Source organism: Nipponia nippon, unplaced genomic scaffold (assembly GCF_047370975.1).
Source record: "Nipponia nippon isolate SJK-2023a ecotype South Korea unplaced genomic scaffold, ASM4737097v1 scaffold_22, whole genome shotgun sequence".
Taxonomy (NCBI): domain Eukaryota; kingdom Metazoa; phylum Chordata; class Aves; order Pelecaniformes; family Threskiornithidae; genus Nipponia; species Nipponia nippon.
The window spans coordinates 2,615,622-2,759,800 of record NW_028262339.1 but is presented as its reverse complement, the minus strand read 5'-3'; the positions used below and the strand labels follow the sequence as shown (position 1 = coordinate 2,759,800).

The following is a 144,179-nucleotide window of genomic DNA, read 5'->3' as shown; positions in this document are numbered from 1 at the left end:
CAATTGGCTAGTCAAAGCAGCTTCTTTTGTTCCGAAATGTTTACGAGCCTTTAATTCAGGACACTGGGGGATTCAGCAATTCCTGGAAGTAGCCTATACAGCCACATATCTTCCTATTGCTTATTTTTAGTATGTCACATGCAATAATGTCCCAGGCCCTGGAGCAGGGAAGGGAAAGGACTGACAGAGACTCCTCCATGCCCTACAAACTGGAACTGCACATCTGTGCCCAGAACAGGAAGGAGACTCCATCTCACCCAATTCAGTCCAAAAAGGAAAAGGAACAACCTGTTTGACAGCCTGCAACACTGAGCATCTTCCTCATTTTTAATTTTTGCTGTAGGTATTTCCCTGCTTGCCAAAATGTTCCTCCTTCCATCCCTAGTGACTCTCACACCCCTGACAACAAAAGGGTGAAAGCACACAGTGCTGACGGGCACATTCTGGGTTTGGATTCTGGGACATTTAGCCTGCGGCATTCTTGCTAATTTTATTCTCTTGGCATCCCACTGATTATGTTTGGCTCTGGGCCTCCAAAACTTTTTTCTCCCAGTGCTTAATTTCACAAGGCAATAGAAGGAAGAAAATTTGAGTCATGGAGATCTCTCATATCAACTATGAAAAAGTAGGTTAAACTGGCTTTTGTGCATCCAAAGATTGTAACTTAGCCCTTGCATTTTTGCCTTTGTTTCTGGCATTGGCTTAAAATTCTATTCATCTCAGAAAGAGCAGGGAAGTCTCAATTACGCTAGGATGAAAGGATGGTTTCATCTTCCTTCTTTTTCTTTATGGATTTTTTTAAGATAATGGGCAATGACTTCTATTCTCTCAAATGAGAAAGTATTTCCCCTTACCCTAACAGCTTCTTTCTTCAGTTATTCCTGAACTGGAAAGAGCATACACTGCCTACTAGCATAATTTCACAATAATCGGAGGGGGGGAAGTGCAATGGAGAAATTATAATGATGATTTGATCCATATTAATTCATTGTAAGATGTCTATAACAATAAGGTGAGGTCCTGGCGATTCCCATTTGTTGCAGCATGCAAGTGCATTTTAAATACTTGTTGTATGCTCTGAAAATATTGTGCATGCATGAATGTCTCTTTTTCAGTGGAAACAAGCCTAAAGAATCATAAATCGTAGAATCATAGAATCATAGAATCGTTAAGGTTGGAAAAGACCCTTAAGATCATCAAGTCCAACCATTAACCTAACAAACACTGCCAAGTCCACCACTAAACCATGTCCCTAAGCACCACGTCTACATGGCTTTTAAATACCTCCAGGGATGGGGACTCAACCACTTCCCTGGGCAGCCTGACTACCCTTTCGGTGAAGTTGTTTTTCCTAATATCCAACCTAAACTACCCCTGGCACAACTTGAGGCCGTTTCCTCTCGTTCTATCACTCGTTACTAGGGAGAAGAGACCGACCCCCACCTCGCTACAACCTCCTTTCAGGGAGTTGTAGAGAGCAACAAGGTCTCCCCTCAGCCTCCTCTTCTCCAGGCTAAACAACCCCAGTTCCCTCATCCACTCCTCAGAAGACTTGTGCTCTAGACCCTTCACCAGCTTCGTTGCCCTCCTCTGGACACACTCCAGCACCTCGATGTCCTTCTTGTAGTGAGGGGCCCAAAAACGAACACAGTACTCGAGGTGCGGCCTCACCAGTGCCGAGTACAGGGGCACTATCACCTCCCTGGTCCTGCTGGCGACACTATTCCTGATACAAGCCAGGATGCCATTGGCCCTCTTGGCCACCTGAGCACACTGCTGGCTCATGTTCAGGCGGCTGTCAACCAGCACCCCCAGGTCCTTTTCCGCCAGGCAGCTCTCCAGCCACTCCTCCCCAAGCCTGCAGCATTGCATGGGGTTGTTGTGACCCAAGTGCAGGACTCGGCACTTAGCCTTGTTGAATCTCATACAGTTGGCCTTGGCCCAACGATCCAGCCTGTCCAGGTCCCCCTGTAGGGCCTTCCTACCCTCCAGCAGATCAACTCTTCCACCCAACTTGGTGTTGTCTGTAAACTTCCTGAGGGTGCACTCAATCCCCTCATCCAGATCATCAATAAAGATATTGAACAGGACCAGCCCCAGTACTGAGCCCTGGGGAACACCACTCGTGACCGGCCACGAACTGGATTTGACTCCATTTACCACCACTCTCTCGGCTCGGCTGTCCAGCCAGTTTTTAACCCAGCGCAGAGTGCACTTATCCAAGACGTGAGCAGCCAGCTTCTCCAGGAGAATGCTGTGGGAGACAGTGTCAAAGGCCTTACTAAAGTCCAGGCAGACAACATCCACAGCCTTCCCCTCATCCACTAAGCGGGTCACCTTGTCACAGAAGGAGATCAGGTTGGTCAAGCAGGATCTTCCCTTCATGAACCCATGCCGGCTGAGCCTGATGACCTGGTTATCCCGCATGTGCTGCATGATGGCACTCAAGATGATCTGCTCCATGACCTTTCCCGGCACTGAGGTCAGGCTGACAGGCCTCTAGTTCCCCGGATCCTCATTCCGACCCTTCTTGTAGAGGGACGTCACATTAGCTAACTTCCAGTCATCTGGGACCTCCCCAGTTGACCAGGACTGCTGGTAAATGATGGAAAGTGGCTTGGCGAGCTCCTCTGCCAGGTCCCTCAGTATCCTCGGGTGGATCCCATCCGGCCCCATAGACTTGTGGGCATTCAGTTGGAGGAGCAGGTCACTGACTGTTACCTCTTCGATTATTGGGGCTTCTTATCTCCATCTCCCAGCTCAGGGGCCTGAATACCCTGAGGATAAAAAGGAGTTCTCTCATCCATGAATCACATGAAAAGTGAATCTTTGAAGAGAACTTACTCTTTCTACAGGTGGATTACTTGCTGGGAATGCATGTGAGGTACCACTTCAAGCTTCCAGGTAGAATCTTTCTGCCACAGAAAGGGCAGTTTTCCCAGGATGCGAGTGTTCCTTTACTCCCAGCCTCTATATAGGGGTAGTCACTGATCCCTTATAGTATCCAAAATGTGGTTAATTAAAAAAAATCATGCAACTGGTGGTTTATACATTTATCAATCAAGTATGAGGAAGCCTCAATTCCATTTTCATAGACTTACACCTCTAAAGAAGAAAGGATATGCTGAATGGCCATGCATTGAGAATTATAAAATGCAGAAAAGACAAGTCTGTATAGAATTTCTCCTTTGGGTCAGAAAATTTTAACATTGCCCATACATTTGCTAGCAAGTTTTGCAAAACTGGAGAATGTTAATTGTCAGTGTTTCAAATCAAATGAGATGCTCCGTTTATTGTAACGTCTTTTTTCCCCCTGCTGAGTCTCAAAGCATTCTGGCAAGTTCTGCCCTGATTTATAACCACTCAGTTCTCAGAATGGCATGATTAGATCCAGAATTTGTTGAATTAGTTGAGGAAGCTGCTTGAAAGCCAGCATTTCTCTGAAAAAAATGACAAATCTAGTCAAAAGCTTCAAGAGTCTGAATAGCAGCACCAGGCTGTAAACCTCTGAAATATACAACCCAGCTAGTTAAGTGGGGGTAGATGGAAGCAGAAGTCTGCCTTCGGGCTTAAAAACAAAAAAAAACCACCACCAATGAAAATATGGTCGGGCATTAATCCAGGAGGAATGACTGCATACACGTATCTGAGCCTTCCTCCTGTGCAGAAAGGGTCAGTTTTATCCCACTGTCCAAAAGGAGCAGCAGGGTGCCATTTTGTGGGGGCAGAGGAGAGCTATCAATCCTTTCAGTGATCATAGGATCTGCAAATAATAACCTACAGGCTCCTCTGTTCTAACCGTCTTTCAGTGCAGGAGCATAACCCCTTTTGTATTTCTACCAGCATTTTATCTGGTCTGGCTTTTCATGTTCCATGGGACAAAGTCTCTGCTCCTCCCCGGGGGGATTATTCCACTGCTAATAGCTCTCATGGCCAAGAAGTTTCCTTCTCTAAATTCTCTCCTACTGTTCTTAGCTAACTCTCCTATTGCTAAGCCATTTTAAATAATTCCTCTGTATTGCCAATGTGTCCATCTGTACATATGCTCATGCATAAGGTGGCCACAGCTTCTCCTTCTTCAAGAGTTTAGTCATATTTAAAATTCTTAATTCTTCAAGAAAAATATCTGTGCTCCATTTCCACAGCAGCCCTCCTTAATGCTGAATTCCCCCTCCTGTCAGTACCATGCTGGCAGCACCATTTGGTGCAGTGCATTGCCCAGATCATATTTCGGGTGCAGTCATAGCATCTTACTGGCAAAGGGACCGTTACCACCCCCCTTTTTGACATGAGTCTGTACACAGCCCTATTCCGCTAGTGTGTTTTGATGCATAGGTTTTTGTATGATAACCACAAACTGAGTAATAAGACAATCTGTGAATGCTGAAAAGGAGTTTGCTGACATTTGTTTGTTTGTTAGATGTTGTTGTAAGCCTCAATAGAGCGGCAGTAGGTAACCAGCTCTTACATGCCTGTAAACAGTTATTTGAGACTCAGCACAGTGGCTCCTTCATATGCATTTTGTCATTTAGGGAGCAAAAGGCATGACAAAACTTCAGTGGAAAAGTCTAATTTACATTACACAACTAGCTATCTCTGGACCAACACCCATTCTAGCCTCCTTCATCTAACTGAATAACTGTTTCAGGTTATCTTTACACAGTTTTAAGCAGTTTACATTTTTTTGTAACTAAAGGATTTTTTTTTCCAGTCTCTCTAACTTCTGCTGCAGTAGTTCTATAGTCTCACTATGCGCTCAGTTCCTCCGAGGCACTTAAATATTATGCATAAATGTTAATACCAAGCTCATTACTTCTTCTTTTCAGTCACCAATTAAAGTACAAATTTAGACCCACAATAATCCTTGATACCAGTAAAGAGCATTAAAGACACCTCTTACTAACACAGTATTTTCCCAGAAGCCATAACCTTTACTTTTGCCTCTCCACAGGAAGGACATTGTCAGAGATGCAAGCTTTCCTAGCCAGCCCTTTTCCAAGAGAACCATGGTGTGTGGGAAAGGATGACATATCTGAAAATATGTTTCATTTTGTATAATCTTAAGACTTCATGACGCAAATATTTCTGAAAGGCTTTCACTAGCTACAAAAAGATCCCTGCATTTTTATGCAGTGATTTCAGAAAGTAGAAATGGATCTCGAGAGATCAGTTCATGCTAAGTAGGAGGCTACTGTAAGGGAAGATCTCTAAAGAGAGAGCTATGCAAAGACTCAACTAGAAAGAGAAAGCATTCCTTATAATCTAATCTATAGCCAACCGCAAAGAAAGAATTTAGTACAAAACCAAAGAAGCTGTGTCTGTATTACACCTGTCCTTATATTAAGCAGTCCAAACATGGGTTTTCACAACCTGGTCTGAGTTTTGCCTCTAAGCAGGTGAATTGGCCAATGAGACATTCTGCTTGATGCCACTTTAGATCACGTCAGATGACTTGCTGAGTGCTCATATATATGCCTTTCATTAGCATCACAAGGGCAAAGGATAGAGTAGAAGAGCATCTTATAAAGAAATTACAGACTGGTTTATACACAACTGATGATCATTTTATCTTGATTTGTCTGGAAACTGAGTCATGTGTAAGTGGTTAGAAGCTTATTCCACCCAGACAAGGAAAAAAAGGAAGGGTAAATTGCTGTTTTTAAGGGGGGGAGACAATGGAACTGCAAAGTAAGGGGAGAAAAGTAAGAGCAGAAGGGACAGGAACACATGACATGGCAGAGAAGACAATTAGCTGAAACAAAAGACAGTTGAAGTAAAGAAACTATAAAACTGATCTCTTAGACTTGAGTTACTTTTTAATAAATACTTCATGTTAAAAGCTGGCAGTTAGATCTTACCATATCATTGATCTTTTGTATAACTAAGGATATATCATTTCTTCTACTGTGTCTTCTTTTAGTTCTTTATTTGCCAGCTTTACAGGACTGTACTGAGAACAGACACATGTAAATGTTGTAAAGAGCTCAGGTGCTATAATAGTGCCCTGGGCAGAGATTTAGGTAGGATGTAAAATGCCTGTTCTAGGTATTTACTTCTGACAGGCAGGATGCTCTATTACTCTTAGGCTATATTCCTCTATTGCTTTGCTATGACGTAAACACACTGTTCTTGCAAACTGAATTCCAAATCAACTCAGTTATAATTGTAGCTCTGACAAAACATCTGGTATCCTAATAGCACTGTCTTTATATTGTTGGAGCAAAATTATCCTGATCAGGACTGCTTCTTTCTACACTGCAAAGATATTCAACTTGCTTCAGGCCTGAAAGCAAATTTCATTTGTTCACATATTTCTGTGCTAAGGCCTCTCCAGCACCACAGTCCTTTCTTGAAACGAGGGCTATTATTTCCAGAAGGTACCAGGAGAATCAGGTGGCTGGGCAAATTAAGGTCAAAAGTTGTGAAATCTGTTGCTGATACTGGAGAATACAGTATATAGAAACTTGTTTAAATCACGAGCTAGCTGTAACTGCCATAGTAGGTCTTTATATACTGACTCCATCTGAGCTACTTCTGAATTCTGGACTGGCACATGAATTTTCACCTTTAAACTTGTGTTAAGCCTTGAGTACTAGTATTACGGGCTCACAAGCACTCATCCCACTAGATCAGTGTCTAACAACTTTCTGATTCAAGCTCTAAGGCTGCCTCCAAGTTTGCATGAAAAGAAGTCCCATGTACGAATCCAACCAAATGTGACAGAGGTTTGGCTGACTCTTTCAACTTTGTTTTAACAAAAAGAGCAGCATTGTTTTGCCTAGGACAAGTATCTCAGGTACCATGTTTACCAATGCCCATTTCTTCAGAATCTCAATTTGCTTTCATTGCTCAAGAAAGCACAGTAGTTTCAGGCTCAGGTTTCTCCTGGATTTAGGATTATGACTAGGAGCTGGAGAAGACCTGTGTCTTTGTTAGGCCACTAGCCAGATAGGCAGGCAGCCTAACAGGTCAATTCCTTACTTTGTGCCTGGGTCTCCCCATATATAAAGCTAGGAAAAGGATTTTAACCCCCCTCTGTAAAATATCTTTTAGCTATTAGGAGTATTGCTATTGGCATAATAATTGGAGACATTGTAAGTGTGGAAAATATTGTCTGTCAGTTGAAGAAAGGGTATCATGAAAAGGATTGTTTTAGTTGCCTCATAGTAAACATAATGAAGCAATATGTGGGGAATTTGATACTGAGGCAAGTAAGAATGATGCTGTGTAACCAAATTGCAACGTGGCATCCTGATTCACATCAGTTCTCTTAGTGTTTCTGCAGTCCAGAATTAAGAAAACAGGGCTTGGTATTAAATCATGCTTGAATTCTAGCTACACGTAAGAAATAATGCAGCTCATAATGTTCCCAGCCAGTTCCTCAAGTAGAGAAATTTTAACATGCACCATCCTTGACTATTGCAAAGCTGAAAATGGCTTGGGCTTCAAATTTTGTGTAAATCAAGGATATATATGAATGCCTTATAACCCTCTTCAATTAAAAATATGTTGATGATGTCCAGGATGCAAATTATGTGAGGGCAAATATAACATGCAAGGACAAGAACAAAAATTTCTTGCAATTTTGGGAGACTTCTGGCTGCAAGTGCCAAAAGCAAATTGCAAACTACAGTATGTAAATACCACACTGCTGAAGTAAATGATTTCAAACTTCTGCTTTGTTTCTTTACTTCTGTTCTGTATGTATGTGCTTTGTAAGAAGGGTAGAAGGTTCCACAGAAGCTTTATACTTGGAAGACACATCAAAAAGCCTCTCCGTGTTTTTAACTATGTGCACCCAGGTGTTATTGCAAATGCAGGCAGATATGAGCAACCATCTACACTGTGTACTGATATTCAAAACACAGAAGACATTATCTTGGAGTAAGAGCAATGGCAGCATGCACATGTGCACACAGACACCCACCCACATGAGAGCACTATCATCTTGCACCCATTACTTGTCCTTTGATACAGACTTAATCTAGTTAAAATGGAAATGTATTAGGAAAGTCAAACAATTAATTGATCCAAGAAAGGTTGTTTCATGTTTTGTGTAAATCAAAGCTAAAAATTCATTTGAGGGACACTGCCATATTGTAGACTAAACACAGTTTGGCATGAGCGCAGGGCTTGGTGTGGGTGTTAAATTTGTTCTGCACTACACATGGTCAGTAATCCTCAGAAGAAATGTTAACTCAATTTGTCAGCATTATCTTTATGTCAACAGTAATGCTTAAATATTTACAATAGACATAGTATTCTGAGGGTTCATAACACAAGATAAATTGGAAAAATGCTAACAAAATGGATGGTACTAATACAAGCCCTTGTCACTTTGTACTGTTCAATTTTATATACAAGAGGGTTTGCCTGAAAGTTGGATTTTATTAGGCTCTATGGTTTCTTTGCTACTCTCAAGCTTTTCTAAAATGAAGCAGAAATTTGTATAATCATTGTAAAAAACAGAAATGTATTAGGTTAGTGATGCATGAGGACTGGGTCCACAAGAAAGAGGCATAGATTCTTACAGATATGTTCTGGACCAAATTCAGTCTTGATATAAATGAGTATGAATACTGTAGACCTCAAACTGAGTTGAACCTGTTTATATACTGGCTGAATTTGGTCCTATGTCATAGAAGAAATTATAAATATGCAGTATATCTTTTTTTAGATAACATGTTCCATATATAATACCACTCCAAATGCATTACAAGATAAATAAAACAACTGAAAATTTTGCAAATAGCTAAGAGAGAGAAATAAAAAAAAAAAACCTATAGAAAATATTTTCGGAGCAGCTCTGAAAATAGAGGAACAATATAATTAAATGAGACAGCCTTCCTCAACTTTTTCCCTTCATCACTCTCCTTATTCTGCTACTTTTTTTCCATTATCATTACATACCAGTTAATTGGGTACAAATCCTGTATATTCTGCTCATATAGTTCTTGTTCATCTCTCTGTTTCCTCAACTTTCATAACCTGCCAGTCATCACTTGACTGTGATATAGCGTAAATCTGAATAAATAGTCCAAATTAATAATAATTAAAAGAGCAACTGAGAGATTTAAAAACCAAAATATCCTGTGCAAAACATATTGCTCTTTCAGAGATGACTGACCTAGAAGTCATTGCCAAATTAATAGCAACTCAATGTCAAACTCCCCAAAACATTTCTGTCTCTGCTCCAGGAGAGTATCATTTCAAGGGACTAAGCATTTGCTTTTTTTCCTTCCTCTTGCTCCTTCTTGCCCCCCCAAAAAATCTGCTATGCTTAATTTGAAACTATTCAGTTTCACACTAATATACATTTATGTCCTGGTTTCAGCTGGGATAGAGTTAATTTCCTTCCCAGTAGCTGGTATAGTGCTGTGTTTTGGATTTAGGATGAGAATAATGTTGATAACACACTAGTGTTTTGGTTGTTGCTGAGTAGTGCTTACACTAGGCAAGGACTTATCAGCTTCCCATGCTCTGCCAGGTGCACAAGAAGCTGGGAGGGGGCACAGCCAGGACAGCTGACCCAGACTGGCCAAAGGGCTATTCCATACCGTATGATGTCGTGCTCAGTATATAAACTGGGGGAGTTGGCCAGGGGGCAGGGATCGCTGCTCGGGGACGTGCTGGGCATCAGTCAGCGGGTGGTGAGCAATTGTACAGTGTATCACTTGCTTTGTATATTATTATCGTATTGTTATTTTATTTATTATTATTATTATTATTATTACTACTACTACTACTACTATTACTACTATTCTATTTTATTTTACTTCAATTATTAAACTGTTCTTCTCTCAGCCCACGAGTTTTCTCCCTTTTACCCTTCCAATTCTCTCCCCCATTCCACTGGGGCAGGGGAGTGAGTGAGCAGCTGTGTGGTGCTTAGTTGCTGGCTGCGGTTAAATCACAACAATTTACACCCCCAAAGATTCACATACTTTTAAATAGAACTGATCATAGTGAGAAAAGGGTAAATACGATCCATTCCCTTCCTACTTACACACGCATATTTCCTATCATCTATAGAACACTCACTGTTCTTCAAAATTTCTTTGAAGGAAGTACAGAAACAATGTTTAGAAAATGTATGGAAATCCCATCTTGTCTTTGAGCTGTCACTCAGGCTTTGAGTCTTTTGCCCCATATTCTATTTGCCATTCTTATTCTGGACCTGTGATATCTGAGTCCTGTTTCTGTAATTTCCATCTTTTGTTCACAAGTCTATTCTCTTCACAATAACACTATTCAGATAAGGTATGTCTTTGACTTGTCAGCTACTACTTTTTTTTCCTCCTTGTAAAGATCCCATTAGTGCTTTGGGATTCTGTGATACAAATGTACAAAGCAAGAGCCCTCTGCTGAAATATTGCAGTTCACTTTTCAGTACTGCATCAGATAACATTAGTAGGGAGTTTTTATCGTTTACCTTGCAAATGATGGAAACCACTCTTTGTTAAACAAAAGAATGAAGGGAGCCCAGCAAAAGATATAATACATTGCTTGTGCGTTATGGTGGCCTGGCACTGGAGGAAAAATGTAAGAGGATTATTCCTATATAAGGCATCTTGCAAATATAACATATGCATGTTGTGACACTTTGCCCATATAATCATAATTCAGTTCAAAATGGTATGCTTTCAAGGTTTAAAAAGTAAAAATATCAGAGTAATGACCTTGAACTGCACAGCAAAAGATACAGCATATCTTTATTATGTCTTCTCTCAGCACAGGGATTGCATTTTTTTTTAGGTACACATTGCCCAGCAAAATGGAATTAGGGATCTCAGCACTGCTGTGATGTAAGTAATAAATCTATAAGAAATCCCACTGTATTTCAAATAATATTAATAACAATAACAATAAAAGGCTGATGTTTTGTACTCTGGATCTTAGACAGAAATATATGGTGCATATTTATATACCGAAGCCCCAAGACCTACACTCCTGTTTCCTTGCCAGTCACTTGCTTTGTGACTTTCAGCAGACCACTTATATCTACAGATATATCACCTTATCTACCTGTAGCATAGGAATGTTACCATTTGCATCAAAAAGATTTGATTCAGAAGTGTAATTTCATTTAACGGTGCTTGGAGATTCTTGGATGAAAAAGGTTTCATCCATGTCCAAGGTCTATATTCCAACTACTTATCAATAACAAAAAAAATTTCAATGAGGTTCCACAGGCATATATTGTTGGATAAAATTTACAATTCAACAAAGTGAGTGGCATAACACTAATTGTGTAGTTTCAAGCTTTTTTCAAAATTATTTAATATTTTCATAATGCTTATAATAAAAGAATAGTGATTGAAAATTTGCTAGCAGCCGTAACCATAGCTCAGTAATTATTTTTACTTATCCAATAGCTTAGGACATGAAGTAGTCTTCATATGTAACCAAATTGATAATCATTTTGAAATATAGTTGTTAAAATGTAATACCAAGATCACATTTGTTTAACAGCCAGACATTTTCCTACTAGTTTATCACATCTTAATTTACAAAACAATAAAGAAAACTAACAGTTCTAACAGTTCTAACTAACAGTTCTATATTCTAACCAGGGCATCAGGAGTTTGTTTACCTTAAAATCAATTTCTTTTTTAGTTTTTAGAGTAACAAAGCCCTAGGTAAAACTAATTGCAAGAGCAAGCAATGACTAGCATTTAGGTCACTTACTGTAAACAGCTGAATATTTAAACAGCACCAGTGACTGATATTTTGTGGATATTCTAAAGTCTAAATATCTAAATTCTAAACATCTAAATTTATACTTCTGAAGTCCACAAAAAACATAATTTGGGATGCACTTTGTACATCATACAAAGACACACTTCAACAAAGTACTTACTGAATTTAGTTAGGTGGTATTAAATTCACCTGCATTAAGAACTGAAGTTAAGCTGTGCCTGAGTGCTCTGCTGAACCGGGAACAATCATCACTTACACTTGCTAACGTGGAAGTCTGGTGCAGTCAGAGCTGAAAACATGATTCTAACAACTTTTTTTTTAAGGAAAATAAGCACCAATAAGCACTCTTCTGAACAATGAAATATGATTTCTTTGGCCTTACTGACCCATTTCTCTTGGTCCTCTCGAGTACTTCTGGTCTCAACAGTCAGCACTACTGAGACACCAAGCAGAGGAAGCATATCTGCTAGTCATGGCACCTACTCCCTGCAGACTCCAGCAGCAGTTGTTGGCTGTAGTTTCAGCTTTATATAAGGATATGTCACATATTTAGGCTGTTATGCGATCTGTCTTTGCTGCTTTCCCTTCCTAAAAGCTTTCTCTATTCTCTGAGCTTATATGCTTTTTTCACATTTGTGAATTAGGTTCCATATGACTTGCTCATGAAATAGCTACATAGGCTGTTTTACAGCTCCAGAGTGGGAGCCAGGGCTCTCCTCATGTTTGTGTGCCTTCTGCCTCCAAGCAGGTAAGACAGGAGGCTCGGAGCAAGAAAACTAATTACAGTATGGGCACATCTATATGCCAGGACTATGATTTCAGTGAAGGAGGGTCAAATGTGCAAGCACAGTCTCTTGCTTGCCTTTTCAAATCATATTCCACTTGCCACTCAAGTAGGATGCTTGTCACATGTAAAAGAACCAACACGCATCTCTATTAGCTGCCCATGAAATAGTACAGCATAACACAAGTTTTTCCTAACAAAACCTAGTCCCTCAACTCCAGTACCACAGTTTCACTCTTCAGTTTAATAATATCAAGGATCTGGTTAAAATTTAAAGTAAGAACACTGAGAAATATATTTTCAAATGCTGATCTTCCACTTGTTGCCCCAGAACCTGTCAGAGCCACAGAAGCTGTGTTTGTGGCCCGGGCACCCATATGTACAGCGTGTTTCACATCAGTAAGGATTCAGGAGTACATTTGATTTGTCATGTTCACAGCCAAGAGGCACTTGCAGGTGCAAGTCAAAGTGGTGGGCACACAGAAGCTGTAAGGCAGCTTTTGTTCTACGGTTTGGCAACCAGGGAGCCAGCACAGTCCCACTGCCTACAGATGGAAGGTATGCCCCCCCATACCTCTGGGGGGGTTAGGGGGAGTTCTGTCAGAGGCAGTATCTATGCTGCATGCTTATAGCATTTACCACTCAAAATAACCAAATTGTGCACGAGGGAAACGTAGACAATTGGAAAGCCTCACCAGTACACACTGAAGAGGATCCCTTTGATCCACGAAAGGTGCACAGAAAGAGAAAATTGTCCTCCTGTGTATTGGGAACATGTTATGATCAACATCAGACACAGCTGGATAAGTAGAAAACACCAGCTAACTTCTTTGAAACCCAGCTTCATACTTGAAACTATACTAGTTGGATAAAACTGTAGACTTACCAAGCATACTGAAATCAGAAAAAAAGCCGTTTCAATGGAGACTGAAGCAGACCTGAAATGATCATCTGAATACCTGCACATGATTTTATGTATGTGATAACTATAGTATTCATTTTTTAAGGGGGTTGACCTTCTCATTCACCTGATAAGACTTTTCCATAGACTTTCTGAATTCATTCAGAGACAAATCCTACTTCCTAGACTTGCTCTTACTGGCAAATACTATAACAGGCAGTGAATTTAGTCTCCAGTTCAACCTCTGGGCTGCTCCAGCCCATCAATGTAAACACAGCCATTATGATTAATCTTAAGGATTGCCATAAAGGTAGAGGGGCCATTTAGGGAATGTGGGTCTGGTCCAAACTTTGTCTTTCTATTTAACTTCAGTGCACCTTGAAAGAGGCCCTAAATTGACACACATGGGTTTCCCATAAATTAAATATGGGATTTTTTTCTAAGCTTTAATATGTTCAGAGAGGATTTTATTTTGTTCTAACAGAATGATCAATGAATCAACTCCATTCTATCCTTTACACGTATTTAGAAATTCTCTGTAAATATTTACAAATAAAAGGAGAAAAGGAACTCGAGAAATACACATTTCGGGGTTGGGGGAGTGCTATAGAATTTTACAGCATGTTACAGGAAATATATTAGAAAGCAGGAGATAGATGTAATAATGCAATATGTGCAATTCGGTATCTTGTCTTTACCAAAGACAGTGCTCTTTCTGGTTGGAAGTGGACCACATCTCATACTGAGTGTTTAATTTGCTACGAATGAGTAATTCCATGAGTTTTAAGCTCCTTCTCTACTTATCACAAATCTGTGAATAGATCATTTTCACTGAATCATAGAAACATAGAATAGTTTGGGTTAGAAGGGACCTTAAAGATCATCTGGTTCCAACCCCCCTGCCATGGGCAGAGACACTTTCCACTAGACCAGGTTGCTCAAAGCCCCATCCAACCTGGCCTTGAACACTTCCAGGGAGGGGGCATCCACAACTTCTCTGGGCAACCTGTTCCAGTGCCTCACCACCCTCACAGTAAAGAATTTCTTCCTTATATCCAATCTAAATCTACCTTCTTTCAGTTTAAATCCATTAACCCTTGTCCTATCACTATGCTCCCTTGTAAAAAGTTCATCTCCAGCTTTCTTGTAGGCCCCCTTTAAGTATTGAAAGGCTGCAATAAGGTCTCCCCGCAGCCTTCTCTGCTCCAGGCTGAACAACCCCAGCTCTCTCAGCCTGTCCTCATAGGAGAGGTGTTCCATCCCTCTGATCATCTTCATGGCCCTCCTCTAGACCTGCTCCAACAGGTCCATGTCTTTCCTGTGCTGAGGACCCCAGAGCTGGATGCAGTACTCCAGGTGGGGTCTCACAAGAGCAGAGTAGAGGGGCAGAATCACCTCCTTTGACCTGCTGGTCATGCTTCTTTTGATGCAGCCCAGGATATGGTTAGCTTTCCGGGCTGCAAGCGTACATTGCTGGCTCATGTTGAGTTTCTCATCAACCAACACCCCCAAGTCCTTCTCCTCAGGGCTGCTCCCAATCCATTCTCCACCCAGCCTGTATTTGTGCTTGGGATTGCCCTGACCCATATGCAGGACCTTGCACTTGGCCTTGTTGAACTTCATGGGGTTCACATGGGCCCACCTCTCTAGCCTGTCAAGGTCCCTCTGGATGGCATCCCTACCCTCCAGCATGTCGACTGCACCATACAGCTTGGTGTCGTCGGCAAACTTGCTAAAGGTGTACTCAATCCCACTGTCCATGTCCCCGACAAAGATGTTAAATAATACTGGTCCCAATACTGACACCACTCGTCACTGATCTCCACTTGGACATCAAGCCGTTGACCGCAACTCTTTGAGTGCAACCATCCAGCCAATTCATTATCCACCAAGAGGACCATCCGTCGAATCCATGTCTCTCCAATTTACTCTGAACTTACTTGATATTCACTGAATTGAGATACTTAGTTCATCAAGTGGTTTTGCATATCTGAAATTTCAGCTACTGAGTTTTGATCAGTTGGATGAGTGACCAAGAATGTGATGTGCTTGAAAGCACAGATCATACCCACTCAAAAGACATGTTGGTCTTGTTCTCTAATCTGTTCTCTGCTTGGAAAGGAACTCAAGAATTTCTAACGCATTTTTCTGCATATACCTCTAAACGGTTTTCCCAGTAAAATCCCTTATTCAAATGCATACAGATTCAGATAAACTGCCTAGAAAAATCTGTACATTACCTGATTCTTAATCACAATCAATTGAAAGCCTGTTTTAAATGTTAAGATACACGATTCATAAAAGTGTCTCAGGTAGTTCAGTGCAGGAAGAGAAGGAATACTAACCTTGTGCCAGGATGGGAAGGGAGCACTCTAAATTACACAGCAGACTATGGATTTATACATTTATCAAAGAGAAAGAAGCTGCCAAGGCACAGTAGTCCAGTATGTCTTGGACATCCTAAATATCCTCTGGAAAGGTAATTAATTTGCCTTATTTTGCACTGAATCCAGAAGATAAGGAAAGAAAACTAGAGTTTCACTCCTAGAATCTGATATGACTTGTGTAAGAAATGAAGTAGACATTTTTAATTATTTATAATATCACCCAGACACAGAAAAAGTGTAGGGCTTTTTTCTTTTCTCATCTAGCTGATGATAAAAGCAACAATCAGGTAAGTGCTGAAGATATGGTGTTATGGTAATGCGTTTGACCCAGTGAATGCACTTCAGTGAATGCAAAAAAAAAAAAAAATCTGCTTTTGTAAGAAAAGACAGAAAACCATGGAAAGTGTCTGAAAATACTGTCATCCTTGATGGGACAAATGTTTTTACGCAAGTCAGAAGTATTTTGGAAAAGGAGACTAGAGTTCTGCAATGACCATCACTCCCCAAAGAGACATAGAACCCAAACCAGTTCAAATTCAGTGTTCATTGGGAAAAGACAATAATTGTAATGCAAGGGCTCTCAGTAGGGAGAAGATATATGTATTTTTCAGATGGCAGTCTTGCCTTAAACGTCCCAGGAGGCCTAGTGATCAGGATTATATATAGAATTGACTGAACCATCTTAAGTATTTGTTTCACAGTAATGATCAGCTGGGGTTTTTGAGCTGTTAACCATGAGCCAAGTCTTTCAAGATGACTTCAAGTTTTCAAGTTAAATTTGCTTTATGGAGGATTTCATGCCACATCACAGTTATATCTGTGCAGTTTCCAGCACCAAAATAAGTGATGTGCAAATATCCATGCCATGGCATTGAGATATCTACCACACATTTTCTTTGAACACATGAATTTCACATAGCCTCCAGTTTCCAAGTCATTCCTAGTAACCTATGCATTGGGTTTGCATGGCAAGGCTTTGGTAGCGGGGGAGGTACAGGGGTGGCTTCTGTGAAAAGCTGCTACAAGCTTCCCCCATGTCCGATAGAGCCAATGCCAGCTGGCTCCAAGACAGTCCTACTACTGGCCAAGGCCAACCCAATCAGCAACAGTGGTAGCACCTCTGGGATAACATATTTAAGAAGGGAAAAAAAAAATGTGCAACTGCAGCTGGAGAGAGGAGTGAGAATATGTGAGAGGAACAACTCTGCAGACACCAAGGTCAGTGAAGAAGAAGGGAGAGGAGGTGCTCCGGGCACCAGAGCAGAGATTCCCCTGCAGCCCGTGGTGAAGACCATGGTGAGGCAGGCTGTCCCCCTGCAGCCCATGGAGGTTAATGGTGGAGCAGATATCCACCTGCAGCCCATGGAGGACCCCACACTGGAGCAGGTGGATGCACCCGAAGGAGTCTGTGACCCTGTGGGAAGCCCGCACTGGAGCAGGCTCCTGACAGGACCTGTGGAGAGAGGAGCTCGTGCTGGAGCAGGTTTGCTGGCAGGACTTGTGACCCCGTGGGGGACTCATGCTGGAGCAGTCTGTTCCTGAAGGACTGCACCCCGTGGAAGGGGCTCACGCTGGAGCAGGGGAAGAGTGTGAGGAGTCCTCCCACTGAGGAGGAAGGAGCAGCAGAGACAACATGTGATGAACTGACTGCAACCCCCATTCCCCATTCCCCTGTGCTGCTATGGGGGAGGAGGTAGAGAACTCGGGAGTGAAGTTAAGCCCAGGAAGAAGGGAGGGGTGGAGGGAAGGTGTTTTTAAGATTTAGTTTTTATTTTCTCATTACCTTACTCTGATTTGATTGGTAATAAATTAAACTAATTTCCCCAAGTTAAGTCTGTTTTGCCTGTGACGGTAATTGGTGAATCATCTCTCCCTGTCCTTATCTTGACCCACGAGCCTTTCATTATATTTTCTCTCCCCTGTCCAGCTGAGGAGGGGAGTGATAGAGCTGCTTTGATGGGCACCTGGCATCCAGCCAGGGTCAACCCACCACATTGTTAAAAAAACATAGTTTATTATCTTTTACATCTGCATCTTTACAGTTATGTTTTCCCTAGTCTCTTCTGGAAGAACTTGTTTAAAACAGGGATGGGACAAAAGTAAGAAGGAGAGAGTCAAGAATTTTTACCGGGAAGAATTTGAAGATGTTGAATCATGATCAGTGACCTTTCTTTCTTTGTTCTCAGAGGTACCATCCCACAGTAGATTACTTCAAGCACTAGAATGAAAGATCTTCTGCCATACCACTTCGCTTCTCTGCATCCTGTGGAAACACAGTCTACAAATAGAGCTGGTCACAAGCCCTCAGGACTTGGCACTAAGGAGCAGTACATGCAAATGCAAAGTACTTAGAAATAAATTATCAAATATCTTGTATTTCTAAGAAGAAAAGAAAATAAGCACTATGAAGTTATGCTCTCTTTTGTTCTTATTCCATAAAAAGACTGTATGTAGATGGTTTTTGAAAAAGGGTACATGGGTAATAACCACCATGTGGTTAGGCAGGAAAGCCCAGAAGAATTAATCACATCTGATGAAACCCTAAATAATTCCACTTGCAATGCTGTACGTCTGGGAGAGACACACAAGTAAATGTTGCATCAGAGGCAGATAAAACCACAACATTCCACATTCACCCAAAGTTTTAAGAGCTCCAGTCTGCCAAAATTAAGTCTTGTTGGCTTGTGGGACTCCTTGGAGACCACTCGGTTACTGACTATTGCCATCTCTAAGACAGAAATTTCCTCTTTGCAGGAGCTATCCTTGAGAGTTTATCTGACAGAATAGGCAATTTTCTGCAGTAATCTGGAATCAAAATCTTTCTACCCTGCTTTATTGTCTCTCTTGTTCTACTCCCTCTGTATTTTCTCATATACTTCTCCTCATTCAGTTTATCACTCCTACATATTTAAATTTCTTCACATGATGTCTATGCTACACTGAAAATGGAAGAGCTGTGACATATTTGATGGTAAAGTGCAAGTGGCTCTTTTATCCTTGTGGCTTTCATAAACTATTGCCTTCAGTGGTGAGCAACATGAATTTAGCAACATAACAGTGGAAAAAGTGTTCTCTGGCTGAAGTGAAAATGCAGCAATCTGTTGCTAGAATCACGACAGCTGGGATCATTCTCAGTTAGTAAGCACAGTGTGGAAAGATAGTGAGAACACTCTTCTAGGTAAAATCTTAGCCCTGATGAAATAAAGATGAAAACTATTTCGCATCTCAATAGAGCCATGATCTGGCCTTTTCAGAGTCAGAAGAGGTTAAAAATTTGATTAGCCAGAACTCAAAATACAATATAAGATTGGGTAATAAATTCTCTGTTCTAGTTTCACTCATAATGCAACCCTAATCTTATATGCTTTACTTAAAAAGAGATTATTTTCTAAATATAAAAAAGTTTAAGTATAAAGAATTTCTGAAATTCAGAAATTCAATTACAAAGTTTATTATATAAAGATTAAATGTATAATATTTCCCACGCGGGGAAAACCAACCCCCCCCCTACACACCCCTCTGTGCTCAAAGTGGTGTGCGTGTGTGTGTATGGGGCAAAGTATAAACAGTATAGATACTACACTTAGCTGAAGGACTGTGGCAATACCATCATGAGGTCTAACTGTTCTTTAAGCCTATGTGTTATTTTTAATATTTTCTTAATAATGAGTTTTGCTTTTAGTCTGGGAACCCCAGGCTGTTAGCTTGCCTTTGACCAGTACCAGATTATTTTCATGGTTCTGATTCATTGAAAATAGCAAAATATAGCAATAGATTTCAAGGAATTGTCAAAAAAAAAAAAAAGACATTATTGTTACTAAAGCAGATGTTTATTGACTTCAAACAAAAAAAAGTTGCACACAAAAAGGAGCCCATAGAAAGTGAAAACTGAGAGTATTTGGGAGGAATGTAAAGGAACCTAAACATGTATGGACAAGTCACTATGGCACACACACAAAATGAAGTACAACTACAGCTCAAATGTGGGCTGAAAAGAAACTATCGCATTTGTTCTACAAACCCATTAGAGTCAGAGGATAACCAGGAGAAATGTTGGCTTGCTACTTAATGAGAAAGACAGAAGATACTGAATACACCATAGATCATAGCATGCAATGCTTTTTTTCTTTTCAGATTCTTCTAAAAGGCTCAGTCACGCTTACAATATCAGAATTAATACCAGAGAGTCATTAGATAAATTAGATGGTTTCAAATCATCTGGATTTTAAATCTAATTCTAGGAAACTTGAAGACCTGTCTGGAGCACTCGTCACAGTTTCCAAAAATCTTTTAAAAACTGCAGGGATCAGTGAGGTTCCAGAAATGGGAAACGTGGTGTCTATCCTTAAAATACAGGGAAAAAAGAGAATCAGAGAATGTTAGACTAGTCAGCTTAACTTCATTTTCCAGAAAAAAAAAAACCCAAAAACCAAAAACAACTGGCATACATCATGAAGGCAACAGTTTGCAAGCACCTGGAACAAATAAGGAACAGCCAAGACAAACCAGTCAGGATCTCATCTGATTTTCTTCTGTGATGGATAAGAGGTTGTTTAAATGGGGAAAAAGCAGAGGAATTGTCTGTCTTAACTTCAGTAAGGCTGTTGACACTGCTTCCAATGATGTTCTGGAACAGTGTGAAGTCATCTGCCACCTTCATTTCCAACCATATAGTCCATTGGACCAACACAGACTGGTTTTCAAAATGCTGTGCCTGATCAAATAAATCCTAACAGATGTGACCTGGTCACAGATCACCATTTGATCAGGCCTAGTCTGAAAAAAGTGACTAAAATGCGGGAGCATAACTAGTAAGAAAAATGTGCACAGGCAGCTGATACCAAAAAGCTAACAATTAACAAGCCTTATGAAGGAGTCTGTCCTGGGGCTAATACTATAATTATTGACCTGGAGGATGAAAGAAACTGTTTTTCAAATTTATAGTTAACATCAAGCTTGAGGGATGCGATAGAACTCAATATGATCTTGGCAATTTTGAGAAACAGTATAAAAAACAATACAATGGACAACAGAGTGACAGTGCTCTTAGGGAGGGATTATCCACTTTAAAAATACAAGATAGTGAGCAACAGGTACAAGCTGCACGAGTCAAAAATGTCATGCTAAGAAAAGACCAATTCCAGTTTGAGGCATTTAAACAGCAGTTTAGCCTGCAAAAGACACAAAGTAGTCTTTTCATTGTGGTAAGGCCTCAGCTGGAATACTGGTTCAATCACTTTCAGAGACACATGGACCAGATGAAGGAAAAATCCAAAGGAGGTCTACAATGGTTAAGAGACATCTAAAAAACTTGGAAGAAGTGATTGAAAGACCCTGGGACTGTTTAGCTTAGATAAGAGAAAACTTGTGGAAAACAGAATAACAATTATCTGGCATCTAGGCTGTTGCTAAGAAGGTCAATAGGAGAAGGAATGCCTCAAGGGATATTTGAGAAGGCATTAGGATAACCCTTCTAGTACTAACCACTGTCAATCGCTTGCCTGGGGAAGTTGTGGTATTAGCATCATGGGAGCATTTAAGAACATTTTAGACAAATATCTTTCATGAATGACATAAACAGGGAATGGACTGAATGACTTCTTTCCCTTTCCCTGTTCTGAATATGCTATCACTGTTAACACATATCCTTTCCTTAGAATTTTGGCAATAGGTCTCTGAATGGGATGGAATAAAAAATGGCTGTAGCTCTGTGTCACAGGAGAGATCAAACAAGAAAAGACCTAGAGCAAGACCCAGACCCAGGGCACCAAGAAGCCAAAATCCTAGGATGTCATGAGCAATCCCAATCAGAGAAGGCACATGGTAGTCACTGTTGTGCAGTCCTTGACAAATACTAACAGCAATGAACAGACATAAGTGATACAAACTGAGGAGCTGTCATAACACTAGCTACATAATCTATCACAGAAACTACCAAGTGGCTTGGTAAAATGTCATTCCTTTGGAGAAAAAGATTGGAAAGTTTACATAGTTTAATTTTTCAACCAGCTTTTCTACAAAGACACTGGGAATTTGTTTGCATGGGAAGCTCATCAACAAAAGGTTGCCCCAGCTAAGGATAAATTCAGCTGCAGTAAATACAAGAAACTGAACCAGCTTCTTGTGGTTTTGGAATAGTCTGGACAGTAACATACATCTAGAAATTATTATAATAGCCTACTAACCTACCATTACCGGGGGAGAGGATTTGTAAGAAAGGATGAAAGTGGTTAAGTATAGGATAAACAGATGTCAAATACATATTTTATTGTTCCTTTTCTGCTTGTTTTATTTTGACTACTCTAGTTTAATGAACCTTCTGAATGTGTGAGAAGCTATATCAAAATAAATACCCCTCCATAGACAGGTGAAAATGCCCAGAGGCTGCAAGAAGTATCTAGGCTCTTTTTATGTAGGCTCTATGTTAAAAAGTCCCTTACACATTCTAGGATTACAATAAAGTGGAGAAAAAGACTAAGAATGTAAGACCGGACACATAAACCACTGGTCTCAATAGGCAGGCAAGATCTGATGCTGGGAATATTAAGTGATCCAGGCAGGGAAAAAATGTAGTTTTCTTTTTTAAAGGATAATGTAGCGACAACACTATTCCTTTTCCCAGAGAAAGAATGAGAAAAACAAGATAAGAGCTGTTGGGGGAAATGAGCAATGAAAGGTAGCGAGTGTGGCAGTTTGAAGGAGGTGACAGAACATAAGAAAAATTAAGAAATGAGGTCTGAAGGATCCCCCAGAGTGAAGTTGCTGATGACATTTAAATTCTTGCATCAAATCAAACAGCCATTTGGAAGTGGGCTTCATTAAATCCTGTATATTACAGTATTAAACACTAAGACATTCCTGAGACCCAAATTTTCTATTTATAAACAGAAGTCTTCATGACTTTACACGTTTTAGCAGTGGAGTGAAAATCATTATGATGCTTTGCATTTGTATTCTGCATCAGCAGGAATACAAAATTTACAGCCAGTACGTCTTCCTTTTTTGTTTGTTTTTTGCCTTTGTTTTCAGGTTGGAAAGAAGTCAAGGGCCTAGCTTTGCAGAGCCCAGCTAGAAGTCAGTAAGAGCAGGAAGAAACCCTGCCCTAGAACACTAGCCACAGTTACATCACAAACTAAATGCACCACTTGGATTATCTGTTGTTTAAAATAGACTTCTTTAGTATACTATCTATGTGAATAAAAGCATAAACATTTCAGCTATCAACTCATCAGAACTGCTTGACCAAGCATAAAATATCTTCTTGGCACCAGGTTAGCCACTCCATCCTCTTAACGCGATTTCTCTCTCGAACTTACTCTTCAGCCACATGCTAATGAGTTCATCTTAAGATAGCAAAGTGATGCATGTTTTTATATCAGACTTCCTTGCATTGGTGAGAGCTACAGCTTTTTTGCTAAGACAGTTTTAGAACTACATGAATGGTACATGTTTGTTTAGGGAAAAAAATGAGGTGAGTAAGAATTCTGAACCACAAATGATGCCATGTGAAAGACTAAACTGAACACAAAGAGTGTTACAGACCACTTTGCAAATGCAAATGAAGTAAAGTGAAGAATAAAATGAAAGTCCAGCTCTCCCCCAAATGTTTTTGGCTTTTTTTTTTAATAGCCTTCATCCTTTGCAATTTCCATGTTTATTTTCTGATTTTATTTTTTATTTTTCATGTTTATTACTAAGCAGGAGTACCTGAAGCAGATCACCTAAGTTCTTTTGGTTTGGCTTATTTTTTAATTACCCCCTAAGTCCTTGGGTATTGTTATTTAATTGTTTCAGAGGACCATCCAGGGCCTCTAAAGCTACAGAATAAGACCTGCCTGACTGGTCACAGAGTCCACCAGGCACAGACCGAAGTACTTGCATAACAGTTACTGCTAATGATTGAATGCTGCATGAACCAGAGCTTGAGCCACTTTCTGCTAGAAGAGGCCTGTGTTGACAGGCTCACCCTATGGAAACAAGGTGTCTTCCCTTTTCATCCCTGAGACAAATCAGCATGGGTTTCCTCTGCTCTGGCCATCCACCAGAAAGTCTTCATCCATCCACTTCAACTACCCAGACATTTGCTGGAAGAGCAATACAGCAGCTCATATGTCATTCATCAAGTTCCTGGAATGCGTAGAGGACTGTTTCCTCTTACAAATGTTAGATGGGCCAACCAGGAAGGAGGCACTGCTGGACCTGCTATTCACAAACCAAGAAGACCTGCTTTGTAACATCTCAGTCAGTAACAACCTTGGTTGCAGTGATCGCAATATTGTGGAGTTCAGGATCTGGCTGAGCATGCTGAAGGTTAGCACCAAGACAAGGGTTCTAAATTTTAGAAGAGCAAACTTCAGCTCGCTCAGAGCTCAGTTGGGAGGCATTCCGTGGGAAGCTTCCATGGAGGATAAAGGAGCCAGCTGGGAGTTCTTCAAGAATGCTCTCTTGGAAGCACAAAACCAGTTTATCCCCTATAAAAGAAAGGGAAGGAGGCGGAGCAAGAGGTCCCCTTGGCTCAACCGCGAGCTCCTGGGTCTGCTTAAAACCAAAAGAGATGCGTACCAGAGATGGAGAAGTGGATGATTATCCACTGAGAACTACAAGGACGTTGCCAGAGTGTGCAGAGATGCAGTTAGAAAAGCAAAAGCTCAGGTTGAATTGGAACTGGCCAGAGACGTCAAAAATAGCAAGAAAGGGTTCTTCTGGTATGTAAGTTGCAAGCGGAAACAGAAGGAAAACATAGGCCCACTGTTGAACAGTAGAGGTGAATCAGTCACCAACAATGCTGAAAAGGCAGAGGTTCTCAACACTTTCTTCACCTCTGTCTTTACCAACACTGTTGGGCCCCAGGCATTGGGAACAAAAATCCAGGAGGATCCAAACATAGACCCACCATCAGTGAAGGAGGAGTTAGTACATGAATTATTACAGGAGCTTGACCCTTACAAATCGATGGGCCCTGACACCATCCACCCGAGGGTGTTGAGAGAGCTGGCTGATGGCATTGCGGGGCCACTCTCCATAATCTTCGAGAAGTCATGGAGATTGGGGGATGTCCCAGAGGACTGGAGGAAGGCAAATGTTACCCCTGTCTACAAGAAGGGCTCAAGGGAGGATCCGGGTAATTATAGGCCCATCAGTCTTACTTCAATCCCCGGGAAAGTTATGGAATGGACCCTCCTGGGGGCCATCACAAGTCAAATGAAGCACGTGATTGGGAAAAGCCAACACGGCTTCACCAAGGGCAGATCCTGCCTGACAAATCTGGTGGCCTTCTATGATAGTGACCTGCTCGGTTGACATGGGGCGAGCGGTGGATGTTGTCTACTTGGACTTCTCCAAGGCTTTCGATACGGTTCCCCACGGCCTCCTCCTGGAGGAACTGATGCGTTATGGCCTAGACAAGTGGTCTGTGCAGTGGGTGAGGAATTGGCTGACAGGCCGCACCCAAAGGGTGGTGGTAAATAGCTCTTTTTCAAACTGGCAACCCGTCACAAGTGGGGTCCCCCAGGGATCGATATTGGGCCCAACGTTATTCAATATCTTCATAAGTGATCTGGATAACGGGATCAAGTGTAGCCTGATGAAGTTTGCAGATGACACCAAAGTGAGTGGGGAAGTAGACACTCTGGAAGGGAAAGCCACCCTGCAGGAAGATCTGGATAGGCTGGAAGAGTGGGCTAACAGGAACCTTATGAAGTTTAACAAGGACAAGTGTAAGGTCTTGCACCTGGGAAAACATAATCCAGGAGTGCAGCACAGACTGGGATCCACCTGGCTGGAGAGCAGCTCCGTGGAAAGGGACCTGGGGGTCCTGGTGGACAGGAAGCTCAATATGAGTGAACAGTGTGCCGCTGCAGCCAAGAAGGCCAATAGGATGCTGGGTTGCATCAACAAGGGCATCACCAGCAGAGATAAAGAAGTCATTATCCCTCTCTACTCGGTGCTTGTCAGGCCACACCTGGAATACTGTGTACAGTTCTGGTCCCCATTATACAAAAAAGATGTGGACAGGCTGGAGGGGGTCCAGAGAAGGGCCACCAAGATGATCAAAGGCCTGGAAGCCTGCCGTATGAGGATAGGCTGAGAGAGCTGGGCTTGTTCAGCCTTGAGAAAAGGAGGCTTAGAGGTGATCTCATCACCATGTACCAGTACTTAAAGGGGAGCTACAAAGAAGATGGAGACTCCCTTTTTACAAGGAGTCACATGGTGAGGACAAGGGGTAACGGGTACAAGTTACTCCCAGGGAGATTCCGATTGGACACGAGAGGTAAATTTTTCACAATGAGAACAGTCAATCATTGGAATAATCTCCCCAGGGAAGTGGTTGACTCTGCTACGCTGGACACATTTAAGACTGTCGTTGTTTAACCCCAGCCAGCAACTATGCACCACACATGCTTGCTCACTCCCCCCACAAAGGGATGGGGGGGAGAATCGGAAGAGTAAAAGAGAGAAAACTCATGGGTTGAGATAAAGACATTTTAATAGGTAAAGCAAAAGCTGTGCGCACAAGCAAAGCAAAACAAGGAATTCATTCACTACTTCCCATCGGCAGGCAGGTGTTCAGCAGTCCCCAGGAAAGCAGGGCTCCATCATGCATAATGGTTACTTGGGAAGACAAACGCCATCACTCCGAACATCCCCCCCTTCCTTCTTCTTCCCCCAGCTTATATACTGAGCATGACGTCATATGGTATGGAATAGCCCTTTGGCCAGCCTGGGTCAGCTGTCCTAGCTATGCTCCCTCCTAGCTTCTTATGCACCTGGCAGAGCACGGGAAGCTGAAAAGTCCTTGCCTAGTGTAAGCACTACTTAGCAACAACTAAAACATCAGTGTGTTATCAACATTATTCTCATCGTAAATCCAAAACACAGCACTATACCAGCTACTAGGAAGAAAATTAACTCTATCCCAGCTGAAACCAGGACAAAGACTCAGCTGGACAGGGTGCTGGGCCATCTCGTCTAGACTGTGCTCTTGCCTAGAAAGGTTGGACCAGATGATCCTTGAGGTCCCTTCCAACCTGGTATTCTATGATTCTATGATTCATTATTCTCCCCAGTTCCCTTTACAGACATGCATGTATGATATTCTGTCCACTCTTCCTAAAACCAACATCAGCCCCTCAACTACACTCATATATACACACACCCTCTTTCCCTTAAACAGAAAACATAAAAATTTGAGGCAAGTAGGGGGAGAAGATTGCTCACTAAATCTTTGTTGCTGAAGACAGCAGAAGAGCTTAATGAGCACTTTGGCTGAGAGCCCCACACTGGCTTGAGCCAACTGTTCTTGCGATGACAGCATCAGTGCAGTTTTATTCTCAGCTCAGTCAGCACCTCCCCAGCGAAGGACTTCAAGCACACCAGGCCCTACTTTCACACTGCAAGGGACCATTGACTTCCACTGTATTCTTGTGGGTGACATACCAGAGAAGATCAGGGAGAAATACAAGAGAAATCCGCTCCTATCCTAGGCTACTTTGGTCAGATAATTCCTTTTGGGTTTGTATCAAATTCCATTTAATGCCATCCATTTCTGTGGTCTCTTTTTTTTCCCCTGCCACGGAGGTCCTCTCAACTGTCCCACTGACAAGTTGGCCTTTTTCTGATGTCCCCAAGTGCCTGCATGGACATGGTATCAGATAAGCACTGCAATGGAGTGACTGGGTTAACTGATAAAGTTGCTAATTAAAGCCCTGTTTTCAGCACTCCTGAAAGATTAACTGGGCCAAAATTTAGAGCACGGGGAAGTTTTACTTTTAACAATGTACACTGCTGAGTAAATAAAAGGCTCTAACAATTTCAAAGAAAGTCATGCCAAGAACCTTGCAAAAACATTTTCCTCTTCAGAGAATTATACAAAGGGTACAATTCACTTTAAAGTTTTGTAGGTTTAACTTTGCGAGTCTCTTGTAAACCCTGAGGCTAATTCATTAAAAATGCTGCAGCACTGAAAGCACAAACATTTTATAATCTTAACCATTCATTTCCAATTACATATTCCTAACATTTCAAACTGGTCAAAAATCAAAATTACTGGAAAATTGGAAGTGGGTTTAAAGAAATAATTTCTGTCCTCTCCAATGTAAGGTTAGACATCCAGTTACTGGCAGCACTATACAAATGAGAGAATGAAATCATATTAGGATGGCAGTGACTAAGCTAATACCTAAACTAAACCACTAAATGCACTCAGTGTAAACTGAGTGGTTCTGAGGCTGAGTTGACTAAGCCTGAACTGAGTCCCTGTACAATCCATAGAAAGGCTGCTGCTTTTCTTTCTGGCACTGGCACAATTACCAAACAGTTCATCATTACTGGTTGTATAAAATACTACAGAAAGTCTAACTAGCATAAGCAGAAATACTGTTGAGGTTTAAAAATGTTCTCAGATGTCCCAAGTGTGTACACACCTGTTTTGTTACTTGCTTGTAATATTCCCAGATGGAAAATGATGAAGACCTATTTTGAAATAGTATGATGAGCTGAACTGCTCTGTCTGATAATGAGCACAGAAATTTCTCAGCATGTTTTTGATTTAAATGCTGCAACAGTGATTATTTTCTGTGAGGGTAACAGAACACTTAGCAGACTGATATTTACGGGTTGCACATGCAGCACATCAGGACTTTTATTGGCATTGAGGTAATGATTCTAAATTGCAGCTTGGTTGCTTGCTTCTTTTAGGAGCGAACTTCTGTTAATAAATTGAATGGAAAATGGAAGATTACCGTGGAAGGATTACACTTATGTCTTGACTACCTTGTGTTTGATATGTTCAGATTTCATAAGGTAAACCAGGGCAGGCAGGTCATGATGAGAGCATTCATTTATAATCTATACTAAGTTTAATTAAACATGGGTGATGCAAAAAATCTGAGTGCAGGTCCTGACCTGATCCCAAAATTAAGTATAACCTGGAATTTTTTTGACACATTATAAGGACCTAATATAGAAAAGTCCAAACTGGCCCCAGCATTACTGATGAATTCCAAAGGTGCTTGGCTCTGGACTATTCATTTAAGAGCAAGCTTTAATTTAGTGACACTGTGCTCTGTTGGCACTATCACTAAAGAGAGAGAGTAAAACCAAAGTCATCACCTACATCAATATATTTTTTTATAATGACAGGGTCACCATTGCTGGTGTTATCTCTGCTTTCTAATTGCATTTTGGATCAGGTAAACTCATTCCTTCTAGTTACCCTGCAACAGTTTATTGAACTCTGTGCCATACTTTCAAATCCCATTGAGAGATGCTTACATTGCAGCTATGGTGTATATTTATGATAACACTATTTCACACAAAAATAAAGAGCTCACACCTCACTTTCTTCTTACAAGTCAGTGAATGGTAAAGCTGACAAGACTCTCTTCATGATCTAAAGCTACTTTGCAATGTAGATATCTAATATTCATTAAATGCCTGGCTTGACAGCCATGAATCTCTTCTTTATCCATGGAGCAGGTACAGAACAACAACATCACAAATGCATTATTAATAGACACAAGGTCTATTCCCTAATTTGACCTCTAAATGGAGAGTGCCAGGTGGGACTCCCATGTGACCTCACTACATTATCTTTCACATTCATAGCAACAATTTTAGATTCCAACAACCCAGGCTGAATTTTAACTGAGCACCTAGTAATTATTGCAGGAACCATTTATTTTTCCTTTCCTTCAACTCCCTCTCTATGAATGTTGTTCAACTTCCTCCCTCACTGCTTCCTCTAGGAGCTCTGCATATGTCTAGGAACAGCCTGCCTTTAGCTAAGAATCATTAAAAATTGTCATTACCCCATTGCTTCTACAGAAGTCAGGAGCAGTAGCAGCTCTAAGAATTCTGACCTAAAAGCAATATACATCAGAAAGGATAAGAACAGAAACCTAAAACTTAGCAAAGCTACTGCAAAGATTATCTAAAAGATAATGAGAGCTGTAGCCCTACCCCATCACTATAGCCTGATCCTGTTCCTAAGTCTACACTGAAGACTGAAAAGCAGCCTCAGGCCTCATTTAACTCCACAACAGGTTGCAAAACTCCTTGATAGAAGTTTAATGAGGAAACATTTCTTCCAGTTCCATTGACATGGGTCTGATCTTGAAAGCCCAGCTGAAGCCAACAGGAGAGTTTATTTTGGTAAGAATAACTCACACAACAGTTTGAAAGGAAAGCTACGTAGAGCAAGATATGTACTCTGTAGATCGTGACTCTATGTGAATGTTTTGGTTTTAATCCCTAAATCTAATTCAGAATAATGTTGTAAGGTTTTGCCAGTCTTTCTCTGCCTACATCCTTATCTCCTAACAAAGCTCTGTCCTCAGCTTCCAGTCTACTTTAAAAAAGTATTTCAATTTACTTCTTTTTCCAAATTAATTTCTTTATGACCTCTTTATTTTCCAATTGTTTTCCTCCTCCTGTTCCACACTGGTGCCCACATCTTTTTTTCTTTCATTTCTTACATAGTGTTTCCTTCTTAAGAATGCTGTCATCTAAAGCACACTAAAATTGTTTGAGAAGAAGTTGCTTGGGGATGTGGAAGAGAAAGGTCTGTGGAGACTTTTGTTAATCATTTTATACATAGAATGTACAACATAGAGATCATTTTATGCAAGAAAAAGGAAAGCAATAAAATCAATAAAGCAAAAGAAACTATGGAAATTTACAGGTGTGGAGAGATCAGATATTAAGGCTATTTAGATTCTCAAATTCTAAAAGAAAGAGGAAACTATACAATATGTACCTCTGCATATTCTGGAGAATAGCGCACCCAGCAAATAATGAAGTAAAAGAATGAAACACATACAGTGAAGAAGAACAAACAGCCCCTAGAAGGAGTGCTTACAACCACAGAACTAGAAAGAAGGGGGAAAACACTGGCTCTCTTCCACCTACAGATAAGATGGTAACAACAGTGACTTGCAAATGGCAGAAAATAAACATACGAGGTTAAGAGCAATTTCTTTTGAGAGAGATTCCAAAATGGAAGAATTCAGCAAAATCTACATTTTCTATTTCACATCTTTACTTGACACCTTGTTGATTCTCTAATGTTGCAGAGCATTTTCTGGACTAGCAATAGCAGAGATGTAGAGGAGCAATTTCTAATTTCTAATTTTGCTAATTTCTAGCAAACCTTTGCCCTGTCAGAAGCATATTGGCACAGCTGTCTGCATCTGTGTATAAGCTTGTACCTAGCTTGTGGTACAACTGCCCTTTAGGTAAAAACTGTACACATGGTTTGTCTCTTCCTTTACATTTTGCCTTTAATCTAGCTGGAACTTCTATGGACAACAGTAGGAATAGTAGCAAACTGTATGCACTGGTATTGGTAGAAGCCCTTAGGAAGAAATGCCCTGCTAAAATCAAAACAGAAGGCTTGCCAAGCAGAGTGCTTTGGAACAGGAAAGCAAATCCTGGCAACATATGAAAAAGAAGAGACAAAGCACTGTAACTTTAAAGTCTCACACGCAGGCTTGTAGATTACTTTGCAAGAGCAACTGCTCTCCTCGCAACAGTGATTCTTGTCTATGCAGGAGTTGGACTATCACCCTTTGCAACACTATGTCATACTCCACCTCTTTCCCTCTATCAGTATGTGGCTGCAACCAGCTCTACATATAGCTGGGACCAAGATATAAGTATGTCTCCTACAAGTACTATGCACTATACAAGTACAAACACACAAACTGTTGTGAACACTGAGAGCTACCACTATATTTATGGTGATTTTTTGACAACTATGCACATCAAATAGGTAACTAAAATAATTTGCTATTTAAATAAATAAGCTTTTCTCTTTCCCTTGTTTCATCTCTCCTCTGAATATCCAGTCAATTTCTAACATACTTTTTTTGTCAGTGAGGAGTTTGCTTTAAAAAAATAAAAGAAAACCTTTAATTCTCTGCTTTCCCTCAGAGCACTGCTCCTTCCAAAGGAGCTGTGAATAAAAGCCAGCTTTCACTGCCTTCTCAAGCATCTTCCATGCTTTCTGACTCCACAGGATCTGTTACACAGATGCCTTCCTGGGTAAGACATCATTATTATCTCCTCTCCCCTACACAGCGCTGCCATGGTTTGATACTATCACTTACGCAATGCTCCCATCTCCTATCTGGTTAATTAGAAGTATGCAATTCAGCTCAGACTGAAACAATAATCTTACAAGAGGTTCTATAAGATCAAATGCTGAGCCAGCTGGCTATGTTTTCTAATGAAGTAATCCAGTTGTGCTTTCTAGTCGGAAATTGGGTCCAATACTGTATATCACAGAATTATATCTTTTAGAGTTATCACACAAGCAGCCTGTGATCCTCCAGTTTCCAACTCTCTACTATCTACATACCCCACACAACACAGATTGTACATATGGCAAAAAGAAAGCTTCCCAGGATAGCTCTACTGCCTTCAGTGGGGTTACTCCAGGCATGAGTTTATACTCTATAAAAATATCAAAATGCACTCCAAACATGCCCCCAAATGCTCTGACAAAGAGATGCCTTGTCATGACAGACCAGCTTTGGATCAGTGCCTGCAGGGAACACATTAGCCACTTTCCTTCCAACAGTAAGTAAACAGCCAGACTTCATGCATGGCCTCCAAAGGAAGGCCCTTTGCAGTCTTGTTTGTACTAACAGCTGCTATTTACATACCTTTGAGAATGGCAATGAGTCTGACACTGTCTAGTTCTCCATATAAGTCAATAGGGCTGCAAGAGTTATAAATCAGGAAATAATACTTTGTGCAAATAAGTCCAGAGTATTTAAAATAATCCTAAATAAGACAGCACGATTATTTCTCAGAATAGCAGTAGAGAGAATGGATTGCCTGGAAATCTGGATTTCAGTTCATCCAGATGTGTGCAATGGAATCATTTTTGTTTTCTTACAGCTATTAAAAAGATATCCATCTTAGCTTTCACCATGGAAAATTAACAAACTCAGGGGCTAGTCATGAATGACAGTAGACTCAATTTAATAGAGACAAAAATATGTCTGAGACAAAACTGATTTAGAGACAGGAATGATTTATAATGCTCTTTCCCCAGTACTGGCTGTTCTTTCCACTGCAGTCACTTTAATCTCAAATATCTATAATGTGCCATGCAGCTAAAAGAAGCCTCTACAGCTTGTTTGGAAAGACAGGGAGAAAAAAATTCTCAAGTATTAGAATACAAAAATATGAATAGCTCCCCAAATATGAAATAAGTACTTATTTTTTTCTACCAGACATGACCAACATTACTGGAGCCTTTTTATTAACTGAGAAGAAAAAAGGCAGTGTTTTCTGTGTACTGAGACAGCACAGTGCTCAAACAACTCCTATGTTCCTTCTAACTGACAGCACTCCCCAAAAAGCCAAAAAATAAAAGATGGCAAAACACTATTTGGATTTTTTTTTCCCCACTGGAATCACATACTTTTACCAAATGTTCCTCTATAAAAGCACAGCAGTAGGTAACAAGTAAACTAACACTATGGGAGAAATATGTTCACCTGTCACCCTCTCCATCACCTTCAACTGCACTGACCCATTCTAGATTTCCAGCCTTGGTCCATTCATCTCAACTTAGGAAACTTTAATTCTCTATTTACCAATTCTGCAGTAGAGTTCTAAAACACTACTGCAAAACAGCATAGAATCATAGAATCATCAAGGTTGGAAAAGACCCTTAAGATCATCAAGTCCAACCATTAACCTAACACTGCCAAGTCCATCACTATACCATGTCCTCGAGCACCACATCTACCCATCTTTTAAATACCTCCAGGGATGGAGACTCAATCACTTCCCTGGGCAGCCTGTTCCAATGCTTGACCACCCTTTCGGTGAAGAAGTTTTTCTAATATCCAACCTAAACCTCCCCTGGCGCAGCTTGAGGCCGTTTCCTCTCGTTCTATCACTCGTTACTAGGGAGAAGAGACCGACCCCCACCTCCCTACAACCTCCTTTCAGGGAGTTGTAGAGAGCAATAAGGTCTCCCCTCAGCCTCCTCTTCTCCAGGCTAAACAACCCCAGTTCCCTCAGCCGCTCCTCATAAGACTTGGTCTCTCAACCCTTCACCAACTCCGTTGCCCTCCTCTGGACACACTCCAGCACCTCGATGTCCTTCTTGTAGTGAGGGGCCCAAAACTAAACACAGTACTCGAGGTGCGGCCTCACCAGTGCCGAGTACAGGGGCACTATCACCTCCCTGGTCCTGCTGGCCACACTACTCCTGATACAAGCCAGGATGCCATTGGCCCTCTTGGCCACCTGGGCACACTGCTGGCTCATGTTCAGGCGGCTGTCAACCAGCACCCCCAGGTCCTTTTCCGCCAGGCAGCTCTCCAGCCACTCCTCCCCAAGCCTGCAGCATTGCATGGGGTTGTTGTGACCCAAGTGCAGGACCCGGCACTTAGCCTTGTTGAATCTCATACAGTTGGCCCCGGCCCATCAGTCCAGCCTGTCCAGATCCCTCTGTAGGGCCTTCCTACCCTCCAGCAGATCGACACTTCCACCCAACTTGGTGTCATCTGCAAACTTCCTGAGGGTGCACTCAATCCCCTCAGCCAGATCATCAATGAAGATATTGCACAGGACTGGCCCCAGTACTGAGCCCTGGGGAACACCACTTGTGACCGGCCGCCAACTGGATTTGACTCCATTCACTACCACTCTCTCGGCTCGGCCGTCCAGCCTGTTTTTAACCCAGCGTAGAGTGCACCCATCCAAGCTGTGTGCAGCCAGCTTCTCCAGGAGAATGCTGTGGGAGACAGTGTCAAAGGCCTTACTAAAGTCCAGGTAGACAACATCCACAGCCTTCCCCTCATCCACTAAGCGGGTCACCTTGTCATAGAAGGAGACCAGGTTAGTGAAACAGGTCCTCCCTTTCAGAAACCCATGCTGGCTGAGCCTGATCCCCCGATTGTCCCGCACGTGCTGCGTAATGGCACTCAAGATGATCTGCTCCATGACCTTCCCCGGAACCGAGGTCAGGCTGACAGGCCTGTAGTTCCCCGGATCCTCCTTCTGACCCTTCTTGTAGAGGGACGTCACATTTGCTAGCTTCCAGTCATCTGGAACCTCCCCGGTTGACCAAGACTGCTGGTAAATGATGGAGAGTGGCTTGGCCAGCTCCTCTGCCAGCTCCCTCAGTATCCTCAGGTGGATCCCATCTGGCCCCATGGACTTGTGGGCATCCAGGTGGAGGAGCAGGTCGGTGACTGTCACCTCTTCAACAACTGGGACTTCACTCTGCATCCTATCTCCGTCTCCCAGCTCAGGGGCCTGAAAAACCCAAGGATGACTAGCCTGACTATTAAAGACTGAGGCAAAGAAGGCATTAAGTACCTCAGCCTTCTCCTCATCCTTCATGGCCAGGTTACCTTCTGCATCCAACAAAGGAGGGAGATTCTCCCTGACCCTCCTTTTGTCACGAACATATTTATAAAAACTTTTTTTGTTGTCTTTAATGGTGGTGGCCAGTTTAAGTTGCAGCTGCGCCTTTGCCTTTCTGATCTTCTCCCTGCATATCCTCACAACATCCTTGTAGTCCCCCTGAGTCACCTGCCCCTTCTTCCAAAGGCGATAGGCTCTCCTTTTTTTTCTGAGTTCTAGCCAAAGCTCTCTGTCCAGCCAGGCCGGTCTTCTCCCTCTCCTGCTCGACTTGCGGCACATGGGGACGGCCTGCTCCTGCGCCTTTAAGATTTCCTCCTTGAATAACGTCCAGCCTTCCTGGACTCCTTTGCCCTTCAGGACTGCTTCCCAAGGGACTCTGTTAACCAGACTACTAAACAATCCAAAGTCCGCCCTTCTAAAGTTCAGGGTAGCGGTCTTGCTGACCCCCTTCCTTACTTCTCCTAGAATTGAAAACTCTATCATTTCATGGTCGCTGAGCCCAAGACAGCCTCCGACCACTACATCGCCTACCAGGCCCTCTCTGTTCGTAAACAGCAGGTCCAGCGGGGCACCTCCCCTGGTTGGCTCGCTTACCAGCTGTGTCAGGAAGTTATCTCCCACACACTCCAGGAACCTCCTAGACTGCTTCCTCTCTGCTGTGTTGTATTTCCAGCAGATATCTGGTAAGTTGAAGTCTCCCACGAGAACAAGGGCTAGGGATTGTGAAACTTCAGCCAGCCGCTTGTAGAATACTTCATCTGTTTCCTCGTCCTGGTTGGGTGGTAAGCACTCAGCCTTATCATTACCTTCGTTAAGCTCTAGACAGTCAAAACACTCCCTAACATACAGGGCTACCTCTCCCCCTCTCTTTCCTAGCCTGTCCCTTCTAAAGAGCTTGTAGCCATCCATTGCAGCACTCCAGTTATGCGAGTCATCCCACCACGTTTCCGTGATGGCGACCACATCATAGTTTTCTTGCCGCACAGTGGCTTCCAGCTCCTCCTGTTTATTGCAAGCATGCTTGAATCATCACAGTAAATTACTCCCATGGGGGTGTTTACAAGTAAAAACTGAAAGAACATTTTAAGTGCCTTTTCCCCCCCTTTCTTCTTTGATACAAGTGTTATGCTGCTTGAAAACAATGCCAGACAGCATTGGATAGAGTCCCCCATTGAGTAGAGACCAAATCATGGGAGAGGTAACAAAAAAATTCAGTCCCTTGATAAATTAAATCCTTGGCCTCTGCTCAAACAGCCAGCAAGGATCTCAGCTAAAGCCAAACATAGTAGCAGTGTTTTTCTGTGATGCAAATTCATCTTCACGATGATCTGGATCAAGACAATCTAAGAGATTTTTCAGTCAGCTACAAAATGAATATTTTGAAAGAAAAGAAGCCAAACTGAAATGAAAAAGGTCAATAGAGGAAAGAATTGCAAGCAAAAGCATGGGCTCTGGAGAACATGAGAGCTCATCAGCCTCTCCAGTGACTTGGAAAGCACCTGAACTGACTTGCACAGTTTGTAAATACATCGGGAAGTTGACAATGTATGAGTACTAATTTTATGGTATGGAAAGGGTGGGTTGTGAGAGCGAAACTTTATGCTGTACCAATGTGCAATACTTGCACTGAAATGACCTAGTTCCTCCTCTTTTAACTTAGAGATGAGAACTGGACTTCTGCACTGGGATGTTTACATTATCCCAGGAATGACTCCTCCTTTCGAAAATGCCATTTTGACATAACTTTTCCTCAAATCCTTGCTTTGCAATGTCTCCACTGACCAACTGAGCCTCAGGCTCAGTCTCTTCTGAATACTGACAACACTCATGCTGACATATGGAGATCTCAGATGGGATTAACAATGAGAGAGCAGTCAAGATCCATTGGTGTTTGATAATCTCTCTTTACTGGAAAAAGGGGGTTTCTACCAGTAAGGTTATTGCTTTGACAGATTGCGTAAAGAAGCCAGGGGAGGGTGAGGAGGCTGCTCCCAGTTGAAATATGCGAACAAAAGGACAGAGACCATGATAAGAAGTTGATCGTATGAGTAAAAAGGCCAAACCACTACCACATGCCTGATGAAAAGGCAGGAAAGATGTTGTCCAAATCAGGACTCCCAGGAGGGATGAGATCACACTAAGTGGGGGAGGAGGGTACGTACAGGATGTTGTTTTGTAACTGTCTAGTGTTTTCCAGAGTAAAAGTGATTGTGGCTTGGCTAAATTCAAGCTCCTCGCCTGCCTGCTACTTTAAAGACTAGAAACAAGAGCTCCACCACCAGGTAGGCTCTCTGGAAATACATCCAAGCAGCATGGTGCTGGGAATGCCTGTTGTCAGCGAAGTCTCTGGAAGACCCAACCTCTCCGTACAGATGGAGTTGACTGTGCAAGAGTTGTAGTATTGCCTCAGATTCCTGAGGCACAGAGCTAGACTGCCCAGTACCCAAAACCTAGACATTCAATCAAACTGATTTGGTCATCGAAGGTCCACTCTCACAGGGAGGAAAGGGCTTTGCCATAGCATTCTGCTTCCCAGTTAAGCCTTCATTCAAAGGGAGTCAACTCCCCTTTCTCACTGAACCTACAGGCTAACATTTATGTAATTGTATTTAAGATTCAGGAGCATTTTTACATGATATTTCAAGTGATCCATAGTTTGCCAGATTCTTCATTTGTGCTGAATTCCTTTTTGCAGGGACACAGCTTTAAAAGAGATTTTACCAATTTCTAACTTTTCTGGCAGTAAATTCATTCAGGCTGCTCTTAGAGGCCCTTCTCCTTCCTTTACTGACTTCTTGTCTCTCATGCACTATCCGCTCTCCTGGAAATTCTATTATCTTAATCTCAGAGTATTAATTTCATTTGCCGGTATTGCTTTTCTTATCTTTTACACTCTCAACTTCACTATGTAATTGTTCCGTTCCTCCTCTGCATTTAATGTTTGATTCCATGGCTGTATCCCCTCTTTGCTCTGCATTACATTTCCTGGTTTTCTGTTTCACAGGGCCTTCTAGTTTGTCAGTTTTTGCAGAGTCAGCTCCTTTGAAGGACTGACCCTCCATTTCCATTAATATCAATGACAAGCTCTAGCATTCTGTTCAGAGTATGAGGGACAGCATGTACTGATGGTTATGCAAATCCTCTTGATACTAATTATTCCTTCATTCTACATCTTCTGTTTATCCCTTCAAACATTTTATTCCATCTTTTCAACTTTTCTTTCATGCTACTAAACTTTCCTCTGGAACAACGTAATACTCTTATTTGTCTTATTTTTTGTCTCACTGATGGCTTAATTACAAGTCTAATTAAGTTCTAAAAACAAAGCACTCTCATACCTTCTCTTTAAACGGTTCTACTTGACAGTATTAGACATGCTTCTCACTTCAGTTAGAAAACCAAATCACAAAAGTGAGACTGATCAATTGAATCAAATTGTACATCACCTGTTTTGTAAGCAAACCCATTACCTTGCCTTGTATGAAAGAAATAACCCTCTGAAACCTCTCTATTTCCTTATTTTCTAAGTTGTTAGTACACATTCTCTGATAACATAATGTATTAAGACCACCATAAGCCTTGTAATTAGGGCTTTGAAATGCACAAATTTAGAGACAACTATGCTGCAGGATTTAGGATTTCTGTCTTTCTGTTTTCTAGCCCAGTCTCCTATAAAGCAAGTATATACTACTGAAAGATATTTTCCTTTTGAATGCTATTTCTTGCTCTCTTTCTTTCAGGGTTCCATCCATCTCTGTTACTTTTCATCTGTAAAGCTGTCCATCTGTCTGTGCCTGAATGCTCTTTTTTTCTTTCTTTGCTATTGATGCAATTTTTGTAAATTACAACGTGGGAGGAAGGCGTTGCATTATTTTAGTTTATGAACTGAGTTGCACTAATAAAGTATCTGCCTGGAAAAAGTAGTTTGGGGCAGAAACAGTGTCTTAATTTTTTTTATAACTTACTATGTTAATTTATGGGTATTATGCAAATTAGGCCAAATTACTAAACACTTTCTGTTATAACAGCTCAAAGATCAATTGCTTGGGCTAATCAGAGCTCTGAGAAAGTTATTCTGTTTTCTTATACCCCATCCACAAAACAGCTTTTAACAGTCATCACACGCTGCCTACCAATGATTAAAAGGATCTTCAAAGTCCATTAGGATGATCCATTCTTTAGGTTGCCAGGAAGGTCTCTGAGGCCCTGCACATGACATACGCCAGTCTCACTGCAATCCCAGTATCTATTGACCTAGGGACCAGAGAAAGGCTAAAGAAGAGAACAAAACTGTGCAGTGTCCTGTGTCCACCTCTCATCATTCCACACTGACTGGAAATGAAATGTCACTTGGCTGAGGCATCAAGTTCACTGAGGGGACAGGAGCATCGAGCAACACAAGCTGTTTGTTATCCAGCTGACTTCCTAAGAGCACGAAGAAATGGACCAAATGTTTTGCTAGTAAGATGATAGATCTGAAGGCAGATCATCAAGACATATAGAGTGCATTGACGAATGGAGTACCTTACACATCATTTGAATGCCTCTTAATGCCTAATCAAGATAGAATCCTATATTTTCTAGTGTGGGGTAGACAGTGCATAGGCTCTGAGTGGGCAAAGGGCAGGGAGTATTTAGACATGCTACACTGGAAGGTCACTCACCATAGGCCACCGAACAGGAGAGTGGCACTGCTGGGGATAAACCCCAGCATTCCAGCTCAGTGCCCTTTTCCACACCATGACATATCCCTGAATTAATGCAGTTAAGCTTTTGACACAAGAGAGGACATTTGAAAATGAGAAAATATAGCTACAAGAGCTAGATAATTTTCTTGCAACTCATGCTCTAATGGACTTTTTTTTTTAAACAGTTAATGGCAAGATTAATGGCTTTATGTCTATAAAACTGGCAAGAACATCTTGCCTATGAATGCAAGACTAGCATTTTCACTTTATCTTTTGTAAGAGAAAAGCATATACCAAGAATTAAACTCAGAGATCTTAAAGAGAGATGATTTTCCAGTGGGGTATCAAATTAAACTATCTTTATGAAATGACTTGATTTTGAAGCAGAATAAACAAAGATTCCAAAGATTTTTGTATGATGGACTTGGTAATGTTCTATACCAGCTGTTGCTAAGGGCTACAGAGACAGAGTTTTCTACCCTGCTGGATGCACAGAAAATCAGTGGCCTTCACTCAATTGCTTTACATTCTCACAGCTCATAGACTACGCTGATTTTTGTCCCAGCTGCCTAGAGCTTCAGTGCAGCTGTGGCAGCTACCAATAAGAGATACAGCATCATAGCAACCCTTGTTTTCACTATCAGTTCGCACTTGCTGAAGACTTGCTTCATCCTACTCTGGAAGAATTCCCTAGTAAGAAGCGAAGCCAGTTATTCTTCTGCTTATAAGTCACATCATGACATAAAGCAGGAGAGAGTCATAATTGATAGCAAATTGTTTCCATAGATGTGACCAGCAATGTGAGCAAAGACAGAAGCCTGCAGTTCTCAATGACATTGTATCTTCACTAATCTACATTTACCTCCTATGGACACTGACAGGTTTTCATCTAAAAGACGGGTATTCTTTCATACTACATGGCCTCTTTAAGTTACATGAGCTGCTGTACGTTTCTAACGCTTTGCTTGATAACAAGAGTTTGCAAACAAAAACTCTTTTTGGTCTTTACAACATACTGTGCATTTTTCTCTTTCATCTCTGGATGTCTCTAGAGAAATTGAATGAGCAAGGCAAAGAAAATCAGCAGAACATAATATGGCCATTAGCGTATCAACTGTAGTGTGTGCGTTTATGAACCTGTCACTCAGAGATTAGATCAGACATGCTTTTCTCATCGAAGGCTTCAAAGTCAAGCCTGAATACTCAGCTGACTTTCCCAAGATGGGATTTTCATACTCTCAAAACAAACATGTCATTTCTGTCTGTGCTGTAGAACCCTCTCATATAATGCCACATCTAGTATAATTAGTTGCATTATTAAATCCAACTGTTCCAGCATCAAATTCTCTGGTAAATTCCAGTGTGGCTGACTTGCTGCCTTTTAATTTGCTGACAAAAGACATTAAGGCATCATTTCCGTATGTATTAGGACTGCTCTGAGTTCATTTACAGTTCCAGTGAACTGTAATCTAGTGCAGCCTAACAGCTTAGAGCATTAACTAGAGAGCTGTATTCCCAGGTCAGGCGCTGGGTTACTATATGACTTTCAGCAAGTTGCTTAACATTTCAGATAATCTTTCTTCTAAACTTAATATTGCTATATTTACTCACAAGAATTTTCTGAAGCTCAATATTTATAAGTCTTCTAGCTTAGATAACGGGCCCTGTTCAAAATGCAAAGTATTATCACACCTATTACAGCTGCTTCATAAATTGCCATTTATGGCTATATCTAACCAGTAGTGTTGGAAATATTTTTATGCACTTTTGTTATCTTGTCAATAGAAGCTAGCTGCTTGCACAAAAAATAAAACTACCAGTGTGATGAACCTTCCTGCTCACGGGTCATAATGATTGATTCCATATTTTAAAACATGTAAATTTTTCTTTCTCTCAGTTCACAGCTTATTTAGGACATGGCAATGCCTTTTACCAATTAGAACAGAAATTCTGTTTTTACTACTAAAGCTCAAAATACGTTCTCCAGCTTAGTGGAATGTCACCCTGTTTGGATCCTGCTTTTTACTTCTGTGTTTGGTCCTGCACAAAGTCAAAGGATGAAGTCATTGGAGGTGTGACATAGGAAAAATGTTATGGGATTTAGCTGTTCATGGAATAGTATATGATGTTAGCAGTGATACAGTAGCTAACATTATGATGACAGCTTTTACAAGGTAAATTATATCCTCTAGTGATATTATTTCCTATTTGAAAGATAGAGACTAACTAAAGGCCCTTGACTTCAGCATTGCCCACATAGTCAGTGACTGAAAGCAGTAATACAATACAAATGATTAATTTTCAACCTATGAATAATCCTAGCAAAGAAGCAAAAAATAAATAAGTATTGATCTACACTCACAGACCTCAAGGCTGATCCATTTCTGTTATAACTGATGGGAAAACGTCCTTTCTTACCTTTACTCTCTATTGTTAACTAAACTCAACATCCGTCACATACATTCACCTCGTAATCACAAATGATGATTGAAAATGCCATTTTAGCCTCCAGGCAGGGGGTAGAAGTACCTAGTGATGTTAGCCAGTAGGAGTCAGAAGATTCTGAGTTCCTGTTTTATTTGTGTAAGGGTGTGATAAGCTTGTGAGGACTGGAAACAACTGCATTGCAAATTCTTAGCAAGCTCTCCATAAGACTCACGATAGCAAGATCATCCAGACACACATGAATGGGCACAATCCAGTGTGTCCATCCACTGTGATATATGCAGTCCAAATCACTTCATCATTTGCACTTTGAGAATTTATTGGAAAATCAGCTTATAGGAGACAGGATACAGGATAGCCATGTATTCAACTACTTCTGGAGTACAGTTTGTGGCTTGACAATTAGTAGTATTTCATCATAACATAACAAACCTTTTAATCATCATTTGTGATTAAGGAAGAAGGTAAGGAGAAGGTAAGGAAACTCTGAGATCTGCAGTTGTAGGCATTTAATGGCCCTAAGTAATCCAAACAAAACTATATTGTTGTTATCTGCTCACTCATAGTGTTGTCAGATCAAAGGATTTTATCAAGAATATTCCAGTACATTATATTTTTCTTAAAATCCCAGTTCATGAAGAACCTCAGTTTTCTGTTTTTAAGCAGGAGCATCTGGTGCTTTAAGCACTCAGCTTGTATGGAAACCCTAAAGCACCCAAAGAATCTATCCTGCCTGCAAAACTTAAGCAGACAGGATCTCCCTCTACAGGCCTCCAAAGACACTTCTTTCTCTCCCTTGATGAGAAAGGGATCCTAGAGTAGCGTCCTGATGTGGTTAAAATGAAGCCACAGGTTAGGTGGTCTGGGTACCAAACGAAGTTTCTCGTGCTGAGGTTTAAAGATGCACATCCCTCATGACTAAAAGTTCAAAGTCAAAAGGCAAAGCATGGTACATTTTATGATGTGCCGAGTCATGATTTTGAAGTTATCCTCATGTTTTTTGAAGTCTGTTTATTGAATATCCGGAAGCACTGCATAAGCTCTTGGATAAATATTCCGGCTCTCAAGTATGGCCCATCATGTCTCTTCCTCTTTAAATGAAGCCCAAGCAGCTTCATTCTCTTGACAGCATTAATAGCAAGCATGCAAGAGGCTGTCTGAGAGGCCTTTGAGAATAGCAAGGACTGTATGCATGCATCCATGCACTCTTCAGGCTTTTGAGCTGAAAGGGAATTCATTGTGTTTGGATGAGCTGTAGTGGCTGATGTTTATGGCCTGTGCTATGTGAACAAAAACAAACTGTGGGTTCAACACAGAAATTTTCTTTTCTAACCTCACTATTGAGGATAGGGATTGCAATGCTGCCATAGTTCTGCTCATTATGAATGTGCATAAACACAAATACATGCATGTGATGCTTTGAAAAAACCCTGAACAGGGATTTTATTTCCTTTTTAAAAAGTCAGTGAACTCAGAGGTGCCTTTTCAGTACCAACAACAGCTTTGTGTGTTCTGCCTGCCTTGGTCATCAAGTCCCATAGTATAAGGGTCTAGAATCTCCCCATTTTATGATGATAAAAAACGAACTGTAGCAAGGCCATCTGATATTATCAAACAGGGAAAGTGCATAGAGGCACACAGCTTTGAAGCAGCCTGGAATCCTTTTTTGCCGAAATGCTATGGTGATGACCACAGTGAAAATAGAGGACTCTGGCTAGGAAGAAGGCACGCTATCTGTTGCAGCTTCAATACAAAATATTTTGTGTCCAATTCTTTTCTTTTTATAGTTATGAAGGCTTCTCACCAATAGTCTTGAACATCACAGAGAATGGCAGTGTTTAGAAAAAAATTCAGTTTTAGGAGCCTTGAAAGGAATTTGGAAAATATTGTTTACTGGATGTTAGCAGCTACTTGAAATTGAACTTTTTCTGTGTGTATACATTACCATCCTCCAGTCCCACAGAAATTATACACAAATATCCAGCTCTACTGATGGAAAACATGACAGGGTTAATTTGGCAAGGATTTTTCATTCAGAACTGAATTCAGAACCTCCCTGCCAGGAGGTTTCGAGGCTCATGCAACATTGTTCGTACGGCACCCACCCTTCTGCAAACCATCAGTGTGGCTAAAAAAGCTTCCTGATTACATCACTTCTTTTCATTTTCTTACCATTTAGTAAAAGTTTTCTCTGGTGGGAAAAAGGTAGGATTGTTTGTCTCAGCCACATTAAATATTCACACACAGCCTCCTGTCCCAGTTCAAATAGATTTACTGGCAAAACTCATAATAGATTTAACGTGACCAAGAATGGCCAAAACAGAGATTTTTGGCTTGTTCTGTTTCTGGATCTTTAACATTTCTGCAGGGAAGGTGGGAGGCGTGTATAGCAAACATAAGCAAAGCCTTGATTTTATTAGCTGTCTTTCACAGACTCCTCATAGAAAAACACTGTCCTAAATCAGTAAATCACAGAGCTTAGCTTGTTGTCCTGGTTTCAGCTGGGATAGAGTTAATTTTCTTCCTAGCAGCTGGTATAGTGCTGTGTTTGGGATTTAGGATGAGAATAATGTGGATAACACACTGATGTTTTAGTTGTTGCTAAGTAGGGCTTACACTAGGCAAGGACTTTTCAGCTTCCCATGCTCTGCCAGGTGCACAAGAAGCTGGGAGGGGGCACAGCCAGGACAGCTGACCCAGACTGGCCAAAGGGCTATTCCATACCATATGGCATCATGCTCAGTATATAAACTGGGGGGAGTTGGCCGGGGGGCAGCAATCGTTGCTTGGGGACGTGCTGGGCATTGATCGGTGGGTGGTGAGCAATTGTGCAGTGTATCACTTGATTCGCATAATATTATTATTATTATTATTATTATTATTATTATTATTACTACAACTATTATTATTACTACTACTACTATTACTACTATTCTATTTTATTTTACTTCAATTATTAAACTGTTCTTCTCTCAGCCCACGAGTTTTCTCCCTTTTACCCTTCCAATTCTCTCCCCCATCCCACTGGGGCAGAAAAAAATAAGCAAAGAGAGCAGCAGAAAAAACACTTATGCATGCAGCCCCAAAGCTCCTATGTTACCCGTTGCCTGACTGGAATAACTGGGACAGACCGAGTTTAACCCACAGCAAACACAAGGGAAGTCAAGCCTGGGAAAGGAGAAGGGAAAGTGCTTGGCTCAAATGCTTTTTGGATTGTTGATGTTCTTTTTTCTCCATACCCAAAGCAATGATCAGAAGTTGATATTAACTGGACATAAGTAAAAATTCCCTGAGAAGTTTTGCCCATGACAGACGCTCGGATGCTCTTGCCAATAAGGTGTGCACTTCCACAGGGCAGCTCAGCCCAGCAAAGCTCCGATTCCTCCCCATGAGAGCACATATCTGTCTCCAGTAAAAACTGATCAGGACCCACAGTGCCTGGCTCCCATCAGGTGTCCCAGCCAACAGTTCCCTTTAACTACTGCAACATAAAATGTCATAAAGAGCTTATTAATAGGCCCAAGCCTAAATCTACAGGAGTATTTCAAAATATTCATTATTAAATTTGGAGAAAAGAGGGAATAGGAGTTATATTTGGTAGTAAAGAACTGCAGCCCAATATTAAAAAAAAAAAATAAATGAGTATCAATATTATTAAACACAGAGTTAGGTGATTGTCATGTTACAGGAAAGATTTTAACATTCAATTTTTCTTTCACTACAGTCAGTAGTAAAACATGCTTTTACTTGAATAGGAGCTGAATGGAGCCATTAAGTGGAGTTGAATTGTTAGGCTACACGGTCTCTCTCCTTGTAATTTTCTTCATGTTGCAGGTATTTATTTCTGGTTTGTGTTTACATTTTCTTGGCCCTTTTAGTGCCATAAGGAGCCATTTATAAGTGGTCATAACACAGTAACCCACAAAATTACAGCCCTATAAATTATTTCCTCAGGCATTAAGAGCCTGTGATAATTCAAACAGAGACGGATGCAAAACTTACATTTAAAAAAATAACTTTTATTTAATAAAATTCAATTTTACAAACTTATCAAGGCAAGTTATACGTGAGAGTCCAAGTGTGCTACCAACTACCCCCAGCAAACTGCAAGCATCTAGAACCCCATTTCAAGGGGCTCATTAGGCCACTCTGCGACACAAAGTTCGATCATTTGATATTTAAATGTGGTTTCATACACACACAGTATCAGCACTTTCAAATGTCTCCGTGCCTAGCTTTTCCTTTGAATATTCTTTAGAAAAACCTTTTATTAGAAAAACTTTCTTATTTTTAAATAAAGATGTAGGAAAACAAGACGTTGTCTGTACATTGCTATACTGCTTTGCAAAATATAACAGGGTCAAATCATCCACAGCACCTGACCTAAAGAAATAACAATATTTTCCTGTATGGAGCAGTAACAGTGATAAAAAAAAGACACAGCATTTGTCATTTATTTCACAGCTACAAGCAATTAAAAAAAGTTCTCTTGGTTCTGAAAGAAACAAGTTTCACAGGCCTATTTATCCCTCTCCCTTCAATACCTACTCTTTTCCGTACTCCTGCATCCAATATTTCCCTTTGCTTTAACCTGTCTGTACTCTCTGCTTCTCAGTTTTCTGCTTTTGAGTCAGGCCATTTCTTGTGTTCCTCTGTGCTCACTTGCCATCAGCTAGGAGAGCACTCAGATTGCAAGAGAAAGACCTCTGCTCCTCTACAGTGGTATCAGAACAGGCACAAAGAGAAACTGAATGGCCTAAGATTTTCTATTTTTAAAATCCTTGTGTGGTGTAAAACCAGAAGAATCAAATAAAAATTGACAAGATCAAATCCAATCTACTAGAAACTTATAGCTCGCATGCTAACCTGGGAAGTCTTCGTTGATCTCATCCATTTCCAGTACAATATCATAGGGAACACCAGCTTCTGCTAGGAGTACGTTCAGCTGACCAGGCATACGGCCAGCCACAGGGTGAATACCAAACCTAACAGGAAAAATTCCAAGTCCATTAATAAGTACTGACTACTCTGTTTTATATAACAAAATTGCCACCTGTGACCTACAAAGCTGAGAAGTTTAAGCACACATACGAATTAATAAAAAGAAACAGTTAAATCTTAACAATATTGTAAGTACTTTTCCAGTGTCGCAGGTAACTGAGTGGGTGGGAAAGGGAACAAGGCCCATAGATTTGACTCTTCACCTGGAGAGCAGCTGTTCCTTTTTTGGAAAGTTAAAAGTATGACTGATGCAACAGGTATGCAAAAGAATATGCTCAATTCCCAGTAAAACTAAACAAAAACTAGGAGTACATTTTCAATCCCTCCATCGTAAGAAAACTCTTTCAGAATGTCGTTGCACCTGCAAAGCAGCTTTGGAGAGCCTACTGCAATAAAAATGGCAAGGATGCTTCTAGTGACAACGTGGAAGGAACTAGTAGCCAGAAATGCCTGAAAACACATCACTGCAGGATGGACCAACAGAGTAAATTTTCCCCCAGCAAAGCTTATACCAACAAGCTCAGTGGGTTTTCTTCAATGACTTTTTAAAGTAATAGGACTATTTTACCATTTTGTCTGGCTACAATCATCAGCCCCATCCATATCACGCACAGCAAGCATTCACGTCCACCTTCCAAGCAGTACCATATTTAAAACCTTGTGACAGATATCTTTGTTTCTTTATGAATAAGCCCATTTGCTGCAAAAGTATCACCCACGTTAATATGCTTTGCAGGTCCCTTACATCACTGAAAAGCGAAAGCACCACAGAGTAAGTAAACTGGCTACAACAGAACACTCTTCCTGAAAAGGCCAAAAGTGTGCAGCCTTCCTGAAGCAAAAGCACTCCTAGACCTAGAAATGCACTTGGCAAATGACCTTATTGACTCAGATATCTCTAGAATATGCATGGTTATCACAGCCTAACACTCCAATCGAACAGAAAAATTAGCAGGTACTCTACTTCAAGCACAAGACAATGCTTTGCTGAATTAGGTTAACATGCCACTTTCTTCTCATGATTGATCTTAGGAAGAGAAAAAAAAATGCGGGGGAGTGAGAAGGTAGAGAGCTAAGAAGCTATACCAGTTTAAGCATAACAACTTAACAAACGTTTTCAGAACAGCTCAAAACCAACTTACAGAAAATACACTGCTTATGAGTTACTAAAAATTCACAGACACACAGGGTGTCAGCAGGGGGTGTTAAGGCACGAGTGCAGGTCTGTAAGAGTGAAAACCTGACAAAATTCAGAACAGAGGTGTTAAATTGGTTTAGCTGCAACTCCCAAAGACGCATTTTGGTGAGAAGCAAATCTATTTCTTGTGGGCAGACAGTACTCTTCTGCTCATCTACTGGCCCTGAATAAAACAGGCACATCATGCCTGCTCTCCTGTGCATTTTCTGTCTTTCCAGCTCTGGAGCTATTGTTGGAGACATGCGAGAAACAAAACAAAGGATATTACTCAGCCTCTGAAGATAGTTAATAAGACACGGCCCTGGGAGAAGGAACAGGATGGCACCATAGAACAGGCAGACTAAAAAATACTAGAGAGAAGCGCAAAGGGAACAAAACCACTGATAAGACCAAGAAGAATAACTTGAACTACAAGTGAACTATCGTAATTAACATAGTAAAAACCGGCCCTCAGGCAAGGAAACCCCCTACCAACAAAACCCCTTCCTCAGGGAGCATGCGCAATAAAAAGGGAGGATACTGTAACTTTAAATGAAAACGAGGCATCGGAAGAACCAATGGGAACAAGGGTGACTAAAGCGTAACTGTTGCTCGGAGTGTATAAATGTTAACCGTGTGTTAGCCAAGGTGTGCTAGCTTTGTAGAGTTACCACCTAGCACCCATCTCTGCGCAGACATGGAATAAACAACTATCTCGACTCTGTGTGTTATTCAGCTCTTTACACACCAGGTGAAGAACCCTGTTTTGGGACAACACTATCACCAAATGTAATGCTGACACAAGCACACCAGAAATGCCTCAGATGACTGTTGTATAGGGCTGAATCTAAATGTTTAATAAGGAATTCTACGTGTATTTTGCAATAGACAGAAAATACCCAAGAGAAAACTAAATACTTGGATTTCTGAACAGAAATTTCTAAGCAGAAACCCAAGTGAGTCAGGAATGCAATAAAAGAACTTCAGACTTCTTCAGAAAGGAGTGAAAGACTGATAAATCAACTTGCCATGACAGAGGAATTGTCACATATTTTTATTTTCAACTCCACTGCAATGGAAGTGGACCATCAGTGATGTGTTATCCACAAGTCACAGTCCAATCAATACAGATCACTTGTTAATCACTTGGTCAGTCGCCGAGGCGAGCTGCTCCGGAGACGGCCCGATCGGCAGCGGAGCAGAAGATCTTGGCGTACAGGGGTGTTTCCCGATGCAGGGAAACACCAGGGCAGAAGGAGAGACCTGCCAGGAGCCGGCAGCTCTCGGGAGAGCCGCTGAGGAGGCCTGGGCGTTGCCAGAGCAACCGCGGCCACCCCCACACCTATAAAAAAACAGCCTAGGGAGCGCTGCAAACAGAGTGGGCAAACAGAGCGTGGCATGATAGCCAGGGCGTGGCACATCGGTTTGTGCAGGAAGGGCGTCGTCACCCTACCAGCTCAAGAGGTGAGTTCAATTGGTGGTCATCATCCTCTCAGAAGGAGCTTAGCTATGGTATCCACTCGGCAGAAAGCTGTGTCCTTTGTACTCACCAGAACGGATGTGGCTACCCAGACAGAGCTCCCACAAAAACATGCAGCCACCCAGGTCTCAGGCTGCAGGGCATGCCAGAGCCTTTCACTGGTAACGGATGGCAGTAGTGAAAACAGCTGTGTGAGGTGTGACCAAGTAGATGATCCGCTCATCTTGGTGGCAGAGCTACGAGAGGAAGTAGAAAGGTTAAGGAGCATCAGGGAGTCTGAGAAAGAGATAGACCAGTGGAACCATGCTCTGCCCTCCCTGAGACAGAAACAGGAACAGCCACCGAAAAAAAACACAAGATCAAGGGGATCCTGTATCCTCTCCCCACCAGGCAGAAGGCAGAAGGCAGTAGCTTAAAGGAAAGGAGTGACTGGAAGCAAGTCCACGCTCAGGGCAGCAGGCAAACCCCTTCCTTGCCTACCTTGCCTTCCCAGGTGCCTCTGTACAACAGGTATGAGGCTCTAGATGTGGAAGGCCAGTCAATGGATGATGTGGGTGACGGTCCATCTACAGCAGAGGTGTTGTCAAGGTCAGAAAGGCCTACCCCCCCCCCGCCCCCCCCATATCACGACCACCTCCACAAGGAAGAAAAGACAGGTTATAGTTGTAGGTGACTCCCTTCTGAGGGGAACAGAGGGTCCAATATGCCGGACAGACCCTCCTCTTAGGGAAGTCTGCTGCCTCCCTGGGGCCCAGGTTAAGGACATCACTAGGAAACTTCCTAACCTGGTACGGCCCTCGGACTATTACCCATTATTGCTCTTCCATGTGGGTGGTGATGAAGCCGCAATGCATAGTCCAAGGGCTAGAGACTTCAGGGCCTTGGGACAGTTGGTAAGGGAATCTGGAGCACAGGTAATTTTTTCAGTGACATTGGAAGAAACAGATAGACCCAGTCTACTAATACATGGCTCCATGGCTGGTGTCACCGCCAGAAGAATTTTGGGATTTTCAATAACAGGATGGTCTACATGGCACCAGGCCTGTTGGCATCAGATGGGATTCACCTTTCTCAAAGGGGGAAGAAGGTCTTTGCTCACAAGCTAGCAGGGCTCGTTGACAGAGCTTTAAACTAGACTTGAAGGGGGACAATATCAGACTCGCCCGTGGCAAGCCAAGGGACAACACGCCAAGGTTAGAGGGACAGGGTGCTAGCAAGGGCCCTCAGCCTGTTGCTCTGAGACTTGCTGGGTACACTGGAGCACACTTGAAGTCTTACAGAGAGGAGCCAGGGGCTCCTGAGGTAATAGGAGCCAACAGGGAAACACCGGTGAAATACCTCAAAGGAATTAAGGGGTGTTCCTCTAAAAAGGTGACATGGCTGACAGCCCAGCTGAAGTGCCCCTACACCAATGCACGCAGCACGGGCAACAAACAGGAGGAGTTGGAAGCCACCGTGCTGCTAGAAAGCTACCACCTAGTTGCCATTACTGAAACTTGGTGGGACGAATCCCGTGACTGGAGTGCGGCTATTGATGGCTACAGGCTGTTCAGAAGGGACAGGCGAGGAAGGAGGGGCAGAGGGGTTGCCCTCTATGTCAAGAAATGGATAGATTGTGAAGAGCTGTCTCTGAAGAATAGCCACGAGCAGGTTGAAAGCTTATGGGTAAGAATTAGAGACCGAGGCAACAAAGGGAACCTTGTGGTTGGTGTTTACTACAGGCTGCCTGATCAAGGGGAGCCTATTGACAAAGCCTTCTTACTCCAGCTACAGGAAGCATCGCGCTCGCAGGCTCTCATCCTGCTGGGGGACTTCAACCACCCCGACATCTGCTGGAAAAGTAGCACGGCGAGCTGTAGGCAATCCAGGAGACTCCTGGAGTGCATGGAGGATAACTTCTTAAGCCATGTAATAGACAGCCCTACCAGAGGGGATGCGATACTGGACCTGATGGTCACCAACGCAAGTGAGCTAATCGGTGACGTCAAGACTGGAGGCAGCCTGGGCTGCAGTGATCATGCACTGGTGGAGTTTGCAGTCCTGAGGGATATGGGACAGGCAAAGAGTAAAGTCAGGACCCTGAATTTTGGGAAAGCAAACTTCCAGCTGTTCAAGGAGTTAGTCAATAGGACCCCCTGGGAAACTTCCCTCAGGGACAAAGGAGCAGAACAGAGCTGGCAGATCTTTAAGGATGCTTTCCATAGAGTGCAACAGCTCTTGATCCCCAGGTGTAAGAAATCAGGAAAGGATGGCAAGAGACTGGCATGGATGAGTCAAGACCTGCTGCTCAAACTAAAGAGCAAGAAGGAAATGCACAGGCAGAGGAAGCAGGGACAGGTATCCTGGGAAGAGAACAGGGACATTGCCCGGTTGTGTAGGGATGGGGTCAGGAAGGCCAAGGCGCACCTGGAGCTGAACTTGGCAAGGGAGGCAAAGGATAATAAGAAGGGCTTCTATAGGTATGTCAGCCAGAAAAGGAAGGTCAAAGAAAGTGTACCCCCCGAGGAACACAACTGGCAAACTGGTAACAACGGACGAGAAGGCGGCTGAGGTACTCAACAACTTTTTTGCCTCGGTCTTAACTGGTAACCTCTCTTCCCACACCTCTCGAGTGGATGGACCACAAGACAGGGACTGGGGGAGCAAAGTCCCTCCCGCTGTAAGAGAAGATCAGGTTCGAGACCACCTGAGGTGAGGAACCTGAACGTACATTAAGTCTATGGGAGGTAAGACAGGGAGGTAATTCAAGACAGCCAGCACGGCTTCACCAAGGGCAAGTCTTGCCTGACCAACCTAGTGGCCTTCTATGACGGAGTGACTGCATCAGTGGACAAGGGAAGAGCTGCGAATGTCATCTACCTGGACTTCTGCAAGGCCTTTAACACGGTCCCCCACAACATCCTTCTCTCTAAATTGGAGAGATATGGATTTGATGGGTGGACTGTTCGGTGGATAAGGAATTGGCTGGATCCAGAGGGTAGTGGTCAACAGCTCAATGTCCGGATGGAGATCAGTGACGAGCGGGGGCCCTCAGGGGTCAGTATTGGGACCAGTACTGTTTAATATCCTCATCAATGACATAGTGGGATCGAGTGCACCCTCAGCAAGTTTGCAGATGACACCAAGCTGAGCGGTGTGGTTGACACGCCTGAGGGATGGGATGCCATCCAGAGGGACCTGGACAAGCTCGAGAAGCAGGCCCATGTGAACCTCATGAGGTTCAACAAGGCCAAGTGCAAGGTCCTGCACCTGGGTCAGGGCAACCCCTGGTATCAATACAGGCTAGGGGATGAAGGCATTGAGAGCAGCCCTACAGAGAAGGACTTGGGGTTACCGGCAAATGAAAAACTGGATGCGAGCAGGCAACGTGCACTCGCAGCCCAGAAAGCCAACCGTATCCTGGGCTGCATCAAAAGAAGCGTGGCCAGCAGGTCAAGGGAGGTGATTCTGCCCCTCTACTCTGCTCTCCTGAGACCCCACCTGGAGTACTGCATCCAGCTCTGGAGTCCTCGGTACAAGAAAGACACGGACCTGTTGGAGCAGGTCCAGAGGAGGGCCACAAAAATGATCAGAGGGATGGAACACCTCTCCTATGAGGAGAGGCTGAGAGAGCTGGGGTTCTTCAGCCTGGAGCAGAGAAGGCTCCAAGGAGGCCTTATTGCGGCCTTCCAATACTTAAAGAGGGCTTATAAAGAAAGATGGGGACAGACTTTTTAGTAGGGCCTGTAGTGATAGGACAAGGGGTAATGGTTTTAAACTAAAAGAGGGTAGATTCAGACTCGATATAAGGAAGAAATTTTTTTATGATGGGGGTGGTGAAACACTGGAACAGGTTGCCCAGAGAGGTGGTAGATGACCCATCCCTGGAAACATTCAAGGTCAGGTTGGACGGGGCTCTGAGCAACCTGATCTAGTGGAAGATGTCCCTGCTCATTGCAGGGGGGTTGGACTAGATGACCTTTAAAGGTCCCTTCCAACCCAAACCATTCTATGATTCTATGATTCTATCATTTGTTGGGTAGTATACAACAATTATAAGAACTAGGCCTTCCATAGTATCTTACTAGGTCCAAATTGATGTTTTTATTAACAGGGAAAGTGATTTTTATGTAAAAACAGTGAATATTGCTAAATGACAATGTACTTACTTATCATTTACAAAGTGAAACACTTAAAAGCCATGAAATGAATAAAGGACATCTGAAATCTTACACTTGCCACATAATAAAAGAAAATACACTGACCTCTATTGTAATGGTACCCTAGAATGTCACACTCATACATTTGTTCTCAAAGCTTCTCTCTGAGACAAGGACATATAATTTTCAATCAGTGGGAAACTGAGACAGAAAGCAACAGATTTGGAAAGACACCGAACTTTGTAGACCCAGTGGAGATACATGATCGCTCTTAGCTTCTACGCCAGAGGGGGTCCCTGAAGTCCCATAAAGTTATATTTGCAGCCCGTAGTAGTGCAAGCAAGAGGGTGATAAATACACTTGTGCTCCCTGATTGAGCTCCATGTGCATGTTCCTGGAAGCAGAACATACGTAGCTCAGAGACACACAACCACACCATTAGGCAACAGCTCAGGATAGTCCCAGGCCCCGTAATTTTGGGATTCACTCAATAAAAGTCTCACAACCAGCTTACACAACGTTTACCGTATGATGCTGTGGTAAGGACAAGGGTAGCGTGGACCCAAAGCATCCTGCCACACCACTGTGTCTCCCAAAAGCCTGGCAGCTGAACTCAGGCACGTGGCCAAACACTCCCTCGGTCATACTGAGAAACAAGAAGTCGCATGAAAAACTGAGCACAAGGCCAGGAAAGCTATGACAAAAATTGGCTTGCAGATTGCCAGTTGGTTTGACTATAACCTCGCCTCAGAAGTTTCCCAACATGCCCTATCCCACTTAGCTTGTGAGATTTGGCAAGATCCCAAAAGAAGGTGGTATGTCCATAGTCATTTTAAGGTCTAATCAAGCGATATTAGTTTCTTCACAAGAAGATTTGGACTAGAGACGTAATCGCAGAAGACTTCAAACTAACGTTTGCAAGAAGACAAATGTCTCCATGTTAATCCCAGAAACAATAACAACAAGAAAATGCCTTTGTCAGTTGTTTCCAAGTGTTTTTTTGACCTCTCAGTCCTGGAGATTATGAATTTCAGATGGATGTACTGGATGCCAAATATATTAACTCAAATAATCAGTGCCCTGGGGACCCACTCTCTGGCAGACTGAATTCATCAACAGAATGTGCTGTAGAACCTGATTTGGGCACGCATTAATATGAAATCAAGCCCAGGGGAAAGAATATTAGAATTCACCTTAAATATTTTATGGACTAAATTCATGGTTATATGTTATTTTTCTGGCTACAGTACTGCTATCATCGGATTCGAGGAACATTTTGTGCCCTCTTTCTTCTGAAAGGAATGAAAAGTGGGTGAGAAACCATATTTTCCACTAGGACGAGCTACTGAAGAGACGGTACATCAGCTGGAAAGATAAATGGAGCTGTCTGTCCGCCTACATTTATGGGGAAACTCTGCAGGGTAATATGCTGGGGTACGTTAAGTCTCCACCATCTGCAAAGAAACAGCTCCAGCTCACATCCATGGTGAAATAAGGCCCAGAAGAGCAAGGAAAACATATATCGTAGTTTCTCAGAGAGGATGATTTGGGCAGAGGAGGGAGAAGACAGGCCACTAAGGAACAGGTCTCCATTGAACACACTTCTCTGCTAAAGCATTGTGCACATTGTTTTCTGGGGCATAACGAAACTTCCCATTTGGTGTTTTTCTAGATGGTACTGATAAATTGTTCTTGCCCACAGAAGATTTCCCTGATTAGGGAGAGTCCTCAGTTCAGCCTTTCTAGATGCTTTGGTTATATTCACAACAGGCCCAGGACTGTTTGCTGGCCCTGAGGCCAACTGGCCACACACAGAGCACATTGCTTGCGTCCCCTTCCCTGTCCACCCATGAAACCAAGGTAGCAGCATCCAAACCAACTCCTGGGAATGGCCCCTGGATGATCTGAGTCAGGGCCAGGTCTTGTCAGTGAAAGTACCAGTTGGTTTGGGCCACAGCCAGGAACTACACGAGCAGTTTTACTAATATAGCTATATATCTTACTAACATAGCTATAGCCACTTAGAGCAAACTTGGATAAAATGAATGCAAACCAGATCTACTTAAGACCTTGATGCTTATGAGAACAGTACTGCCCCCTTAGAGTAAGATAAAAAAATCCCTCTAACCATAAGGTAGGACCACAGGAATGGACTGTCTTTAAAACCTTTTTCTGAGTCTGAAGCAAAATTCCTTCCAGATTATTTTGTTTCTAACAGCAAGAGAAATACACATCTTTAAAACTCAAGTTTCTATGTTCACAGAAGTGAAATATTATGGGCATCATAAATTTTATGACATTAAAACATATAAACCTGTTTTCATATTGAGTGTGGATTGTGCCCAAGTGCCAAGTATACATTCCAATGAATATTTTTATAAAACCAGTTATTTCAGCAGATATGAATTATCAACATTTGAGAGTTTGTCCTGGTTTCAGCTGGGATAGAGTTAATTTTCTTCCTAGTAGCGGGTTGTCGTGGGTTAACCCCAGCCAGCAACTAAGCACCACACAGCCGTTTGCTCACTCCCCCACCGGTGGGATGGGGGAGAGAATTGGAAGGGTAAAAGGGGAAAACTCGTGGGTTGAGATAAGAACAGTTTCATAATTGAAGTAAAATAAAAATAGAACAGTAGTAATAATAATAGTAATAACAATAATAAAAACAAATAATAATAATACAATAGTAATACAAAGCAAGTGATACACTGTACAATTTCTCACCACCCACCGACCGATGCCCAGCACATCCCCGGGGCAGTGATCCCTGCCCCCCTGCCAACTCCCCCAGTTTATATACTGAGCATGATGCCATACGGTATGGAATAGCCCTTTGGCCAGTCTGGGTCAGCCCCCCTGGCTGTGCCCCCTCCCAGCTTCTCACTACTTAGCAACTACTTAGCAGCTACTTAGCAGCTACCAAAGTATCAGTGTATCATCGACATTGTTCTCATCCTAAACCCAAAACCAAGAAGAAATTTAACTCTATCCCAGCTGAAACCAGGACACTGCTATAGTGCTGTGTTTTGGATTTAGGATGAGAATAATGTTGATAACACACTGGTGTTTTGGTTGTTGCCGAGTAGTGCTCACACTGGTCAAGGACTTTTCAGCTTCCCATGCTCTGCCGGGTGCACAGGGGGCTGGGAGGGAGCACAGCCAGGGGGGCTGACCCAGACTGGCCAAAGGGCTATTCCATACCGTATGGCATCATGCTCAGTATATGAGCTGGGAAAAGAAGAAGGAAGAGGGGGGACGTTTGGAGTGATGGCGTTTGTCTTCCCAGGTGGCCGTTGCACGTGATGGAGCCCTGCTTTCCTGGGGATGGCTGGGTGCCTGCCTGCCGATGGGAAGTAGTGAATGCATTCCTTGCTTTGCTCTGCTTGCGTGCACGGCTTTTGCTTTACCTATTGAACTGTCTTTATCTCAACATACCTCCATTACTCATTTTTATATGAAGTTATCAGACTATTTAAATTAATATTTGTTATTATTTGTCAAGCGTCAACAACCCATTTTGCATTATGCAAAATAAAACTTGAAGACAATCCACTCCCTGAGGAGACTTCAGTCAAAATGTTGGATATTCTCATGCTACATAGATTCTTACAGGGAACCAGATCATCCAAGCAGATACAGCAAATATCAGTGCTTTACTGAAAGAGAAGTTGAAGATGTCCCTGCTCACTGCAGGGGGGTTTGACTAGATGACCTTTAAAGGTGCCTTCCAACCCAAACCATTCTGTTTCTATGAATTTAACACTGTACAAATACATCCTTAAAAGGTCCAGCAGCTTGTTTGGCCACTTGCACGCTGATGCCTTTCACCCCTGCCTTTTGTAGAAAAACTGTCTTTGGCCCTCCAACCTCTGACACTCTACCTGAAGAATAAATTAAATGGTGTTCAAAAGAGATTCAGTTAAATACTCTTAACTTTAGTGTGGGTTCTCCTTTAGCCTGCTGGAGGAATAGTCCAGTTGGCTACTGGAAAGAGATGAGTATCCGGACTGCACGTGCTATCTGTCTTGACCAGTGCCACAGCTTTAGAGAAAACTATTCTTGAAGACTGTCCCTAGAAAATGGTTTGTTTTAGTTAAAAAGTTATTACAGCTCAAGCCATATGACCAAATTAATGTAAACAATTGGTTTCTATGTCTAGGTATAAATTTAAGATTATACTGTCCTTCATTCACGGCAATGGTTCTACTGAGGAATACATCAATTTTGTACAGAAATCTAACACCAGCTCTTGCCTCAGTTTAGAAAATATACGGTTTAGTCATCATTGTGAACTGCTCAGTGTCCAAATACTATGGACAATACAAGAAAAATCCTCATCTTTTCAGAACCAACAATTATTTGCATTCTTACATATTGCATGTGTTTACGTATTTATAATTTTTGTCTTTTTTCCCTTCAACATCCTTTACCATCCTCTTCTCATTCTCTGTTCCCATACCTTCTCTGTTCTCCTCAGCTAAGTGCTAAGCTTTTTTTTTGTGCTGTGCTCCTTCTACTAACAGTATAAACAGTCTCCCAGTTTTACTTTAATTGAATGAGAAATAGCCAATTTCCAAAAACATGAATGAGTTCACTGCCAGCAATCTTAATTTAATACCTGTGAGCTAAAGATTTTAGTTTCAACCTCTTGATGTTGTACCACATTCAACCTCAATACAAGTTTAATCTTTTGCTTTAGTTGCAAGATGACTCTTGCCAATTGTTGCATTTCATTACAAAATAAACCCATTTTATTGCATTCTTTTGAACTGCCCTTGAAGGGAAAAATCTCAGAAATACCATTCTGTCCTGTGATGCATTCTGGTAGTACTTTCTTTGCAGAAGTTACATCCAAACCTTCTATGTCAATACTTCAAATTTCAACAACAGTTATCATCCATGATGATGATAAAAAACACAGGGTTCTTAGCAGACTGCAAAATGTTCCATAAGAGAAGATACAGCTCCACAGCCTCCTTACTCTAGCCAGTTCTAGCTTATATCTACCTGACATTCGTTATTTGCATGCATGCTCTTTTATACATTGTTTAAATATACAGTAAGGTTGCTGATTTTGTAGTAGTATAAATAAAAACCTAGAGTAGGTAATCTCAGTCTCAGTTCATTATTCAGTTGCATACACTGGATTAGCATAGGATTTCAATTCAGCAACTGAGTCGTCAAGCAGCATTTTATAAAGGACTTTTTATCCTGCTTTTATGATGATTCATAAATGAAAGACGTAATGTCTGTTTGAAGGCTTCATTTTAAGTAGTGTTTTGAGACTTTGATTGAGTACATAGTTCATTCAAAACGGTAAAATTTTACTCAAAGGATGCTTTTATTTCTAATGTTCCAGTTAGGTTTTAAGGGGGTTTTGGCTTTCTTCCATTGTCAGAAGGTATTGTTTCAAAAATCATCATTTATTAGAGCAGTGAGTCTTTAAAAAGTACAAAGATGGGAAAGAGGTGAACACCATATTCTTTTAAAAAGTCTTCTAAGGAATAAAGGAAAGTTAATTCAGCCTCTGTCATCATGCCTGGATATGCATTCCTTCCTCACAAACAGCTTTATTGATCTCTGTGTCATTCCTTCCAAAAGCACTACTTACGTGCGTTGGAAGCCCTTTTATTATGTAACATGCCATAACACTGAAAACATGTAGGGGAATAGCTGCATCATTATGCAATGTACAGTACAGTCTATGAATCGGGGCTCCCTTACAATGGTCAATGCTTCACAACGGTTTGTTTTAGTGTCTCCTGTAATATCTCTCTGCTGGTAACTAAATATTTTAGAACAGTTTATATTGACTCCAGGGACAGCTGTTGAAGAGAATATTCCTTATTTCAAGCCAAATACAGAGCTCATGGCTTAGCTCAGGAATTGGGCAGTACCCAAAAATGTGTTAGGTTTTCTTCCCCTTTGTTCTGAATTGTCCAACATCCCCCTACTTCCCCTTCCCCCCAAAACCCCCTCTACAATAATAAAATTTAAAGCGTATCCAGAGTGCTTCCTATATGCTGACATTTTCTTAAAGGAATGGTGTCAGGATAACTTAGGCCTAAATTCTGAATTTAATAAAAACTTTTTAAACAAAAACATAAAGTTAATACAAAATTTAAGATTATTTTAAACTGTCTCAGCAAAAAGAGCAGTTCATATTTTAAGAGGCCCCTAATGTTGCTACATTTCTAAGAAATGTCTCACTCTATAAAAACTAGTAAAAGTGTTTATAAGTGAAACTGAATAGATTTAAAAAAAGGTCCAACACACTAGCCTGCTCTCACTGCCTAAGCAGAGAAAAATGCAAGGAAAAAAACCCTAAAGTATTATTGGAATTTCCATTTGTAATGCTTTATCTTTATATACACCACACACATATTAGTTTTATTACAGCACTTACAACCCGGTAACCAATATCCCTTTAAAGGAAAATATACACCTTTGTTCTAACACTTAAGCTGCAATTGGCAATGAAAACAATAATATATCTTCCATTTCCACTAGCCAAAGGTCTATCTACTTTTCCTATGACCAATCATAACAAATACATCAATACATTAAAATGTGGGAAGTACTGACCAAATTCTTCTCCAGTAAAAAAGGAAACGTTTATAAAACGGCACATATTTTTGTTACAGGAAACATTTCCATTTGAGCTTCTATAAAACCTGTTGTCGTGGTTTAAACACAGAGCTGCTCGCTCACTCCCCCTAGCAGGATGGAGAGAGAGAATCGGAAGGGTAAAAGTGAGAAAACTCATGGGTTGAGATAAGAACAGTTTAATAATTGAAATAAAATAATATAATAATAATAATAATAACAACAATAATAATAAATTGTAATGAAAAGAAAAATAACAAAGAGAGAGAAATAAAAACCAAGAAAGTGATGCAAATGAAAATAATTGCTCACCACCAACTGACCGATGCCCAGAGAAGCAGCCCCCCCACCAACCTCCCCCCTAGTTTTATTGCTGAGCATGACATCATATGGTATGGAATATCCCTTTGGTCAGTTGGGGTCAGCTGTCCCAGCTGTGTCCCCTCCCAACTTCTTGTGCACCCCCAGCCTACTCGCTGGTGGGGTGGGGTGAGAAGCAGAAAAGGCCTTGACTCTGTGTAAGCACTGCTCAGCAATAACGAAAACATCTCTGTATTATCAACACTGTTTCCAGCACAAACCCAAGACATAGCCCCATACTAGCTACGATGAAGAAAATTAACTCTGTCCCAGCCAAAACCAGCACACCTGTGTTGCACATTTAATTTCTGTCTATTTTTAGCTTCTTTTAAGACATAGGACAGCATAAGAAAGTTACAAATTCCACGAGGTGTTTAGAAAATGCAGCTTATCAAGATTATATTACTCTCTCCACAGCTAACACCTATAAAGGTCTTCTGTGAATGAAGTCTCATATGTCACAAATAATGTCACAGGTCTTTTGTGAATGACATAATACATCAGTTCCAATAGAAGAAGAACTTGCTAGCAAGAAAAAATAGTTTTTCAATAAAATAAGATACTATCAAGAGTAAAAGCAAATTTGTAACTGATAACTGCCAAGGCATAGGTGACTCAAAGCAAATAATGCTTAATCCTAGTGATATGCAAAGTATTTTAAAGATTTGCAATTGGGAATATCTGAGCAGTTATGAGTTTGTTTTTTTTTTTAAAAATGCTTCTTGGGTTTTATTGAGAATTCTTGGTGGAAGCGATGCACCTGTAGGATGTTAGTTCAGCAATAGCAGCTTTATTGTGACCACTCATCATGGCCAGAGAGCTCTGTCTCCTGAAAGGATGGGTAACAAGGGAGGCCCGAGGTGCTTTCCTTGGTCATGTGCTGCAGCCTCAGAAACTGCCTTCAGCCACCCACTGCAACCATCCAAATTGTCAGGAGGGCTCTGTTCCTCTGACAGCAAATGAATGTTGGTCTTTTAGGCAACCAGCAGTGATAAACAAACCTCCTGCCTGGAGCTCTACAAAGTGAGGTATTAAAGAAGAATGGTTGCAGAGCTATAGGGTCCTAGTGCAAGGCACCTATGGAGGACATAGTGTAAGGAAGCCCTCTCCACTGCTGCGCCACACACTGAGTTACCTTGGGCAAATGGCTACAGCTTAGATCTTCAAGGAAGATTTTTATGGCACTAAATCCAGCCTACCTCTGGATGGATTTATACTTACAGGCACCTGTATTGCTACTTAAAAGTACTGAAAAAGTTAAAGTCTGACTTCCAGACTGGTGTTTCTCTAGCCAGGTCCCCTGAGAAACTTTCCCCTTTCTCAGGGTTTGCCTTATAGATGCTTACTTGTGCAGAATCAGTTTGGGATATCTCCAGACACAGCCAGCAGAAGCAATAAATGTGATTACAGCCCTACACTCACCAAAGGAGGAGAGGATCCAATTCCCTCCTCCCAACTCAAACTTGTCCACCACTTTTAGAAAACTCTGTGCCTGCTACTGTTAAAGAGTCGAGATTAATTAAAAACAGAAAAAAGTATAAGATGTTTTTTAAGTCCACGGTTTAGGGAATTCCTTGGAGACATGTCTTAGTTCTCTGAGGAGGCAGATGACTCCTCATAGCTTACGGCTTTTACTTCCAGAGCCTGTGCTCTGAGGAGTAGGCTATTTTATACAGACTGTTTGCTGACACTGTGTGTGCTGATCCTGTTTTAAAACAAAGCATCTGTGTAACTGTATTTCCAGAGGAATTCAGTGCTTTCATTGGGCCCCAAGGGTTAAGAGTCCTGGGAGAATTCCCAGTGGACTGGCATCCCAGGGGAACCAGGCATCACTCAGCCCAGGCTCAAGACCCTCATAAAAAAATAGGTATTGATTTTCATATTGATAAAAAGAAGATAGGCTCAGATTTTTATATCAAAAATGCAGTCTCTCATGAAATTAGGCACTTCTAGTATTAGGCAGCAGCTAAATGGGGCTACTTAGGATTTGGCTTGGACTGCTTTTGAATTTCGTTCCCTGTTGCTAGTTGTACATCTGTAAACAAGGGACAAGAAGAAAGAGTCCAGCCCAGGTGTTGAGAGAGACTTAGCAACACCTTCAGCTGTTAGGGCAAAGGATGCTCAGTAACTCTGAATCCACCCCTACCTCCACATCTTCCTGGTAATCCTTTGATATGCCACCAAGCTAAAGGAATCTACAGAAGAGGCATTATAATCTCTGTTCGGAAGGAGCTGGGGGGGGGGGGGTTCAGCTGGGGAGGCAGGCTTTAAAGAAGATTTTATTTAAAGCATTCATTGGTATGCAGTAACAGAATTCTTGGCACAACAAATGTTAGGAGACTTGTTTTAAGCGTAATAGGCTTCTCAACATTGTTAGATGGGGACCCAAAAGAAGGGAAACATAGTCAAAAGGCTGGATGTGTTTCACAGATCAGACAGTCCCACATTAGCATCAAGCCTGAGCTCCTAATTCCTGTTCTGGTCTGCCCTTCTAACACTGATGGGGTAAAACTTTCTTTTCTCTGACAAAACTTGCAGCACTCCTGTTTAGCAGAGTACTTTTTATAACACCTACAGGTTGTATAAGCATGGGGCCATGATAAAAAGGTCACAGCTTACACATGAGGGAAAAGAAAAACATGTAAGTGTTACTGCAGTTTTTCTAAAGTGGAGTCCTGGAAAAATTCATGTAAACTGTGCATAGCTGTAATGTGAAAGGGGACATTTGTTTCTTCAAAAGGAATTATTATGGTGCGAGAATTGTCTTGGCAGATAAACAGAACATATTTGCCCAGTGTGTAAATAACTTTTTCTTCTCTAAAACTTGAAGTGAATAAGTAAAATAAGTAACTTTTTGAAAGGCAAAAAGACTCCATCTCTTTACCTTCTGTACAGAGACACATACTTGTTTCCTTTTTTAAAAAAAAAAAAAAGGCAGATTTTTAGTTCTACCTTTTGACCTCAGTGGTTTCAGCACAACTTTCAAATGTCAAACCAAAGAGTATTGCTCATGAAAAGAAATCTGTTGGCATAGGTAACTCTCCTATTGAGGTCACATTCTAGAGATTGAAATGTGGGAAAATTGATATTTTTTCCCTGTTTTCCTAAGAGATTAGTCATATAAATATTTTCTAATTACAGAAAACACTACACATGACTTTTTGCCTATTGAAAGGTATTCATTTGAGTGTCTATTATGCAGTTTCACTAGATGGAATGCCTCCTTTCACAAAATTGCGTGCAAATGGATCCTTCCCTATTGGCTGACCTAGGGAGGAATGAAACATCTCCAAACCATTGCAGCTATCCTGACAGAAATTCCTCTTGAGCTCAAACCACAGGAGGCCTGTGCTTTTGGAGATGCAGCACGCTAATCTAGCATTACATGCTGTTCAGCTGTGGACTCTATCTGTATGCAGTAGCACATTGGCCATGTTAACATCATACATTAATGCCAGGCTGAAGTTCTCAAGCTGGACCTGCTCTGTTGAGCCCAGTCTCATAAAGATTTTCTGCTGGAAAGGGATCATTAACACAAACTTCACAGAGTTGATGCCAAAATCTGCCTTATTGGAAGGGTGGGGAGAGGAGAGCTCTGCTCAGCTGAGGCAAGAAGATACTCTTATGCTAAGCTATGGTCGTCTCACCAACCTGGATCCTTTTAGGACTCAGACAGCAGATGCTCAGATTCCAGATACAGAGTTGGTTTTTTTTTTCCCAATTTAATGATGAGTATATCAGGACATGGAACTCGGGGCTCTCCTGGGTTTTAGCATGGAACAAAAATGTACCCACTGTTACACCATGAGTCATTTTGCTGCTTGCCAGAACTCAGTGAAAAAGAGTGACGTCTTCTTGCTTATTTTTCTTTGGACAAAATTACTTCTATCTACACTATTTCACCTGGATTTTTTTCTCTCTACTTATTTTGTGAGTTGTCAGTGGCAGGACTGTTTCATTATTTGCTGTATAAGAAAGGAAAAAAAGGTTTGTATTTATAGCCTACCAGGAGCTTAAAGTATATAGGCACATAAGCTTTCAAAAGAATGAACAAAACAAAACGTAAATTAGTTTTTCTACAATTTTTAAATGGATTTTGACACTCAGCAGATTGGAACGACTTAGTCTTTTCTCATGATTCACAAGTAGGTCCACTATATACTTTAAAAGAATTAATGAATATATCACCCTGCAGAACACTAATGCATGCATTATTCATTCTGCCTCAGCTTGTTTGAAATGTTTGCATGAAGAGGAACTCTAGTAAGTACTGTTTCATTTCATCACTTACAGTGCCTGCAACCTGACTGCAGTAAAATTTACAGCACTGGGCTCTTGTATGATTAATATACTACTGCCCTAAGAATCTGCTATACTTTTGGTACCATTGCACACATGAGTTTCTGTTGGATACCACTCTTTGTGACTTCACATATCATGAATTTAAAGGTAGCAAATGTTTCCTTAAAGTATGCTTTTAATCTTATATATCAGACATAGGAGACATTCTATGAAATTTGTAGAAGAGCTCCTTTAGAAGAAGTTGATACAATTAGAGCTAAGCAAGAAACCTAAGATTAATCTGCTCATGTCTAGTCATCTGTAATTTAGAGCTAGATAAGCCCCCAAAACAAAAAGACCCATAGGAGTCCTAGACAAGTAAATTAATAAAAACACCCAACGAGGTCTCCCTCACTTAGTTATCAGGCAAAGCAAGGGAGAGGTGGAAACTCACACACTAACCCTGACACCTTCTCTTTGCTCTTCCTCTTGGAATTCCTCATCATGGGAAGTAGAAAGTGGCACCACAAAATCAAACTACTTGGAATGGCTTGCTTGTGGTGGAATCTGCACTGCTCAGAGGACAGAAGGCAAATGGGGAAACAGGATACGAAGCCATAATGCATGTCACTGTCTACCTGCAGCAGTAGCACAGTCCTTTAGGGCATCATTTACCAAATTTGACCAATATGTTTAACTATTAAAACAAAATTAGCAAAAGTTTGTATTATACACTGCTTAATTGTATGTAATTAAGAGTAAACAAGCTCAGTTGTCTCCATTGGTATCTAATATGGTTTTATAATAAACAGACAGAGGCAACCTTTACTTTATATAGTATTAATTTCCCAACAGCAATGAAAAACTGGGACTGAAAACTTCACTGTAGAGTTTTAAGATACAACAGAACTGAGACGACAAAACTTTTTTATAAAAGATGTGATAAAAAGCCAGACATGAAAACACTTGGATTGACTTCTACAAGATCAAATGCACAGAATTTTATAAGATACATGTATTTTCATTTAGAACAAAAAGTTTTGGTTACAAATGAAAATCAGAGCTGATTTTTTACTGGATTATTTTTATACATTTTTTTTCCCCCAGATGATGGGGGGGCAGTTCTGGTTGGGGGGTGGTGGTGCAAGAATGCCATAGCACTTCAGAACAACTCAATACACATGGGAAAAACCTGCTCAACCTGAAGTCATTGGAAGAAGTAGACCTCACTTCACCAAGCCCAAGATGTCATTCTACATCCTAAATACCAGTAAAATTTTAAGAGCTGACAACTAGACAGGAAGCATTTCAGCAGAAAAGAACATTCTGACACTACAGGAAGTCTGTGTTATTAATATTGTAAAGATGACAAGAATATTAAGCTCATGAATTAGGGGATATTTGATATATCTTTAATATATAGCTTATATTATGCATTTTATATATTTTATATTTATTTTACATATTTTGTTATATTGTATATTAATATACTAAGAACATTGTTTATATTTTATTATTTTACATATTTACTAGAAAGATGAAAATTTAGCCAGGAACAGAAAATTGATGGTATAGTGTGCTCTAATAGAGGGTTACCTGCATATACATTGACTCATAAGTGAAAAAGACTTACCAGAGTTCTTTATGGCTTAGTCAAGAGGACACTTGTCTTCCTTTTATTCCAGCCTTTTTATAATGTTGTCAGATGCTGTAGTTGGGACTGACATAACAGACAGGCTGTACACTAGGCATAATTCTGTTTGCACAACACATGACCAGATCAAGTGTAACTACATACGTCAATCCACAGAAGGACAATCAGAATTTGACTGGCGTTGATGTTGCCCATGCATTTTTTCAAGCTGTTCCTTAGCTAGATATTCTGTAGTGACTGGTCACCAACTCAAGAAGAGAATACTTCCTCTTGGGTTTTGTTCCTTTCTGTCTTTTCTCTCTCTTTTTTTTTTTTTTGGCTGCATCTTTCCTTTTCTTTCCTTTCTCTGCCTTTGATGTATCTTTCTCTACATCCACATTTTCATCTTTAAGACAAGCCTACAAATGTACAGAAGATCAAAAGCACTGTTGTGAAAACCACATTTCTCTGTTGACTCAAACTCATGGTGCAAGTCAATGCTAATGCTACAAAGGGGATGGAGATCAGCATGGTAGTGGCAGAAATAGGACCTTCCTGATGGCTGTCTCATGGTTACATATTATAGGAAAAGCCAACATCTAAACCCCACTTAAGAAGCATTATAGGGTAACATAGGCAAAAGTCAGCTATAAGCATCTTGCGCTCCAATATAACAAGATGTCACTTCAAATTAACCTCTCAATTTTCAGATGAAAAAGCACAAGGCAGAGAAAGAAAAATTCTGCTGCCTGTGGTCACCTAGGCACCATTTCCACATCCACAACAGACAGACACACAAACTATTTTCTCTGATGCCAGACTAATTTCTTATATATATTTATGTGAAAAAAGTGACATCCAGTGGCTGGTAGAGTCAATTACTATTAAACTCTCAAGCCAGGTGCTCCAGCATCTGTATCTTTCTTCCTCCCTTCTGCTCCCTGCTTACTCCAAGTGCCCATAGCAAGTCAACCAGCTTTTCTATCTGAAGGGAACTGCTTCAGGACCCTCACTGAAAAAAATCACAAGGGAGAATTGACACAAGAATTAGGGAGGTAGACAGGAACCCCAGATCACATTTAAATGAGAATTTTGATGTTCAGGTTTGTAGTGGCATTTGACCACAAAGCCATTTATGTTGAAGTTTGTTTTAATCCTCAAAAAAGCAAAACAAAACTTTATTTCCTGAAGGTACTCCAACAAAATTTGCTACCTATCTGTGATATACATCAAATAAAGTGCTACACAGAATACTCTCAAAAAGCACACATTAACAGATGAATTGAGTAGGCACATTTAGAAATTGTTTCTGAAAAATCCCAGCAAGACTCTGCTAGGACTGGGAAAGGGAACACAGAAGCAGCGTTAGACATTTTTCCTGGGTAATATTGTTACAAATATCTGATATCCAATGGTACTTTTGTACTTATAAACTACATTCAACCTCATTTTTATGAGCTCAAAAATCATGCATTTCCATACTGACTGGCTTGGCATAGATAATGTTACATAAAGACCTAGGAAATCATCTCCTTAATCTGTTTTTACTGAACACTTTTCACAATAACATCATATGGGCAGAATTTATACACCACGGAAGATGGGGCTGGGCAGATCTCCAACCTGGACACACTGGAATGATTCCAAGAAAATGAGAGATCTCCTATAAGAGTCTCAAGCATAAGGCCCAGTCACAGCATCTGGGACTTACCATACCTTACTGTTGTTCTTACAATTGATATCAGAACTAACTGAAAAAGAACACAGCACAGAAAAGAAGCTAGGATCCCATCAAAAGGTAGCCACTGACCATTTGTGTCATAGGAAAAGCTGCTAGAATTAATATATTCCATGATTACCAAACAGCTTTAGGATAGCAGGCATTTATTTTATTTCATTACCAATGAACAAGACAGACTGGAATCCAGTTAAGTAATAAGAGAATGCACTAAACTATGTGATTCTGTAACAGATTGAAATATTTTAGTTAATTTTAAAGAAATATTTGATAAATATTCAAACCAAGTACCCTGGCCTCAAAGGCATCAAATGCTAGAAAAAAACAATACAGTATTTTAAAAACTTTGCCTTTTTTTTTCTACCTTGAAATATCCTCTATACCTGTTCAACATGCATGCACAACTTCCTATATTTGCTGTAGCTTACTTAGAGCAAGACGCTTCAGGTTTTGCTGTGTTAATAGTAAGAATTTAAAATAGAATGCGTTATCTAAGAATTTTCAAGATTTTAGGATTTAAAATGAGAAGGCTAACAACCATTGCTGCCAAAGAAAAATAGGCAGTCATATAAGAATAAATGCAAAAAACCCACACCAGATGATAGCTTTAATACCACATTAATATTTAATATTTTTAGCTCCCATATCAATAAGAAATTTTAGAAGGTACAGGTTTGCCTGACATGCCACAGAAAACAAGCTTTGTAAGAAGAAATAATGTAAGACCAAATGATATAACTGGGAAAAGAACCAAACAAGCTTTCAGGCTGACACAGCCTTCGAGGCTGAGAACAAGGCCATTTCCAACTAGAAGAAGAAAATGAGGTCTGAAAAACATGTCTATTCTTTTCTTGGCTAACTCAGTTGCCTAATAAAAAAGATGTCAACTCTCCCTTTCATTTTTAGTCTGTTATGACAACAATAAACCACCAAGTGACAGAGCGGCTCTGGTGGGCACCTGGCACCCAGCCAGGGTCAACCCGCCACAGCTTATTTTGTGGTGCCCAACGTGGGGCTCAAGACAACGGCAGTTTTGTATTGTGTGCTATAGTTATAGTAGTTATTTAGTGGCAAGCTCTTGTGTGGGTCATGGAGTTTGTTGGCTGCACCGCTTATCTCTTTATTTTGCTGAGCTTGGGAACATGCTAATACAAATAACGGCTATGTGCTTTGCCCTAGCATTAATGGCCTTGCTGTGCTCAGGGAGCTATCTTGTGGAGAAGATGAGGGAATACATCTCCCTCTCCCTACCCAGGATTGATGTGGATGGTTTTATTATGCAGGGTCCCGAGGTCCTTGCTCACCCTTATGTGAGCTGTTTAATACTACTAATTAATACTGTTGGCATATTATGGGTTTTGTGGAATCTGGTCTCATCCTGGTGTAAGAGAAGACAACTTTTGGGTGAGGCGTTACTGAAATGTAATTTCCCATAAATTGGGACGTTACACCTGAACAGGCAAGCAACCCTGGCAAACTAACTGACGCGCTACCTGATAGAAGGGTGCCTTGCCTACTCCAATGAAAACCAACAGCTTCTAGCACTGTACTGGGGCCTGTCCTGTGCCTATCGAGCCACAGTTCAGTATTCTCAGAGGACTGTGGTTGAAGCAGGGACCCAAACAACAACAACTACAGTAATTGCCCCAGTAGTGATAAAGAAACAGTGGACAAGGAGAACAATGGGTCCATATCATCAATTAGTAAGGGAGAAGGAAGAAGAGGAAAGGTTTGATCAAGAAGCCGGTCCTTCCACAAAGAAATTGGAGGAAAGAGTGAGAGAATTCAGACAGGAAGTGGAAACTACCCAGTCCCTGACCTCATCAGAACTTCGAGACATGCAGAAAGATTACAGCTGCCAGCCAGGTGAGCGGATTGCTGCCTGGCTGCTCTGATGCTGGGATAATGGGGCCGACGGTCAACAACTGGAAAGTAAGGAAGCCCAACAGCTGGGATCCCTTGCTAGAAACCGGGGAACTGAGAGAGGAATTGGAAAAGAGGCAGAAATTTGCAGCCTCTGGAGACAGCTCCTCTCAAGTGTGAGGGCAAGATATCCATTCAAGGAAGATCTTGTGAACTCCCCAGGAAAGTGGACTACCACAGATGAAGGCATCCAGTACCTGAGAGAAGGAGCAATACTGGAAGTCATCTACAGTGATCTAGACGATGACAAGGTCCCCAAAGATCCAGAGGATGTCCTATGCACACAGGCCATGTGGAGGAAGGTGATTCAAAGTGCCCCAGCATCATCGCTTGGCAGTGATGTATTGCCTGGATATGGACACACCAACTGTGGAGAGAGTGTCTTCTTGGCTCCAAAACTTTGAAGAAAAATCTCTGTCCCTCCTCATCCCTACAGGCCAGCACCTCGTCTGTCAGGGGCACCCTAGGAAGTCAGTCCCCTCCTGCCCCGGTCAGAGGGAAAGGGAGCCCCAGGTGCATGCCGCATGGCGCACTCTGGTTCTTCCTGCGTGACCAGGGGGAGGACATGAGGAAATGGGATGGTGAACCCACCTTTAAGCTGGAAGCCTGGGTACGCAAACTGAGAGGGAAGACAGCTGTTAAGAAGGGGCCACCCAAGAAGGTTGTCAGCTTAGTTGCTGTAGAGACACAAGAAGGCAATCAGTGATCTCCCAGGCACAGAAGAAGAACTGAGATCACCTCTCCTGATCCTGGTGAGGAGACTTCTGGTCTGGCACTGAAAGGGTCAGACTGTGAATACTCTGACCAGCAACAGGAATAGAGGGTCCCTGCCTTCAGCCAGGAGGAGGAAAGGGATGACTAGGTATACTGGACTGTGTGGACTCGATGGCCTGGCACATCAGACCCACAGAAGTATAAGGCTTTGGTAGACACTGGTGCACAGTGTACGCTGGTGCCATCAGGGTATAGAGGCACAGAACCCATCTGGATCTCTGGAGTGACAGGAGAATGCCAACAATTGTCCGTACTGGAGGCTGAGGTGAGCTTAACAGGGGGCAAGTGGGAAAAGCACCCCATTGTGACTGGCCCAGAGGCCCCTTGTATCCTTGGCATAGACTACCTCAGGAGAGGGTACTTCAAGGACCCAAAGGGGTACCGATGGGCTTTTGGTGTAGCCACTGTGAACACAGAGAAGATTAAACAGTTATCTACCCTGCCTGGCCTCTCAGAAGATCCCTTCATTGTGGGACTGCTGAGAGTTGAAGAATGGCAGGTGCCAATTGCTACTAGGACAGTGCACCGGCAGCAATATCACACAAACTGAGACTCCCTGGCTCCCATCCGTGAGCTGATCAACTGGAGAGCCAAGGAGTGATCAGCAAGACTCACTCACCTTTTAATAGTCCCATATGGCCAGTGCAAAAGTCTAATGGAGAGTGGAGGTTAACAGTAGACTATCGGGGCCTGAACAAAGTCACATCACCACTGAGTGCTGCTGTACTAGACATGCTAGAGCTCCAATACGAACTGGAGTCAAAGGCAGCCAAGTGGTATGCCACAATTGACATCGCTAATGCATTTTTCTCAATTCCTTTGGCAGCAGAATGCAGGCCACAGTTTGCTTTCACATGGAGGGGTGTCCAATACACCTGGAATCGACTGCCCCAGGGGTGGAAACACAGCTCCACCATTTGTCATGGACTAATCCAGACTGCACTGGAAAAGGGTGATGCCCCTGAACATCTACAATACATCGATGACATCATCGTGTGGGGCAACAAGGCAGAAGAAGTGTTTGAGAAGGGAAAAAGAATGATTCAGATTCTTCTGAAAGCTGGTTTCACCATAAAGAAAAGCAAGGTTAAGGGACCTGCACAGGATATTCAGCTCTTGGGAATAAAATGGCAGGATGGACACCGTCATGTGCCTATGGATGTGATCAACAAGATAGCAACTATGTCTCCACCAGCTACCAAGAAGGAAACACAAGCTTTCCTAGGCCTTGTGGGATTCTGGAGAATGCATGTTCCAGGTTATAGTCAGCTTGTGAGCCCTCTCTGTCGAGTAACCTGAGAGAAGAACTATTTTGAGTGGGGCCCTGAGCAACAACAAGCCTTTGAGCATATCAAAGAGGAGACAGCTCGTGCAGTAGCTCTTGGGCCTGTCTGGACAGAACCAGCTGTGCAAAATGTACTCTACACTGCAGCTGGAGAGCATGGTCTTACCTGGAGACTCTGGCAGAAAACATCAGGAGAAACCCAAGGTCAACCATTAGGGTTTTGGAGCCGGGGGTATCGAGGATCAGAAGCCCACTACACCCTGACTGAAAAAAGAGATACTAGCAGCATATGAGGGGGTTCGAGCTGCTTCAGAAGTTGTTGGTACAGAAGCATATCTCCTCTTGGCATCGCAATTGCCCGTGCTACACTGGATGTTCAAAAGAAACATTCCCTCTACACATCACGCAACCAGCGCTACGTGGAGTAAGTGAGTAGCGTTGATCATGCAACGAGCTTGACTGGGGAAACCCAACCACCCAGGAATCCTGGAAGAGATCATGGCCAGAAGGCAGAGATCTTGGAGCATTGCCTGAGGAGGTGGCTTGTGCCCAAGAGGCACCACCATATAATGAGTTATCAGAAGATGGAAGGTGTTATGTTTTGTTTACTGATGGATCCTGTCGTGTGGTAGGAAATCGTCAAAAGTGGAAAGCTGCTGTGTGGAGTCCCACACAACAAGTCGTTGAGGCCACTGAAGGAAAAGGTGAGTCAAGTCAGTTTGCAGAAGTGAAAGCCATCCAACTAGCCCTAGAGATTGCTGAACAAGAAAAGTGGCCAGTACTTTATCTCTATACTGACTCCTGGATGGTGGCTAATGCCCTATGGGGATGGCTACAGCAGTGGAAGAAGACCAATTGGCAGCACAGGAGTAAACCCATCTGAGCTGCTGCATTGTGGCAGGACATCACTGGTAGAAAACAGGTAGAAAACATCACTCTAAAGGTACGTCACGTAGATGTTCACATGCCCAAAAGCCGCGCCATTGAAGAACATAGAAACAATGAACAAGTAGACAAGGCTGCCAAAATTGAAATAGCTCAGGTGGACCTGGACTAGGAGTATAAGGGTGAGCTACTTGTAGCTCGATGGGCCCATGAAACATCGGGACATCTAGGGAGAGATGCAACATACAGATGGGCTCATGATCGAGGGGTGGACCTGACCATGGAGGCCATCACACAGGTCACCCATGAATGTGAAACATGTGCCACAATCCAGTGAGCCACACGACTAAAGTCTCCCTGGAACAGAGGGCAGTGGCTGGGTTTTTGATATGGTGAGGCCTGGCAAATTGATTATATTGGACCACTGCCACAAACATGCCAAGGCAAGCGCTACATACTCACCATGGTGGAAACAACTACCGGTTGGCTAGAAACATACCCTGTAAACCATGCCACTGTCTGAAACACCATCTTAGGCCTTGAAAAGCAAATTCTGTGGCGACATGGTACCTCAGAAAGAATTGAATCAGACAATGGGACTTATTTCTGAAGTAACCTCAAACTCCTGGGCAAAGAAATATGGCATTGACTGGGTGTATCACATCCCCTATCACCCACAAGCCTCTGGAACAATTGAGAGATATAATGGACTGTTAAAGACTATGTTGAGAGCGTTGGGTAATGGGGCATGGAAGCACTGGGATATAAATTTAGCAGAAGCCACTTGGCTGGTTAACACCAGAGGATCTGCTAACCATCCTGGTCCTGCCCAAACAGAACCCCTACATACTGTGGGAGGAGATAAGGTCCCCATAGTGCACATAGGGAAGTGGCTGGGGAAGGCCATGTGGATTGCTCCTCCCATGGGAAAAGGCAAACCCATTCATGGTATTGTCTTTGCTCAAGGACCTGGGTATACTTGGTGGATAATGCAGAAGGATGGGGAGAACCGGTGTGTGCCTCAAGGAGATTTAACCTTGGGGGAAAAATAATCTGTGATGTGAGCTGTATGTTGTAGGAAGCAATGTAGCAGGAATGACCTGAACCGATGAAGACTGAGCTTTGCAAGGAACCAGGCAAGTGCAATGATGACTCAAACCAAGCCAGTGTTGGCACCCAACAATCAAACATACTGCTTCTCCTGTCCTGAATACCCATCTGGACAGATGGGGCCCAAATCATAGCCTGTTTGTGAACACCTGGAGGAGTGGAAGAAGCCCATGGAACGGGAGAGTAATATCTATCTGTTAAAGGACAGAGGACAGTACTTAATGAGAATATATAAATCTTTATGTTGGGTATAAAGATGGTTTAAGTATGTAGTTTAAGTTGTAAGTGTTGGTAAGAAGGGATTTCAGTAATGAGAATTAAATACAATGGGATGGTTAGAAGATATATATATATACGTGTACTAAATTATGTGGGACCTGAGCATGACGCAAATGATATGGAATAAGGGGTGGAGATTGTATTGGGTCTGGCTGAGATGGAGTTAATTTTCCCCATAGCAGCCCTCATAGTGCTGGACTTTGTATTGATAGCTGGAAGGGTGTTGATAACACACCAGTGTTTTGGCTGCTGCTGAGTGGTGCTCGAGCAGCATCAAGGCTGTCTCTTGGGAGAGGACATAGCCAGGACAACTGATCCAGACTGACCAAAGAGATATTCCATACCATGTGACCTCTGCTCAGTAATAAAAGCTAGGAGAAAGGAGGAGGAAGCAGGGGGGCATTTGTTGTTTTACTGTGTTTGTCCTCTGAAGAAACCACTGCACGTCCTGGGGCCCTGCTTCCCAGGGGGTGGCTGGACATCGCTGCTGATGGGAAGTAGAGAATAAAATGGTTTTGTTTTCCTTTTGCTTTTCTGTGCATGGCCTTTGCTTCTGCTTTCATTAAACTGTCCTTATCTTGAACCACAAGCCTTTCATTATCACTCCCCCTCCTCAGCTGGACAGGGGAGAGGAAATATAGAGCAGCTTTGGTGGACACCTGGCATCCAGCCAGGGTCAACCCACCACAGCTTATTTTGTGGCAACTCATATTCCACATCCTGAACCTTTACATAGTGCTTGGGGTTACAAAGATCCCAACTCCTCTTGTAAAGCAGAGGTATTACCTTCACAGGGCAGTCATGAGGCAAACCAGAACTCTCCTCCTCATAGTATCATAGAATCATAGAATTGTCAAGGTTGGAAAAGACCCTTAAGATCATCGAGTCCAACCGTTAACCTAACACTGCCAAGTCCATCTATACCATGTCCTCGAGCACCACATCTATCCGTTCTTTAAATACCTCCAGGGATGGAGACTCAACCACTTCCCTGGGTAGCCTGTTCCAATGCTTGACCACCCTCTCGGTGAAGAAGTTTTTCCTAATGTCTAACCTAAACCTCCCCTGGCGCAGCTTGAGGCTGTTTCCTCTCATCCTATCACTCGTTACTAGGGAGAAGAGACCGACCCCCACCTCCCTACAACCTCCTTTCAGGGAGTTGTAGAGAGCAATAAGGTCTCCCCTCAGCCTCCTCTTCTCCAGACTAAACAACCCCAGTTTCCTCAGCCGCTCCTCATAAGACTTGTGCTCCAGACCCCTCACCAACTTCGTTGCCCTCCTCTGGACACGCTCCAGCACCTCGATGTCCTTCTTGTAGTGAGGGGCCCAAAACTGAACACAGTACTCGAGGTGCAGCCTCACCAATGCCGAGTACAGGGGCAAACAGACAGAGTATCAAACCTTCCCTGGGACACAAAGGTCTGAATCATACTGTTCTTTAAAGGGGCTTCCTTTTAAATCATCCCTTATTTTGGACTCAAAAAAAAAAAGTCTTTTCTACACAAGAAATACAATCCAGTAAGGGGATAATGGTTTGTTTTATCTGTACTTTAATCAGAAAACATGAATTTCATATTTCATAGATAAAAATATCAACATTTACATTTCTTATATTCCTCTATTTTGACAGCTTGTGAATACTGACATAAATTACAAATAATTCCTATTAGGAGCACTCAAATTTGTGGATACAGCGTCAGATGCAAGCTAGATAAAAGTATCTACTTGTATTTTCATTTTGATGAAACTTTAATATACAAAACCCAAAATTTTCACACACACACACAAAAAAAAAAGCTGCTTTAGATGCCCAGTTCCTATTTGTCTCTGTTCCATTCCTATTATCTTTGTATTCAACACAATTTAATACTTGCAAACCATGGTAATTTTTTTTTGTGTTTCCATTCCTATTAATCATGTGTCCTGGTTTCAGCTGGGATAGAGTTAATTTTCTTCCCAGTAGCTGGCACAGTGCTGCGTTTTGGATTTAGGATGAGAACAATGTTGATAACACACTGATGTTTTAGTTGTTGCTAAGTAGTGTTTATACTAGTCAAGGACTTTTCAGCTTCCCACGCTCTGCCAGGTGCACAAGAAGCTGGGAGGGAGCACAGCCAGGACAGCTGACCCAGACTGGCCAAAGGGCTATTCCATACCGTATGATGTCATGTTCAGTATATAAACTGGGGGAGTTGGCCGGGGGGCAGTAATCGCTGCTTGGGGACTGGCTTCGTGTCGGTCAGCGGGTGGTGAGCGGTTGCATCACTTGTTTTTCCTGAGTTTTATTCCTCTCTTTTTTATTGTTTTCCTTTTCACTACAATTTATTATTATTATTATTTTATTTCAATTATTAAACTGTTCTTATCTTAACCCACGAGTTTTCTCACTTTTGCCCTTCCGATTCTCTCCCCATCCCACTGGGAGGGGGAGGGGGAGCGAGCGACTGTGTGGTGCTTAGTTGCTGGCTGGGGTTAAACCACGACATCATGGCCACCCCCTCCAACATAAAATGCAGACAATTAAGAAAATAACCGAAAGTAATTTTCACCCACAAAATGAACCCAATAAAAGTTATACTGCAAGTTCATCAGAGTAATCCCCAAACCAATTACAACTATTCTTAAAAGAGCCATGTGGGAAGCAATTTTTGGAGCTAAATAGACAAGAGGGAGTTGATATTACTTCTGCTTGGAAATGGAAAAATGTTAATGAATTTAAAATCTGGCGAAATGCTTCAGTATTCCCTGCAAAGAACATAAGTCTTCAGGTATGATAAACAATGTCAAACTGATCGCAACCTGAGCTACTTACCTAAGAATATATTAGGTTAGGACAGGGAAGTCTAGCTGAGAGTCAAATCAGTATATTTTGAAGATTAAAAAAAGATACTGGTTGAAAACTAAGGCTCAAATACTGACTTTTGCACCTCACCAACATGCTTTTTTTGAGGAGGCAAAAAAGCATTGCCTGTGGGAACAATTCTAACAAAACATCTCAAAGACATATCTTCCAAATACTAGAACTTATTTCTGAATTAAATAGACAAATAAGCTAAAATGCTTTTACAGCTATTTGCAGTGAGAAGTTATCTTATTCGTGGAAGGATTTGGTATGGGGTTATTGACAACTAATGGTAGAATACAGCCTAACAAAACACAAAACCAACATGGTAGAAGTCTGGAGACTATGTGTGTTCCAAGTTCTAGTTGGTAAAAGATCCAGCTTTCTTCTTTTTCTTTTTAAGAGCTGACAATTTTAAAGGCAATTATTTTGAGAAGAGTGCATGCACAGAAACAATGTGTTGCTAAGGCTACTACTTTTTTTTTTTTTTAAATGGTTGCTGTTTGTAAGCCATTGTACATTTTCTGAGATGGAAGGATATCACATCCGTTCAAACACCGAGATTTAACTGTTCAGCCCAAAGCCACAGAGCTGATCCCTGAATAGAGTGCAACAGAATCAATTGTTACAGAAGTCAAACTCACCCCCTCTTGAAAATTTCCTCATTGCTCATGTCATCAACAGAGGACATAAAGCTTCAGATGCCTCCTTCTTGTCCGGAGGGGTACACTGCAATTCATCAGGGAGACCAATCTGCAGAACAACCAATGCAAGTCTTTTTACCTCCAATGTTACACCATTTGTTAAACTGAACTCTGAACTGTATTTTGGTCTTCGCTGTCACCTCAGCTTTACCCCAGCATTGTTTTGCTCAACCTTTTATTAAAATCCATTTTAATAATTCCGGTTTAATCTGAGGAATTGCAACATGTGTCTAACATGAGGACTATGGTAATCTCAAGGTAATACACTAGGGTATGTTTCCAAACTAAAACTGAAGTTTCTCATTCATATCATCTCCCATTCAGGCCATATTCACTCTACTCAGATTTTTAATGAACATAAGGAATTTACAGCTACCTTAAAAGAGCAAATGAGCAGGTTTATGTTTGAAAAGAAATGTTAGAAAGGTCAGTAGAGTAACATTTTAGGACCAACCACAATGATCAGTCTACAGCAGAGATGGGAAGATGCCTCTCTTTTCTAGCTTGATAACAGAGTTATAGATACAGGACAATAAGGTGGAGCTACTGTATGGTTTCCTGTAAGATCAACTCCACAAAAAAATGCAAAGGTGACCACCTCCTTCAGAGGACAACAGAAATTAGACCCCTCAGCAAGAGTTTGCATTTAAATACCAAATGCCATAACAATTTCACACAAACCAAAAAAGGAATGAGTAGGTAAAAAGGCAACAGATACCTACTCTTGCTCCATTGCCCTGCAGAAAAAAAATGGTTCTGAGGTCTACAGACAAAATTCAGCAGCTTTATGGATAACTTTAACACTGTTCACAAATCTAATTGACCAGGTAGAAAGAGTGGTTTATGATATCTCTGAAAGTTTAAGAAAAGACGTCAATATTACATCAGGAATATAACATGAAAATTATAGCAATACTTAGCACATTGCACTATGTTGATTACACTTCTCTGGTTTTAAAATTCAAGTATAATTGGATCACATCATATCTTATGCTTCACTAAATTAATATTCAGTGGATACATTTGGGAACAGAATGCTGATGAAAAATAAGGACTGTTGATGTGCCTATAAATTAGAGAAGACCCAACTTCCTGTGTTGTGTCTGCACATTAACAAATCCACCATAAAACACTTGAAAACTTAAGTTCATTGTACCATGACCTATGACAACAATGAGCTTCTGAGAATGTAAAATCAGAAAACCAAATGGTTTTTTCTATCCACATCTGTAATATTTTAATAGGGAGAATGGGCAACTTCTAGTTATTACTGCATGAGACAGCTTTAACATCTGCTTGAGCTTTTTATGTTCACTAGCTGTTAGTTTTCATCCTGCTAGGGATTTTTTAAGTTATGGGTTAGACTGACCATGTAATAGAATAACTTAATTTCATGCTGTGCTAGAGTTCAACCACAACCTTCTTTCAGAAGATACTCCTTACTGAGTGTGAAGCCTCCTCAGCCCTTTTGTCCTCCAGTTCTTTTGTTGCTTCCTTCCTTTAATAGGGAAAGGGTTGGATAATAACCAGTTTTATGGGTTTTGTCAACAAGGGACAGGAAAAGAAGTTCAAGATACACATAAGGCCTTTTCCTGGTCTCATGCCTAATTGCGAAACATCACACTGTTAGTAAATGTTATATTCAGCACATATAACAGAAGTGCATCATGTATAATCTTATTTTCAAAGCTATATTTACATGTGAATTAAAGTTCTGATCTTTGCAGCATGACTACTGTACTTCTGACATACAATTTCTTCCACATCTTGTCTGACCCACTTCGATCCTATTTTCAAAATGTGTAACAGACATTTTATACCTCTTGTTCACATAATGTCCAAGACAGCTCTAGTTGGTAAATAAGGTTTAATAGTTATTTTCTATATCCTTGTCTAACTAGAACTGCTTTGCAGAAGTACAATCTACAGAGCTGAAAAAAGTGTCAAGAGGTATGAATTTAAAAATTAGCAATGTAGAATTGAGAGCGCCATTTCTCTAACAAACAAGTAAAACTGTGTATTAATTTGTGTGTGCTGTGCAGAAAATTGGACTACAGAGTGCCAGGTTTCAGAGTGATGTACAGGGCTACATGCAGTCTTAGAGTATATGGAGAAAAATAAAACTGATCAACTGTCATTAAGGGAAGCATGCAAACTACCTATGCATATGTTCAGTTGAAGAGTACGATCCCCCTCATTTTCAGGGGAATCTGTCTCCAGGTAAAAGTGAAATAGAGAAAGCAGAACAGTTGTCATGTTTCCTCTAACATTTTTTTCCTTCACTCTCTTCTCATTAGCTAACATTTCTCATTATCTTTACAACTGGAGAAAAAGTTCTTACCTTAGAAGTCATTATGATGATTACCCTGGAATAAGGGCTATAAATTAGTCTCTTAATTTCACAAGTAATACTTTAATGTTTTAGGACTGTTTTTGCTACTTCAAAACATCACCCTTTTGGAAATTTGGAGCTTTGAATATTACTAAGCTCATTTATGAAAATGTGCAAATACATATCTTCCTTTCAGAAAGAACCATGTATCACATTAGACTAACACAGTTACTATAATATATCCTCTGGACAGCTAGAGAGCAGTTGGATTATACAAGTCATTACCATTTTTAAATTTTTTTTTTAAACCACCCCACACTAGTGATATTGTTAGAACAATACTCATTGCAAGTCTCATTAAATGAGTATTTGAACTGCACTGCTTAGGTACAGAAGAGAGTGACCAGATCTCCCAGTATTCAAATTCCTTCCTGTAAAGTTTTCCTGCAGAATTTGAAAGCCTACACAAAAGCATACATGTGTCAGTGGAGCAAAAAGTTTTTTTTTTTTTGGTGGGGTTTTTTTGTATTTTTTGTAAATTTAAATTTTAAGTTAACTTATTACAAATAATTAAGCCCTAGAATGGAAGAAAGTGAATTACACCATCTAATCTCTCTCTCATGCTCTGGACATCTGGCAGTCTACCTTAGCAGTTATTTTGGCACAATAGAGAAAAACCTGGCAAACAAGGCACTCTGTACTGATATGAAATCCACCCCTATATGTTTGAGGGTGTTTACTGTGGACTACCTCTAACCTGGTCCTGCAGACTGAATGTTCATTCACAGCTCTAACGCATCTTCTAGCTTAGTTTCAAAAGAATCCAAGTTTGTGTGCTCCAAGACTGCTCTGCAATAGAAACCAAAACATAGCAAGTCGGGGGGAACAACAACAGCCACCCCACCCAAAAAAAACCCACCTCTCTGATTCACTCCAAAAGCCAACTTTTTATTCAAACTAAAATGCAAAAGTAGGTTCAGTCCCCAATTTCCCCTACATGAATGGACCAGAATCACATGCTTGCTACAAGGGACTGACATAGCAGGATATGTATGACTCACTAGATTATGATATGGTTTCTAAAACTCCAGACTAAAGCAAGAGTTTGAGAAACTGATTGACAGATTAACAGATCACATAACTGCAAACTGATCATTTTGTAATCAGTTAAATTCCCCTACTTATAAGAAGTTACAAAGCCAATGTACCAGCACAAAACAAAACTTCATACTTTTTAGGACAGAAAGTAAACAGTGTATTTGCTAGAAATAGCAGCTTTTACAAAGTTAGAATTTAATTTCTGATCTGAGTAATAAGTCACTGGCTCAAGAAGGGCAAGGGGGAGGACAGGGAAACAATAGATCACACAGCCTAACCTTGACCCTGGGAAAGTTACATAGCCAACTCTCCTGGGAACTTCATGAAAGACAAGGTGACTAGGAACAGGCAGCACGATTTTACATGGGTAAATCATGCCTGACCAACCTGACTGCCTTCTACAGTGAGATGGCTGACCCTGTGGACACAGGAAGAGCAACAGATGTTGCATACCCTGATTTTAGCGAGGCCTTTGACAAGGTTTCCCACAGTTTCCAGGCACATCAGTGACATATAGTTTGCACAGGTGGAATATTGACTAGATGGAAAACTAGCTGGTCCACCAGACTCAAATGGTTGTGACTGCAGTATAAAGTCCAGCTAATGGTGAGGTACCAGCAGCATTCACGAGGGGATCAGTACTGAAGTCAACACTTTAATATCTTTATTACTGACCTGGACAATGGGAAGGAAAGCACTCTCAACAAGTTCACAGATTTTAGCAAATTGGAGGAACAAATGATATACTGGAGGGCATGACTGTCAGAGGGACCTCAGCAGACTAAAGATACAGGTTGACAGGAATCTCATTAAGTTCAAAGGCAAATGCAAAGTCCATTATTCAGGACGGAATAACCCCATACAACAGTACAGAGTGGGGGCTAACTAGCTAGAAAACAGCTCTGCAGAAAAGGTCAAGATGGTCCCACTGGACAAGTTGAACATGAATCAGCAGCACAACCTTGCAGCAAAGGCCAACTGCGTATTGGGCTGCATCAGTAAGCATATAGCCAGCAGGTAAGGGAAGTGATGATTCCCCTGCACTTCGTACTTGTGAGACTGCTTGTTCAGTACAAGAAAACATTGACATACTGAAGTGAGCCAAACTGGGAACCATCATTCACACATTACATACAAGGGGAAATGGAAAGAACTAGGTTTGTCAGTCTTAGAAGGATAAGGGGAGAATCTTCTTGTTGCTTTCTACGAGACAGTGGAGAAAACACTCTTTTCTGAGGGGCACAGTAACAGTAACAGTAATCCTGTTAGGCTAGGTAATACACACAAGTTGCAGCAAAGGAAATTCCAATTAGATATCAAAAAAATTTTGTTCACAATGGGAAGAATCAAACACTGGAACAGGGGAACAGAGAGGCTGTGGAATCTCCAACCAGGAGACATTCAAATCAAATCAAAGCCTAGAGCAATCTGATCTAACTGGATCTGTTTTGAGCAGGGGGTTGGACCAAATTATCTCTAGAGGACCCTTCCAACCTAAATTCCTCTATAACTTTAATAATGCAACAACTTTATTAAAAACAAAGATTCAAGGTGTCTCGAGGCCATGGACACACACTGCTAACTGGAAGAGTTCCACCAGGTGAACAGAAATGAGCATCTTCCATCTTCTCTCCTTTTGTTCTTGCTGCACCGCTTTGCCATTATCTGATCAGAACAGATTTTCATAGCCTGCTTGAGGCAGGCTAGAGTAATTACCTCCTGGGTGATAATAAGCAGCTGGAGACAGGAGAGAGAGTAAAATCTTCAAACTAGCAGTCAGATCCACAAAAGGCTATGGCTTTAGCATTTGTCAGACTACAAATCCATATACTGTGGGTATATGCTCCCCAGGTGGGCTACTCAATCAAGAGGAAAGAGAGGTTACCTCATGAATCAACACCAGGCTGCAGCCTCTAAGAGAAGCTTCAAGTTTCAGCTTGACCAAAGCTTGAAGAAAACATGAGTTGCATGTCAGGCTTGTGCAACTATACAGTCGAACAGACTATCAGATAGCTAACATTATTCATTTATCATTCACTTTGAAGGCAGATACTGAAATCATCATACAATCAACTTGACCACCTTATAGAACTAAATAACTAAGAACTGAAGCAAACTTCTATTGTAACAGGTTCAATGGGATAGGATTCATCTCACACCTCAGCCAATGGAAAATGAAGCATTCAGACAAGTTAAAAAAGAAAGCCTTAAGAACTACACCAAAAAGGAAACATATTGGGATCAACTGCTCTCAGCAGTTGTCTAACCCTCTTCATTTACTAGAAGAGCTCATATAAAAGTTGCTAAGGTCAGGTGATATCAGTCATACCTAGAATTAATATTTTAAAGAACCATTCAAATTAAAAAAAAAAATTTAAAAAATGCATATTTCACTATGATTTCTTTTCACTATGTTCTTTAATCTCAACATCCTTTGGTGGCATTTTGATCTTCTAATTCCCAGAAAGTCAGACTACTTATCTACTCAGGAAATACAACAGGAGAGAAAAGAGACAGTGATCGATAAAGAAAAATAATCAACATTTTATTAGCACTTCAACAATTACCTGGTGTTCCATGGTAAAGCACAATTTTAAAGATAACACTGGTACCTCTGATCCAACATAACTGTATGATTTTTTCCAAATACAAAGGGAAAAAAATCTCCCCTTTTATTTTTTTTAAAGAAAAACTAAGTCTTATATTAGCTACTTATAAGCAGAGACATGTTGCATACTGCAGTTAGATACTTCAAGTTTGACAAGACAAAAATTAACATTTTAGGATGTTAAATCCTTTCAAATCCCTTTTTTGCTTAGTTGTGAGGGAGAGAGAGAGAGAATCATTTCCTAGTCTTTCCCCTTCTCCCATTTCCCTCCTATTTTTTTTGCAGACCTAAAAGAAAAGTTGAATACAATGAAATCAAGAGGCTACACATGCTACATTCAAACATAGCTTCCATGATGTTTTAATTTAAAATTTAATTACAAGTATTTTCCTGCAGTGTACAACATGTTAATGCTTATGTGATAATTTTTATTTCAAATTATATTAAAGAGATTTGCAATAAGGGTAGCTTCTTTCATACACTGTTACATTTCTTAATATATTACCTGCTCAAAGCCTGGGTTTTAAGTGATCTTCACATAAAAACAGAGGTAGCTAAGTGGAAATACTATATTTTATATGAGGTCTCAATACATGGTGTAATAAAAAAAAAAGTTTGTTCTATCAGTCAAGATGGATTAATTTCAAGACTTACTTCATAGTAGTTTGTCTTGCCCAGTTATGAATGCTTTCTAACACAAGTACAGCTATTTATTTAGCCTTTGTCACCATGGACAGTTGCTACATCATTATGGAAACATGATAAATTCATTTTATTAGACAAATATTTGAATTCCACTCAAGTACACTTAAAAACAAAACAGCAATCTATATCACAATTTAATTTAATTCTTTACTGAACTTATGGGAATTTAACAGTGCTTTTAATTAGATTAGGGAGAAGTCAAATAATCAAATCACTGGATTTTAAGTTTGGTATGTTTCTGTGCTGTCCAAACAATAGCTTATTTATCTAGAAAAATTCTAATAAACTCCAGCATCTTAAATATGTTCAAAAGTACCTTTTCCAGCATCATAAAAATGTTAATTCAGAAAGCATCACTAAATTTTAAAGTAGCAAATACAGTTAAAAGTCGAAGTGAACAAAAACTGAAACACTGTGGTCCAAATTCTGTGAACAGATCAGGTATGCAAGGTGTTCTGCCTGTGCCGAACTGGACCATATTTTTCCTCAGACAGTTAAAAAGGCAACAACTGGAAAAGATGGAGAATTTAGCAGCTGCTGAAAACAGTTAAGCAGTGCAAATAAGTGTACATTTCCTTGTCAGGCTTGAAGATGACTTGGTAGGTCCCTGAAATCCTGTGTTTTGTTTTACACAATGTAAGTGGGCACTACAAAAAAGTAGAACTGTATTTTAAAGAAAAATAACTTTCCTAAAGTGTTCCTGATTCACAGCATCCATACAATCCACAAAAGAAACAGTTCCATTTTTTTTTAATAGAGATTTAACAGAATATTATGTTTAGGATCTCAAATCATGTAAGCATCTGTTTGTAATTCTGCTTTAAATTTTGATGAAATAAATAGCTATTTTTGTCCATACTGGCCAAAGAACAGCTTTGATGATAAAACAGAACACAATTTTGGCACAGTAATTTTTAGTGAATTTCCATGACAGAAGTACACAGTTAGGAGGAGGAAGCCAATAACTACTTAAAGATAACAAAGAGTAATTACTTCCTGCTTCTAACAGCTCAACGTTAACCTTAGAAAGCACATTTTTCATTCTTTAATGCATTGCCTCATGGGAGATTTAGTTTGAAGGGCTAATGTGCCAATCCTTTCATAAAAGCCTACATCCCTGACTGAACTACATCTCCTAGGAGTCAATGCAGTCTTCTCCAAATGCCAGCTGCATTACAACAGTAAGAGATTCTTCTAACTCCTGTTTTCCATTACCTCTGTGACAAAACTGTAGTTGCAACCATGAGTGGAATATAAATCAGTATTTAGCTTTGATACGATTCCCTGACTTTGGCCTGTAGGGCATCACAAGTCTTCTTAGCATCTCCCAACAACATGGCAGTATTTGGTTTGTAGAAGATTGGATTGTCCACAGCTGCATAACCAACTCCCAAAGATCTCTTCATTACAATGACCTGCACATAAAGAGTTCATGTTTGACACAGCGAAAACCAACCATCGTTCCCCCTCAAATGAAGATGACACAAAACCAACCTCTACAAACAAAGGGAGAGGAAGAGAGATCCCTGGCCAAAATAGGGTGCTCACTGCTACAAAACTGTATTTCAAATTTTAATATACCAGATAAATTGACATCTGGACCAGTTTCAGAAACGTTATTGTTAAAAACAATATTACATGTCAGATAAAGTGACTGTGGACACTACATCTATTCATATATTGTATTACTTCATACATGGGATTTAAAAAAAAAAAATCCTAAAATACATTTCAGCCCATTTTAGCCATTAAATGTCAAATTAGTTAACCACTACATCTTCAGGAGAGAAACTGTGAAGCTGTACCAACTTTAAACATGTCAACGTTTATTTCTCAAATTGCAACACATAGCTATGGACAAAACACTGATACTTGAATGATTCAGTATAACAACACTGAACTCCAAAAAAAAATGCACAAAGGGTGCAAAGGAACAGTTAACCCGTAGAAGAACTGAGGCTAAGATTGGGTTCAGAACAAGAGATCAAAGATTTCATATCAAGGAAACTTGATGTGAACAGAACATCATTTGTTCTAATCACATTTTTTGAGCAGAAGTACTTTCATTGGTCTTTTTCACTGCAGTCACCATTAGTCTCACTAAAGCACTTGCTGATGATTATAAAATCATGAATCACTACATCACACTTGCAGAGCACTGACTGTTTTGTTGGACACCTTGCAGAAAAGCTTCTCATGGAAACCAGAAGAGTATAATCTTGTTAGCTTCTCCTATAAACCATGTTTTTAAAAGCATGCTATCTATAGGTAGGTGCTAACACAACCCTGTTAATCTCACCTGTTTGGACTTCCAGACCTCAAGAACTGGCATTCCAGCTATGATAGAATTCGGATCTTCCTGAGCTGCTGAATTAACTGTATCATTTGCACCAATTACAAGGACCAAGTCAGTTTCTGCAGCAAGAAAATAAAACTGATGAAAAATTATCCAAAACCTGAACACTGAGGCTGATGTACATTTGTATGTTAAATCTGATCTTTAGAGGCAGAAGAATCCTTTATGGTAAGCACTCTACAAACATTTATGGGGACTTAATTCACAAATATTTAACAAACTTATCAAGGCAAGTTATACGTGAGAGTCCAAGTGTGCTACCAACTACCCCCAGCAAACTGCAAGCATCTAGAACCCCATTTCAAGGGGCTCATTAGGCCACTCTGCGACACAAAGTTCGATCATTTGATATTTAAATGTGGTTTCATACACACACAGTATCAGCACTTTCAAATGTCTCCGTGCCTAGCTTTTCCTTTGAATATTCTTTAGAAAAACCTTTTATTAGAAAAACTTTCTTATTTTTAAATAAAGATGTAGGAAAACAAGACGTTGTCTGTACATTGCTATACTGCTTTGCAAAATATAACAGGGTCAAATCATCCACAGCACCTGACCTAAAGAAATAACAATATTTTCCTGTATGGAGCAGTAACAGTGATAAAAAAAAGACACAGCATTTGTCATTTATTTCACAGCTACAAGCAATTAAAAAAAGTTCTCTTGGTTCTGAAAGAAACAAGTTTCACAGGCCTATTTATCCCTCTCCCTTCAATACCTACTCTTTTCCGTACTCCTGCATCCAATATTTCCCTTTGCTTTAACCTGTCTGTACTCTCTGCTTCTCAGTTTTCTGCTTTTGAGTCAGGCCATTTCTTGTGTTCCTCTGTGCTCACTTGCCATCAGCTAGGAGAGCACTCAGATTGCAAGAGAAAGACCTCTGCTCCTCTACAGTGGTATCAGAACAGGCACAAAGAGAAACTGAATGGCCTAAGATTTTCTATTTTTAAAATCCTTGTGTGGTGTAAAACCAGAAGAATCAAATAAAAATTGACAAGATCAAATCCAATCTACTAGAAACTTATAGCTCGCATGCTAACCTGGGAAGTCTTCGTTGATCTCATCCATTTCCAGTACAATATCATAGGGAACACCAGCTTCTGCTAGGAGTACGTTCAGCTGACCAGGCATACGGCCAGCCACAGGGTGAATACCAAACCTAACAGGAAAAATTCCAAGTCCATTAATAAGTACTGACTACTCTGTTTTATATAACAAAATTGCCACCTGTGACCTACAAAGCTGAGAAGTTTAAGCACACATACGAATTAATAAAAAGAAACAGTTAAATCTTAACAATATTGTAAGTACTTTTCCAGTGTCGCAGGTAACTGAGTGGGTGGGAAAGGGAACAAGGCCCATAGATTTGACTCTTCACCTGGAGAGCAGCTGTTCCTTTTTTGGAAAGTTAAAAGTATGACTGATGCAACAGGTATGCAAAAGAATATGCTCAATTCCCAGTAAAACTAAACAAAAACTAGGAGTACATTTTCAATCCCTCCATCGTAAGAAAACTCTTTCAGAATGTCGTTGCACCTGCAAAGCAGCTTTGGAGAGCCTACTGCAATAAAAATGGCAAGGATGCTTCTAGTGACAACGTGGAAGGAACTAGTAGCCAGAAATGCCTGAAAACACATCACTGCAGGATGGACCAACAGAGTAAATTTTCCCCCCAGCAAAGCTTATACCAACAAGCTCAGTGGGTTTTCTTCAATGACTTTTTAAAGTAATAGGACTATTTTACCATTTTGTCTGGCTACAATCATCAGCCCCATCCATATCACGCACAGCAAGCATTCACGTCCACCTTCCAAGCAGTACCATATTTAAAACCTTGTGACAGATATCTTTGTTTCTTTATGAATAAGCCCATTTGCTGCAAAAGTATCACCCACGTTAATATGCTTTGCAGGTCCCTTACATCACTGAAAAGCGAAAGCACCACAGAGTAAGTAAACTGGCTACAACAGAACACTCTTCCTGAAAAGGCCAAAAGTGTGCAGCCTTCCTGAAGCAAAAGCACTCCTAGACCTAGAAATGCACTTGGCAAATGACCTTATTGACTCAGATATCTCTAGAATATGCATGGTTATCACAGCCTAACACTCCAATCGAACAGAAAAATTAGCAGGTACTCTACTTCAAGCACAAGACAATGCTTTGCTGAATTAGGTTAACATGCCACTTTCTTCTCATGATTGATCTTAGGAAGAGAAAAAAAAATGCGGGGGAGTGAGAAGGTAGAGAGCTAAGAAGCTATACCAGTTTAAGCATAACAACTTAACAAACGTTTTCAGAACAGCTCAAAACCAACTTACAGAAAATACACTGCTTATGAGTTACTAAAAATTCACAGACACACAGGGTGTCAGCAGGGGGGTGTTAAGGCACGAGTGCAGGTCTGTAAGAGTGAAAACCTGACAAAATTCAGAACAGAGGTGTTAAATTGGTTTAGCTGCAACTCCCAAAGACGCATTTTGGTGAGAAGCAAATCTATTTCTTGTGGGCAGACAGTACTCTTCTGCTCATCTACTGGCCCTGAATAAAACAGGCACATCATGCCTGCTCTCCTGTGCATTTTCTGTCTTTCCAGCTCTGGAGCTATTGTTGGAGACATGCGAGAAACAAAACAAAGGATATTACTCAGCCTCTGAAGATAGTTAATAAGACACGGCCCTGGGAGAAGGAACAGGATGGCACCATAGAACAGGCAGACTAAAAAATACTAGAGAGAAGCGCAAAGGGAACAAAACCACTGATAAGACCAAGAAGAATAACTTGAACTACAAGTGAACTATCGTAATTAACATAGTAAAAACCGGCCCTCAGGCAAGGAAACCCCCTACCAACAAAACCCCTTCCTCAGGGAGCATGCGCAATAAAAAGGGAGGATACTGTAACTTTAAATGAAAACGAGGCATCGGAAGAACCAATGGGAACAAGGGTGACTAAAGCGTAACTGTTGCTCGGAGTGTATAAATGTTAACCGTGTGTTAGCCAAGGTGTGCTAGCTTTGTAGAGTTACCACCTAGCACCCATCTCTGCGCAGACATGGAATAAACAACTATCTCGACTCTGTGTGTTATTCAGCTCTTTACACACCAGGTGAAGAACCCTGTTTTGGGACAACACTATCACCAAATGTAATGCTGACACAAGCACACCAGAAATGCCTCAGATGACTGTTGTATAGGGCTGAATCTAAATGTTTAATAAGGAATTCTACGTGTATTTTGCAATAGACAGAAAATACCCAAGAGAAAACTAAATACTTGGATTTCTGAACAGAAATTTCTAAGCAGAAACCCAAGTGAGTCAGGAATGCAATAAAAGAACTTCAGACTTCTTCAGAAAGGAGTGAAAGACTGATAAATCAACTTGCCATGACAGAGGAATTGTCACATATTTTTATTTTCAACTCCACTGCAATGGAAGTGGACCATCAGTGATGTGTTATCCACAAGTCACAGTCCAATCAATACAGATCACTTGTTAATCACTTGGTCAGTCGCCGAGGCGAGCTGCTCCGGAGACGGCCCGATCGGCAGCGGAGCAGAAGATCTTGGCGTACAGGGGTGTTTCCCGATGCAGGGAAACACCAGGGCAGAAGGAGAGACCTGCCAGGAGCCGGCAGCTCTCGGGAGAGCCGCTGAGGAGGCCTGGGCGTTGCCAGAGTAACCGCGGCCACCCCCACACCTATAAAAAAACAGCCTAGGGAGCGCTGCAAACAGAGTGGGCAAACAGAGCGTGGCATGATAGCCAGGGCGTGGCACGTCGGTTTGTGCAGGAAGGGCGTCGTCACCCTACCAGCTCAAGAGGTGAGTTCAATTGGTGGTCATCATCCTCTCAGAAGGAGCTTAGCTATGGTATCCACTCGGCAGAAAGCTGTGTCCTTTGTACTCACCAGAACGGATGTGGCTACCCAGACAGAGCTCCCACAAAAACATGCAGCCACCCAGGTCTCAGGCTGCAGGGCATGCCAGAGCCTTTCACTGGTAACGGATGGCAGTAGTGAAAACAGCTGTGTGAGGTGTGACCAAGTAGATGATCCGCTCATCTTGGTGGCAGAGCTACGAGAGGAAGTAGAAAGGTTAAGGAGCATCAGGGAGTCTGAGAAAGAGATAGACCAGTGGAACCATGCTCTGCCCTCCCTGAGACAGAAACAGGAACAGCCACCGAAAAAAAACACAAGATCAAGGGGATCCTGTATCCTCTCCCCACCAGGCAGAAGGCAGAAGGCAGTAGCTTAAAGGAAAGGAGTGACTGGAAGCAAGTCCACGCTCAGGGCAGCAGGCAAACCCCTTCCTTGCCTACCTTGCCTTCCCAGGTGCCTCTGTACAACAGGTATGAGGCTCTAGATGTGGAAGGCCAGTCAATGGATGATGTGGGTGACGGTCCATCTACAGCAGAGGTGTTGTCAAGGTCAGAAAGGCCTACCCCCCCCCGCCCCCCATATCACGACCACCTCCACAAGGAAGAAAAGACAGGTTATAGTTGTAGGTGACTCCCTTCTGAGGGGAACAGAGGGTCCAATATGCCGGACAGACCCTCCTCTTAGGGAAGTCTGCTGCCTCCCTGGGGCCCAGGTTAAGGACATCACTAGGAAACTTCCTAACCTGGTACGGCCCTCGGACTATTACCCATTATTGCTCTTCCATGTGGGTGGTGATGAAGCCGCAATGCATAGTCCAAGGGCTAGAGACTTCAGGGCCTTGGGACAGTTGGTAAGGGAATCTGGAGCACAGGTAATTTTTTCAGTGACATTGGAAGAAACAGATAGACCCAGTCTACTAATACATGGCTCCATGGCTGGTGTCACCGCCAGAAGAATTTTGGGATTTTCAATAACAGGATGGTCTACATGGCACCAGGCCTGTTGGCATCAGATGGGATTCACCTTTCTCAAAGGGGGAAGAAGGTCTTTGCTCACAAGCTAGCAGGGCTCGTTGACAGAGCTTTAAACTAGACTTGAAGGGGGACAATATCAGACTCGCCCGTGGCAAGCCAAGGGACAACACGCCAAGGTTAGAGGGACAGGGTGCTAGCAAGGGCCCTCAGCCTGTTGCTCTGAGACTTGCTGGGTACACTGGAGCACACTTGAAGTCTTACAGAGAGGAGCCAGGGGCTCCTGAGGTAATAGGAGCCAACAGGGAAACACCGGTGAAATACCTCAAAGGAATTAAGGGGTGTTCCTCTAAAAAGGTGACATGGCTGACAGCCCAGCTGAAGTGCCCCTACACCAATGCACGCAGCACGGGCAACAAACAGGAGGAGTTGGAAGCCACCGTGCTGCTAGAAAGCTACCACCTAGTTGCCATTACTGAAACTTGGTGGGACGAATCCCGTGACTGGAGTGCGGCTATTGATGGCTACAGGCTGTTCAGAAGGGACAGGCGAGGAAGGAGGGGCAGAGGGGTTGCCCTCTATGTCAAGAAATGGATAGATTGTGAAGAGCTGTCTCTGAAGAATAGCCACGAGCAGGTTGAAAGCTTATGGGTAAGAATTAGAGACCGAGGCAACAAAGGGAACCTTGTGGTTGGTGTTTACTACAGGCTGCCTGATCAAGGGGAGCCTATTGACAAAGCCTTCTTACTCCAGCTACAGGAAGCATCGCGCTCGCAGGCTCTCATCCTGCTGGGGGACTTCAACCACCCCGACATCTGCTGGAAAAGTAGCACGGCGAGCTGTAGGCAATCCAGGAGACTCCTGGAGTGCATGGAGGATAACTTCTTAAGCCATGTAATAGACAGCCCTACCAGAGGGGATGCGATACTGGACCTGATGGTCACCAACGCAAGTGAGCTAATCGGTGACGTCAAGACTGGAGGCAGCCTGGGCTGCAGTGATCATGCACTGGTGGAGTTTGCAGTCCTGAGGGATATGGGACAGGCAAAGAGTAAAGTCAGGACCCTGAATTTTGGGAAAGCAAACTTCCAGCTGTTCAAGGAGTTAGTCAATAGGACCCCCTGGGAAACTTCCCTCAGGGACAAAGGAGCAGAACAGAGCTGGCAGATCTTTAAGGATGCTTTCCATAGAGTGCAACAGCTCTTGATCCCCAGGTGTAAGAAATCAGGAAAGGATGGCAAGAGACTGGCATGGATGAGTCAAGACCTGCTGCTCAAACTAAAGAGCAAGAAGGAAATGCACAGGCAGAGGAAGCAGGGACAGGTATCCTGGGAAGAGAACAGGGACATTGCCCGGTTGTGTAGGGATGGGGTCAGGAAGGCCAAGGCGCACCTGGAGCTGAACTTGGCAAGGGAGGCAAAGGATAATAAGAAGGGCTTCTATAGGTATGTCAGCCAGAAAAGGAAGGTCAAAGAAAGTGTACCCCCCCCGATGAACACAACTGGCAAACTGGTAACAACGGACGAGAAGGCGGCTGAGGTACTCAACAACTTTTTTGCCTCGGTCTTAACTGGTAACCTCTCTTCCCACACCTCTCGAGTGGATGGACCACAAGACAGGGACTGGGGGAGCAAAGTCCCTCCCGCTGTAAGAGAAGATCAGGTTCGAGACCACCTGAGGTGAGGAACCTGAACGTACATTAAGTCTATGGGAGGTAAGACAGGGAGGTAATTCAAGACAGCCAGCACGGCTTCACCAAGGGCAAGTCTTGCCTGACCAACCTAGTGGCCTTCTATGACGGAGTGACTGCATCAGTGGACAAGGGAAGAGCTGCGAATGTCATCTACCTGGACTTCTGCAAGGCCTTTAACACGGTCCCCCACAACATCCTTCTCTCTAAATTGGAGAGATATGGATTTGATGGGTGGACTGTTCGGTGGATAAGGAATTGGCTGGATCCAGAGGGTAGTGGTCAACAGCTCAATGTCCGGATGGAGATCAGTGACGAGCGGGGGCCCTCAGGGGTCAGTATTGGGACCAGTACTGTTTAATATCCTCATCAATGACATAGTGGGATCGAGTGCACCCTCAGCAAGTTTGCAGATGACACCAAGCTGAGCGGTGTGGTTGACACGCCTGAGGGATGGGATGCCATCCAGAGGGACCTGGACAAGCTCGAGAAGCAGGCCCATGTGAACCTCATGAGGTTCAACAAGGCCAAGTGCAAGGTCCTGCACCTGGGTCAGGGCAACCCCTGGTATCAATACAGGCTAGGGGATGAAGGCATTGAGAGCAGCCCTACAGAGAAGGACTTGGGGTTACCGGCAAATGAAAAACTGGATGCGAGCAGGCAACGTGCACTCGCAGCCCAGAAAGCCAACCGTATCCTGGGCTGCATCAAAAGAAGCGTGGCCAGCAGGTCAAGGGAGGTGATTCTGCCCCTCTACTCTGCTCTCCTGAGACCCCACCTGGAGTACTGCATCCAGCTCTGGAGTCCTCGGTACAAGAAAGACACGGACCTGTTGGAGCAGGTCCAGAGGAGGGCCACAAAAATGATCAGAGGGATGGAACACCTCTCCTATGAGGAGAGGCTGAGAGAGCTGGGGTTCTTCAGCCTGGAGCAGAGAAGGCTCCAAGGAGGCCTTATTGCGGCCTTCCAATACTTAAAGAGGGCTTATAAAGAAAGATGGGGACAGACTTTTTAGTAGGGCCTGTAGTGATAGGACAAGGGGTAATGGTTTTAAACTAAAAGAGGGTAGATTCAGACTCGATATAAGGAAGAAATTTTTTTATGATGGGGGTGGTGAAACACTGGAACAGGTTGCCCAGAGAGGTGGTAGATGACCCATCCCTGGAAACATTCAAGGTCAGGTTGGACGGGGCTCTGAGCAACCTGATCTAGTGGAAGATGTCCCTGCTCATTGCAGGGGGTTGGACTAGATGACCTTTAAAGGTCCCTTCCAACCCAAACCATTCTATGATTCTATGATTCTATCATTTGTTGGGTAGTATACAACAATTATAAGAACTAGGCCTTCCATAGTATCTTACTAGGTCCAAATTGATGTTTTTATTAACAGGGAAAGTGATTTTTATGTAAAAACAGTGAATATTGCTAAATGACAATGTACTTACTTATCATTTACAAAGTGAAACACTTAAAAGCCATGAAATGAATAAAGGACATCTGAAATCTTACACTTGCCACATAATAAAAGAAAATACACTGACCTCTATTGTAATGGTACCCTAGAATGTCACACTCATACATTTGTTCTCAAAGCTTCTCTCTGAGACAAGGACATATAATTTTCAATCAGTGGGAAACTGAGACAGAAAGCAACAGATTTGGAAAGACACCGAACTTTGTAGACCCAGTGGAGATACATGATCGCTCTTAGCTTCTACGCCAGAGGGGGTCCCTGAAGTCCCATAAAGTTATATTTGCAGCCCGTAGTAGTGCAAGCAAGAGGGTGATAAATACACTTGTGCTCCCTGATTGAGCTCCATGTGCATGTTCCTGGAAGCAGAACATACGTAGCTCAGAGACACACAACCACACCATTAGGCAACAGCTCAGGATAGTCCCAGGCCCCGTAATTTTGGGATTCACTCAATAAAAGTCTCACAACCAGCTTACACAACGTTTACCGTATGATGCTGTGGTAAGGACAAGGGTAGCGTGGACCCAAAGCATCCTGCCACACCACTGTGTCTCCCAAAAGCCTGGCAGCTGAACTCAGGCACGTGGCCAAACACTCCCTCGGTCATACTGAGAAACAAGAAGTCGCATGAAAAACTGAGCACAAGGCCAGGAAAGCTATGACAAAAATTGGCTTGCAGATTGCCAGTTGGTTTGACTATAACCTCGCCTCAGAAGTTTCCCAACATGCCCTATCCCACTTAGCTTGTGAGATTTGGCAAGATCCCAAAAGAAGGTGGTATGTCCATAGTCATTTTAAGGTCTAATCAAGCGATATTAGTTTCTTCACAAGAAGATTTGGACTAGAGACGTAATCGCAGAAGACTTCAAACTAACGTTTGCAAGAAGACAAATGTCTCCATGTTAATCCCAGAAACAATAACAACAAGAAAATGCCTTTGTCAGTTGTTTCCAAGTGTTTTTTTGACCTCTCAGTCCTGGAGATTATGAATTTCAGATGGATGTACTGGATGCCAAATATATTAACTCAAATAATCAGTGCCCTGGGGACCCACTCTCTGGCAGACTGAATTCATCAACAGAATGTGCTGTAGAACCTGATTTGGGCACGCATTAATATGAAATCAAGCCCAGGGGAAAGAATATTAGAATTCACCTTAAATATTTTATGGACTAAATTCATGGTTATATGTTATTTTTCTGGCTACAGTACTGCTATCATCGGATTCGAGGAACATTTTGTGCCCTCTTTCTTCTGAAAGGAATGAAAAGTGGGTGAGAAACCATATTTTCCACTAGGACGAGCTACTGAAGAGACGGTACATCAGCTGGAAAGATAAATGGAGCTGTCTGTCCGCCTACATTTATGGGGAAACTCTGCAGGGTAATATGCTGGGGTACGTTAAGTCTCCACCATCTGCAAAGAAACAGCTCCAGCTCACATCCATGGTGAAATAAGGCCCAGAAGAGCAAGGAAAACATATATCGTAGTTTCTCAGAGAGGATGATTTGGGCAGAGGAGGGAGAAGACAGGCCACTAAGGAACAGGTCTCCATTGAACACACTTCTCTGCTAAAGCATTGTGCACATTGTTTTCTGGGGCATAACGAAACTTCCCATTTGGTGTTTTTCTAGATGGTACTGATAAATTGTTCTTGCCCACAGAAGATTTCCCTGATTAGGGAGAGTCCTCAGTTCAGCCTTTCTAGATGCTTTGGTTATATTCACAACAGGCCCAGGACTGTTTGCTGGCCCTGAGGCCAACTGGCCACACACAGAGCACATTGCTTGCGTCCCCTTCCCTGTCCACCCATGAAACCAAGGTAGCAGCATCCAAACCAACTCCTGGGAATGGCCCCTGGATGATCTGAGTCAGGGCCAGGTCTTGTCAGTGAAAGTACCAGTTGGTTTGGGCCACAGCCAGGAACTACACGAGCAGTTTTACTAATATAGCTATATATCTTACTAACATAGCTATAGCCACTTAGAGCAAACTTGGATAAAATGAATGCAAACCAGATCTACTTAAGACCTTGATGCTTATGAGAACAGTACTGCCCCCCTTAGAGTAAGATAAAAAAATCCCTCTAACCATAAGGTAGGACCACAGGAATGGACTGTCTTTAAAACCTTTTTCTGAGTCTGAAGCAAAATTCCTTCCAGATTATTTTGTTTCTAACAGCAAGAGAAATACACATCTTTAAAACTCAAGTTTCTATGTTCACAGAAGTGAAATATTATGGGCATCATAAATTTTATGACATTAAAACATATAAACCTGTTTTCATATTGAGTGTGGATTGTGCCCAAGTGCCAAGTATACATTCCAATGAATATTTTTATAAAACCAGTTATTTCAGCAGATATGAATTATCAACATTTGAGAGTTTGTCCTGGTTTCAGCTGGGATAGAGTTAATTTTCTTCCTAGTAGCGGGTTGTCGTGGGTTAACCCCAGCCAGCAACTAAGCACCACACAGCCGTTTGCTCACTCCCCCACCGGTGGGATGGGGGAGAGAATTGGAAGGGTAAAAGGGGAAAACTCGTGGGTTGAGATAAGAACAGTTTCATAATTGAAGTAAAATAAAAATAGAACAGTAGTAATAATAATAGTAATAACAATAATAAAAACAAATAATAATAATACAATAGTAATACAAAGCAAGTGATACACTGTACAATTTCTCACCACCCACCGACCGATGCCCAGCACATCCCCGGGGCAGTGATCCCTGCCCCCCTGCCAACTCCCCCCAGTTTATATACTGAGCATGATGCCATACGGTATGGAATAGCCCTTTGGCCAGTCTGGGTCAGCCCCCCTGGCTGTGCCCCCTCCCAGCTTCTCACTACTTAGCAACTACTTAGCAGCTACTTAGCAGCTACCAAAGTATCAGTGTATCATCGACATTGTTCTCATCCTAAACCCAAAACCAAGAAGAAATTTAACTCTATCCCAGCTGAAACCAGGACACTGCTATAGTGCTGTGTTTTGGATTTAGGATGAGAATAATGTTGATAACACACTGGTGTTTTGGTTGTTGCCGAGTAGTGCTCACACTGGTCAAGGACTTTTCAGCTTCCCATGCTCTGCCGGGTGCACAGGGGGCTGGGAGGGAGCACAGCCAGGGGGGCTGACCCAGACTGGCCAAAGGGCTATTCCATACCGTATGGCATCATGCTCAGTATATGAGCTGGGAAAAGAAGAAGGAAGAGGGGGGACGTTCGGAGTGATGGCGTTTGTCTTCCCAGGTGGCCGTTGCACGTGATGGAGCCCTGCTTTCCTGGGGATGGCTGGGTGCCTGCCTGCCGATGGGAAGTAGTGAATGCATTCCTTGCTTTGCTCTGCTTGCGTGCACGGCTTTTGCTTTACCTATTGAACTGTCTTTATCTCAACATACCTCCATTACTCATTTTTATATGAAGTTATCAGACTATTTAAATTAATATTTGTTATTATTTGTCAAGCGTCAACAACCCATTTTGCATTATGCAAAATAAAACTTGAAGACAATCCACTCCCTGAGGAGACTTCAGTCAAAATGTTGGATATTCTCATGCTACATAGATTCTTACAGGGAACCAGATCATCCAAGCAGATACAGCAAATACACAAAACAAAATACTCGTGAGGTTTCTATTAAATACTATATACAATCTTATTTCCAGGGCTGGAAAACCAAAATTTAAGCTGCCAAGAGAATGAATTTCACCTTTGACATCACCATTCCTGGCAAGATGCAAAGAAAGAAAAGAAAGGGACAAGTGATCTTAATTCAGGAAGAGATTGTTAAGAGAACTGCTCCAGGAAGCAGATACACCAGCAAACACCCTCATTTCTCATGTATGCATGCACAAATACATCTAAAAAGCAATTCTGTATGCAAAATTGCAACATTCTGGGCAAACATTAACAAGTAATTGCTGCTAAACCCTACAACAACCCTGCTGTTATCCATCACAATATATGCTGTAAAACACTGAAGACTTACATGCAACTTTTCCATGAACTTGGAAAAATAGTGGAAGAAAAGCAAAACAAAAAAAAAAATCACCACTAATTGCTGGAGTATTGATTCCAAAGGTAAGTTACCATCTGATTGAAAAACACATGGAAATCAGAAAATGAGTCTGACTAACAAGCATCTGTCCAAATATCTTGTTTCAAATGAAAACTGAACCTTGACTAATTTTAAAATATTAAATTACCATAATTAGAAAATAGTTTCCCAAAAAATCAGCAAGGGAGGCATGATGTTAGCATACCAGTACTTTCGATACCTATAAAGTCTATGAAAAACTGAAGGAGGAAAGGACTTGAGCCAATACTGGCACCTAAGAATTATCTCTACTTTTTGGAGTAGCACTCCAGCAGAATAAGTCCATGGGACTGGACATGTGCACTCCAATAATCCTTCCATGCAATACTCAAAGAACTCTAACAACAGTATTGCTTGCAATAGCAAAAATTTATGGGAACCTGATAAGGGTAGGTCTAAAATGCTTAAGGGATTGGAGTATTTGTTATGAGAAGAGAGGCTGAGAGCTGGGATTCTTCAGCCTGGAGAAGAGAAGGCTCAGGGAAATCTTATCACTGTGTATAAATACTGATGGAGGGGAATAAAGACGACAGAGCCAGATTCTTCTCAGTGGTATCCAATGAACAGACAAGAGAGAATGGTCACAAATTTAAATATAAGAAAAACCCGTTTTACTTTAAGGGTGATTGAACATTGGAACAGATTGCCCAGAGAGGCTGTCAAGTCTCCATCCCTGGAGACTGAATATTCAAAACCCAACTGGACAAGATCCTAAGCAACCTGCTATAGTTGACTCTGCTTTGAGCAAGGGGGCTGGCTGAACTAGACAGTCTCCAGAGATCTCGTAACTTCAACCATTCTGTGAAGATTCAGGTTACATTAAAATAGTGACAAAAGTTTACATCTTCAGACCTTCCTGTGTTCACTGGCTGCTTTCTAAACAAATCAAACTTCAGAAACCTTAAAAGCATGGTGTGAGAGAAGGTACTACAGCCCTAATGCTTGGAAGAGGCAAAGGGAAATCGGTCAGTATATCCTGTGGAAGCTAAAATCCTGCTGCTAACATAAGATCACATGGATTGACTTATGAGGATTTCGAGGAATGTAACAGATAGGAGATCTACTTTTAAACAGAGACACTGTGTGCAGCACATCAGTCCAAACACAGGAGCTCTTGAGCATCTGCAAGACACCTCTCATCAACACACACTGAATGTCTTTAGCTATCCCAGAGTGCAGAAGGGGTTAGTGGAAGAGTAAAAAGGTAATGTAGACTGTGGATTTTTAACCAAAGGAGGGCATCTAACGTTACAGCGTGGTTAAATTTTTTCCAGCATTGTTTCAAACATGCCAGTCAGAATTGGATGTTACTGTCCAATTTTTTTGTGGGGTGGTGATTTTTTTGTTTGGTTGGGTTTTTTTCGTTTTATTGGGTTGGGTGGTTTTTTTTTCATTGGTTGGGGGTTTTTTTAGGTTGGGGGTGGTGGTTGTGGTTTTGTTTTGGGTTTTTTTTTTTGTTGCTATTAATGCAAGTCAGTTATCCCAAGAAAGAAATAAGTCCTGTGTTCTTGGTGCAGAGGCTGCTACCTGATCTACTCTTCCATTTCATACCAGACTGACCCCAGCAAACACTTTCTCCATACTGCAAGGAGGCCCTCATTTCCTGCCTAGAATCCTCAACTCTTCCCATCGCACCCTTTTAACTATTCCCGAACAGTTTCACAAGCGGAGAGGTCAATTTCCTTAGGAAATTAGGACTTAAAAAAAATAATAAAGCTACTTTAGCCTAGTAAACAATTCCCCTTAACAGAGGTTTCTCTAGGAAGCAATTCAAAGTACTTAAGTTAGGCCTGTTCTCTCTCCCCACTGACTAACAAGCATAGAGGAAAAACTATTCTCCCTGCACTGAAGTCAGCTGTTGCGATTACTCTGCACAGTAACAATTTTCAACAGAGCGACTGCTTTCAGAGTTCTCCAAACTCCGCCTTTAGAAAAGGCTGCTAACTATTCTCTTGAACAGAATACAAAACCAAAAAGAATACAAAAAGCTACACTGAAATTTTATTTTTCAAGAAACTTCACTGCTTTTTTGTAGAAAAGACTAGAGCATTCTTCCAGCTAGTATTTCTGAGAGAGATCAGTATAAGAATGACTGCTGAAAGAAAAGTTAAACCAAAATACAGATTTGTGGGAAATTTTAATGAATGAGGAAAAAAAAAAAAAAAAAAAGGTAATACTTTTCATCAAGTAAAGTACTTACCTGACATTTTTCCCTTGTTCTCTCAAGATCTTCACTAGATCAGCTATAGGGTACTGAGCTTTTGCTGCACACAAACCATAACCTGAAAGAATTTCCAAATTTTAAGCTATTTTTCTGTTTCAGTGCAGACAGAATAGTTATTACTTTGGTGTCAGTATGACCTTTTTTGTAGGTGGGCAGAGAAGGATGAGGTGGAACAGGAGAGACATGGAGGGTTCTCACCATCACTGGAAGCACCCAACTTCGGAGACTGGGACAACATTGGGCGCATTGACATAATTTACGTAATTTTACATAATTTTTTTTTTCCTGAGTTGGAAGGGACCCACAAGGATCATCGAGTCCAACTCCTGTCCCTGCACAGGACAACCCCAAAATTCACACCATATGTCTGAGGGTGTTGTCCAAATGCTTCTTGAATGTTGTAGCTTTGTATCCTTTTTGTACTGTGGTGCCCAAAACTGCACACAGTACTCAAGGTGAGGCTGAACCAGTGCAGAGTGGAGCAGGACAATCACCTCCCTCGACCGGCTAGCAGTACAGTGCTTGATCCACCCCAGGGCACGGTTGGCCCTCCTGGCTGCCAGGGCACACTGTTGGCTCATGTTCAACTTGCCATCAACCAGAACCCCCAGATCCCTCTCCGCAGGGCTGCTCTCCAGCCTCTCATTCCCCAGTCTGTATGTACATCCAGGGTCGCCATGTCCCAGGTGCAAAATTTGGCACTTGCCCTTGTTAAACTTCATATGGTTGGTGATTGCCCAGCTCTCTAATTTGTCTAGATCTCTCTGCAGGGCCTCTCTGCCCTCGAGAGTGTTAACAGTTATGAGGAATAAGTGTACCTTCCACACAAACAGAAGCTCTCATAATTAAAAATAAACAAAAAACCAATATATACATCAGATACTCATATATTCCTAGGGGAGTTTCAGCCTGACCACTGTAATTCAGTAGCCGAATATGGCTTTTAGCAGCAAATAATCTTTTCAGTCTTTCTATCTAAATTAAGTCAGCAGAGCAATAAAGCCCAGGAAGAAAATGCAGAGTATAAATTATTAATGGTGTCCTCAAGGTTTGACCACAGGAGCAAAAGACAAACTCCTTGAAGATGTTTGCAAGCTTTGTTTGAAACAAAGGTAACTTCCCAAATTAGAACCCTATCTAACTGATGTTTTCATTTAAGCTGAAGCAAAATAAAAGACTACTTTGTTTTTTAGCATTCTTCTCATTCTGATGCTAAAATATAATTTAACACAATAGTTGTGCCATTCAGTTGAAAGAAAACAAGTCTTGAACTACTCCCCACCTGACTTCTAACAGGAAATGTGCTATTGAACTATGTAAGTCTATGGCCAACATAAGAGTTTCAGAAAACTCAGTATTTTGGTTTTCAGGTTTGTGGGGGTTTTTTCTACTTTAATTCCAGTATTTATTGGATACTAATTAAGTTTGAGATTTTTTTCTGCAGGCTTTTTAACAAAACAATGCAGAATTGAGCAAGCAGACAAGAAGCATAAACAAAATCCTCTCTTTCAGTAACTTAAGGGACAGATATTTTGTTATTGGTACCATTGGTACTGTGGTAGTGCTTGGAAACTCGCACCACAACAGCTGTACACAAAGTTAACTGCAAACATAATTTACAAAAGACAGCCTTTGTCCTGAAGAATTTAAAATCTAAATAAATAGGACAAACTTTGAAGAGACACACACAAGGAAAAATAAAGTAGCATACACATTTCTACACAGAGGAATAACGACTAGCCTGTGAACAAAAACAGACCCCACAACTCCAGTCAACATTTAACATGCTGCTGCTATGTTGAAACTGCAAGACAGGCTACAGGTTGCTTTGTTTTGGTTTTTTTGTTTGTTGTGTTGGTTTGGGTTTTTTTAATAATACATCCTCTGAACATCTTGCTGTATGAGTCAAGAGTGTCTTACCTGGAGTAATAATAATGTTATTGGCTTCCTTTATCATTTCAATTGCATTATCCACATTGATTTCCGTGTGGGTTCCAGTAATTTCCATGGGCTTCCCACCAGCTGTTGATGTGGTGCCATAGCCCCCTAGAATCACATTTGCAAGGGAACGGTTCATAGCCTGAAAGACAAGAGGATTTTTGATAAGCTAAAGATGAAATCCCAAAACAAAGGAGAGGGGATGACCACAAATAAAACTTCTGAAGATATTAAAGCCTTCCTGACAATAGTCTTTGTCTGCTGGTTTTGCCTGTTTTCAACTCAAAACTTCTTAAAACAGGCTCCCTTAAAACAGAGACCCAGATTAAAACAGCAATAGCCAAACATCAGCTTCTAAACACATTACAGACGTAACAAGAGATCATCATCATTTCCCCAAGGCAAAGAACAAAACAACACAAATTAAAAACACCTCAGCAAATATTGGTCTCTTTCTGTTCTTAAAAGGGAGGGCTATAAAAGAATGCATATTTGATGACAGATTTTTATTTTTTATATATATATAAATATAAATAAAATATACACACAATTTTTGCAAGATATTTTCTTAAGTTCTTGAGCAATTCAACATGTAAGCACAGAACTGCTATATGGCAGCATGGAAGACACATAGCTCTTACAGGTAGCACAGAAGCAAAGCTCCTACAACATCAAGACAGAAAAGAACAGAACAAAGCTAAGTAGCCACACAAAACTAACCAAATGCTAACTCAAAACAAATTGTAATGAACTGAAGAGGGCCATTGACTTACTGTCAGAGCACCAAAGGAGAACAAGAGATCTTAAACTAGGAGCTTTAAGAGAAGAACACATCCTGAAAATTTGGCTCTGTAGATATATAGCCAGGAAAAGCCACTGGCTAAATGCTTTCACCAGCACATCTCCTTGTGAGCGTGATCAATATCTGGAAGTAGGCAAAACTTGTAATTGCAGTAAACAAAACTTCATAAGCAGGAAAGGAACAGGATAAACCGCTTCTTTAAACAAACGTGTGTCACAGATCTGCTGTGCTAGCTCAGAAACTACAGCAAAATTTAAGAATCGATCTGGAGAGACACACATACAAGCAAGAGGAAACACCCACATAAAAGTATGCTTCCAAGTGTCCATTTTCCAATGACATTTCAAATCATGCAACTCCACAGGTTTTTGCTATAGCCTGAGATGTGCAGTTCTGAAATTCAGCATCTAGCAAATAAGCACAACAAAGATGTTAGAAGAACTTTTGTTTATCCTGATACATCATCGCTATTTCAGATACTGTAAGGCAGCCACACAAACGCAGGCTCTGTGAAATCAGCATCTTTCTACTGACTGCAGTGAGCAGTAGTTCATATCCTCTAGGAACATGCTGCCTTTGACATGTATCACAATATTAAACCTTCAAAGAGAAAAAACACACTACTTAGTATATTGCATCAGTTAAGTGTCAGGTAACACAGTCTAGACAGAAGATACCCTCTTCAGATGTTACGCACGCTAAGCTTACAAGCAAAGCGCTTTCTACTCGTATCTAAACCAAAAGACAACAGTAAGACCAGACCAAAGGAAAAAAGTTCAAATATTAGAAATCTGAAAATCCACACAAAGCAAGCATGAGATTGAAGCACCCTTGCCTGGCTATGCACCACAGAGCCGAAGAAAGAGGAGGGAAGTCTGGCAAAAAGAGGGTGGTACAGAAGGCTTCAAAATGAACCAGGACCTCATCAAGCAACAATTAACCAATGCAGCTAAGACCTACCCAGCACAGGGGTACTGTGGTAAGTCTTCTATAGCCTCTTTCACCTTCTTTACCACCACAGACCACAAACATATGAACAAAGTGCAGGCTTCACCATTCGCGGATAATCCAACTACCAGCAAAAAGCTCTCTCTGATGTGCGTACACAGGTGATACTGGCCAGGAGCTTCCACACAGGGAAAACCAAACCCCTCATCCCTGAGAACTCCAAGTCCTTCCACACCACACTGTGCCCACATAAACCACACAGCTAGTACAGGTGATGGGCCAGCATACAATTCATAACATTAACACAATTTGTCCCTTCTCTTGCTCTCTTTCATCACCCCAATTAATGGTTTTCTCTTCTATCTGAAGCATTCCATCTTCTCATTCTATCTGAAGATGCCTTCTTTGCCTCAGTCTTTAATAGTCAAGCTAGTCATCCTTAGGGTTTTCGGGCCCCTGAGCTGGAAGCTGGAGATAGGATGCAGAATGAAGCCCCGGTTGTCGAAGAGGTGGCAGTCACTGACCTGCTCCTCCACCTGGATGCCCACAAGTCCATGGGGCCAGATGGGATCCACCTGAGGATACTGAGGGAGCTGGCAGAGGAGCTGGCCAAGCCACTCTCCATCATTTACCAGCAGTCTTGGTCAACCGGGGAGGTCCCAGACGACTGGAAGCTAGCAAATGTGACGGCCCTCTACAAGAAGGGTCAGAAGGAGGATCCAGGGAACTACAGGCCTGTCAGCCTGACCTCGGTGCCGGGGAAGGTCATGGAGCAGATCATCTTGAGCGCCATTACGCAGCACGTGCGGGACAATCGGGGGATCAGGCTCAGCCAGCATGGGTGTATGAAAGGGAGGTCCTGTTTCACTAATCTGGTCTCCTTCTATGACAAGGTGACCCGCTTAGTGGATGTGGGGAAGGCTGTGGATGTTGTCTACCTGGACTTCAGTAAGGCCTTTGACACTGTCTCCCACAGCATTCTCCTGGAGAAGCTGGCTGCACACGGCTTGGATAAGTGCACCCTCCACTGGGTTAAAAACTGGCTGGACGGCTGAGCCGAGAGAGTGGTGGTGAATGGAGTTAAATCCAGTTGGCGGCCAGTCACAAGTGGTGTTCCCCAGGGCTCAGTATTGGGGCCGGTCCTGTTCAATATCTTCATTGATGATCTGGCTGAGGGGATTGAGTGCACCCTCAGGAAGTTTGCAGACGACACCAAGTTGGTTGGGAGTGTCGATCTGCTGGAGGGTAGGAAGGCCCTACAGAGGGAACTGGACAGGCTGGATCAATGGGACGAAGCCAACTGTATGAGATTCAACAAGGCTAAGTGCCAGGTCCTGCACTTGGGTCACAACAACCCCATGCAACGCTACAGGCTTGGGGAGGAGTGGCTGGAGAGATGCCTGGCGGAAAAGGACCTGGGGGTGTTGGTTGACAGCCGCCTGAACATGAGCCAGCAGTGTGCCCAGGTGGCCAAGAGGGCCAATGGCATCCTGGCCTGTATCAGGAATAGTGTGGCCAGCAGGACCAGGGAGGTGATAGTGCCCCTGTACTCGGCACTGGTGAGGCCGCACCTCAAGTACTGTGTTCAGTTTTGGGCCCCTCACTACAAGAAGGACATCGAGGTGCTGGAGCGTGTCCAGAGAAGGGCAATGAAGCTGGTGAAGGGTCTAGAGCACAAGTCTGATGAGGAGCGGATGAGGGAGCTGGGGTTGTTTAGTCTGGAGAAGAGGAGGCTAAGGGGAGACCTTATTGCTCTCTACAACTACCTGAAAGGAGGTTGTAGCGAGGTGGGGGTTGGTCTCTTCTCCCTAGTAACAAGGCATAGGACTAGAGGAAACGGCCTCAAGCTGCGCCAGGGGAGGTTTAGGTTGGATATTAGGAAAAACTTCTTCACCGAAAGGGTAGTCAGGCACTGGAACAGGCTACCCAGGGAAGTGGTTGAGTCTCCATCCCTGGAGGTATTTAAAAGAAGGGTAGATGTGGTGCTCGAGGACATGGTTTAGCAGTGGACTTGGCAGTGATAGGTTAACGGTTGGACTCGATGATCTTAAGGGTCTTTTCCAACTTTAACGATTCTATGATTCTATGATTTTCCCCATCCCTAAGCATACCGATTCTAATACTACAGTTGCAATCATCAAGTATTCGCTCTGGGAAGAGGGGGAGAAAAAGAGGGAGGGGAGGGGAAAAAAAAAAAAAAAAAAAAAAAAAAGAGAAGGACATGCTAATACAATCAAATGTGCTGAAGTCACAATTCACAGGATGAGTTAACAGTACAGGGCTTTGCTTTTTTGTTTTGAAATTAAATTTTTTTGTCCTTAACTCACCTCAATACGCACAAAAGAGGGATGGGTAGAAAAATCAAACTGATATGAGTGCAAAAATTAAGATGATATAAGAATATATGTTGGCCAATTTTATCAACTCATGTAAAAGCTTTAAGAGATTATCTGGATAGGCTTTAGATTATTAAGCTACAGTTTTATCACAGAAAGTAATTGGAAATATTGTAAAAAGAAGTTTTCGACCATTAAGTTGTTTCCACAGACACCTCTTAATCTGTGCTAGATAAGCTTCAATAAATATACTGCTTTAGATGAAAGTCATATGGGGGAGGAGGGGGAAAACTGCGTTGCTTCATTAGCACAGGTTGCAATGGCCTAAACAGAGTTTATTGAAACTCTTGAATATTTTTTTTCTCCTGAAACACAGACTGAAGATATTGATACTGAATCCCTTGATTATAAGAATGCTTTTAAAAGCAATGATTTCCATTAAAGGAAATAAAGCAAAAGAGAAAAATGCTGGGGGAGAAACAAGTTATTCTGCTTATTGTTTAGAAATTATACAAAATAATTTTAATTTTACTAGCTGACCAACTTTAATTGTCTAAGCTTATGTGAAGCAGCACAAGATTTCTAAAATATTACCTCAAAAACTAAACTTCCTGAAGTTTGAGAAATACATAGAGGAAAGCCATTCTGTCACTGAATAACTATTTTGCTAATTATTTCCCCAGACTTCCTATTTACTTAGATCCTTCCAAACAAGATTCAAGTATCTCAAAATTCTTTGAGTTCTGAGAGGAGCTAGCAATAAAAAAAGGGGACAGTAAAAGAAAAAGGAAGCTATAGAGTGACTATGCCTACTGCTAAATACGTATTCAACAGATCATGTTTTCACCAAGACTTACAAGAATTTGATCTTTAATGAACATACTTTTCATACCTGTGTTACCCCAATAAGCATCATCTTTCTACTGATACTGACTAAACTGCTGACTATATAAAAAAAAAACCCCACATACATATATTTTTATATAAAAAGATATCCTATAAGCCACATAATCTGATTTCCTTTTGATAAGGAGATACAAAGTGTTCAGGAAAGAACAAGATTCTTCAAAATTCATACCTGGGATTGTTCATTTGAACTCACCTCCATGAAGCTGCACAAAAATATTTTCTTAAGCTTTTCTGAAATTGTTCCTCAAAAGAGATGAAAATGAATGACACTGAATATTCCTAACATAATAACAACTCTATTTATCAGCAGAGAGGAAGTAAAAGACAACAGCCAGGGCTGACCATAGAAAAACATCAGGACAGGAGAAAAGCAACACAGATCATACAAGAACACAAGCAGAAGCGAAACAGAATTACACAACAGAGAAACAGGACGCTGGCAGCTGTTGCACTGTGAACAGTTTTCTTTAAGTCATTACCTCTCCATCTTCAAAAACAAAAAGGAGACGCACACAGGAAGACAAGAGAGGCTTCTGTACAAATGTTCCGGAAAAAAAAGGAAATCATTACTAATAATGCAATATGATTACACATAGAGCTGAAGCTCAAGTTTGCTCTGACACAGACGTTAGTATCAGCAATACATTAATGCAAGCCTGCTGCCACCCCACACTACTTCAAAATAGCTTCTCTGAAGAAAGTTGCACACTTATCTACATTACAAAAAACCAAACTTTAAATTACTCTCTAGTCAAACCAAACGTGTTGGTTTGTTCATTTTTGTTTTGGCTTTTGGTGTTTGTTTTTGTTTTTTAAAGTAACTCACTACTTAAAATATCTCCTGCTGATAAAATTTAAATTTAGTTTAAATTTAAGAACACTGCAGAGTGATGACTAAAAAGACAGCTGAGCACAAGTGTCCTGGTTTCAGCTAGGATAGAGCTAATTTTCTTCCTAGCAGCTGGTATAGGGCTGTGTTTTGGATTTAGGGTGAGAATAATGTTGATAACACACTGATGTTTTAGTTGTTGCTAAGTAGTGCTTACACTAGGCAAGGACTTTTCAGCTTCCCGTGCTCTGACAGGTACACAAGAAGCTGGGAGGGGGTACAGCCAGGACAGCTGACCCAGACTGGCCAAAGGGCTATTCCATACCATATGACGTCATGCTCAGTATATAAGCTGGGGGAGTTGGCTGGGGGGCAGCAATCATTGCTTGGGGACGTGCTGGGCATTGGTCGGTGGGTGGTGAGCACTTGTACAGTGTATCATTTGCTTTGTATATTATTATATTATTACTGTATTATTATTATTTGTTTTTATTATTATTATTACTACTATTCTATTTTATTTTACTTAAACTGTTCTTATCTCAACCCACGAGTTTTCTCACTTTGACCCTTCCAATTCTCTCCTCCATCCTATGGGGTGGGCGGAATGAGCGAGCGGCTGTGTGGCAGAAGCAAGAGGGGAAGAGGTAGTCTCTGGATCTGACAACAAAATGACAGCCCCCACAGCTGCGTCAGCCCCAGCCTGCGCAGCTGAACCAGAAAACGAACCCGTGACAGTATCACTTCCTCCTATACAGAGAAAAAAAAAAACACAAAAAAATCAGCTCGTTTAGGAAGGGATGAAGATGAACCAGGGCCATCAAGAGAACAGGAGGAGGAAGAGGCAGAACCCATAAATGAGATGGCAACCACCTGATCCCTGTCCCTGAGTGAGCTGCGAGATATGCAAAAAGATTTCAGTCATCGTCCAGGCGAGCACATTGTCACCTGGCTGCTCCCATGCTGGGATAACGGGGCCAGTAGCCTGGAATTAGAGGGTAGGGAAGCCAAGCAGCTGGGATCCCTTTCTAGGGAAGGGGGCATTGACAAAGCAATTGGAAAAGGGGCACAAGCCCTCAGCCTCTGGAGGTGACTCCTGTCAGGTGTGGAGGAAAGGTATCCCTTCAAGGAAGATGTTATATATGTCACCCAGGCAAGTGGACCACCATGGAGAGAGGTATCCAGTACCTGAGGGAATTAGCTGTGCTGGAGGTGATTTATGGTGACCTGGACAACGAGCAGTTATCCATAGATCCAGATGAAGTCCAGTGCACACGACCCACGTGGCGGAAGTTTGTACGGAGCGCACCATGCAAACAGTCACATGCAAACTCATTGGCAATAACGACCTGGAAAGATGAAGAGGGACAGACGGTGGATGAAATGGCTGGCCAACTCTGACAATACAAAGAAAGTCTCTCTTCCTCCCTATGGGCCTGCGTCTCAGCTGTGGAGAAACTGTCCCAGAAGGTCCAGCAACTCAAAGAGGATATGTCCTACTCCTCACCTGTACGGACCAGTACCTCAGCCATTAGGAGTAAGCATCCCTCTGCTCAAGAGAGAAGATATAGTGGATACACATCACAGGCCACCCTGTGGTTTTATCTGTGTGACCACGGAGAGGACATGAGGAAGTGGGATGGAAAATCTACCTCGACCCTAGAGGCACGGGTACATGAGTTGCAAGGAAAAACAACTACAAAAGGGGGTTCTCCCAGGAAAACTGCTGCTTCAGTTTCCAGTGAGCAGTTCCCCAGACAGAGTAGAAGGGCTGATTTTGCTGCCGATCTTAACAAAGGGACTTTGGATTCGCATTTACAAGAAGGGAGTAACGAATGCTATGACCAGGACTAGAGGGGCCCTGCCTCCAGCCAGGTGGAGGAAAAGGGACAACCGGGTTTACTGGACTGTGTGGATTCAATGGCCTAGCACATCAGACCCACAGGACTATAAGGCTCTAGTGGACACTGGTGCACAGTGTACCCTAATGCCATCAAGCTATAAAGGGGCAGAACCCATCTGTATTTCTGGAGTGACAGGGGGATCCCAACAGCTGACTGTACTGGAGGCTGAAGTGAGCTCAACCGGGAATGAGTGCCAGAAGCATCCCACTGTGACTGGCCCAGAGGCTCCATGCATCCCTGGCATAGACTACCTCAGGAGAGGGTGTTTCAAGGACCCAAAAGGGTACTGGTGGGCTTTTAGTAAAGCTGCCTTGGAGACGGAGGAAATTAAACAGCTGTCCACCTTGCCTGGTCTCTCAAAGGACCCTTCTATGGTGGGGTTGCTGAGGGTCAAAGAACAACAGGTGCCAATTGCCACCACAGCGGTGCACCGGCGGCAATATCGCACCAACAGAGACTCCCTGATTCCCATCCATAAGCTGATTCGTCAACTGGAGAGCCAAGGAGTGATCAGCAAGACTCGCTCACCTTTTAACAGTCCCATATGGCCAGTGCAAAAGTCTAATGGAGAGCGGAGACTAACAGTAGACTATCGGGGCCTGAATGAAGTCACGCTGCCGCTGAGTGCTGCCGTACTGGACATGCTAGAACTTCAATACGAATTGGAGTTAAAGGCAGCCAAGTGGTATGCCACCATTGACATCGCTAATGCGTTTTTCTCTATCCCTTTGGCAGCAGAGTGCAGGCCACAGTTTGCTTTCACTTAGAGGGGCATCCAGTACACCTGGAATCGACTGCCCCAGGGGTGGAAACACAGCCCCACAACTTGCCATGGACTGATCCAGACTGCACTGGAACAGGGTGGGGCTCCTGAACACCTGCAATACGTTGATGACATCATTGTGTGGGGCAACAGCAGCAGCAGAAGTTTCTGAGAACGGGAAGAAAATAGTCCAAATCCTTCTGGAGGCCGGCTTCGCCATAAAGCAAAGTAAGGTCAAGGGACCTGCACAGGAGATCCAGTTCTTAGGAATAAAATGGCAAGATGGACGTCATCAGATCCCAATGGATATAATCAACAAAATCACAGCCATGTCTCCACCAACCAGCAAAAAGGAAACACAGGCTTTCTTGGGCATTGTGGGTTTTTGGAGAATGCATATTCCAAATTACAGTCTGATTGTAAGCCCTCTCTATCAAGTGACCTGGAAGAACGATTTCAGAAGGGTCCCTGAGCAATGACAAGCCTTTGAACCAATTAAACAGGACACAGTCCATGCAGTAGCCCTTGGGCCAGTCCAGGCAGGACAAGATGTAAAAAATGCGCTCTACGTCGCAGCCAGGGAGAACGGCCCTACCTGGAGCCTCTGGCAGAAAGCACCAGGGGAGACTCGAGGTCGACCCCTAGGGTTTTGGAGTCAGGGATACAGAGGATCCGAGGCTGGCTATGCTCCAACTGAGAGAGAGATATTGGCAGCATATGAAGAGGTTCAAGCTGCTTCGGAAGCGATTGGTACTGAAGCACAGCTCCTCCTGGCAACCCGACTGCCAGTGCTGGGCTGGATGTTCAAAGGGAGGATCCCCTGTATGCATCATGCAACTGATGCTACATGGAGTCAAGTGGGTCGCACTCATCACACAACAGGCTCGAATAGGAAAGCCCAGTCACCCAGGAATCTTGGAAGTGATCATGGACTGGCCAGAAGGCAAAGATTTTGGAATATCACCAGAGGAGGAGGTGACGTGCTGGGGAGGCCCCACTGTATAATAAACTACCAGAAAATGAGAAGCAATATGCCCTGTTCACTGATGGGTCCTTCCGCACAAGACGACAGCATCGGAGGTGGAAAGCTGCTGTATGGAATGCTGTACGAGAAGTTGCAGAAACTGCTGAAGGAGAAGGTGAATCGAGTCAGTTTGCAGAGGTGAAAGCCATCCAGCTGGCTTTGGATATTGCTGAATGAGAAAAGTGGCCAATGCTCTGTCTCTATACTGACTCATGGACGGTGGCAAATGCCCTGTGGGGGTGGTTACAGCAATGGAAGCAGAGCAACTGGCAGCGCAGAGGCAAGCCCATCTGGGCTGCCACATTGTGGCTAGATATTGCTGCCCGGATAGAGAACCTGGTTGTAAAAGTACGTCACGTAGATGCTCACATACCCAAGAGTCAGGCCACTGAAGAACATCACAACAACCAGCAGGTGGATCAGGTTGCTAAGATTGAAGTGGCTCAGGTGGGTCTGGACTGGCAACAGAAGGGTGAATTATTCCTAGCTTGGTGGGCCCATGACACCTCAGGCCATCAAGGAAGAGATGCAACCTATAGATGGGGTTGTGATCGAGGGGTGCACTTGACCATGGACACTATTGCACAGGTTATCCATGAATGCGAAACATGCACTGCAATCAAGCAAGCCAAGCGGTTCAAGCCTCTCTGGTATGGAGGACGGTGGCTGAAATATCAATATGGGGAGGCTTGGCAGATTGATTAGATCACACTCCCACAAACCCACCAAGGCAAGCGCCATGTGCTTACAATGGTGGAAGCAACCACCGGATGGCTGTAAACATATCCTGTGCCCCATGCCACCGCCCAGAACACTATCCTGGGCCTTGAAAAGCAAGTCCTGTGGTGACATGGCACCCCAGAAAGAATTGAGTCAGATAATGGGACTCATTTCTGAAACAGCCTCATAGACACCTGGGCCAAACAGCATGGCATTGAGTGGGTATATCACATCCCCTATCATGCACCAGCCTCCAGGAAAATCAAACAATACAATGGACTATTAAAGACTACACTGAGAGCAATGGGTGGTGGGACATTCAAACATTGGGATACACATTTAGCAAAGGCCACCTGGTTAGTCAACACTAGGCGATCTGCCAATCGAGCTGGCCCTGCTCAATCAAGACTTTTACGTACTGCAGAGGGGGATAAAGTCCCTGTAGTGCATGTAAAAAATATGCTGGGGAAGACAGTCCGGGTTACTCCCACCTCAAGCAAAGCTAAACCCATTCATGGGATTGCTTTTGCTCAAGGACCTGGGTGCACTTGGTGGGTGATGCGGGAGGATGGGAAAGTCCGATGTGTACCTCAAGGGGATTTGATTTGGGATGAAAATAGCCAATGAACTGAATTGTATGATGTTAGTTGCTATATAATACTGGATGTCATCGCTTCTATGATTACTATATGCCATATCAACAGTATACAGTAAGAATCACCCAGATTGCTCAGAGGTTCATTCTTCAGTAAAGCGCAGAGGTGACAGAACCAGAACTGGCTTCAGCATGCAACAATCGAATACCACACACCATCTCTCCTGCCCTGAAAGACTTATGACAGATGGAGCCCAAAGTCATGGACTAAATGAACTCAACAAATGTTCTAGAGGGACAGCCCATAGATTAAGAAAGTGATATCTGTCTGTGTGTGTATATATATATATATAATCTGTCTCAGAAGACCGGGAAAGCGGTGGTGATTAATTGGAATGTGTTGGAAGGTGTAAGACCTGGGTATGACATATATGGTATAGAATAAGGGGTGGATACTGCCCTGGTTTCAGCTGGGATAGAGTTAATTTTCTTCCCAGTAGCTGGTATAGTGCTGTGTTTTGGATTTAGGATGAGAATAATGTTGATAACACACTAGTATTTTGGTTGTTGCTGAGTAGTGCTTACACTAGGCAAGGACTTTTCAGCTTCCCATGCTCTGCCAGGGGCACAAGAAGCTGGGAAGGGGCACAGCCAGGACAGCTGACCCAGACTGGCCAAAGGGCTATTCCATACCACATGATGTCATGTCATGCTCAGTATATGAGCTGGGGGAGTTGGCCGAGGGGCAGTGATCGCTGCTCGGGGATGTGCTGGGCATCGGTCGGCAGGTGGTGAACAATTGTACAGTGTATCACTTGCTTTGTATATTATTATATTATTACTGTTTGGTTTTATTATTATTACTGCTATTACTACTATTCTATTTCATTTTACTTCAATTATTAAACTGTTCTTAACCCATGAGTTTTCTCCCTTTTACCCTTCCGATTCTCTCCCCCATCCCACCGGTGGGGGGGGGGGGGCAGTGGGCGGGCAGCTGTGTGATGCTTAGTTGCTGGCTGGGGTTAAACCACGACAACAAGTTATCATATCTGTTTGAGCCCAGATTCAAACCCTGAATACCGAAGTCAATGCAAAGGCTTTCCTCAGTTTTTAAGTGGGTATCTCTCCAAATCAGAGAGAGATGACTGACATCTAGTCCAACAGTTTCAATCAAGAATTTTCTGGTCTCTCAACACCTAGCAGTCTGATCTTCTGATTGCTTATCTTCCTAGCAAACGTGCTGAATAAGGTTTCTCATTACTTGGAAGACAAGTACAATTTCTGCTCTCTTCTTACCACACACATGATATAAGAGAGGATGGCGCCAGAGGAGCCAATGAGTGCACCAACAATGGTCAGCAAGTTGTTGTTCAGTAGGAAGCCCTCAGCACACAAAGCCCATCCAGAGTAACTGTTCAGGACAGTAATAACTACAGGCATGTCAGCACCACCAATAGCTGCTGTTAAAGTGACACCCTGGAAAATGAAAGAAAATACACACTTCAGTATAAGCCATGACTAAGGAGAACATGCAAAGAGGACAGTCTGCCTGCAGCATTAAAAAAATAAATATGAAGTTACTGAATAACTCAGTCCACCTATTTTCAACATAGGAGACACCAAGATGTGGCCTGAGGATTTGACTTACTGATTCTGCCTTCTTAGAGAGGACACGAAGGCACTCCACTGTCCTCATCCTGTGCTTAGTCGCTTATTTTTACTCAGAAAAATATCCCACCAGCTCCATGGAATTGTTCATACCAGTAAAGTATTCATACTGAGCAGACTTTGCAAGACTTGGTTAACAGAATGGTAATACGTAAGGTAAATTTTGCAACAGCTAGGGTGAGTGAATGGGGGAAGTTACACATGGGGATAATCTTAAGTTATCATGACAACCTGTACATCCAGTGCCTTTATAAGTATTTTAAGGATGAACTTTCCAAGAAGTCTTTTAAAATATCAGTTTATCATATAAAAGCCTCCATTAAGTCATAGCTGCAAAAAATAATTATATACATACATGCCTGTTCTTTGGAACAGTTCTGTTTTACAGCTAGATTTAGGAAAGTCAGTTGCTACTTGCTACTGCAAGTTAACATACAGACACTATGATGATAGTGACTCGGGATGGTAAAATACAGTCATCGAGAGGAAACTTGCAAAGCTGAAGGATGAACTGCTTGTTTAATTTGTTTCACCTCCTATAATTTCCCAACTTACCATTATGGCTGAGAGAGCTGAGACAGAACCTAAACAAGTAATTCCCATAGTGTAGCTAGGATCAATCATGTATGGAACCATTCCACCAACACTGGCAGCCAGCAACCCTGCATTCAATGCATGTCGACCAGGCAAGAGCAGTGGTGCAGAATTCAGGATACCTGCAGTCAAATGCATATTCAGAGATTGACACATACATGCAGGAGAACCTGTCTCTTGCCCCAGAGGAGACCGAATACCTTAGCAAAAAAAAAAAAAAAATTAAAGAAAAAAAAAAAAAAGGAGCGGAAGATAAAACCAGTTAGTTGAAGCTGAGACCTTGTGCTGACTCAGTACTGCAACACATTCAGACTTATTCTAGATTCTCAAATACTCCTGTTTAAACTCTTGTTTTACTTCCTAATCTCTCGTAAGTATTTCAGAATAATCACAAAGACCTCTTTTCCTCTTGAAAAGTGCCTTTCTGGTTTTTTGGTTTTTTTTTTTTTTTTTTTTTTTTTTTTTTTTTTACTTTCCCTTTTTTTTTTTCCTTCATTAAACTTAAATTCTAGCCCCAAGTCTTTGCATGCTGTGCATGAAGCTCTGTAACAGGAAGCTCTTAGCTGGAACTTCTTCGTACAGGTATTATCTCAGTCTCTCAAAAGCTGTATGCTTAGAAAAATATGACTACACAGATAACCCCAAATATAAAATACTCCTGCTAGTTTCACTAGTCAGTCAGTTTCCCTCAGTCATACAGACTTCCCACAGCTTCCCACATTGGCAGACTTGATGGGAAGAGAGGTTTGGGGATTTGTGTGATTCAGTTTAAAAAGACAAACAAGTATTTATTTTTACCCTAGGCTTTAAAACAACACAGCAAAGAGTAAAAATAATTATTCATTACTTTTGGTGTAAGTAATTACTTACCAAGTATCTCATTTCAATTTAGCTGAATTCAAGAGAAAGAATGAACCGATCAAAGTGCGTGACCTGCTACCTGTAGTTCAATAGTATAGACAAGCTTATTATTATGGTGCTGATATGACAATGGAAGGGGGAAGGAAAAAAAAAAAAAAAAAAACACCACACAACAGGAGAATGGGCTGAAACAGGCAGTGAAGTTCACCAGGGACATGCACATAAATCACTAGGAGGGGTGGAGAGAAGAAGATGGAGAAGAGAGAAAATAATTGAGAAGAAATGAGAAATGAGTAACTACTTAGCAGAAATACATCAGAAATACATACTACTGACAAAGCCTTCAAAAGATTATTAAAGAAGACAGCTTTCCATCCATATCATGCTTCCTCCTTCAATGGCTGGTCTCATAAACACTGAAGAACGCAAACAGATGTTTCCCAAAGGAACTATTGCAAGGCTAATAACAAGTCTAGTAATAGGAAGCTCTTAATACCTGTACTAACAAGTTCCAGCTATCTCAGTCTCTCAAAAGCTGTGTGCTTACAAAACCAAAAATAAATGCAATAAAGAAACCTTCAGGTGCATAAGAATCAGGAATTAGCAAGTGTTTAATTTAGAAGGCATATTTACTAAAACAGTAAGAGGCATGGAGCTTGCATAGTAGGTAAATAGATAGCGGATTGGATGGTTTAAAGTGAGTCAGTCTTAACTGACAATGCAACACTAAGAACAAAATCCCATAAATATTAGCGGTGCTCACCGAGTCCAGCAACATCAGGGTTTCAATTAAAATGTCTGCTCAGGAAGATGAAGTTGTGATCATAAAGGTTCAATAAAGTAGTCAGGTCTTAACAACACTAAAGCAACATTCATTTCTAGATGAGATTAATTAAGGGAAGCTTATATGATTTGGTAATTAATAGCAGTAATATGTCCAAGCAATGAAGACAAACCATAACTAAAACTGTACACAAGCAAGAACAGAATTTTTAAAAAGTACACTCATAAGAATTAAACATATAAACTTTTACCTGATGCAAAATACAATGTTTCTTTCCAATTACACAGCAGTCTAAAGGCAAAGCTAAATCTTGGGGGGACATGGGACCTTTAACAAATACTTAGTTCTGAATAGAAGGTCTCACCTTGTAGTTTTCCATAAGCAACAAGAGAGCCACTGAAAGTCACCCCGCCAATGTATGTGCCAAGGTACGCCACAATCTTGGTGAGGTTTGCAGCTGGATCAGTAGCAAAGTGAGGATATTCGATCATGTATTCTGCTACACAGGTGAGCACAGCAGCCAAACCAACCAAACTATGGAAAGCAGCCACTAGCTGAGGCAGATCTGTAATCTGGATGCGTTTAGCAATCGTCAAACCTATTGAGAGTTGAAGACAGGAGGGAAGTCTTACAAAACACAACTAATCTGTGCAGCTAGAAATTGATATATCATGGTTCAGTGTGCAATGAATACACGCACACACATGCCTGTTCCAATGGAAAAATTTGTTCTACGCTAGAAATTGCTACGGCATTTAACTGAAAGCTGCATACGTGCATTTTGTACAATGAGGATATAATGGAAATTAGAGACAAGATTAAAGCATATCATGTTCTTAAAAGCTTCATTAAATATTGAGAAATTCAACATTTTCTGTTAAGAAAGCACAGTGTGAAAAAGTGAATTTGGCAGTATTCAGTCAGCAACTGAACAGAAGTATGAAGTTGGGCAAGTTCATTCACCTCTGCATACCCAGTTTCCCTAACAGAGATGATGTGCTCCTGCTTTTCCACCAGTCTCTCCATTCTTTACCGCATCCTGATGCATTAATAAAAGCCCTGGGACTTATGATTCTTTGTTCACATACTTGCAAAATAACATAAGCAAGCCATAAATGTAAGTTAGTCAATTCACCTGTGACCTATACAATATTTTGCATATATACAGCTTGCATAAATGCACATATAGAACATATATTGTTAGTTTATAGTATCATACACATACCTATGGTACCACCGAGTGCCACTGCACCTGACATCTGCGACAACAATTCAGGTGAGGGTTTAAGGCCTCCAAGAGTTGCTGCTAAACCTCCTGCAACACCAATCATACCCAAAGCATTTCCAAGACGAGCTGTTCCTTGGGTGGACAGACCAGCCAGGGCACCAACACAGCATAAGCCTGAGCCCAGATACATCATCTTTAAAATAAGAAAAACATCAATATGCATACATGAAGTAGAGGCACAAAGTGCATAATCATTATCAAAATCTTTGATTATTACACAAAAGGGCAAATTTCTCCAGAATGCGTATAAGTCACCAGATGGCTTGTTCATAACTGAAGTAGAAGTCAAACTCTTGACTGTGAGAAACTGTTGTATGGGATGTGATTTCAGCCAATTAATATGTGATATCTATTAAAACTTTTTCCCCACTTTATGAGCTTGGTTTATCTGCACTGTGAATACTAAACTTGCATCAAGTCAACTTTCCTCATCAGTTCAGAAGCAAGTTTTTCTTTAGTACAACCCCAAAGCTAAACTGTCCTGTTCATAAGCAAATTCCAAAACTATTCCTATAATGGTGCATCTGAACTCCTGTTTTCAAAAAGTATAAACAAGCTTAAATGAACTGAGCTATACCTGTCTAGATAACTAAAAAAACTCCATGTATTGCAAGCCCCCAGGATAAAGCTATGCCTGGATTCGCTTTTTCCAAACACAGAAGGCAATACACATTGATTTTTCTTACTATTAAAACAAATGCAAACAGAAGTCCATCTACCATAAAAGGTTCTATAGGTACAATCCCTATACATCCCTCTGTACTGAAATCTCATCCCATCCAGATGTCATACCTACTTTAACTGTTACTTCAAGTTAAACTTTCAGAAACATTTAATCCAAAGACTGGTTTCTATAGTCACTCTAATATTTAAGCTGTAATTTAGGAAAACTGTGCAATAAATAACAAAGTACCTGCTGCTTGGAGGGGAGGACTAAAGCTTCTAAAATTTGCAGATTCAGCATTTGAGGTATGATTACAAACTTAATCAACTTCATATTGGCTTTGTAAGAATACATAGCTGATTAAAAGACCATGGCTAATTTGCTATTTACTCCTTAACAGAGTAAGCAGTGAAGAAGCATACCTTGCTGCGAACAGCGGGCTGAGAGGCACTAAGTTATCTTCTTACCTGTTCAATATTATAGCCGCCGTTGAGAATGGCTGCATAACCTCCTACAAATACACCACCAGGAAGTAGGTACAAGTAGTTATACTCAGGAGGGTCTGTGGGACGTTTGAACATATCCAGCATTCTCTGTGTAACTAGAAACCCACCTGGCCAAAAGAAAGCAACAATTTTTAAAAAAATAAAATCTAAAACTAAGCATATGTCAAGCTATAAGAGAAATATTTGGTTAAACCATATTACAACACAAATTTAGCAACTGACACTAATAAAGCCTCTGAAAAGCTAGTAAGCTGGAAAACCACCAGGAAACAAAGGTGTAATCAGGGTGAGATCCTGTTGTCTTTTTTAAACTTTAGAGGGAATTTATGAAAGCCTGGAGGACTTGCTCTGGCTCCATACTCTACGCTGACTATAGGGTACGGATTAGTTTATGATCATGCTCTTTTTTCTGTCTACTCTAGCAAAAAAATAGTATTTATAAGTCACATTGCTCACTTTCACATCTTTTTTTATTCATGAAGCTGGGACTTTTGAAGCTCGAGCAAGCAGAATTTTGTTCTATGCCACTAGTATATTTTTCAAGTGGGAAAAGGAATACAGAGACAAATGCAATACCATCTTGGGATATACAGGAAAAAGCTATTTTATATAGTCATCACCCAAAGGATACTGTAAAAGAAAAATGCACGTTTAAACGCTTCCCTAAAAAAGATTACACCACAGGGTGTGTGAACTAGATACAGTAACTACCATGAAATTTGGTGGGGGGTGTTTCTTTATTGATGAATGCTCTCAGATCCTATTCCCAGAATATTTCTGGAATTTGCACACTGTAAGAGCTAGAAGAATTAGAAGAATTACACAAATGCTTTAAGTTTGCCTCAGGGGGAGAAAAAAAAAAACCAAACACAAAACAAAAAAACCCAAACAAACAAACAAAAAAAACCACCACCACCAAACAAAAAACTAACATTCATACCTGCAATATTGACTGAAGAGATAAAGGTTGAAAGCACTGCTAGACTTTGAGGAGTGTTTTCAGGGAGATAGTTTCCTCCCATCAATACCAGTCCACCAACTGCAGTTAGTCCTATTTAAAAGGGAAAAAAGCATTACTGAACCTTAAAAGGCTCTATACCTAGAGCAAGTTTCCTTCTACCTGTCAAAAAGATACCAGTCAACTCAAATTTTTACCCCTACTCTACACATTACTATTTAAACAAAGACTACCATGATCTTTTTCAGCAATATAAACATGTTTCAAAAGAAAAAAAAAATAATAGTATATGAATGTAGTTTTGAAGTGCCTCAAGCACAGTCAGCCTCCGAGTACTTGTTTGATAAAAGAAACTTTGCTTTTAATAGTCAAAATAGATCAGACTCATGACCTGTCACATACATACATACATATATATACACACACATATATACACACACACAGAGATATATAAAGTCTTACATATGTATAAGGTTATGAATCTTACAGGTCACTTAAGATATTTTTTTTTTTCCCCTCCTCAAAACACATAGTTTGAGGAGAGGAAAAAAGAGAAAGCAGAAAACATGAAAGAAGTTATTTTCAGGGCAACATTTTGGGAAGAAAGTTATATGAAAGGAGAGACTGCAGCACTCCAAGTAAAACAAACTTTAAAGCAAACAGTTTAAGAGTTGAAAATTACTTATAAAAATAAAAAAAATACACAGCACCACATTTGCCTTTCTTTTGAAAAAACATACTCTTGGAAAGAGTATGTTCCAGTTTATTTTCATAAATAGCAAGGACAACTCAGAGATGCAAAGTAGTACTAGGCTCTTTGGCATTTTAAAAGGCATATCAGCAGACTTTTGTCTAAAGTTCAAGTAAAAGGAGCGGTGTTTATTTTAAATAGAAAACAAGAAGTTGTATGACAGCTACTTACCTGAGATAGCATTAGTCACTGACATAAGTGGAGAGTGAAGAGCAGGAGTCACACCCCATACCGTATGGTACCCCACTATTCCAGCTAGGCCAAACGTTGTCACCATTTGTGTGAAAGCAGTATTAGGAGCTACGATGCCTAGTCCTAACATGCCCGCTAAACCTAGAAGAAAAGCACAGCAAAACTTTTCTATAACTTTTCAATTGTTTCTTACATTTAAGCTCTGTACAAACAGGAGTCCAGTATTGAGCTAAAAGTAAAAAGGAGTTTTGTGCATGGACTTGTTTCAAGATCAGCTGGATCATCTTTGTCAACTACAAAGCTCTTTAAGTGCTAGCGGTTCTTTTACAACAGAAAATAAATCCATAAATATAATACCAACATCTTTGTTATGCATGCAGACAAAGCAGCAAGGATAGGTTTCTACCCCAACACTGGCTCCTGTCACACTCCTGTTCTATAGCAAAAATGTAGAAGAGTCACAATCATGTTGAGATACTACTTGAAAGACTCAGAGTGAGTATGAAGAACAGAGGTTAACATTAAGAATACTCAATTCATTAATTGCCTCGTGCAGAAGTTTGACACACACAGAATACCAAATGACAGGAAGAGCCAGTATTTATTTGTCAAGACAATGTCCTGTTCCCAATACTTCAGTAGATTGTGGGCATTTAAGTCTCATACAATACATTAAAGACTGAAGAAAACAATGGCATTAAATTGATTCTGCTGCAAAGTATGGGCACAGTCCCTAGCAGGAGTCCTTCAGAATTGTAAGTATTTTACTGATATTTAAATAAAGCCAAACACACATACATGCACACAGCATGAGTCAGCACTGTTTGAAATGTTAAAATTTTAGAAGTTTAACCAAAAGTATTATTTCCCCCTCTCAAAAGCAATTATTACACTACACTGATTTTGCGCTAGGATACACTAGCCAGTTATTAAATTGAACGAGTAAAATGGGGAGTCACTGAAAAGTATTAGCCAAATGAGGAACACTCTACACTAATTCTCCAACTTTGGAAGTTGCCTACCTGCTGTGTATACAGATGCACTAGTCATAGTTTTTCTAAAAGGTGTAATAGTAGCTGCTTTTTCTGCTTCCAGCTCTGCTACAGTCTTCCGCTTCACAGGGGCTCCTTGAGGAATGTTATTTGGTGGAGGTGCTGGGAAAATCACCTTGCCATCCTGACAAGAGATATTTACAGTTATCCCTAACATGGCAGATGCTTTATAGTTTGAGGAGTCTACTCTTCTTAATCCTGCAACTCAGATAAGTCTTAAGACCCTAGAGCCATGCCACAAGAACATCATCTTCCTTTTTCCTGCATCAGAAGTTTGCAAGACTAGATGACCAGTACAGCCTGACCAAATTAACCATACTGGTTTACACATTTTTCAGACAAGATTTAATATCAGTGTCCAAGAGTGCCTGGCAGAAACACAGCACAGGGCTTGAAAGCAGGAACCAAACCAAAGAGGGAAAGTTCCTTAAATGGAAAACATTTATCCAAAATAAAACAGGGTCTTGGAAAAAGCAAGTTCTGCTACAGATCTTAACTGTAATCAGTACCTGCCCAGACCTCAGCAAGGTTCCAGACATGATGTCTCACATTTCTTGTTGTTCTCCAGGCCTCTAGAGGAACAACTGCTGGAGCTGTCAGACCTAAAAGTTGTACATGCCACTTTAGTGGTCCGAGAGAGCTGAAGTCAATTCAAGCCTCCTCCAGAGTAGATATTAATGAGCATTACAAAATCTTGGCAACATTATCCAGCAAAACTCAACAGAAATGAATACCTCTTACCAAAACTGCAGATTATTATTTCCTAATAGTTGCACAAGGAGAGCCCATACTGGCCCATGCCCCAAGTTTGTATTTTATTATTTTGTAATAGAGCTTAAATTATCCTGCATATTCTAGTTCCACCAGTTTTTTTTCTGAAGTTACTCTTATAAGAACAGAAACATGTATTTATTTAAAAAAAAAAAAAAAAAAAAAAAAAAAAAAAAGGAAGAACGTTTTTCTGGTCCTGTAGTAATGTTTCAAAAATGTTTTAAATAACTACGTTTTTGTCACACAAATACAACATGCAAATTTAATCTTTTTCCTATTTTTCAACAGTAGACACATTAGGTATTTGTTTAACCTTGACAAGAAGACAAAAGCAAAGAGGTTTCCCTTCACAAAAAGGGACAGAGGAATATTCAGCTGAATACAAACACAATTACCCACACCCTCCATCAAGCCACCTCTGAAGTCTGTTGGCATGCAGTATCTTTGAATGCATTTTAAAGAGACAGCACTGATAAATGTAAAAGTATGTACTCACAAATTAAGAAGAGAATATTTACTGACTTACCTTCATTACTACAGTTCCTCTAATAACATGATCCAGAGTCCCATAATCAAATTCATCTTTTGGATCAAAGTAGAAGTTCTCTTTGTCAGGACTAATAGCCTTTAGGAGTTTGATAATATTATTGGAATACAGAGTACTGGCCTGAGTAGCCATTCTGCTAGGCAGGTCTGTGTAGCCAATGTGTGTAACACCCTGAAAAAAAGAAAAAAAAAAAAAAATCAAGTAAAAAATATTAAGGATTAGTTCAATCGCTGAAGAAGCAGCATCTCTTCCAATACATCCTTCTGGAAATATATATCCAAACTGTTTAATTTATTTCTGTTTTTAATCCCAACTAAAACTGTTACCTGCAGCTCTAACATTATTAGCTGGGGGGAGGATTATTCGCAACCGTTACAAAATTCAACATGATCAAACCCAACACCTTAAATGCTATTAGCAACAAGCCTACAGAGAGAGAACATATTGGTACAAGAGCTTGTCCTCTCCAAATCCTACCATTCTCTCAGATTTTAGCTTCTTAAAGCAACCAGGTAACAGATGATCCTACCCAGTGCTTGGCATCTTCTCAGTCCTTCTGGAGAACATGCACTGGAGGCAACATTCTACATGACAGAGAAGCAAAGGGAGCTTCCTCAGAGCTAGCTAGCTGTGCAAGTAATATGCCCAGGTTCACATTTATGTAAAGATGCAACATAATATATCCACACTGTTTAAAGAATAAATGTGAGTATACCTGGCTATCAAGCTCTTGAGCTTTTAGAAGGTGTGGGAAGCTGAGGCTGGCATACACTCTTCATGCTCAAACAGGCTTGTGTTAAAACACTGCTCCTCGCAACTTACAGCTAAAGATCCATGCATGCTTCCAGGAACTCTGGCTTCTTAATGCAATGCTCCTGCATGCTACTAGTAGTTCTGCACTGCTGCTCTTTTCCACAGCTCAGTGCCAGTACGCTATATCCAGGGATAATATTCCTCTGGCTAAAAGCACTCCATATAAATTCTTCATGGAAGTATCTGCTTATTTCTGTTCTACATACTCTAATTTCAGTTTTTAAGCAATGACATCAAAAGCCCTAGAAAACCACAAAGCCAAATACAATGCATGACTCATGATATACACACACAGCCCTGTTTATATTAAGGACAACCATGACAGCAATATGTCCTACAGGCTTCCTTAGAGCAGAATAACAACGGCATTATGCCCTTACATTACCAAATAACAAACTTGGAAATCTGCTACTTTAAATCTCATCACCCAGATTTCTATAACTGCTAGTAGATTTCTCACAAATACCAAAAATAAACCCCCCAAAAAAGAAAACAAGCTCTCAACTGAGCCAATGAAAATTGGAGCAAAACCAAAGTAGTTAGCTCAGTCCAGGGCAAAATTGCTTAGTTTAATGAACCAATTCATGCTATTCCTAGTTTGGGTTACAAGTGGTTTGGATACTCTAAGGCAGACACACTCACGTTGGCAAAGCTAAAGACATATGAAGACGGCACCCTCCTGAAGCTGAAATTATACTGAGCTAAGCCAGAGACTTTGCACTGAAGTAAACACTGACATAGTCTTAACCTGTTTAGCTGTACCTGTGACAGGGATTGTAACCTCCAGTTGTGGGAGGTGATGAGCAAGTCAAAGAAGCTATTGCTACTGCTGTCTCTTTAGGTATACCAAGAAACAGACATCAAACCACACCCTGAAATCAGAGACAAGCCACTGGACTCGGAAGTCTAAGAAATAACACTTCCATACTTACCAACCAAATTAACACTATACAAAGGTATTTGTTTCTTTAAAAAAAAAAAAATCTTCAAATTGTTATACATAGAGATGTTAGTGACCAAATGCAAATCTAAAGGATTACTTAAGCCTACATAGCAAAATCAGCTACTCATTTTCAGCACACAGTTTACAAAATACAGTTTAAAAAAATACAGGCAGAGAATGATCTGCAGACCAAAACACTCACCTTATGAACGTACATTTCTCCAGGCTTTGTAGTCTCAACGTTTCCCCCTGCTTCTGCAGCTAAATCCACAACAACTGAACCTTCCTTCATTGATTCAATCATATCTTTCTTAAACAAGATGGGAGCTTTTTTGCCTGACAAGACAAGGCACAGTAAGTTAAACACAAAATAAAGCTTTTATCTGTAGAGCTCAGGAGATGAGTTCTTCCCTTCTCTCTCTCGCTAAACCTTATTTTTGTAAGCAAAATTTTCAACTAATTGGTACCTAGGATGAAATGTCACAGAGGATTTGTTTATACAGGCAGAGAGAAGAGATGCCAAAACATCTTGCACCCAAGCATATTAAAAAAAAAAAGTATGCATGGGCAGTTTAACAAAGATGCTGACAAGTCCAATTTTGTCCTCAGTAAACAGACAACATCCAATCTTACAATTCAAGTCATAACCGGGGGAAAAAAAAAAAACAAAAACAAAAAACAAAAAACCTCCACATCATAAGTTATTAAAAGACACATGTTGTGCAATACAAAGTACTAAAACCTAAGTTCTACCTTACTATGTTTCAATTACAAAAGACAGTACTGTTTCAATTGGACTTGTTTCAGTGCACAAGCTGCATAGCAGAAGTAGCAGTAATGCAATAAATATGCAAGAGAACTATATATTCTTACTTTATTACTATCTACTCCTTGTTTAATAAGTCAAAGACTACAACTTTTGTTTTCACAAACTAGCAAAAAGACACACACTTTAAGAAGTCATTTATCAGGGAAGGGAAAAGGTACGTGTTCACACAGAGATAATTCATTAACACCTCTGTTTTTACTGCAGGCACAGCTCCAAACATGCCAACTTACACAAGATAAAGGAAAATTAGTATCTTGCATGTAAAACATACCTGGAATAAGTGCTGTAGTGATGACAATATCAACATCTTGGCACTGTTTGGCAAAGAGTTTCATTTCAGCTTCAATAAATTCTTTGGACATTTCTTTAGCATAACCACCTTGTCCCTCTCCAGATTCCTTTAAGTCTACTTCCAAAGGCTCAGCACCAAGAGACTTGAACTGTTCCAGAGCTGCAGCTCTAGGAAAAGAAAATGGGGGGGGGGGGGGGGAGTGTACAGGGGACACAGGACAGGACACACAACCACTACTTTTAGAGAGATCCATATTTAGAGGCAGCTCAATCCACCATGACTTTTCTGGTCTTTTTAGTAGTAGTCTTCTTCAGACAAGAGATCTAAAGCTTATTCTAGGATTAAGGAGACCATAACTAACTAAAGTCCTCAACTTTCCGTGTTTAGTGAAAAAAAGTAAATGCATCACTAATTTTAAGTCCCTAATGAAGATACTTGGATAAGGAATGAAGGCAGCCTAAGGAATAAAGGCAGCCTACAGTTTCCTGTACAGTCAACAGTTGCTCCGAGAAGAGACTCAAAGCTGGGAGCTTAACTATTGACTAATGCTACTCACCCATTTCTCTTGTCATGACTAGGTAAGTCTACAGCCCAAACTTAGGTATCTAAGATAGGTGATAAATACACAGCCTGTGGCCCTGTCTTTAATCTGTGAAATGGGAAATACCAGCAAGCCTGTTTTTCCACAGGGATTTTTTTTTTTTTTACAGTTATCCTGTAAATCTGTCATTTATTTTGCATCATGTGATATCACAGTAAATAACGATGGACTAAATTCCAGTGTGAGGTGAACATTCACAACATGCAGAGGATTTAACACAAACATTCTTGCACATCAAGATAAAAGTATACAAGGATGCTTAAAGAAAGGAATTTTTAAAAAGTCTGAAAAGTTTTAGACAGATTTTGATCATGCTTTTACGAAAAAAAACTCTTTCCAGTTTGTTTTAAGGCATATGCAGATTTTCTAACAAACCAGAGTGAAGGTTTTTTTCCTATTGCAGATCATAAACCTGGAGATATATTAATTTTTATTCTTTCATATTAGATATAGTTAATTAACACTAGATGCCACTTCTGCATAAAAACAAACACATATAAGTAATTTTAATGCAGATATAATATTCAATTTGTATGTGCTTAATACAAGAAGGCCATTCAATAGAAAAAAAATAATCGAGTTTGCAGTTCCTGTAGCAATAAGAAGAAAAACGTTTGTGGTCTGTAATTTTCCCAGTCTATTTCTCTAAAAATGGCTATGGGACAAAATAATCCTTCTGAACGTAAAGAAGAGACCCCAAGACAGCAGCATTTAAAGCAGCTTCAACTGCAGTTCCTGATCTTTCATCTTGAGTTTCATATATAAAATAACTTGATCTCTTTCTTTCCTTCAGCAGATTGAAGTGTGTCTCCAAAGAGTTCCTAGCTGGCTTCTCTGGGATCAGGAGAGTAGATGTGAATGAGAGCGGCTATGAACCTGGATCAAGCAAGCTCTAGATGATGGCATACAGATTCTTTCTTTACTATTCTTCCCTGTGTCCCCAAGAACTGGGGAGACATGAAATTCTGGACAAAAGCCCTAACTTTCTCATTTTCATAAAGCAATGATTTTTTTTATTCATATAGTTCTGAATGATTTAATGAGATGGACTCTTTGGAAGGTTCGGTTGTTTTGGGGAATAAAAAAAAAACTGAGAAATAATGCAGGAATAAAAACAGTATCAAGGGAATTGTGATTCAGTGCAGTACAAGTGCTTTCACCTGTAATACAGCTACAAACTACTTAATCCTAAAATAATTTTAGATTGCTATTACCATTTCACATACCTACCTAGTATCAAATCCACGAACAACTGCACCCATTGATTTAGCTGCTCCTGCAGAAGCCAGGCCAGCAACTCCTCCTCCAATGATCAAGACCTAGAATGATACCATCATCGTGCTTGGAGCATAAACTAAAACTAGAGCTGGTTAGAAAAGCAGCAGCATTATACCGCTTTCACGACAGCAGATATGCCTCATTAACCAGCAATTTAAACAAGTTACCTTTGTAACACAGAGCCAAAAATGATTTTGGTAAAGCTGCCCTGTAAATGTAACAGTTTAAAAGCTGTAACTGCTAACTTCACTTATCTGAAAGCAGATTAATCTGTAGCTAACAGTTTATGTAAGTAAATACAGGCTTTTCTACTTAATTTCTCTTCCTTTTTTTTTTTTTCTTCCCTAATTCTTTTACTTTCATTTCTCTTCATCCCAAGCCACCTGCAATTCCAATCAAGCAATCCCTTCCATCACAGTCTTCAACACACCAGAAATCTCAACATCTCTGACTTTTCTTAACTACTTCCTTACCTTTCCCCATCCGGGAAGAACAAAACAAAACCAAAAAAAATCCATCCATGTATAGCTAGTCTGAAGTTTAAAACTAAGCAAGCTTACATAAACCTCAAATTATTCTATTATTAAAAAAAACCAAACAACACAATCTACACTACAGATAGTGAACAAAATTGGTATGGGAATAACTATATGGGTTTCTAAAGTCTCTAGAACTAGCCCCAAGGCAGGAAAAAAAGCCTTTAACATGGGTTCAGCAGTGGTTAGCTGTGCTCAAGAACTCACATAGTCTTCTGCCACAGTATTTGTTTAATTGCACTTACCTTCGCTGGAGGAACTTTACCAGCAGCTGTGATCTGACCCGTGAAAAATCGACCAAAGTGATTTGCTGCCAGTACCACAGCCTTATAACTGTCAAGTAAGGACAAACACATATCAGTATTTTCCCAGGCTCAGCGCGATTCCATTCAGGACAGCAATCAAAAGGATATACATTTGACCATAGCATGCGTAGGATGAAGCAAGTTTAATATTTTACTATTGAGCACAAGTTTAATAATCTTTCTGTCTTTGTTCATATTTCTTGCTTTTTTTTTTTAATCATTGAATGCATTTTCAGAGAGAACTTTTGGACTGTAATATACTGGATGTCCACAACTATTCACACTGTCAAAATTTTATATGAATAACAAACGCTAACTTGCCAAAAGTTAATTTTGTCATCTTTGAACCTACCTACAAAGGCTGTAACCTGAGGCTTGTTAGGGAAGGAAACACAAACAAGCAATTGCAAAACCCAGAGTAATTTTGCAGTAAGCTCACTTAGACAAGCAAGCACACATTCAAAAAAGATACCCTAACTCTGCAGAGCTATATGGCTTAGAGCAAGTAGCTTAACCTTGCTGCTTCTTTTGCCCCATCTGCTTTTTAGCCATCATAGAATGAGCAGCTGGACACCAAGTTAACATCAGTAGAGATATCTGAAAATGCAGATTAACATGCAATTATGTCTTTTCTTAACAACAGTGCACATTTTCTTGCATTTTTACTAGCACTGTTGTAGTTCAACAGTCACATTCCACTCTCTTTCCCATCCTTAACAGGGACATATGGAGGTCTAAATACCGTAAAATCAGTTTTAATTTAGAATACAGCTTGTAGATATTATACCTTTAAATACATTATGAATTCTTAGGATATTTTAGTAAAATTACACAGAATGAAAACACAGAGAAGCAACCAAACATATATGTTGATAAATACTACTGGTGTCCACAAAATAATCTGGCAGCCTTCTCCCAACAGCATCAGATCCCAATGACAGACAATCCGTATTCAGTGTCTTAAGGATATCTTTGAGCCTGCTCTGATCTAGTTCAGAGCAAAGAGGCACTAGACAAAGCAGTCCAGGAATTAGAACAATTACCTTGAATTTTTTTTTGTTTGTTTATTTTTAAAAAAGCCCTCCTCTGATCTGCTGCAAAACTGACCATTAGAAACTTAAAAAGTTGTTTGGTACCTCCAACAGCTTCATCTTGCTTGAAACAGCTGTATAAAAATAGACACACAGAATTGGTTTAGATATACCCAACGGTTAACGGTTGGACTTGATGGATCTTAAGGGTTTTTTCCAACCTTAATGATTCTATGAATATCAAAGTGCATAGCTTTTAATCCAGCTATACTTACTCAAGCTAGAGAGAAGGAGGAAAAAAAAAAGTATAAGATTCATACCCAGCAATGTTGGCCATGGAACTAAGTGCATCATATCCCTGAGCAATGGTGACCCGTGGAACCTGATCCATAGCCAAGACAGTAGTCTTTTTTTCTGCAAGTTTTTTCAGGAGGTCTGGATTTTGTGCTGGGTAGATAAAACTAATCAGGGTAGCCGCCATCTTAAAAAGATCCGCCTCATGTACACCTAAAGCCGAGTTATATATAGGAGCCCTCACCTGAAGAAAGAGAGAAGTTTCCAAATTAATTAGTGGAAACAAATCAGTGCACACTCCACTTCCTTTCTCCCAGCTTGCAGTCTGTCTATTCCCACCCACAAAGTACATGAGGAAGGAGCATGTTAATTGACACAACTAGACTGAGTAACTGCACTTCTTAGCTGCAGTCCACATATTAGAATTAACTCTAGGCAGATGGGTGACAGAGCAGCAATAGTCAGCATACACTTTCAGAAAGTTCTGATGGCTTCTAACCAGCAGTTACTGGCTTTTATGACACACAGCTGCCCCAAAACCAGCAATTCTCAGGCAAAATGATTACTGAACAGATGTGCCAATTAAACTCTACAGGCTAAGAATCACTAATTAGTTTGCAATGCACCATCACATATAGGGAATTTCAATCATGAAGTCCAATAGAAACCCATCTTTATCTGTATTCATTTCTTTGAAATTTCTCACTTTTCTTCAAAAAGAAACCTACTTAAAAGGGTTGTTCACAACCTAGCACACAGAAATTGTGTGTTCAATCCTGACAGGATAACTCCATATAAAACGTTTAAAAGGAAGCCTCAACATCAAGTTTAAGGTCTTTTTTTTTTTTCTTCAGGACTCTACACAACCTAATACCTCTCAAGCAACTTTACTTTTAGTGGTCTTCCCAGACCAGCTACAACTCCTCTAGTTACAAGTACTTTTGAAACACACTGTTGCTGTGAAGCTGTTGGATGTCATATTGAGAAAAGTTAGAAACCCGCATCTTCAAAATTCCAAGCAACTTTCTCTGAAGAGTAACTTGAGTTCTGTTACTACTCTTTGAGCAAAAGTTTCTTAGAGCAGGGATCTTGTCTGATTAGAGTCTGGAACTAGTCTACCTCACTCTAGAAAACACACCTTCTCCAAGGTAGTTAAAAACTTGATAAGAAGTTATCCTCTATTTAAAAAATTTGACCTATATGTTTCTCCAAAAAGAATGTGGTAGGAAATATATTAATAAAGCAATTACTTTGACAATCAGATCAGAACCCAGGACTTCCTTGGTTCCCTGGATCTTTGCTCCAACTTCTCTGTAATGGTCATCAGAAAATTTGGAAGCTTCTCCAGCACCAGACTCCACCACAACACTGAAGCCTTGTTTAACCAAGGCTTGAACTCCAGCTGGTGATAGCGCCACTCTCTTCTCATTCTCAAATATCTCCTTGGGGACACCTACAGTCAGCTCTTTATAAGGAATTCCTGTAAGAGTGGCAGATAAGACAGCATTAGTTGCACTAAAGATTATTGAATTGATATTAACGGAACTCTTCAGTGTTGTATAGTGTTGTAGAAAAAGTTAGTTGAAACTTAGCACTAGCAGCTTAAGCATTAATAGCTAGAGTAAATAAAGCCTATAGAACACTGTACATGAACTGCGACAACCATATTACAACATGCTGAAAAGCTAGCTACAGAACTAGCCGAAACTGACCTAAGAGGATGTGAAACAGGATATAGAACCACTGTATATTGTATAAGATGACCACTTAGCAACCACTCAGTAACAAAACAGCAAACAAATCAAAGCAATAAAAAACAAGAAGATCCCAGACCTTAATATTACTATTGGTCTGAACTGTCACGTGAGGGGTGGGGAACTTAGATTGTAAGGGTATAATTGCCCAGGGATTTCTTGGTTTGGGGTCTCTCTTTGGAGGCACCCAGCTTGAGCTGTAGCGCTATTAATAAAAAGGACTTTATAGAAGAATCTCTTTTTGGCCTATTGATTCAACAGAAACCTAGAGTTGAACCCTGTTATAGTGGCTAGCATGCGTAATTTCCATAACAATAGACACATGCAGACATGTCACACTAGCAATTCTCCCTCCTCGGGGATGAGGAAGCAGAATGATATTTTCTAGCAGTGCAGTTTACATTTCCTTAAATTATACCATCTTTTTAGAAATCCCTGTTCTCTCGGGCATCAGCAGCATCAGCAGGTCAGCACAATCAGCCACACAAGCAATAACAAGTGTTTGGTGCAGTTCATACCCATCTGAAATGATACAGTTCTGATTGTATAAATCAGAACACCAATTATACGATACACAGTGTTCTGGTGATAATACATTCTAACTAGGGTAAGAAGAATTTAAATCCCTCTCTAGTTACTTCAACTTTACTGTGAAGAAATAAACAAATGAGCTTGAACGCCTGAACTGCATTTTAACTGAACATGTTTTAAATGTCTATCAAAACCAAATTACAGTTGTCTCAGATCATTATTAATGAGCGTACCACAAAAGTACATTGAAAGGCACAATTACATTGATAAGGTACTCTAAGAGTTGCAACAGAAATGAAAAATGTGAATTCAGGAGTAGTTGAAGAAAAATGGAATATCTGTCTACTAGTTTGTTCAATTATACTTCTCTTCAATGTTATCTCCTTGTCTTAACTTGTTCCAAGCTCTACTAAATAACACCAGAAAACTGCAGAAGATGCCATTTACCAGTTTTAGCTTAAGGTTTCAAATTACAAACATCTAACTTTCTCAGATATTAGACTGGAAGCCTGCAAATTGTACATGAACAGTTAAACTCCTCTGATCCAATCAAGCATTTAAATACATTATTTATAAATACACAGACTCAGGCAGAATAATAGTATATCAAACTACCACATTAATTCAATTACACTAGACAGCATGCAGTCCAGCACCCAGGCCCAGTTCTGCACCAGCTTTCACTGACATCTATCCGCAACAGCTTTGACTGATATCTATCCAGAATTTAAACCTGATTGTGACATTTATACGAGACCTACACCACATATACATTAACGAAATATAACTTGAGCAGCCTAAGCAGTCACTCATATTAAAGGTCAAGCAAACAAACAAACACACACACACAAAAAACCCCACAACACACCACCAAAAACCACAACCAAATACACACACAAAAAAAGGATGAAAGGCTTGTTTTAAATTACAAATCTGCTTTTAATTTGGCCACCAACACTATGCATTTTGCTACAAAAATTGTACAAGAGTAGTAATGTGTTGCATGTTTTAGGAAGGCCTCCTTTTCACTTTTTTTTTCCTGTTTGTTTTTTAAGATAGAAACAAGCAAAACAAAGCCAAAAACATACCATACTATAAGAACTTTGAGGAAATTAATTATTTTGATATTTTTAAATCTAAATCTATCTATGAAATAAAACTGGGATTGCAAGGTGCTTAAAATTGAACATCTGAAAATGCATTTTCAGAACATAAGTTGATAGTATCATGAGAGTTGTTAATCTAAAACAATAGTTGCTAAGAACTGGAACTTAAATACGTACCTGTACTTGTCAGTCTTCTCACCCATTTATAAAAACCTAATGACTGAACACATCCAACAAGACAACAGAATGAAAGATCACCAAAGTGACTTCTAATTATTTTTACTTTCTTTTTTTATTTTAGCTTTCTCTTTGAAATTAAAATAATAAAATGGTAAGAAATAATTTGAAGACACAAGTGTTTTGATATTAAATATGTTGGAGAACATTTAAAATTCTTTAAATTACAAGACAAAATCAGATTCAGGAAAACATGCTTTAAAGGAACATGATGTCATAACAGGAGCAAGAATGCACATATAAAACAACAGAACCACAAAGGTAACAATGCTTTGCAAAAGTGTGCTTCATCAGCATACACCACATCTAAGCATCACCAAGCAACTCGGGGCATCCCTATCACAGCAGCACTAGCCACTTGAAAGCTATGGTAACTGTTGCTGTTACTCATACAAATTACCCTTGTCATTTGAAGAGAACTTTCCCCTCACCTTTTCTCCTAATTACTACACAATAAAGTCCTGCTTCTGATTTTCATTAAATAAACTCAGTAGAAACGAGCTCTCTGGTCTTTTAAAAGCAGAAATGAAACTTAGAAGATTTAAATGTGTTAGAATAACAGAAATGAATCATAATTTCAGAAAGGAAGTAGCTCCAGGACAGAAGGCAAAAAGGTTCTCAGGAAGCATTGAGAAAATAAAAACTGGAGTACCACCTTCCCTTTCTCCTTTTGGAAGTTTTTGCAGTGCTCAAATGCAGAGGAAGGAAGGAATAAATTATAGCATATAGGGAATAGAAGGATGACTTCACCCATTTTTAAAAAGGGTAGAAAGGAGGACCCTGGGAACTACCGACCTGTCAGCCTCACCTCTATGCCTGGGAAGATCATGGAACAGATCCTCCTGGAATCTATGATAAGGCACATGGGGGACAGGGAGGTAATTCAAGACAGCCAGCACGGCTTCACCAAGGGCAAGTCTTGCCTGACCAACCTAGTGGCCTTCTATGACGGAGTGACTGCATCAGTGGACAAGGGAAGAGCTGCGAATGTCATCTACCTGGACTTCTGCAAGGCCTTTGACACAGTCCCCCACAACATCCTTCTCTCTAAATTGGAGAGATATGGATTTGATGGGTGGACTGTTCGGTGGATAAGGAATTGGCTGGATCCAGAGGGTAGTGGTCAACAGCTCAATGTCCGGATGGAGATCAGTGACGAGCGGGGGCCCTCAGGGGTCAGTATTGGGACCAGTACTGTTTAATATCCTCATCAATGACATAGTGGGATCGAGTGCACCCTCAGCAAGTTTGCAGATGACACCAAGCTGAGCGGTGTGGTTGACACGCCTGAGGGATGGGATGCCATCCAGAGGGACCTGGACAAGCTCGAGAAGCAGGCCCATGTGAACCTCATGAGGTTCAACAAGGCCAAGTGCAAGGTCCTGCACCTGGGTCAGGGCAACCCCTGGTATCAATACAGGCTAGGGGATGAAGGCATTGAGAGCAGCCCTACAGAGAAGGACTTGGGGTTACCGGCAAATGAAAAACTGGATGCGAGCAGGCAACGTGCACTCGCAGCCCAGAAAGCCAACCGTATCCTGGGCTGCATCAAAAGAAGCGTGGCCAGCAGGTCAAGGGAGGTGATTCTGCCCCTCTACTCTGCTCTCCTGAGACCCCACCTGGAGTACTGCATCCAGCTCTGGAGTCCTCAGTACAAGAAAGACACGGACCTGTTGGAGCAGGTCCAGAGGAGGGCCACAAAAATGATCAGAGGGATGGAACACCTCTCCTATGAGGAGAGGCTGAGAGAGCTGGGGTTCTTCAGCCTGGAGCAGAGAAGGCTCCAAGGAGGCCTTATTGCGGCCTTCCAATACTTAAAGAGGGCTTATAAAGAAAGATGGGGACAGACTTTTTAGTAGGGCCTGTAGTGATAGGACAAGGGGTAATGGTTTTAAACTAAAAGAGGGTAGATTCAGACTCGATATAAGGAAGAAATTTTTTTATGATGGGGGTGGTGAAACACTGGAACAGGTTGCCCAGAGAGGTGGTAGATGACCCATCCCTGGAAACATTCAAGGTCAGGTTGGACGGGGCTCTGAGCAACCTGATCTAGTGGAAGATGTCCCTGCTCATTGCAGGGGGGTTGGACTAGATGACCTTTAAAGGTCCCTTCCAACCCAAACCATTCTATGATTGTATGACTGCAAATTTAAAGGCACACAGACACCTGAATAAAGCTTATAGACTTCTCAAGCAAAACAAAACAAAAAAAAAAACCAAAAAAACCCAAAAAACTAGGTTGTTGGGGTTTTTTTTAGCTCCTAAGGCCCAAGTTTAAATGACAACTGATGCTTCTGTTTTCTTTTTTGTTCACTTGATTTTGTGTGAGGTACCAGAGTAGAAGAGTAAATGGCTAGGTGGGATGGGACAGGAACATGCACTCGCTATATGCAAAATGTGTTTTCTCATTTATTTCTTTCACATTATTACATCTTGCATGCAACAAAAATAGGTAAAATAAGTAAAACTTTTTCAGATAGAAAGTATTTGTACCTTCTTTAGTAAGCAGAATGATCAGAGACCAGTACTGAGGACTACATCCTCCTCCAGTGCTTTAGGAGATCAAATCCAAGCTAAACATTCAACAACTCTCATTCATCTCTCACCTTCTTTCCTCCTCTGTCCCACTACCAAATTTCTAGCAACCAGTGAATATAGAAGCAAACAGATGTCAGTTTGCCATCCTTCAACTAGAACAGGTATACGACATTTTTCAAGCAAACTACCCTGAGTTATCACATCATTTAACACCAAAAAGGAGCAGACTGCAAAGAAAAGATCTATGTTAAAACTTCAGGACAGGATATGATAAATAATATGTTTGAAGGAAGCTCTACTATTAACACAGAATACAGATTTGGTTTGTTGAATTCAGCAATTTCAAAGTCATTATTTTTGAAAGGTTGAAATCTGGAATTATAAACTTAGGATCTTGATTTAGGTTTTGAGATAGTACATCTGCTATCCTTGCCATGGGCTTAGAACTGCGTGAGGGAACAAAGCTTCCAAGTTGCCTTTCTAAGCCTCTATGTCAGATAATCTCTTTAAGAACTGCCTTGGGTATGTTTTAGTAACTTACTGCTTTATGACATCAAGAACGTTTTCCAAAAACAGACCAAGTTACACATACCTTGAGCACCTTTTTGAGTCACATGATTTTGAATGTATTGTTCATTGAGTAGGAGATACAAAGAATCAACACAAAAAGGATTTTGCCACTATCAAAAGTAGAATCATTAAATTTCACAGGCCTTAAAATCTTAGTATGCAACGTACGTAAATTAGAATTTAGAAAAACTAATAAGAATACTGTATTTTTAAGTAAGCCACTCTTATTACTGTGCTTTCTCACCCCCTTAATATAATCTCCACTGCGTAATGAGGACATGTGCAAAGCACAGTCTCAAACTTCAAGTAAACAAAATAAGTAGGTAATCTATATCTCCAAACTTTAGAAATCAAACAATTAAAAATAACTATAAAAGCGATCTTCTCCATTTAACTTCCATCTACAAACTGAGTGTTTAGAGAAGATCCTAAGTTAAAACTATCAAGAAAACTCAGAACATTGTACGTAGAGAAATAGAGAAAAATACAGGTTTTTTTAATCTCCTTAACCTGATTTCAGGAAGTAGCCTGTAGCAAAATATTATCAACAAATATTAGAGACTGACTTAGAGAAAAGAGAAGGAAGAAGTTTTGATTATATGCCACATGTTCTGGGATGGGAAAACAGGATACGAAACCTGCCTAACTTCTAAGTTACTCTAACATCAGCTTTAAACAAACCACCTCACCTGTTCTGAAGATGAAGACATATTCCAGAGAACAGCAATATGAGGGGGGGGTGGGGGGGTGGTACAGAAGATTAAACAAACACCTCTTCTTACACAAGTAAGGAGATACAAAAAAAAAAAAAAAATCAAAGAAAATAAAGAAGAATGTCTATGGTTTATAAATAATGTACAATCGACAATAAGCTGTTATAGGTTTCAAAGTTCTGCAAGATTTAGAAAAAAAAAAAACAGGAAATTTTAAGAAAAAGGCATAAGAAGGACATTAAAATTCCTAAGATAGAGAGGGGTAAAAGTCACAAAGCTGTAGGACAAACCAATCTGGAAGCATATTGGAAACCTCAGAATTGGTCACTCCGTAAGCACCTTTCCCAGGGCTTGGGAAAGTTTTGCATCTGTTTCTGAAGCATCTGGTGCTAGCAACTATTTGAGATAGGTTACTGGAATACTTGTTTATTCCTGTATGAAAATTCCTATGTTTCTAAAAAACAAAGAAAATAGCAGCAAAATAAATAGCAATAAGAAAAGCATCCATCCTCCAAGTTTACTTTTCAACCAACTCCAAATCTCTTCACTCCCCAGGCAGCTGTTATTCCTGTATATAACATATCCTGGACTAAATGAAAGCTAATCTGAGAGAATGGAAGTAATAACTACAGACTTAAGAAGAATTACTGTGACACTAGTCTTTTCAGAAAACTTAAGACTTCTTAGTATTACAGTGATTTTACCAAGTGTCACTATAATCAAAGATAATTTCTAAAAATCAAGAATAAAACATAGTTATTTCAGATGCTATTAAATTTTGATTCAAGAGCACTTAAGAAGTATACATAGGCAACAGTACTGCTACTAATTTGTCATTCAATTGCCATTTTACCCTTGATTTGTCCTCTACTGAATGACAAATCTCATGTTACCAAAATGAACTATAAGGACAGCTTAATTATCAACCAAAAGACTTATCAAACTTATAATTCTCAGCATTAAATAACTGCATTGTATGAATACTACTCTCCCTTAAATAAGGGCTTCCACATGAGAGATCTGAAGAGACAGCACTGAATGCTTAAACACACAACACTAATCAAAGTTCTCCATCCTTGTGGAAAAATTTCTGAAAGCTGATTCATAAAAACAAGAAAACATACATACACACACATGAGCATACTGATTTCAGTAAAACTGAAGAGATCTTTCAGTTTCATGATCAAATTTGTGGTCAAAGTCAAATACAAAGATTGATTCCAAACTCAAACAACGAGGGCACTTACCCGGGACATCTGAGAAAGGACTTTGAACCTAGTTTCCTATGTCCCAGGTTAACACTCCCAACCAAGGGACAATTTTCCATATCAAGACAGACAGATGCCTCTCTCATTCAGATACTGAATATGGAAAAAAAAAAAATTTGGAACACCACAAATTCATAGGATGGCAAAACCATTACCTGATCAGTTCTGACAGACCCCAGATCCCTGGGCTGTCAGTCAGAGCAAAGAAATTCAGGTTTCACCATGCAACTGTGCTAAAAAGCCATACGATACAGATTACCAGGAGCCCTCAGAGTAAAGAAACTCTTCTCATCACATTTCTTCAGAAGCCCCAAACATTGGGTCATTGATTTGAAAGGACCCCAAAATGCACCAGCCACTGTTAGTATTCCTAGAAATTCCATGCAACAAAGGCTTCTCTGAGTTATTTGGTCTAATCTTACATCCTGTGTTTTTACAACCAGACACTTCTGTTCACAAACAGCGCTACTTTTCTAAGCCTCCAAAATATCTAATGCAGTACCTACTGTGCATGTGTAGAACCAAACATCACATGTACAATCAGTCTAACTCTCCACATTAATCTGTCCCAGACTGAGAAGACCCTAGATCAGCACTGAAGCAGGGTCTCCAAATTCCTTCAGGGAGACATGACCCATGCAGGATAATGGGCAAAAACATCATTAAACCAGTTTTACGTATTCTCCAGTCTTCTAGCTGTCAGGCTACGCATAGTGTAAGACAGAGCAAAAAAAAAAAAAAAAAAAAAAAAAAAAAGTCAGTTCTGATTTTCATACACCTGGCTCACATCATAAACTGGAACCAAGGATGCCCCCATTCCCCTCTCTTCTCCCCCCCCCCCCAAAAAAATACCTGAACCTGTCCATTATCTGCACTAAAATGTAATCAGTACAAATATACCAACAAACCCTACATGTAAAGATGCAGATCAAAAGTTCTTCAACATGGTACAACATAAAAGTTTCCTGAACAAAGTTAAGAGATTTTTTTAGATGGGATAATTACATCTACATATAGTCATGCTTGCAGATGCTCTCTTTGTGAGGGCTGTATTTTCCCCTGCATGCACACAAAGAGTTGCACTACCAAAACTTGTGGGGAACTCAGGCTTTTAACTAAGAAAAGCATTTGTTTAAATACTTCCCTCAAGCAAGGTGTCAGCAGGAGCTCTGATCACCTACCTTTAAAGACTATTTGGATCCAAAGTATTCATAATAAACACAAACACCTTCTGCATAAGCCCTTTAAAACCAGTGTAAAATTGTACTGCAACTGACTGACTCAAGTAAGCTGCTGACATCATTTAAGAGTGTTTTTTATTTTAAGTCTTTTCTGTACTAATGAATATCTGAAAGAAAAATTCAAGCTATCTTCAAGTTTTAAAATAAAAAATTATTTACAATAGTTTAATCGATTTACCTGGCTTTGGAACTGCCTGAGACCTGAGCATCTGGTGGGTTCTAAACATTCGCAAACACAGCATCTTTGTAGAATGCACCTTAGGTGGTAACACATTGCCAAAACCAGGAGTTGAGCACCCACTAACAGCAATACGCAGAAGGCTCGCCATTTCACCCAGACCTCGCAGCAGACTCCTTGCCACGTATGGAATCCCTGCTACATATGTAAAAACAAAGCAAGAATTATTAATGATACTAGACAGAAGGCATGTAAACTCAGCAGCTTAAGTCCAGTCAACTGACACTAGCCGCAAGATGGTCATTTCTCCCCACCATTTCTTTCTAGCTAGAAAACAAAATCCACTGTTTTTTCCAAACTGAGTAAGGCAAATATCAAACCGAAGCAGTAAACTCATGAGAGAATTGACATTACAAGTTGACCTACAGATTGATGTGACTCAAGACCGTATTCTCTTTATGCCGTTGCTCTAAACAAGCAACTCTGACAAAAATCTCCTGCATCCCAAGGAACCAGACAAACAATTCAAACCCCAGCCAGACCTCCCAAAGGAGTTACCCTGAGCGGGACAGCAGCTTACAGGCATCAGGAAACATACCAAAGCAGACGCTCAGAGGGGGAAAGGCATCACCGGGAAAAGTGGGGCAGCGGGGAGCGAGCAAGGAAGCCGATCCGCGCTCCCCGCCGGCTGCTGGGCCGCCCTCGCTAGCAGATGGCTACTAGCCGGCGGAGGGAAGGGCTCTTCGTCTGGAATTCCGCCGTCCGCATTTATGGAGGCACTAACGTCCCGTCCCGCCCCTCCCCTCCCCTCCCCACGGCTCACAGAGGCGGCCCACCGCTCCCCGCCGGCCCGGCCCACAAGGCAGCGGCCCCGTTTCACTCCCACCGCTATTTATAGCCCGCGACCACTGACTGACCTTGGGCAGGTGGCTCACCCTCCGCCGCCCGGGCCCGCCACTTCCCACAGTCACAACGGCTGGCGGTCATCGCGCCCGCCCAGAGGGAAGCCCGGAGCCACCACCTCTCCGCCTCCCGCCTGGGAGCGCTCCCAGGGGACCCTTTCTGCGTCACCTACCTTCTCTATACGTCCGCCTGCCCTTCGTTCCCGCCGCTCCCTGGGCGCTGCGAAAGCGGGACACCACAACCTTCTCCTCAGCAACGACCGCCCCCCGCCCGCGCCAGGAGAAAGCGAAGGTGCCCCCCCCACACCCCCCAGCCCGCCACACCACAGAACAACACACCCACCGGCCGATACCGCCAGCCCCGACACGGTACTGACCGACCTTGGGGCGGGGTGGGGCGGGGCGGGCCTGCCCGCCCGCCAACCCGGAAGGAGTGAGGAGAGTGCGGAGGTCAGAGCGGACGGGTCACGCGGCGTTCCGCTCCCCGCTCTGGAAGGAGGTAGCGGGGGTGCCCGTCACGTGGCGTCTGCGTGCTGCCGGCGGCTCATGCTCGTGCTTCAGGCGCCTGCGCGCGGAGGAGGGGTGGCCCGGCGGCTCTCTACAATACGGGAGGATAAAAGAAAAAGAACTCTTGCAACTGTATAAATACTAACATATGAACCGATAAAGAAAACGTGCAATAGCGCGTTTAGAGACAGTTTACAGAGAACAGCTTGTCAGGTTGCCTACACTATTGCATGTATATGTTGTCCTATTTCACACAATCTGTAATTTCTAGGTTTAAATTAGCCTTTTTTAAAATTTAAATTTAACATTTAATTTTTAACATTTAAATCTGTGCAACTGTTTATGCAAAATATGCTTTGCC

The 144,179-nt window shown here is 41.4% G+C and overlaps 1 protein-coding gene across 10 annotated transcripts; it reads right to left on the bottom strand.

Moving 5' to 3' along the window:
- Positions 1–46,568: 46,568 nt before the first annotated feature.
- Positions 46,569–143,733, bottom strand: LOC104013860 (NAD(P) transhydrogenase, mitochondrial-like). 10 transcript variants are annotated; one of them, XR_015705360.1, is made up of 24 exons: positions 143,485–143,625; positions 142,410–142,607; positions 133,524–133,753; positions 132,300–132,517; positions 130,889–130,976; positions 130,060–130,148; positions 128,208–128,395; positions 127,310–127,443; positions 125,331–125,522; positions 124,004–124,157; positions 122,961–123,122; positions 122,021–122,131; positions 121,042–121,187; positions 119,848–120,043; positions 118,987–119,220; positions 116,939–117,099; positions 116,012–116,191; positions 109,357–109,410; positions 103,865–104,024; positions 101,921–102,002; positions 88,654–88,772; positions 87,557–87,672; positions 86,473–86,672; positions 76,604–78,563 (listed from the first exon to the last, which is right to left on the bottom strand). XR_015705360.1 is itself a non-coding variant. In XM_087760359.1 (23 exons), exons 2-23 carry the CDS (start codon positions 142,558–142,560, stop codon positions 86,523–86,525), a joined length of 3,315 nt encoding a protein of 1,104 aa, XP_087616485.1. In that variant the 5' UTR covers positions 142,561–142,607; positions 143,655–143,733; the 3' UTR covers positions 84,465–86,522. The 10 variants fall into 10 exon arrangements, 9 of the variants coding, with proteins under 9 accessions (XP_087616491.1, XP_087616485.1, XP_087616484.1 ...); XM_087760359.1 differs by lacking the exons at positions 76,604–78,563; positions 143,485–143,625 and adding an exon at positions 143,655–143,733 and having other exon boundaries at positions 84,465–86,672; XM_087760358.1 differs by lacking the exon at positions 76,604–78,563 and having other exon boundaries at positions 84,465–86,672.
- Between the last annotated feature and the right edge of the window lie 446 nt (positions 143,734–144,179).

Coding starts and splice junctions, on each gene's coding strand:
- LOC104013860 (XM_087760359.1), bottom strand. CDS start 142,560: ATGGCGAGCCTTCTGCGTATTGCTGTTAGTGGGTGCTCAACTCCTGGT. Junction 130,149..130,888: donor GTAAAGTTCCTCCAGCGAAG/GTAAGTGCAATT, acceptor GTATCATTCTAG/GTCTTGATCATTGGAGGAGG. Junction 119,221..119,847: donor GGCACTCGGTGGTACCATAG/GTATGTGTATGA, acceptor AACTCTCAATAG/GTTTGACGATTGCTAAACGC.